We start from the raw sequence: 144,179 nt of genomic DNA, 5'->3' as shown, positions 1-144,179 counted from the left end.
AGTTGTAAAATAAATGTCACGGGGATATATCGTACGGCATAGAGAATGTCGTCAATGGTACTATAATAGATTTTTGTGGGGACAGATGTTTACTAGACTTACTGTGGTGATCATCTCACAATGTATTTAAATGTCAAATCACTATGTCGTGCCCTGAAACTAACATAATACTGTATATCAACTGTATTTCAATAAAAAAGAAAGGGAGGATGGAAGGAAGAAAAATTTAGGTAAGGGATCCAGTTATATGGTTCCAGGTAAGCAGTTAGAAAAGTGAGGGGCAGTGTTCACAGGGAGAGACCATGGAAGCTCATGGAAAACCAAGTGAGGGGTAGAAATTTTAAAGAAAAGCGCATGTCAGGAAACTGGAAATCTCAGGGAGAAAAGGCAGGTGAAATGATCTGGTACTAATGAAAATCCCCTATCCCTACTCCAAGGGAATTATTAAGCCAGTTTCAAAAAGAGAGAGAATAAAGGAGAAAGAGAGAAACAGAGATGTCATTTTAACTGTAGGCAGTATCGTATAGTGAAACAAATTTTTCATCTTCATTCAGTGACAGGTTTAAACAGTTAAACCCAGCACTAAACAGTAAAATGTTGAAAAATCCATGTTTTAAAATCTATTTTTTCACAGTTAAGGCAGAGACTAAAGATGCTAGGAATTCAGCTCTGAGAACCAGAGGCAATAGGGAAGTAGCTGTCTGAGCATTCCGTCTCCCAGGCAACCCCCAACTCTACACGTTCTGGAATTGCTCTTAAACATTAAGTTGGTTTCATTGAAGGCATATCTGGGAACTATAGACCATCCTATGGAGGCCAAGTCTTGTAAAGACTGTGGCTTTATGGGTTACACTCCCACTGGCCCCGTCGGCCACCTCTTCTACCTGGACCTATCCTTTATCCTACCTGCTGGACCTATCCTTTATTCCACCTGCTCCAAGGATAGGATTTCGATTGGTCAACTGGATCTACCTGCATCTTCCTGACTATCCCACACTCTTTGACACACGGCTGCTTTATTTATTCCCACAGTTTGCTCTGCCTTGGAGCACCTCCTTGTCCTTTGTGTCCCCTCTCTTCCCCAGACATACATGTCATAACACCGGAGTATTTTGTGGCATTTATTAAATTAAATGTCTGTCTTCTCTTACTAAATAAGGACTTCAGAAGCAGTAGCCATGCCTTAGTGATCTTTGTGTTCCCAGCATCTAACACAGTGGGGGATCTATTAAATGTTGGATGAATAAATAAATTTTCAATGGCTAATCCCAAGGGAAACAGATCATGTTATAAATTCCTCAGCTGGAACCCATAGGAATCAGTGATGTTCCATGCAAAAGCCTTATAGGGATAGCAATCCAGAGTGTTGACCACAGGTCTTCTTGGTCTATTGAAAAGTGTGGGATATACTGTGAGCCTAAAGAGAAATATCCTTTGAACTAATCTGATTTATTTCTATGAAATTCTTTGCTTAGGTGTTGTGAGCTCTGTTTCTAATGTGCAAATTCTGCGTTCCTTAGAAATTGAAAGGGGCTTGAGACATTTCTTAGGTAGTTTCAAGACGAAACTGCTTGTGAGAGTTAAGGACTTCCTTTTCTGACTGTGTACTAGAAAAGTTAGCAGTTAGAGGTGAGAGTGGCAGAGCCTTGCCGATATGAACGTAATATGGAAACTCATCATCCAAATTGAAACGTAAAACATTAGCAGTAGCCATCCAGTTCCACTGAGGTGTTGGAATGGGCTGAGGAGGAAGGGATTTTGGATGAAAGTGAAAAGAAGTGCAGAGGACCACTGGAAACATACTCATTTTATATTTTCTCTCTAAAAATAGACTTGCTGCTGGTAAAATGGACTTTTTCTAGCCCCGGTTATACAATTGCTGGATTTAGATGCCAGATTCATGTTGCTTCTTATTGCAAAATGCCTCTGTGTTGCCTTTTGCCTCGTTTTCGTTTCTGCCGTTTATTAGGTCACTGAACTTCTTCTCCGTGTTTACTCACAATATCAGAAAGACATGGGGGGAGACTCCACTTATCTTGGGACCTCACTCTGCTGTTCTTTTACATTTCTTCTTATATTTGATCATTTTAATCTTCTCTTCTTTCTTCCACTTTATTGCTCACATCATTGGTTTCCTACCCAGGTCTGGAAATGACCTTAAGAGACTACCTAAGCAGGAGAGCATGCACTGTGTCTTCAGACTTTCAGAGATGGGCTGCCAATACTCCATGGGGTGCCTTTGTGTGAGGTGAGAAAAGGCATCCCTTCATCCGGGCTGATGCAGTCCACACTCGGATGCACGGCTTAGTGAGCACAGGACAGACTGATTTCAGGACCAACGCTATTATTCACTCGTGTGACATGAACAACCAGCCCTACCGGAAGGTGCAACCCTGTTCAGAAAAGAAGAGTCCACAATCTTGCTTAAATAAACCATTATAGCAACCATTATTCTCATGATGAAAATACTCTTCTTTAAAGTCCTCTTAAGGGATGAATAACCTTGGACACACATTTATTTCTTCAATTTTCAGTAGTTTACAGGTCCTTAAACACTACTCAAGGTTACATCATGGCTTTCCGGTGCCATTAGCATCAAATCCAAACACCATGAGCTAATTTGCTAGGCCATCTCTTCTATTTAGCGCTACATCATCATCCCACATTTTGTCCTCATTTCAGCAAACAATTAATGAGCATGAACTATGAGTCAAACTCTTGAATCCCATCTTTTGTTCCTCTCCAGCTTGGCATTTTCACTTCAACTAGCCCTACGACAAAATAGGCATCCTTGAAATCTCCAAACAGAAGGTTCCTGAGCTGTTTGGCAAGCCCTGGGCGTAACTTTCTGCTGCTTCAGACCTGGAATCCACAGAAGAGAACTCATGGGTCTGTTCCTCCAGCCCTGCCTGGCATTTCTCTTAGTCACCCTCACCCTCCTCCCCACAAACCCACACGCCCGCTTCAATACAATGTGCTCAGAATCCTGCTTGAAGTGCATAAGCACCGCACTCGAAGTGCACTAGTTCAACGTCATTTCAGGGGATCTCTAGGTACAAACTACACATAGAAAAACAATGGTAAGTCTTTATTCACACAGTAGTGTGTTATTTAGAAAACCCTTTCATATGCATTAGTTCTCTACACAGACTTGCCAATATTTTTCATCTGGTCTTTGCCCCAACGTGGAGGTTCTCAGCCTTTGTTGCACTTTAGAATCACCTGGGAGCTTTCATAAAGTGTGGAGACCCGGGCTCCCTGCCCCGGAAACGGAAACAGAATCTCTGAGGGTGGGGGCTGGGTGCAGGTTCCTTTGTTTGTTTGTTTAGTACCAGGTGATCTTAATGAAAATCACTGCCTGCCTTTCTCTTTGTCAGTCTTTACCATTTTTTGAGCTCAGAATTATCCAGATACTATACGGAACACCCAACATAGCACTGGTCAAAGAGATGATTCTTTTCTCCCCATACATCCTCATTAGCTCCCGCCCAATACACCAATTGACTTTGTCTCCTCTGTGTGAACATATCCAACCTACCCCATATGACCATGGAATATCTATACATTATCACAGAATTATTGTTTTCTCTTTGCATATAGATCTGGTTTATTTAAACAAAACGGCACCTGTCTCAAAGATGGAGGCTATCTTTTCTATTCTTTGTCTCCTTCCATAGGGCTAGCGAAGAGCTTCTGAACCACAATAGACAGTAAACGGATGTTGATTACAAGTAGAACCTATCCATTTTGCTTTCATTTTCCTTTGATATGAAAATCAAATAGGCTTCAGAGAATGGGGTTAGAGGGTTGAAATAAGAGAAATATGTAACCTGGAAAAAAAACAAAAGCAAAACCAAGATGTCCAGTAAGACAAAGTAAATTTATATGTACTGCAGACTTAGTACCTGTCAAAGTGGTTAATCCTTTTACATATGAGCTCATTCAAATGTTAAATGATTTCATTCAGAACTTCATTTGGGAAAAGTTGCTAAGTTTCCATGTTACACAAAAAGATCCAACACTCTCTTTAGAATCTCCAGTAGGAAAAGTAGGATGGATGAGTCCAGACCTTTACTTTTATTTTGAGCATAAAACTGTGGCCTGGATCCTAGTCTAGTCTCTGCTATTAACTAGCTGTGACCTTGATATGTCATTGAGTTCATCAGAGCTCTTTAGTACCAGAGTTCTCCATAGTAATAATGTTAATAAAAATAGCCAACGTCAGAGAGAGGGGGAAGATGGCGGAAGAGTAAGACGCGGAGATCACCTTCCTCCCCACTGATATATCAGAAATACATCTACACGTGGAACAACTCCTACAGAACACCTACTGAACGCTGGCAGAAGACCTCAGACCTCCCAAAAGGCAAGAAACTCCCCACGTACCTGGGTAGGGCAAAAGAAAAAAGAATAAACAGAGACAAAAGAATAGGGACGGGACCCGCACCAGTGGGAGGGAGCCGTGAAGGAGGAAAGGTTTCCACACACTAGAAGCCCCTTCACGGGTGGAGACTGCGGGTAGCAGACGAGGGGAGCTTCAGGGCCGCGGAGGAGAACAGCAACAGGGGTGCAGAGGGCAAAGCAGAGAGATTCCCGCACAGAGGACCGGTGCCAACCGGCACTCACCAGCCCCAGAGGCTTGTCTGCTCACCCACCGAGGCAGGCTGGGGCTGGGAGCTGAGGCCCAGGCTTCGGTCGGAGCGCAGGGAGAGGACTGGGGCTGGCGGCGTGAACACAGCATGCAGGGGGTTAGTGCGCCACGGCTAGCCGGGAGGGAGTCTGGGGGAAAGTCTGGACCTGCCAAAGAGGCAAGAGAACACTGTTTCAGGGTGCGCAAGGAGAGGGGATTAAGAGCGCTGCTTAAGGGAGCTCACAGACGGGCGCGAGTCGCGGCTAACAGCACGGACCCCAGAGACGGGCAGGAGACGCTAAGGCTGCTGCTGCCGCCACCAAGAAGCCTGTGTACGAACACAGGTCACTATCCACACCCCGCTTCCCAGGAGCCTGTGCAGCCCGCCACTGCCAGGGTCCCATGATCCAGGGACAACTTCCCCGGGAGAACGCACAGCGCGCCTCAGGCTGGTGCAAAGTAACGCCGGCCTCTGCCGCCGCAGGCTCGCCCCGCATCCATACCCATCCCTCCCCGTGGCCTGAGTGAGCCAGAGCCCCCGAATCAGCGGCTCTTTTAACCCTGTCCTGTCTGAGCGAAGAACAGACGCCCTCCGGAGACCTACACGCAGAGGCGGGGCCAAATCCAAAGCTGAACCCCGGGAGCCGTGCAAACAAAGAAGAGAAAGGTAAATCTCTCCCAGCAGCCTCAGGAGCAGCAGATTAAATCTCCACAATCAACTTGATGTACCCTGCACCTGTGGAATTCCTGAATAGACAACAAATCATCCCAAATTGAGGAGGTGGACTTTGAGAGCACGATTTATTATTTTTTCCCCTTTTCCTCTTTTTGTGAGTGTGTATGTGTATGCTTCTGTGTGAGATTTTGTCTGTATAGCTTTGCTTTCACCATTTGTCCTAGGGCTCTGTCCGTCCGTTTGTTTTTTACTTAAAAATTTTTTTTTCTTAATAATTATTATTTATTTTAATAACTTTATTTTATTTTACCTTACTTTATTTCATTTTCCTTTATCCTCTTTCTTTCTTTCTACTTTTTCTCCCTTTTATTCTGAGCCGTGTGGATGAAAGGCTCTTGGTGCTGCAGCCAGGAGTCAGTGCAGTGCCTCAGAGGTGGGAGAGCCAACTTCAGGACACTGGTCCACAAGAGACCTCCCAGCTCCACATAATCTCAAATGGCGAAAATCTCCCAGAGATCTCCATCTCAACGCCAGCACCCAGCTTCACTCAACGACCAGCAAGCTACAGTGCTGGACACCCTATGCCAAACAACTAGCAAGACAGGAACACAACCCCACCCATTAGCAGAGAGGCTGCCTAAAATCATAATAAGTCCACAGACACCCCAAAACACACCACCAGATGTGGACCTGCCTACCAGAAAGACAAGATCCAGCCTCATCCACCAGAACACAGGCACTAGTTCCCTCCACCAGGAAGCCTACACAACCCACTGAACCAAACTTAGCCACTGGGGAGAGACACCAAAAAATGGGAACTACGAACTTGCAGCCTGCAAAAAGGAGACCCCAAACACAGTAAGATAAGCAAAATGAGAAGACAGAAAAACACACAGCAGATGAAGGAGCAAGATAAAAACCCACCAGACCTAACAAATGAAGAGGAAATAGGCAGTCTACCTGAAAAATAATTCAGAATAATGATAGTAAAGATGATCCAAACTCTTGGAAATAGAATAGAGACAATGCAAGAAACATTTAGCAAGGACCTAGAAGAACTAAAGATGAAACAAGCAATGATGAACAACACAATAAATGAAATTAAAAATACTCTAGAAGGAATCAACAGCAGAATCACTGAGGCAGAAGAACGGATAAGTGACCTGGAAGATAAATAGTGGAAATAACTACTGCAGAGCAGAATAAAGAGAAAAGAATGAAAATAATTGAGGACAGTCTCAGAGACCTCTGGGACAACATTAAACCCAACAACATTCGAAATATAGGGGTTCCAGAAGAAGAAGAGAAAAAGAAAGGGACTGAGAAAATATTTGAAGAGATTACAGTTGAAAACTTCCCTAATATGGGAAAGGAAATAGTTAATCAAGTCCAGGAAGCACAGAGAGTCCCATACAGGATAAATCCAAGGAGAAACATGCAAAGACACATATTAATCAAACTGTCAAAAATTAAATACAAAGAAAACATATTAAAAGCAGCAAGGGAAAAACAACAAAAAACACACAAGGGACTCCCCATAAGGTTAACAGCTGTACTTTCAGCAGGAACTCTGCAAGCCAGAAGGGACTAGCAGGACATATTTAAAGTGATGAAGGAGAAAAACCTGCAAACAACATTACTGTACCCAGCAAGGATCTCATTCAGATTTGATGGAGAAATTAAAACCTTTACAGACAAGCAAAAGCTGAAAGAGTTCAGCACCACCAAACCTGCTGTACAAAAAATGCTAAAGGATCTTCTCTAGGCAAGAAACACAAGAGAAGGAAAAGACCTATAATAACAAACCCAAAACAATTAAGAAAATGGGAATAGGAACATACATATCGATAATTACCTTAAATGTAAATGGATTAAATGCTCCCACCAAAAGACACAGACTGGCTGAATGGATACAAAAGCAAGACCCATATATATGCTGTCTACAAGAGACCCACTTCAGACCTACAGACACATACAGACTGAAAGTGAGGGGATAGAAAAAGATATTCCATGCAAATGGAAATCAAAAGAAAGCTGGAGTAGCAATTCTCATATCAGACAAAATAGACTTTAAAATAAAGACTATTACAAGAGACAAAGAAGGACACTACATAATGATCAAGGGATCGATCCAAGAAGAAGATATAACAATTGCAAATATTTATGCACCTAACATAGGAGCACCTCAATGCATAAGGCAAGTACTAACAGCCATAAAAGGGGAAATTGACAGTAACACAGTCATAGCAGGGGACTTTAACACCCCACTTTCACCAATGGACAGATCATCCAAAATGAAAATAAATTAGAAAACACAAGCTTTAGATGATACATTAAACAAGATGGACTTAATTGATTTTTATAGGACATTCCATCCAAAAACAACAGAAGACACATTTTTCTCAAGTGATCATGGAACATTCTCCAGGATAGATCATACCTTGGGTCACAAATCAAGCCTCGGTAAATTTAAGAAAATTGAAATTGTATTAAGTATCTTTTCCGACCACAATGCTATGAGACTAGGTATCAATTACAGGAAAAGATCTGTAAAAAATACAAACACATGGAGGCTAAACAATACACTACTTAATAACGAAACGATCACTTTGAAGTGATCACTTTTGAAGAAATCGAAGAGGAAATCAAAAAATACCTAGAAACAAATGACAGTGGAGACGTGACGACCCAAAACCTATGGGATGCAGCAAAAGCAGTTCTAAGAGGGAAGTTTATAGCAATACAATCCTACCTTAAGAAACAGGAAACATCTTGAATAAACAACCTAACCTTGCACCTAAAGCAATTAGAGAAAGAAGAACAAAAAGAACCCCAAAGTTAGCAGAAGGAAAGAAATCATAAAGATCAGATCAGAAATAAATGAAAAAGAAATGAAGGAAACTATAGCAAAGATCAATAAAACTAAAAGCTGGTTCTTTGAGAAGATAAACAAAATTGATAAACCATGATCCAGACTCATCAAGAAAAAAAGGGAGAAGACTCAAATCAATAGAATTAGAAATGAAAAAGGAGAAGTAACAACCGACACTGCAGAAATACAAAAGATCATGAGAGATTACTACAAGCAACTCTATGCCAATAAAATGGACAACCTGGAAGAAACGGACAAATTCTTAGAAATGCACAACCTGCCAAGACTGAATCAGGAAGAAATAGAAAATATGAACAGACCAGTCAAAAGCACTGAAATTGAAACTGTGATTAAAAATCTTCCAACAAACAAAAGCCCAGGACCAGATGGCTTCACAGGCGAATTCTATCAAACATTTAGAGAAGAGCTAACACCTGTCCTTCTCAAAATCTTCCAAAATATAGCAGAGGGAGGAGCACTCCCAAACTCATTCTACGAGGCCACCATCACCCTGATACCAAAACCAGACAAAGATGTCACAAAGAAAGAAAACTACAGGCCAATATCACTGATGAACATAGATGCAAAAATCCTCAACAAAATACTAGCAAACAGAATCCAACAGCACATTAAAAGGATCATACACCATGATCAAGTGGGGTTTATTCCGGGAATGCAAGGATTCTTCAATATACGCAAATCAATCAATGTGATACACCATATTAACAAATTGAAGGAAAAAAAGCATATGGTCATCTCAATAGATGCAGAGAAAGCTTTCAACAAAATTCAACACCCATTTATGATAAAAACCCTGCAGAAAGTAGGCATAGAGGGAACTTTCCTCAACATAATAAAGGCCATATACGACAAACCCACAGCCAACATTGTCCTCAATGGTGAAAAACTGAAACCATTTCCACTAAGAGCAGAAAGACGACAAGGTTGCCCACTCTCACCACTCTTATTCAACATAGTTTTGGAAGTTTTAGCCACAGCAATCAGAGAAGAAAAGGAAATAAAAGGAATCCAAATCAGAAAAGAAGAAGTCACTGTTTGCAGATGACATGATACTATACATAGAGAATCCTAAAGATGCTACCAGAAAACTACTAGAGCTAATCAATGAATCTGGTAAAGTAGCAGGATACAAAATTAACGCACAGAAATCTCTGGCATTCCTATTCACTAATAACAAAAAAATCTGAAAGTGAAATCAAGGAAAAAATCCCATTTACCATTGCAACAAAAAGAATAAAATATCTAGGAATAAACCTACCTAAGGAGACAAAAGACCTGTATGCAGAAAATTATAAGACACTGATGAAAGAAATTAAAGATGATACAAATAGATGGAGAGATATACCATATTCTTGGATTGGAAGAATCAATATTGTGAAAATGACTCTACTACCCAAAGCAATCTACAGATTCAATGCAATCCCTATCAAACTACCACTGGCATTTTTCACAGAACTAGAACAAAAAATTTCACAATTTGTATGGAAACACAAAAGACCCTGAATAGCCAAAGCAATCTTGAGAATGAAAAACGGAGCTGGAGGAATCAGGCTCCCTGACTTCAGACTATACTACAAAGCTACAGTAATCAAGACAGTATGGTACTGGCACAAAAACAGAAATATAGATCAATGGAAGAGGCTAGAAAGCCCAGAGATAAACCCACGCACATATGGTCACCTTATCTTTGATAAAGGAGGCAGGAATGTACAGTGGAGAAAGGACAGCCTCTTCAATAAGTGGTGCTGGGAAAACTGGACAGGTACATGTAAAAGTATGAGATTAGATCACTCCCTAACACCATACACAAAAATAAGCTCAAAATGGATTAAAGACCTAAATGTAAGGCCAGAAACTATCAAACTCTTAGACAAAAATACAGGCAGAACACTCTATGACATAAATCACAGCAAGATCCTTTTTGACCCACCTCCTAGAGAAATGGAAATAAAAACAAAAATAAACAAATGGGACCTAGAAACTGCAAAGCTTTTGCACAGCAAAGGAAACCATAAACAAGACCAAAAGACAACCCTCAGAATGGGAGAAAATACTTGCAAATGAAACAACTGACAAGGGATTAGTCTCCAAAATTTACAAGCAGCTCATGCAGCTCAATATCCAAAAAACAAACAACCTAATCCAAAAATGGGCAGAAGACCTAAATAGACATTTCTCCAAAGAATATATACAGATTGCCAACAAACACATGAAAGAATGCTCAACATCATTCATCATTAGAGAAATGCAAATCAAAACTACAATGAGATATTATCTCACACTAGTCAGAATGGCCATCATAAAAAAATCTACAAACAATAAATGCTGGAGAGGGTGTGGAGAAAAGGGAACCCTCTTGCACTGCTGGTGGGAATGTGAATTGGTACAGCCACTATGGAGAACAGTATGGAGGTTCCTTAAAAAACTACAAATAGAACTACCGTATGACCCAGCAATCCCACTACTGGGCATATACCCTGAGAAAACCATGATTCAAAAAGAGTCATGTACCAAAATATTCATTGCAGCTCTATTTACAATAGCCAGGAGATGGAAACAACTTAAGTGTCCATCATTGGATGAATGGATAAAGATGTGGCACATATATACAATGGAATATTACTCAGCCATAAAAAAGAAACGAAATTGAGCTATGTATAATGAGGTGGATGATCTAGAGTCTGTCATACAGAGTGAAGTAAGTCAGAAAGAGAAAGACAAATACCATATGCTAATACATATATATGGAATTTAAGAAAAAAAATGTCATGAAGAACCTAGGGGTAAGACAGGAATAAAGACACAGACCTACTAGAGAATGGACCTGAGGATATGGGGAGGGGGAAGGGTAAGCTGTGACAAAGTGAGAGAGTGGCATGGACATATATACACCACAAAACATAAAATAGATAGCTAGTGGGAAGCAGCTGCATAGCACAGGGAGATCAGCTCAGTGCTTTGTGACCACCTAGAGGGGTGGGATAGGGTGGGTGGGAGGGAGGGAGACGCAAGAGGGAAGAGATATGGGAACATATGTATATGTATAACTGATTCACTTTGTTATACAGCAGAAACTAACACACCATTGTAAAACAATTATACTTCAATAAAGATGTAAAAAAAAAAAAAGTAGCCAACGTTGATGGAGTACTTGCTATGCACCAGGCACTGTACTGGGCACTTTTCAGGGATTATTTCACTTAACCCTCACAATCACTCCTTGGGATGATTACTATTATTATCCCTAACTGAGGAAACAGAGGCTCTCGGAGATTAATTTGTCCAAGTTCACAGGGGAGATGCATTTTAGTGGAAACGTACTCATATAAGCCTGGCTCAAATACCCATTCCCCTCTCCCCACATCTGCAAGCAGAACACCTGATTCTGGGCTCCTCGAACACTTTAGGGAGGCTGATATCTTTGTGCTTATCACTTGCCCCTTTGTAGTGTGTTGTTTGTTTTTGCACATCTCTCCCAGCATACTGGACTTTGAATTCAGGGTTTGGCAATTAATAGACTATCAGTATATGTGTCAAGTTAGTGGTATGAACTCTCATTTAGCTCTCACAACAACTTTGTAGGTAGAATTTTTCTTGTTTTTACAGATAAAGGCTGAGAGAGGTTAAGTAATTGGCTCAAGTTCACACAGAGCATAGAAACTGGAGTCAGGTTTTGACTCCAGCCATCAGACTGTGCCTACTCTGTGCTGGCATCCCGGTACACTCAGTTGTCCGAGCCAATCCAGAAACCAGTGTTAAGTTAACTCAACAAGGAGACCATTAAGACGGGTGGCACCGGGCTTCCCTAGTGGCGCAGTGGTTAAGAATCCGCCTGCCAACGCAGGCGACACGGTTCGAGCCCCGGTCTGGGGAGATCCCACATGCCGCAGAGCAGCTAAGCCCGTGAGCCACAACTACTGAGCCTGCGTGCCACAACTACTGAAGCCCACGCGCCTAGAGCCCGTGCTCCACAACAAGAGAAGCCACTGCAATGAGAAGCCCGTGCACCGCGGCAAAGAGTAGCCCCTGCTCACCACAACTAGAGAAAGCCCATGCACAACAAAGAAGACCCAACCCAGCCAAAAATAATAAATAAATAAATTTATTTTTAAAAAAAGACAGGTGGCATTAATGCCGTGGCAGCCTACGTGAGCAAACCCAAATCGAAATGCAAACCTAAGGACAACCAGTCACAAACAGCCAACGAGGCTTTAAGCTATAGCCAACCCATAATTCCTTGCTTTGCTTCCACCTTCTTTCTATAAAGTCCCTCCCAGAGTTCCTGTTGGTGGAGGGCTCCTAACAACTTCTGATCTGGCGCTGCTCCATTCCAATTGATTTTTGCTCAAAGAAACTAAAAAGTTTTAATATGCCTCAGTTTATCTTCTAGCACCAAGGAAGCATTCTGTACAATACTTCTCGGCTCGTGATTCTCTCCCATTCCCCACTCCCCTCCAGTCACTGTTCAGTCTATCACCTTGTCCCCGTCCCCTCCATCACCACCACCTTCACTCACCTGGATTACTGCAATGGTTAGTGTAAAAGATTTGGAATTTTGGCTGACCTCCAAAACAAAAAGATTAAAAATTATCGGTGACTTTCGTAAATTGCAAGCATTTCTTATTATCTCCCTTAGAGACAAAGGCATACTTCCGCACCCTCAGCCCTGTGTAGCTTAAATCATGGTTCACTGGGAAGTTAGAATTGTGTTTACACCTTGTGACATAAACTTTGGTATGAGGATCAACACACTTCTCCAATCCTATAAATCATATGAAGCAACTGGATAGTTTCCAAGGTTCTAACCTCGTTTGCTGATTGCATTTATGAGTTTATTTCAGAGTCTGCCATTTGGGACCCAATTGTGATAATTGCACTTGTTTTCCTGAGTTGTTGTTGTTGTTGTTGTTTTCAGTACACGCGCTTCTCACTGCTGTGGCCTCTCCCGTTGCGGAGCACAGGCTCCGGACGCACAGGCTCAGCGGCCATGGCTCACGGGCCCAGCCGCTCCGCGGCATGTGGGATCCTCCCGGACCGGGGCACAAACCCGTGTCTCCTGCACCGGCAGGCGAACTCTCAACCACTGCACCACCAGAGAAGCCCCTGAGTTGTTTTTAACCCATTTCATTTGCTCTTTCTCTCTGGGGCTGGGGCCTTGCCTTGCTCTTACCTTCACTAAGCTGCATTTCTGGTTTCCTGCCTTCCTACCTTGGCATTGAATATCATATACTCCTGCTATGCTATTGCTATGCCCTGTCACCTGTAGGGACACTTGGTCATGTTGTGTTAAGACCTCCCTGCAGTACTGGCTGCCCGCCCTTTGCTGCCAGCATCCTTCAGAAAACTTCCTCTCATGCCCCTGAAACAGATCTGTCTCCCAACTGCCTGCCTCGTCTCGGGGTGGCCCTCTTTACAAGCACCGGAACTAGTTTAGACCCATAAATGTCCCTTTGATATCTACTTATTGCGAACACAAGAGAAACTTCTTCAGAGCAAAGGAAGTCAGTCATTTTTGGCAGTCGGCTCAGACTGTTTCAACAATAAAGCTTCTCCGAATATTAAGGTCTCCTGCTCTTCAGGGAACAAAGTACTCTAGCTAATATTGTCAGATGACCTGCCAAAAAGAAAGGTCACTCTGGTAGGAGTTCCACATGCTATTTAAAGATCGGATGTCCCTTGGATGGGAAAGCCGCGCTATATGGCCAGGGTTTTAATGAAGCAGAGAAAGGTACAATGTGGCAAAATTTGATAGTAAACGAAATTGTTCTCTTGAAAAATAACACTGTCCATTTATTCTGTTTTGTAATTCCATTTAAAGTTATTGTCTTCATTGGAGTATTGTGAATTATTTGTTAGCATTATGTATTTAACTTGTTAAGTGAAGACGTGTTCTTGAATGAGAGGAAAATGAGCTTGTTTTAATCTTTTTTTAATAGTCTTAGGAATATTTCTAAAAGTTGGAGCTATGTCTCGAGGGAGGAAATGGAGATCATGAGAGAATGAAACAATCTCTCTCCATATTTATTATGTTTACCCTCAACTCCATCTAATAATTGATGCTTGCAAGGCTATTCCTTTTTTGCTCTACCAATCCTTCTTCTTCCTTTGATTGTTCTACATTCATTTAGAAATAGCGACTCCCCGAAACTAGAGTTGTCTGTTCGACTTTCTGCATTTTCCACTTCCTCACCTTTCGTTCACTAGTTTTGTGTAGTTAAACATTCATTTTTCACTTTATTATGTCCATGCAAATAACATTCACAACTTAATGTTGTGTGCACTGTAATCATGAGGTTTCTCTTTACCATTTGCTTTTTCCCTATAGTTAATAATTGCCTTTTCTTAAAAATGGCTTAGTTTTCCTTGTCTCATAATTTCTCCCACATCTTCGAATATTCTATCAGTCCACTTTTCCATAAGATCAAAGTACATAATGCGTCAATTCCAATTCCAAAATAAATGAATGCTTTTAAATTTGCAAGGGCTATGACATATAGCTCTATGTTATAAAATTTGAAAATCTTGACACTTTAAAAGTAGAGTGTTTATGAGTGTCCTTTTTAAAAAATATGTAGACCATTAAAAATATTGATAAATCATATCATCTTCAAGTGGCAGCACTTCTCTGGGAGGCAGTAAAGCTTAGGGACTGAGTGTCTGGTATTAGAGTACCTAGCTTCAAATCCTGGCTCTGTGCTCACCTGCAACTAGAGACTCACCGTCTTGTGCCTCAGTTTCCTCATCCTTAAGATGGAGATAATAATACCTACCACAACGGTTCTTGGAGGTTTAACCTAGATAATATACAGTTATCTATATACTGTAGATAACTATGTTATATATATTATATATAATTATATATCTATACTCTATAAAGTATATAAAGTATTATATACTTTATATAATGCCCGATGCACAGTAAACACTTAGTGAATGTTAGGTATTATTTAGCATGATAGCAAAGGAAGAAGCAATATTTAAAATACTGAAAGACTTTATCTAAAGCTTATGTATGAAAAATATGAACACAAAATTAAGAGGAAAGGAATAAGTTGGAATAAAAACATTTGCAGCATGTGTGACAGAGTAAAAGGTAAACACTTCATCTATCATAAGCCTTAGATAAAATCGAAAAACAGGCAAAGTACATAAATTCTGTGGTTTATAAAAGAAATAAAACTGGGGACTCTATGGGCACTTCCCAGTGATCCAGTGGTGAAGATTCTGTGCTTCCACTGCAGGGGACATGGGTTCAATCCCTGGTCTGGACTCTAAGGTCCCTCATGCTTTATGGTGCAGAAAAAAAAAAAAAAAGGCTATATGAAAACATATCTGCTTTCACTTATAATAAAAATTGCACATTAAAATATAATGTATACAAAAAAGAGAAGATAAATTGCTAATATCAGAAATGAAAGAAGGGTTATTACTACTGATCCCACAGATATTAAAAGAATAATAAAGGAGTGTTATCAACAACTCTGTGCCCACAGATATGATAACTTGGATGAAATGGACCATTTCTTTGAAAGACACAATCTACAAAAACTCATATCTAGGAGAAACAGACAATCTGAAAAACCTATATCTATTATGGAAATTGAATTAGTAATTAATAATATTCCAAAACAGAAAGTACCAGGCCCAGAGAGATTCACTGGTGAATTCTACCATACGTTTAAGGAAGGAATGATACCAATTCTCTACAATCTCTTCCAGAAATAGAAGCTGAGGGAATAATTCCTAACTCATTCTATGAGTCCAGCATTACCCTAACAGCAAAACCAAACAAAAACATTAAAGAAAGGAAAACAAGCCAATGTCTCTCATAAACATGGATGTGAAAATTCTCAACAAAATATTGGCAAATCAAGTCCAACAATGTATAAAAAGAATTATACACCATGATGAAGTAGGATTTATTCCAGGTACATGAGGCTGATTCAACATTTGAGAATCAATTAATGTAATTCATCACATCAACAGGCTAAAGGTGATCATATGATTATATCCATAAATGTAGAAAAAGCATTTGAAAAAATCCAATACCCATTCATAATTCAAACAAACAAAAGAAACCTTAGCAGACTAGGAACAGAGGGTAACTTCCTCAACCTGATAAAGAATGCCTACAAAATACCTACATCTAACTTCATGCTTAATAGAAACTAGATGCTTTCTGCCTAAGATTAGGAACAAAGCAATGATGCCCCCTCTCACCTCTCCTTTCCAGCACTGCCCTGGAAGCCCTAACTATTGAAATAAGATTAAAAGAAGAAGTAAAATGTATACAGTTTGGGAAGAAAGAAATAAGACTGCCTTTGCTCACAAATAACATGACTGTTTGTGTAGAAAATCCCAAAGGAAGAACAAAAAACCTCCTGAAACTGATACATGATTGTAGACAGGTTGTAAGATACAGATGAATGATACCAAAGTAATTGCTTTCTTATATACCAGCAACGAACAATTGGAATTTGAAATTTAAAACACAACACCATCTACATTAACGCCATTTACAAAGGAAAGAAAAAGAAATACTTAAGGAAAAATATATATAAGATCTAGCTGATGAAAATTACAAAATTCCGATGAAAGAAACAAAAGAAGATCTAAATCAATAGAGATGTATTCCATGGATAACAAGAGTCAATATTGTCAAGATATCAGTTCTTTCCAATTGGATCTATTGATTTAACTCAATTCTAATAAAAATACCAGCAAGTTATTTTGTGGCTATTGACAAATTGATTCTAAAGTTTACACGGAGGGCCTTCCCTGGTGGCACAGTGGTTAAGAATCCACCTGCCAATGCAGGGGACATGGGTTCGATCCCTGGTCTGGGAAGATCCCACACGCCACGGAGCAACTAAGCCGGTGCATAACAAATACTGAGCCTGCTCTCTAGAGCCTGCGAGCCATGACTACTGAGCCCATGCACCACAACCACTGAAGCCCGTGCACCTAGACCCTGTGCTCCATAACAAGAGAAGCCACCGCAGTGAGAAGCCCACGCCCCGCAACAAAGAGTAGCCCTCGCTCTCCAAAACTAGAGGAAGCCCGCAAGCAGCCACAAAGACCCAACGCAGCCAAAAATAAGTGAAATAAATTTTTTAAAAAAGAAATTTTCATGGAGAAGCAAAAGACCCAGAATAGCCAACACAATATTGAAGAAGAAGAACAAATTTGGAGAACTGCCACTATCTGACTTTAATTCTTACTCTAAAGGTACAGTGATGTGGAATTAGCAAAAGAATAGACAAATATATCAATGGCACAAAATAAATAGCTCAGAAATAGACCTACACAAATCTAATCAACTCATCTTTGACAAAGGAGCAAAGGCAATTCAGTGGAGAAGGGATAATCTTTTCAACAAATGGCACTGGAAAAACTGGACATCCACAGGCAAAAAGAAAAGGAAAGAAGGAATTGACACAGACCTTACATCTTTCACAAAAATTAACTCAAAATGGATCACAGACCTAAATGTAAAATGCAAAACTAAAATTCTAAGAAAATATAGAAGGAGAAAGTCTAGGTGATCTTGTGTTTGGCAATGAGTTTTTAGATTCAACATCAAAAGTGCAATCCATGAAAGAAAAATTAAGTGGAACTTCATTAAAATTAAAAACTTCTGCTCTACAAAAGACACTGTTAAATGAATGAAAAGACAAGCCATAGACTAGGAGAAAATATTTACAAAACACGCATCTGATTAAGAACTTATATCTAAAATGTAGAAAGAATTCTCAAAACTCAACAATAAGAAAACAAACAACCTAACTTTAAAAATGGGCAAAAGATCTAACACCTTAACAAAGAAGCTATAGATGGCAAGTAAGTATATGAAAAGATGCTCAACACCATATGCCATTAGGGAATGACAAACTAAAACAAAAAATGAGACACCTATTAGAACGGCCAAAATCCAAAACAATGACAATACAAAATGCTGAACAGGATGTGGGGCTACAGGAACTTTCATTCATTGCTGGTGGGAATGCAAAATGGTCCAGCCATTCCAGAAGACAGTTTCTTACAAAGCTAAACTTAGACTTATTGTACAATCCATTAATTGTACTTCTTGGTATTTACCCAAATGAGTTGAAAATTATGGCCACAGGAAACCCTGCATTTCAATGTTTATAACAGTTCTATCACACTTTCCTGAACTTGGAAACAACCAAGATGTCCTTTAGTAGGTGAATGGATAAACAAACTGTGGTACATTTATAAAATGGAATAGTATTCAGTGATAAAATAAAATGAGTTATCAAGCCATGAAAAGACATGGATGAACCTTAAATGCATTTGCTAAATGGAAGAAGCCAACTAGAAAAGACTATATACTGAATGATTACAGCTATATGGCATTCTGGAAAAGGCAAATTATAGAAATAACAAAAACAGTAGCGGTTGCTAAGGCTTCTGGGGGAGGGGAAGATGAGTAAGTACAGTACAGAGAATTTATAGGACAGTGAAACTATTCTGTATGATACTGTAATGATGGATACATTATATGGTGAAGCATGATAATACATGACACCATGAAACATAATGGATACAAATAAACACTTGTCTAAACTCATAGAATATACAACACAGAGTGAACCCTAATGTAAAGTAAGGACTTTAGTTAAAATAATATATCAATATTGGTTCATCAGTTATAACAAATGTACCACACTAATGCAAAATTTAATAATAGGGGAATCTTTGGGGGTGGGAGGAACGTGTATGAGAACTCCATACTTAATAGTCTATTCATATATATTTTATATATCATTTTATATAATGATACAACATGTTTCACCCATGACATTTCAAAATTGTTTTTGTATTGCAATATCCACTGTCAGTGAGGATGAAATCTATTTTCCACTCAAGGCCTGAGTTATCTGTTTTTTAAATTACATATGTATTTATGCATATAGTGTAGGTGTGTGTGTGTGTGTGTATACCTTTTTTAAAACCTCTGTTTTTTTCTCAGTGTTCTCTACAAAAAAAAAAAAAATTCATATTTGCTCCTATCCTTATAGAACCTAGAGCAGTACCTAGTCCATAGTAGATTTCCAGTAAATATTTGCTAGATCAATGTTGAATGAGATGTTGAATGTAGATAACTAACTATGAATGCACTAAAATGTGCTGTCATCTAGTTCATACGTACTTCTCCATCTTATTTCTAATGTTATAATGATAGGCATTGCCAAATGCCTTGCTGATATCTGGATACAGTGTGACGATAGCTTTCCCCTGTTGTGTCAGACTACTAACTCTAATCCATCTCAATTTGGCTTATTAGAGAGTATGTGGAAAAAATAATCAGGACAGTTAAACAGTAAAGGGCCCATGAGATGTGGATTAAAAGGCACAGTTGCTCATTTAAATTCTATTTCCCCAGTGTTCTTAAAAACAAAGTAGAGATTTGTTTGAAGTTATTTGGAAGGCTTTTTGAAGTCCTAGACAGTATGGTTATTCATACTGCCCAAACAGTATTTTATTACCATTATTATTCCTTGACAAAAAAAGCAGATATTTTTAAGTTCATCTTTGAGTAAAACTGAGCCTCTAACTGAGCTGTGCCCAACTGTGAAGAAATATTAAAATCTATTTAGATCAACTGCACTATCAGCGTATTGGTGTTACAAATATCCGATTATCTATATTTGTTTTAAGCACCAACCACAGATAAAATAAAAACAATGCCTAGAAGATTCTTATGTGGCAGTCAGGCTTTGAGAACTTGACTTCAGTGAACTACAGAGACAAAGAAATGAGAATTCATTAAGAACTCTGTACTTCACAGAAGGGTTAAAATTTGCCATGACAGGGAGTTGCTACCCAATAGCACCATCTCACCTTCCATTCTTGGGTTGGTTATACTCTGAGAACTGGTGCCAAAATTTGCCTATCAAGAAATTATGCTGCACTGCAGAAGTACATGAGTTTTCAGGCTATGCCAGCCTGGATGTTGCCTGGGAAACTGTCACTGGTTTGTACTACAACTAGAGGGGAAAGTGTTCCCAAGGCAAGAATGTTTTCAGAATTCTGTCTCTCTCTGGCCCTTCTGTAGCTCCTGCAATCCTCACTGCTTCCCTCTCTTCTAGCCACTGCTCCCATTTGATAGGATTCTATGTGGTTCCCCATTCCCAGATGTTTGCTCTAACTTGACTCCCTCACTGTCTAGATAGAAGTAAAAAAAACTGGATACTGGAGCCAGATTCTCTAATGAAGCAATCTGCTAGAGCAGAGTGGCTCCTGCCCACTTAAATGGTACATGTGTTCTCCAGTTTGCCACAATCCCCACTACTCCCTAATGTCTCCGACACTGAGGCTGAGTATTAAGTTTTTGTTTACCACTATACTTTCACTTCTGTTTTATCCTTATGGTAGAGAGGTATTTCTCTGTTCCCATATATAATATTTATCAGAAGTGGCAAAACACGAGATATGAGAGGTTTAAGAATTTAAAAAAAAAAAAAAGTATAGTATAGTCATCCCTTGGTATGCACAGGCGATTGGTTCCAGGACCCCCAGAAGATACCAAGGCCCATGGATGCTCAAGTCCCTCATATAAAATGGCATATATTTGCATATAACCTATGCACATCCTCTTGTATACTCTAAATACGCTAGATTATTTACAATACCTAATACAATGCAAATGCAATGTAAATAGTTGCCAACACGTGGCAAATTCAAGTTTTACTTTTTGGGACTTTCAGGAATTTTTTTTTTTTTTTTTAATATTTTCAATTCCCAGTTGGCTGAATCCACAGATGCAGACGGAACCTATGGAAACGGAGGGCCAGCTCTACAAGTCTTAGAGTTAACAAAGACTATTCCTACATGTTTAATATGCAAAATGATTGTCCATACAATGAACAGACCCTGTTCCTGTACCCTCTTCCATCTCATGTCTAATACCTACAGCCACGGGAGCTTGCAACTCCTGGTCTTGTTCTCAGGCATCTGGGTGTTCCTGGAGTGTGTCTTAGGTTCTGGATTAATCCCAGTGCTTGCTAGTTTCCTTAATCCCCCACTGCCTACAGACCAGGACAGGCAGGTCAGACATCTAAAAGTAAAGGTTCTGGTGGCTCTAATTCTCCTCCTCATTTACATGCCTCATTGTCCAAAAATACGCTGATTTCCACAGTTGAGCCATCATATTTCCTCCTAGTTTAGCATTAATGCTATATATTCAGTGGTTCTTGGTGTAGAAGAATCTGAATACCCTAGTTCAGTTACTTCCCTGATCATTTCGTCTCCTTATAATTGAGGTTATGTGTAGATTGTTATAACCAGCAATTCATTGAGTCCATAGTTTTTTTTATAAAAATGAAGGAAAGGGAGGGAGGGGAGGAGGGAGCAGAGACAGGAAGAGGAACACAAACAGGGCTCAGTAAATGTGAACCATAGTATGATCAATAGTTGGCCTCAGGACTGGTATGTTTTACTCTGAGTCCTCTCTCCTTGGTAATTTCTTCAGCCTACTGGAGACAAGGCAAAACTGTATTTCCATTTTCTGCACTCTCTCTTTATATTAATTAATTATTTAAAAAATCCTAGGTTTTTAAAGGACCTGTTATGTTGGAAAGGAAAGTGAAGAAAGAGATCTGCGTGTAATCATCCGCCTTCCACTCTGCACCCCCAAATCTCAGCACACCTCTGGGGAATAGACTGCTTAGCCAGTGTCCCCCTCCATACATAGATGGCTGTCTGAATGGACAGGGACTTTGATAGACTCGTCCAGGAGAACTGCAGCCAGCTTCATTGGCATCCAGATAAAATGTCTCACTGCTCAGACTGGCAGGGGCATTGAATGGGGTGTCAGCAAAGCCGACAGATCTTTTCTCCAAAAGCTCATTAGGAGAAGGTGTAGCCCAAGGTGACCCTGGCGGTCTCCGGCTGAGGACCTTCAGGGAAAAAAATTCTTTTCAGGTCCTAAGAGGCATCCCGTGGTACAGCCACCAAGAAAAGGGACTTTAGCCCCAAAGTGACAGACTGAGGACTAAATTAGATTAAATCTTTGTCCCCACATGTAAAAGAAATGATTAGGAAATCTCAGTGTTGGCTTGAAAAAGTGTGTGGGATTGGTTGAGGTGAAGTGGGGAGAGCCAGCCAGCAGCTGGGCTCATCTGGGAGCACAGATAAGAGTTGAGACTCTGTAATTAGCTCCAGGAAAGAGGAAGCCCTGAGCCATCTCCCCGAGCAGGCTGAGGCCACAGGGCCATGCCCTCCAGCTGGCGGAGGCTTCTGCTCACACCCAAGCCCTCCGACGGAAGTACCGTCTCTCTCCTGATAGGACGAGAGTGACCCAGCAGATCGGCAGGTGGCCAAGAGGAACTCCCAACGGCCTTCTTCTCCTCTGAGCACGGGTGAGAGTGTGGCATGCCCCCGACCTCTCTTCCTTCCTCCTGGACTAAGCCCTGATGGGTCAGGACAATAAGGAGATCGTCCTTGCATGACCCTGTGAGTATGCATCCCTCATCAGCAGACTTCGGCCACAAGGTAAAGGACTTACTTCAGGCTGGTGAGCTGGGTCCTGGCCCCTGGCCATCAACGATACATCCCTGTTCTTAAGACATCCACTGAGAGAACTTATTCAGACAAAACATTTGGGGGCTTTTTCGATTTAGGACTTTCCCACTTAAAGAAATAAGAAGCTTCTCATCTAGTTTTGTTTGACAGCCTCAGCAGACGACAGGCAAAGTTTGCAGATTTTTCTTAGGCTACTTCCTCCTAAAATTTGTCTGTGGTTAATCACGCTCTGCAAGAGACAGTTTCTCCTTCAGCCTGGGGGCTAACATTCTGTGACTCCACCATATGTCCAGGACTTCTGAGCCTGCCGTCACCAGACACAACCCCGAAACCCAAACAGTAACACTTTAGGTAATGGACTTGGGGAAGTCAGCTTAGTGCCAGGCTTTGTTCCCCAGAAGTCGTAAGTCAAAACAGTCTGCCTGACTTGGCCACAATATTTTAATTTCCGTTTCCATCACCTTTCTTTTTTTTTTTAACTTTTTATTTTATATTGGAGTATAGTTGATTAACAATATTGTGATAGTTCTAGGTGTACAGCAAAGTGATTCAGTTATACGTATACATGCATCTATTCTTTTTCAAATTCTTTTCCCATTTAGGTTGTTACATAATATTGAGCAGAGTTCCCTGTGCTGTACAGAAGGTCCTTGTTGGTTATCCATCTTAAATATAGCAGCGTATACATGTCAATCCCAGACTCCCTAACTATCCCTTCCCCCAACCCTTCCCCCCCCATAACCATAAGTTTGTTAAGTCTGTGAGTCTGTTTCTGTTTTGTAAATAAGTTCATTTATATCATTTCTTTTTAGATTCTGAAAGTAAGCAATATCACATAATATTTCTCTTTCTCTCTCTGACTTACTTCATTCAGTATGATAATCTCTAGGTCCATCCATCTTGCCGCAAATGGCATTATTTTGTTCTTTTTAATGGCTGGGTAGTATTCTATTGCATATATGTGCCACATCTTCTTTATCCATTCCTCTGTCATGTACATTTAGGTTGCTTCCATGTCCTGGCTATTGTAAACAGTGCTACAATGAACACTAGGGTGCATGTATCCTTTCAGACCTTGTTTTTCTCTGGATATATGCCCAGGAATGGGATTGCAGGATCATATGGTAGCTCTATTCTTAGTTTTTTAAGGAACCTCCATACTGTTCTCCATAGTGGTTGTATCAATTTACATTCCCACCAACAGTGCAAGAGGGTTCCCTTTTCTCCACACCCTCTCCAGCATTTATTGTTTGTGGATTTCCATCACCTTTCTTGATGTGACACCACTATAGGCATGTAAGTGGTGAGGCGCCCAGTACTGAGGGTGGGCAGAGAGCAGGGACAGGGGGAGTTGGCTGGCTCTGGACCTTGCTACTTCCTAGCTGACTGGCCTGGGGCAAGCCCTGACCTAAGAAATCCCTTCCCTCATTTCATCTTCCTCCTGGAGACAGGAACACTAACCCGGCATGGCGGTTTAAAAGGTAACAACTAATGGACAGCTAATATCTGGATGGATATTAGACTCCCAATAAATGGTGGCAATAATTATTATTGTTGACTTTGTAACAAGAGTTAAAACACTTAAAGTGCTCAGAATAGTATACTCGATAAGTGTTTGTTATTATGTATTCTTGTGATCTAAAGGAACCCAGATGCCTTGTCACTTTGGGATCTGCAGGCCTCACTGAGGTCATGCTATGATTTGGCTAACATGCCTGATTAAGAAAAGGCAGAAGGTTTGATATTTTCAGAAAATTTTTGACACGATTTAGCAGGTTAAATTTAGCCTATGAAAGGGAAGTGAAATTGTATGATCTGCGTCTTAGGAAGAACAAAGACTGCAGGTCAGAGAATGGGGTGGAGGAAGAAAACCATATACATGGGAAGATAAATTAAGAAGCCACAGCAGGACTGCAGATCTGAGCTGAGGTCAAGACTGTAGGGAGAGAAGGGGACTTATCCAGCAGTGGTTCAGCAGGTAGAATCTACTCTACTCCAGGTGGAGGAAGGCAAGGGAGGAATCACAGATGACCTTGTAATTTCTGTCGTGTGGCAATTAAGTAAATGTTGGCTTCACTTACTGAGAAGAAGAACAAGCTTGCAGAATAGGCTCATTAGTTTAGAACTGGTTTTAAATTGGATCTTTGCATAGTTGCAGAGTTTATTCAACCAGCAACAAAGCGACATTTCTTTCTTCTTAGGAATTTTTGTCATGTATTTTAAAACTACTCCGTGAGTTAACTAGCATGCATCTCCAAGAATAAATGCATATATGGAACATAAACACAAAGTTTTTTGTTCTGATACCAGTAGATCAGCTGACTGATCAACAATTATGCAACACTTAGAAATCATGACTAAGAAATAGAATATCAACATACGATTCAAAGATTTACAGTCATAGGTTAATTAAACTGGTGAACACTAGATTCAGAGAAGTGGAAGTAATTTGTAGTTCTCCATCTTCATTTTTTTAAATGTATTTCAGAGATTCAACAACCAAATGTGTTAAGGAAAGGAATGTCCTAAAGGAGAAAGAAAGGAAGGCAATAAGAAATAGCCAGTAACATTATTTTTGTAACTAATAATTTGGAAAAATATTTAAAAGCCTACTATTGTACTGGTAGAATGGAATAGTGACACACATTTGATTTATAAAACAAATGATGCCATTTGGGGCAATCATTATCTTTATAAAGCAAATGTCCTTCTGAAGAGGGTCTGACCAGAAGCCACTTTTCACAATTTTCAATCATATTCATATCTTCAGTAAGATTTTTCAAATCCTTTTTCAGTGATAGAAGTGGTGCCCTAACATAAGGCTGTAACTGCACTTCCAATATTGAATTACAATCATCTGCTTCTGTGTTTCTCCCTGACTGGGAACTTTTTTTTTTTTTTTTTTTTGCGGTACGCGGGCCTCTCACTGTTGCGGCCTCTCCCGTTGCTGAGCACAGGCTCCGGACACGCAGGCTCAGCGGCCATGGCTCACGGGCCTAGCCGCTCCGCGGCATGTGGGATCTTCCCGGACCAGGGCACGAACCCATGTCCCCTGCATCGGCAGGCAGACTCTCAACCACTGTGCCACCAGGGAAGCCCTGTTTTTCCATTTTATATATAATAGTTTGCATCTGCTAACCCCAAACTCCCAATCCATCCCTCCCCCTCCCTCCCTCCCCCCTGCAACCACAAGTCTGCTCTCTATGTCTGTGAATCTGTTTCTATTTAATAGATAAGTTCATTTGTGTCATATTTTAGATTCCACATATAAATGATATATGATATTTGTCTTTGTCTGACTTATTTCACTTAGTATGATAATCTCTAGGTCCATCCACGTTGCTGCAAATGGCATTATTTCATTCTTTTTTATGGCTGAGTAATATTCCATTGTACACATGTACGACATCTTCTTTATCCATTCATCTGTCGATGGACATTTAGGTTGTTTCCATGTCTTGGCTATTGTGAATAGTGCTACTATGAACATTCGGGTTCTTGTATCTTTTTGAATTATAGTTTTGTCCAGATATATGCCCAGGAGTGGGATTACTGGATCATATGGTAGCTCTATTTTTAGTTTTTTAAGGAACCTCCATACTGTTTTCCGTAGTGGCTGCATCAGCTTACATTCCCAAAATACCCATATTTTTAAAAACTGACAGTGTTGTGAATAGCCCCCTCCAATATGACAAGTTGAAAAGTAAAAGGCATTTTAAAGAGAAGATTTTCAAACACAGATCATGAATGGAAAAGGTAAAGGGAGATTCTTTGCCAGCTTTTCTTGGTGAGAGAAAAATGATGCTCCCAGCGTTTTGCAGGTCTAGGGTGGAACCTCTTTGCTTGCATAGTTTATGCCAACATGGATTGTGTATAGGAAATTTGTTGTCACTAATAAATAACTAAGTCAACTGACCCTTAACATAAAACATCTCAAAAAGAGTGTCTTCGAGCACCGGCCTGGGGTTGGACAAAGCTGTGTTCTTACAGATATGGTGAGCAGGTGAATTTTAGAGAACTGGATGTTCGATGTTATTCAGCCTGAAAAAAGAAGGAAATCCCGTCACCTACATCAACATGGATGAACCTTGGGGACAATATATTAAGTGAAATGAGCCAGACACAAAAAGACAAATACTTGTGATTCCACTTCTGTGAGATGTCTATAGCAGCCAAATTCCCAGGAACAGAAAAGTAGAATGGTGGTTCCCAGGGGGTGTGGAGACCAGCAAAAGGAGAGTTATTGTTTAATGGATAGAGTTTTTCAGATTTGTAAGATGAAATGGTCTGTTTCACAACAGTGCGAATATACTTAACAGTGCTGAACTGCACACTTGCAAATGGTTAAGATGGTAATAAGAGAGAGAGAGAGAGACTGGAATCAGAAAACTAAGCCAGTAGTCTGGAGTCTTCTAATAAAATGTAATATTATTTAGAGGTGAGGGACATTGCTAAATAATTCAGGGCCCTATTCTCCTAGGGTATTAAATTACTCTTTGTGAAAAAGGTTCACAAGCTTTTATTTTTCCTGATTTTCCTGAAATTCATGAACCGTGGCTCTGGGACTATGGGACCAAGATTTAGGAGGCCTGGTTCTTGGTTCAAGCTCAGTAGTTAGCCATTGAAAGTCTATTTTTATACTGCTAAATTACTAAGATAATTTAGTAATTATTTTATATTACTAAAGCATGGATGTATGTATACCAACTCCTAGAATAAATTGAACATTGACCAAGTGCCAAGCACTCTGCTTAGCATTTGGCCTGTTCAATCTCCACAAGTGGAATTGGACCAGAGAACTTAAGTAACTTTCCCAAAGTCACTCAGCTTGTGCATTACAAACTTCGGACTCTGAACTCCTTTCTTCTGCCTGCAAAGGCCGTGCTCGGAACCATGAAGCTACACTGGAGCAGAATAGGGAAGTCACATGAAACATAAAAATTCTAAGAAAGTTTGCAGAAAAGTTAAAGCAATCCTGACAGAATGAGGTCTCTATAAATTCCGTTCCTCCGAAATTGAGTTATTTGTAGTGAAGTGGATGGACCTAGGGTCAGTCATACAGAGTGAAGTAAGTCAGAAAGAGAAAAACAAATACTGTATGCTAACACATATATATGGAATCTAAAAAAAAAGAAAAGAAAAAAAAAGTAGTTCTGATGAACCTAGGGGCAGGACAGGAATAAAGACGCAGACGTAGAGAATGGACTTGAGGACACGGGGAGGGGGAAGGGTAAGCTGGGATGAAGTGAGAGAGTGGCGTGGACATATATACACTACCAAATGTCAAATAGATAGCTAGTGGGAAGCAGCCGCATAGCACAGGGAGATCAGCTCGGTGCTTTGTGACCACCTAGAGGAGTGGGATAGGGAGGGTGGGAGGGAGACGCAAGAGGGAGGAGATATGCGGATATATGTATACATATAGCTGATTCATTTTGTTATAAAGCAGAAACTAACACACCATTGTAAAGCAATTATACTCCAATAAAGATGTTAAAAAAATTTAATAAATAAACAAATAAATAAATTCCGTTCCTCTCATTCCATCCATCCTGGTGAAACCACGACCTGGGCTCTTGCCAGCCTGTAACCTCCCAAACTCTAGCAACTCTAGCCTTGTTCCTCTACAACACAGAAGTTTGCATATACCGAATTAGTGCAGAATTGAGTCCAGTTACTAAATTCAGCTCATGAGAAGTTTTGATCCAGTCTCAAAGTTCTTTTTTTAAAAATTTTTTTTCTTTTTATTTATGTATTTTTTATTTACTTTTGGCTGCATTGGGTCTTTTTTGCTGTGCACGGGCTTTCTCTAGCTGCGGCGAGCAGGGGCTACCCTTCGTTGTGGTGTGCAGGATTCTCATTGCGGTGGCCTCTCTTGTTGTGGAGCACGGCCTCTAGGCGCACAGGTTTCAGTAGTTGTGGAGCGCGGGCTCAGTAGTTGTGGCGCACGGGCTTAGCTGCTCTGCGGCATGTGGGATCTTCCCAGACCAGGGCTTGAAGCCGTGTCCCCTGCATTGGCAGGTGGATTCTTAAGCATTGCGCCACCAGGGAAGCCCTCAAAATTCTTAATATACTCTCATAGAAGACTTTGTGCCCCCAAAGAAACAAATTATTCATATGTGCTTGAAAGTGCTAAATGCAAATGCTTTGAAGAGAAATGATCGAAAATACATACTGTTTCAAGTCATACAAGCAAAGAAAACACATATTTTTTGTGATTTGCCAAATTTGGTCCTCTTTTTAAGGTAACCAGGCATTGATTTGAACACAAACACACACCAGCTGGCTGAAATAAGTGCATTTATAAGTAAATATTTAGTGGGCTGATTTCTGACCTGCTTGAAACACTCAGTTCCAAGAAGATAAGAAAAATAAATGTTCCTTAAAATAGAAAATGTGGCTATAATGATAATGGCTCATAGAAAGATAAGTCTAAATTAATCTGTGGCTGGAACTATTAAAAAGTTGTTAATATTAAAGGAACCATCATTTCTGCCCTTATATTCAGGATACTTTTTCACTAAATTATATTTCACTTCTGTGAGTTTGCTTTTAAATAAATCATGATTTAAAATAAATTATAAAATTCTAATGGCACATTAACGTAAATAGAAACTGAAAGGCAAAACCGCAATCCGACTAAATACCATTCTTGCCCACTCTGCACCTGCACCCACATGGCTGAAAACAGACTAGAGAAAACCAACCACCCCTGCTGGGCATCCTCAGTCGAAATAAGGGCTCCCAGCCTTAGGTGGCCCTCCGTACTGTTGAGTAATGGCAGCCTCCTGATCCCCCAGACACCTATTTCATACCTTCTTCTCCATCCTCAAACCTCTAATCCCACCTTCCCCAGGTTCACTCTCAACTGGTGACCTGGACCTTGCTGCCTATTTCACTGAGAAAAGAGCAATCAGGAAAACCCCAGCCAGCTGTCACCTCCACATCGTGCGTCTTCCCTGGCGTTTCTCTGGTTGAACTGTCCACGCTCCCACCCAAGGCCAAGCCCTCCACCTGGGCACTAGAGCCCATCCCTTTCGCCAACTCAAGGGCATGGCTCCAGAATCCTCCCCATTCCTCCTGCAGCATCTGTTGTTCCCTGTTTACTGAATCATTCCTGTAAGCATCCAAACGCTACCAACCATTGTTCCCCATCTTAAACGAAACAAAAACTCTCTTATCACCACTTCCCCTCCAGCTGACTTCTCTCTCTTGGCTTCCCTTTAGAGTAAAACTCCTCTCGAGGGGGGGGGCACTGCCTCCAATTCTCCTCCCATTGTCTCTTAACCACTCTAACCTGCAGTTTTCCCCACCACTCTGTCTAGGTTCCCAATGTCCTGCCAATGGCCAGACATCCCACTCGACTTATCAGCTATCTCTGACTCAGACCATCCCTCCTTGGAGTCCTCCCTCGACACACGTGTTTTTCTCTTGGCTCCTGGGACCTCACACATTCTTCTTCCTGCTTCACCGACTCTTCCTTCTCAGTCCGTTTCCAGGTTCCTTCTCCTCTTCCTGACCTCCCAGGTGTGGAGCGACCCAGGGCTCAATTCTCAGACAGCTTTTCTTCTCTAGCTTCACCATCTCCATTGGCAACAGCATCCAAACCCAAACCAAACTGTTATCTCCAGCCTGGTCCTCTCCCCTCAGCTCCAGATCCCCATTCCACAAATGACTATGGATGCATAAAAGGAATCTCGAACAGAACAAGCCCTCCACCCCCAAACCTGTTTCTCCCAAAGTTTCTCCATCTCAGTAACTTCATCCAGTAACTTCATCCCTCCTGTTGCTCAGGCCAAGAGCCATGGAGCTAGCCGTTGTCTTCCCTCCTTTTCTCACACCCCATCTAATCTCCACAGGCAAATCCTACCGCCTCTACTTTCAAAATATATCCAGAATCTGACCCTTTCTCATTCCTTGGCTAATGTCATTCCGGCTTAAGGCTCAACTCCTGCTTTACTCAGTAACCTCCTAATTGGTCCCCCTCCTTCCCCTCTTACCCCAGACAGTCTAGACTAAAGTGGTGTTGATTTTCTGCTCAAACCCTGCACAACAGCTCCCAAAATAAAAGCCCAAGTCCTTTCGATGACCTCGATCTGCCTCCCTTCTTCCCTGAGTGTGTCTCCCGTGTCCCCCTCCCTTGTTCACTTAGTCTAGTCACGCTCGCCTACTTGTTCTCTCTGCTTGGAGCTTTCTCCCCACAGATTTCCACGTGGTTTGCTCCCTTACCTCTCTCTGGATACTGCTGGTCCCTTCTGTCTTCTGATTCTCAGCTGGGTCTCTGTAACAAAAGACAGATTAACAGGAGAAAAGCTATAAAGTAGCCTTCCAAAGGAAATGAAGACCTAAAGGAAGGTTCAGTCCCAGTGTTTTCACACTGGGTTTGATGAAGGTTGATAGGACAAAGGGTAAGAGCTAAGGGCGGAGAACAGAGGGAACTTAGCAAGGCCAGTTTGTTGGAATTCCTTTCAGAGTCCCTTTGTCTTCAGAGATAAGGATGCTCCTTTCTTATGAGTATAGAGAGGGCCCCTCCCACACAGGGTCTTAGGACCTGCTTCAGGGGGCATCAGAGAGTCCTTCCAGTACCTGCTGTTTCTCACATTCTTTCAGCTTAGAATATTTAGTATGTTGAGGTGCTGTATTCTAGGGTACAGTGTTATGAACCCTGTCGCCACACCATTTAAAATTCCAACCCACAGTCCCTACGTCCTCCCCATGCAGCAATCATGTTCCTCTTTTCTTTTATATAACATATTATTCTACTTACTTTTTAATTGTCTGCTTCCCCTCAGCCCAAATGTCAACTATATAAGGGAAAGGTGTTTTCTTTTTCTTTTTCCATGTTATTCACAGCGATATCCCTAGCACCTCTAATACTGCCTACCACGATTATTTTGAATGAATGAGTGAAAGAATAAATGAGCCATGGTTAATGATATAGATATATTTTATTATACACCACCGTGTACCTGGTTCTTGTCTGTTTTTCTCGTTTAATCTTTGCATCTCTGTAGTGCTTATTTCTATCCCTGTTTCGCAGATGAGAAAATCAGAGTCACAGAGGAGTTAATTGACTACCAAAGACATGCAGCTACAAGTGACAGAATCAGGTTTCAAACCCAAGTTTGGCCCCAAAGCCAGTGATCTGACAGTTCACTTTATTTCACAGCATTATAGCTCTGGCTCCAATCCTCACCGTCAACAGACATGCAGTCACCAAATCACAAATCAAGATCAGGGTTTCTGGGCGCTTCCCTGGTGGCGCAGTGGTTGAGAGTCCGCCTGCTGATGCAGGGGACACGGGTTCGTGCCCCGGTCCGGGAGGATCCCACATGCCGCGGAGCAGCTGGGCCCGAGAGCCTTGGCCGCTGAGCCTGCGGGTCCGGAGCCTGTGCTCCGCAACGGGAGAGGCCACAACAGTGAGAGGCTCGCGTACCGCAAAAAAAAAAAAAAAAAAAAAGATCAGGGTTTCTGAGTGGTCCCCAGATGGGATAGCACGCCACAGGGACAGCAGCCCACCTCCTTTTACAGGCTGTTGTGAGTCTTGAGTTTTTTGAAAACATTTGAGTGTTTGGAACATTCTGGGTGATCAGTTTCCCAAAGATCAGTTTCTGCAGTTTAACATTGGTTCTAAGTGATGCTCATATTCTTTCCTAACAACTGCCTTCAGTGCATAGGGAAGTTGACTCTTTCAGAAAGAAGAAAGAGAATAAAATATTTCAGAGAGATATAGAATATCTGTATAGAATATTTCTGGTAGAATAGACAAGAAGCTGATGACAGTATTGTTTCTAGAAAGAAAACTGAGGGATTAGGGAACAAGAAAGGGAGGGGGACTTACTTCTCTCTCATATACCAGTTGTACCTTCTGAAGTTTTGTGCCATGTGCATTAAATAGCTTCTAGAAATAAGAAAAATGTAAGAATCACAATGAGGGCAGTGTGCCCTGTGTGGCCTTCCCCGCCCCCCAACTCCCCAAGCCCCCAGAGGGCAGCGACGATGACTCCCTGCAGACGGAAACACTCCATCCTATGCTGATCACCGAGGGGATTTAAGTCACTTAAGCTCTCCCAGGGCCTCAGTTTCACCATCTACAAAGTGAAGATAATAATTAGAGCTTGGCTTACTTTATGCACTGGGATCTGTTGCGAGATAGCACGTTCTAAGTGTAAACCATTATACATGGGTAGTTCTCATTATTTTTTAGGAAAAAGCCAGGTTTGGTGGATGAGAAAGGCAGCTCACTGAGCTACGGAACATGAAATGGGGCCAGGATAGCAATCATAACTGTCTCCATGTATCATAATAAGTTCTTGGAAGTAAGAAAATCGTTGGAAAATCTGTTGCTTGGTCTCAAAAATATTCATTTTAAATTTAAAGAGTACAGGCAAGATTATCATTTGCATTATTACAGCTCCTCTATTCTCTGGTCTTAGGATAATTATGTGAATTTTAGTCATCCTCTAAATTGTTCTTTTATTCTCATAAAGTACACACTAGCTGGAATTTAGAGAACTGGAAAGATCTGCAACTCATTTATAGAATTGCAAGAATCAAATAATGGCAAGTTTTCAAATTATGTCATAGATTACTCTGAATTTTAAAATACTAAAGTTATCAGCTGGGTTTTAGATGCAGCCCTGCCTTGAGACACAATAATGATTGTATTAAAACTCATGGAAAAACTGTGAAATAATTTGATTTGTGGCTATAGATAAGAGGATCAAAACAATGGGTAATGTGTAGGATTAATTTTTAAGCCATACATTGAGCAGTCAGTGAAGTAAGCTGGTATTTTTCAAAAAAAGACCACTGCGTTGCTTTATCGGCCAGTTTACCTAAAACATAGCATTAAACACAAAAACCATGTAGGCATGAAGGGCATGTATTTCAGGACCATTTTGGAATCTGTTACTCTTGTTCATTAGGTATTTTATACCATTTAATGTAGTGGAGACACATTCTATCCTAAAATGTTTGACACACCTCTAGAGGGTTCGCCATTTGGGGAGAACTTTTAAAACTTCATTTTCTCTTTTTTTATGATTTATTTCCTCCGTCCCTTTTGTCTTGGTATCTGTAGGGGATGTGATATGATCTTCCTCCTCTTCCAAATCAGGTCCTTCCAAAACAAAACAAAGCTCTGAGCTTATCTAATCAATCAGAGGACCACTTCCCTTTTCCCCCTCCGTCACCTGCTGGTTTCAAATGCAGTGGGAGAGAAGGCGTCCTGGCTCTGCCACTTTCTGTGTTTACCTGAGGCCTGTGGCTGAGGCCCCTTGCCTTCTGCAGCTGTGTAATGGTCTATTCTTCCGCCCACAGTGCGTGGGAGGAGCAAGGGAAGCGATCTGAAAGTGGTTTGTAAACTGCAATGCCCCACACAAAAGTGCAAGATTATGGCTTTAAAAAATTAATTAGAAAAGGGAGCAATCTTCCTCTCATCATTTCCTGTGTCTCTCTCCTCACTTCCTCCCGGGCCCTCGCTGTCTCTCCTTCCTTCCCCCCCTCTAATAGCTTTCCCAGCTGTGAACAAACCACACAAGTAAGGGTAACAAGAGCCCAAGGTCTGAATTGTTAGAACGAAACCAGGCAAGAGTCAATACACATTACACCCAAATTACTGAGAAATGTGAAATGAAAACTAGCTCAGAGCCAAATTCCAGGAAGATGCTGTATTTTGATTTACTTACCACTTTGTGTTTTCGTATTTGCCCAGTTCTTAAAGCTTCGGTCATAAGTCTTCCACTTCGTAATGCAAGAAAGTAAATGCTGTCTCGTGTCATTTGCCCCAGATGCCTCCAGAAATGGCCTCTTCTCCCCAGACGCTGGCTCACCAACGGAGCAGCACCCAGAGGTGAACTTATCTGCCTTGCAGCCCAGGCTCTGGGCTCTCCAACCTGACACGTCAACCTCCAGCTGAGAAAGGAGTCTGTGTAGGAAAAGAACTAGAAACAACTGAGAGGCACATTTTTTAATCACCAGTTACTTTAATGAGTAAGTACTTTCCAGTTTTTCCATTTTATTTTAAGCATTAATTCTGCATTTCTGACCAGCCTTTTTCGGGATCCTCATTTCTTGGGCACTTTGTATAGGAAGAAGTCACCATCCTAGCCCAGTCCACCGTACCCCCACTTAACTGAAGAGCCCTAGAGAGACAACCATTATTATTGTAAGATTATTTTGTAATAAGGATTTGTGACTGATAAGCTACTAAGTCTCTAAAAGCGTACAGTGCAAGGAAACAGCCAGCTGTGAACTGGAGAAAGGCGGTGACACGTCTATTGTCTGTGTCATCTTGTATGTTGTGGTTGACCACAACGGCTTGGCATCAGTTATGACTCCCAGATCCACCTTTTATAAAATGGATGACCTTGGGCGATGACTCAATCTTGTAATTTTCGAACGTATAAAATGGAGAGAATAAAGCACCAATTTCATACGGGTCTTAAGAGGAATAAATACTGAACATACTGTCGGAGTGGGTACTAAATAACGTGACTAAGTAACAAGTTAACTTAGTAAATAATAAGCTAAAGACTAGATTTCATTGGAAAGCTCCCTTCACTGATAAATCCCATCCCCCAAATTGCTGAGCTGACTCTGAATAACAACAATTAACATCGTGGAGTTTACAGAGCATTTCCTTTCATTTCCACAATTAACCCTGAGGTAGGCAGCGCTGTTAGCTTAGTTTTGTTACTGAGGGATAAGGGAGAAGCTGAGAGCTCTCCTGAGCATGTGGCAGGAAGAAACTCTTCGGTCCCAGCTCAGGTCTCAAGGGAGGAAAGCACGACTTGGGAAAGGCCTGGTGTCAGAAGTGAGCCGGTGCCTTCAGTTCTCCAGCCTAGATTCTCATTTCCTCAGCCCCCTCCCCTCCTGCACTTCATCCCTCCTCCTGTTCCCAGCCTTGGGCTTGAAACTGGGGAAATCTTTGACATACATACACTAATACGTATAAAATAGATAACTAATAAGAACCTGCTGTATAGCACAGGGAACTCCACTTCGCTATGCAGTAGAAAGTTACACAACATTGTAAAACAACTATACCCCAGTAAAAAACAAAATTTAAAAAAATGCTTTCTGAAAGTAAGAACAAAACCTTTTCATGGCCCATAAAAACATAAAAATTAAAAAAAAAAAGAAACTGGGGAAATGTACACGGAAAGCAGTGAGAACCCAGGGCTTCCAGATCCCCCTACCAAAGAGAGGTGCTAGGCAGCAGGGCAGACAGAGACTGGCTCTGAGAATCCTATTTTTCCATTCAAGAGCTTTGTTCGCCATTGAAACACTATCGCACCTAGTATCTCAATACTATGTAATATTAATAATACTACCCACAGCAATAATAAAATAATATTCATTTTAAAAGCTCTTCTGGGCAATCTCCCTAGAGAAACATAGGGGCCGTTTCTTCCGTTTCAAGGTTGAACACACAGAGATAAAGTCAGCACTGGCAGTGGCAGAAACCCTCCGCCTGCTGACTCAGCCTAGGGTTCGCATGGCTGGTTAAATGGGCTTTTGTGGCCATTCCTGAAGACAGAATTTTCAGGATCCAACCTGTTAATCAGTTGAAAGCAGTTTAGTCATTATTAGCACCACCACCCACACTCTTTTCAGTCATGGAAACTTTTACTCAGCCATTGAACCTAGAGTAGTTAGAATCTAGAGTAGGCAACGTAAGAATAGAAAAGTTTGAAACATTGATGTAGCTTTAGGGCAGCACTGACTTTCCCACTGACCCACTCAGAAGAAGAGCTGACTATCGGTGACGGAAACAACTAGGTTGATTTCATAACCGCCTTGTTTTCACATGGAAGAATTGAAAGCTGTGCACACGGCATTGCTTTGTTTTGTTTTACGACAGAGAATAAAAAGGAAAATTACATGCAAATTTTTTTCCTAGGTAAGATTATTTTTTCCTCTTGATTTCAATAAATCTGTATAGCTGAGGTTAAAAGCCTGGGCTCTGGAGCCATATGTCCTCCTAAGGAAGCAAAACAAAATCTTAAGCTAATCTAATCCATCAGTAGATTCACTGTCCATAAGGGACAGGTGCTGCCTCTTCTTACTAGCTGTACAACCCTGGATGATTGACATAACTTCTCCAAGCCTCACTTTACTCACCCATAAAATGGAGATAATAATAGTTTCTACTTCACTAGGTCATGAGAATAGAATAGGCCTTGCACAGGGTAAATGCTCAATGGATAATAACCATTGGTCCATGAGGGGTACAAAGATGGGTGAGACCTATTTCTGCCACCCAGGACTGGGATGTACTGGGGTAGAAATACACATGGACAGGTAATTATAGAACAAAACAGAACCAAGTGCTAAATAGAGGCAACTGTCAGAGGAAGGGGAGATTTTTCTGTCTGGGAAACTAGGAAAGGCTCTCAGACAGAATTGTACTCTAAACTGGGTCTTAAAGAAGGAACAGAATTTCAAAAGGAGAAGGGGTTAGGGAACGCTCAATGCTGAGTCATGGAGCAAACATGAAGAGGTAAGAAAAAGCCCTCTGGGTATACGCAAGCTCTATAATTCATCCACAGGCTTTGGAGAGATGCACAGAAGGAATGATCATACCCTAGGTTAAAAAACAAAGTTTATAAATGCAAAATGTTGTAGTTATGCTAGTGTATCAGATGAAAGTGAAGATATGAAATTGAGAAATATGAGAAAACACGTATACGATAAAAACTCTCCCATTTTAGAGAGTATTTCAATCAAAATAAGACACACTTCCTTAAGGATTAAGAGAAATGTACGGGAAGTAGAAAATGTAACCGTAAAATCTAAAACAGAGGTGAAATTGATTACTGCCCTCAGCCTCCTGAAATATATTGCAACGTTCTCCTCCCTAAAGCGTATTTTCAAAAATTACATCTTATTTTTTTATTGCCAAGAAATAGTTGAACCGGCCTATATCCAGGCTGTCCCTGAAGGATTTTGATGTTTTACGAACAGTGACAACGGCCACAGTCATGAAAAATAAAAATGACTTGACCCAAGCGTTTTAGAAGCAGTTTGTTTCCACCTAGTTATCCCCAGCCAGTGTTGCAGGCGTAAATTATAGAGCAGTTCTCTGAAAATGCACAGCAAAATATGCCATCATTCTCACGGATGATCGATATTTACCTTTAGGAAGATTGTTCAAAGGTCACAAGAGAATTATGTTAGGAATTCAGCCACAGTTTGATGGGAGGATAATGGCATCCAGAGAATTTAGAAGTGGTAAGTCTAAGTCACCAAGTCACGCAGACTAAGTCACTCCTTGCCCCCCCCCCCCCCACTTGGAACTCACCTGAACTCACCTTATTCTACTCACCAGAAGATGTCAGGCACTCAGGAGACAAGTTTGGGCTAGCTAAATTTACTGAGCACTTAAAAATATGGTAGACCTCATGTTAAGGACTTTACATGTGTTCATTTAACCCTCACTTCTTAAGAAATCTATAGTAGTATTCCTGTTTTACAGGTCAAAATTCTGAAGTGTTACTCTACCCAGGGTCTCAGAGGCTAGTAAGTGGTGGAGCAGGATATAAACCCAGAGGGCTGACTCGAGGGCCCACCCCCTCAGCCTCTGTGCTTTATGGCCTCAATTCGGAGTCATCTGCATACAAATAGTAATTGATATGGGGACTGTATCATTTGTTTCCTTCCCAAATGGGACATTTAGGGGGAGGGTCGCTATTAACGATTACGCTGGGAAAGCAGACGTAAACCAGAAAAGCTGGGGCAATTAGGAGTGTGTGTTCACCTTACGGGTGGACGCCAAGAGCGTGGATGAATCCAAAGGAAAGAATGTTGAAGAAAAGAAGAAAGGAGCCAATGAGTGGGCCTTGAGAAAGACCGACATCTGGGGATGGCCAGAGGAAGAGAAACTCACACAGGATACCGGGGGAGGTGAGACAGGAGACCAGGGTGTCAGAGTCTCCGGCAGAGTCGTGGAAGGGAGTCACCATCGGTGCCCCAGCCCCAAGGAGCTAGGAATGCTACAGATGTGATAACGACCGAGAAGTAGTCGCTGAAAGGAGCAACAAGGAAATCGCTGGGGATTTACTGACAAACGTTTCGCTTTGGTGCAGTTGGAAGCCAAAATCAAGTAAAAGGAGGAGTGAGTGGGAGGTGAGGACCCAGACGCAGCCAGTTCAAACAACTTTGCAAGAAGTGGCCTTGAAGGGGAAGCAAAAGATAGGACTGTCTTGGAGGTGGAGTCAAAGACGTTTCCTTTCTTTTTTAAAGCAAGAAACTAGAATGTGTTTAAGGTTTAAAGAAAGGAGTCAGCCCCAGGAGATTGAAGGAAACACAGAAAGCATCATTCTCCCCTCTCCGGGGGACCTCCTGGAGCAAAGTGCCTGAGGATGTAGGAGGACCAGCCACCTGAGCTGAGGGATCACCTTTACACCTGAGGAGGTACAGCTCTGCCCCTTTGGGAGGGAGGAACGGGGAGCTGTGGGTTTGAGGGAGGCAACCAGAGCGAGCTGCCTTCTGCCGGCTCAGCATTCTTCCCACAGGGAGGGGTTGCTGTGCGGGGGGTTTAAAGGTGCCTAATGCACGTCGGCACTGGCCTAGACCTCTGATGGACGCTGACCTTGATCTCTTTTCATCTTCACTATTATTGAGTGACATGGGGGATATTACCCCTGTTTGACACCAGAAAAAAACCGTGGCTCGGGGCAGTGGGCAGGCAAGAGCGCACGGCTGTTCAAGGCCAGACGCCACATCTGACTATGTCGTCTCCTCGAAGTGAAAGCCAGGTCACTGCCTTCCAGTATCTTTCATTCCTGTTAGAGGAGTAACAGGTAGGGAGTTAGCAAATGTAGGGTTTTTTTGTTGTGTTTGGCCTCACCACGTGGCTTTTGGGATTTTGTAGTTCCCCGAGCAGGGACCGAACCCTGCCCTTGGCAGTGAGAGCTTGGAGTCCTAACCACTGGACGGCCAGGGAATTCCCACAAGTGTAGTTTAAATAATGGTTCGAGACCAGAATGTGGAAGTTCGTCATAGGCTGTACGTGATTGAAATCATATTTTGTTTATACGAATTGCTTTGATTTTTTTACTTTAGGGGGTCCTTTGGTAAAACACAAGGTTTTTGTTTGTTTGTTTGGTTGGTTTTTTTTTAATGGGGCTCTTTGGATAAAGGCTCCATAGTTTATCTTTGTTTTTATAGAAGTTACCTGCATATCAGGTATTATGAACCCCCACTTCGTTCATAAAGGATGTCCCCTGCGTTTCTTTGTATAATCCATAAGAAATTTTTATATTGGACTATTACTATGGGGAAAATATGCTGCCTTAAGGATTTTTAAACTTGGTAATTTTCAAATTCTTCAAATGTGTGAAATTCTTCTGCTGATACTTTGTTACAAAAGAATCCCAAATTAAGATTGTGGCCTGGTGAGGATGGTATGGATACCAAGGGAATTATGTCCACAGTGATTCCTGCCTCCACAAGGAAAACTTGTGGTTACATTAATCTAAATGTTCGAAGCTCATTCATCTAAATTCAATTTTCCATTTATGCCACATGTTTCTGAGATTTTAGCTGTGGTGTATAAGAACTAACTGAATAACCAAGTGAGATATATAGGTCATATGACATATGTGTTGGGATGGGGTAGAGAAACCATGAGAGTTGTTGCGGGATGGGAGCCAAACTTGCAAAATGACACCTGTCACAGCCCCAGGTATACACGGTGTTTTCTAAATTTTTACTGAATGAATGGGCTGCAGAGCTGAGGCCTGTATTAGAGGTGAGGGGTGTGGGATTAAAATCGGTCTTTCCAATGGCTAATATTTGGAAATCATCTTTCTATTGCTTTATGTATCACGGTATCTCACAGTACTTTCGTGCATCTTTAAAAATTGCTCCTAAAACCACTTTAAAAAATAATAGGCCTGCACTATTTCCCATTTTTGTGTTTACAGAGGAGTAGAATGTTAACTGACTTGCCCCAAATCGAAAGATCAATCTCTTGAGAATCCCCATCTGCGGAAAAGAGAAGTTTGCTTTCCTAAAGAGAAGTTTGAATCTTTTGCTTTTCTCTTTTCTTTGGAAACTTTACATGATACGCAATTTAATTTTTGACCAGTTTAAATTCCACGTAGAATACTAAACAAACACCGAAAACTGGTAAGCTGTATAGGTGAGTTCACGAAAAATCATTTTCTTATTTGTAACATCTAACCCATTAACGTTTAAGGGGATCTTGGATAGTTCAAACATAGATCTGATCACCAAAAATGCAGTTAGAAGGAAATAAAGTATTTATATTCCTAATACAGTGTTGCATTAAGACGGTTAGTCATATGCAAGAAACTTCTAAACTAGTTAGAAGTACTTCCTACAACTAATCAGAACAACGTCCTAATTGTTAGTGATTACCTCTGTGATTTAAGACTTCTTTGCAGGGTCTCCACAGTAACTGGCCTCTATATCTTTGCCACTCTTCCTTTGACTAAAGATATTAGGAAAAGAAAAAAACGAACCTAATTTCTACAACACATTGATTAATGAAGAACAATGCTATGTGTTTGGTTTGTGATAGTTATAAAGCAATAGTCAGTGATTTACGAGTGACGGTTTATGAAGCTATTAAAAAAGCAATTAGCCCCAAATGGAAATCTAAGCAAGATGCCTAAACGTAATTTATTATAGTAGTAGCCATTATTAATGTATATTTCTGTCAGAGCTTTAGCCAAAGCCCAAATTTTACTTTGAAAACAGAAAAACATGGAACTACTTATAATTTAAGGAATCATCATAAAACTCTTTTAAAAATCGATTTTAATTTGAGGCTGGAATCACAGATTGCCTTGGATCATCCGCCTGTCTCCTCCCTCCCCTTGGACTCTTCCTACTGGCTTTGATATGTCATTTACATACATCAGTTCTAGCTGTTAGCTCCTTTGATATTTGTATGTGTCCACTTTCTTACTCCTCCTCTTGAGAGAAGAGACTGCCTTTTTATACCTACTCCTTGCACCTAGCACGATATCTAGTTCTCAATGAATTCCTTAATGAATGAATGAATGCGTCAGTTGATCTATAAAATAGCTACCAAAACTAATAAGTTTTGCAAATTTGAAGCAAAGAAAAACTCTTAAGCCAGAAAGATCACTGATCTGACTGTTTTCAAATCCCTTTTTTGTTTCATTTTTATAAATAAAAGCTTTGAAAATGGAACTTACCAACTTTTTTTTTTTTTCCAGACCAGAGAAGATTCAGCTCTCCAAATTATTCTTCACTCACACCTCTGAAAAAAATCACTTTGTTTTTATTAGGTTTTGTTTTTAATGCTTGGCATCTTAGTTTTTAAATGATTTTTTTTCCCACAGTTATAGTCCTGAGGATGTCTGATTTGTTAATTCTGTTGTGACAGGAAGTTTATCAAGAATTTCATGAATTTCCTTTCAGTTTCAGCTTCTAACTGGAATGCTTCTTTCCAGTCATTTCCCTCTCCCTTCTTGCCTACAGTCCAATCTGCATGTTGCATTGCAGAAGAACAATAAGAAATTCTTAGGCGGGCATTTTTGCCCAGTTTTGGCTCCAAGCCCTTGGAACACCATCTGGGTGGATTAGGTTCACTGGTCAGGATATAGGGCAGCCAGAATTTCTCAAACACTGTGAGACTCTGAAATCTGTCGAAGTTTGTTTTGGTTATTCTAAAATCCAGGTCTTTTAATTTTTGTATGTCTCTAGCTTGAGATCAAGGTATATATCTATATCTATATCCTCACTTGATATATCTATATCCTCACTTGACCCCCCAACCCCCTAAGTACGCATGGACCCCTCTCCCTAGCAGGCAGAGTAAAGGATTACCTGCCTGTGCTTAAAGGCACACTGAAACACTCTTCTCCCATCTTGCCCTCAAATATTTCCCTGACATGAGCCAAGCTTTTGGATTCAGACTCACCTGCAGGGGTTCTGCTCTAAGGGGTGCCTCCTACAGGGACAGGCTTTGCCATCAGTAGTTTTAAATCTTAGCTCCATCACATGAAGATCCTTCCCTATAACATGGAAAGAATAAGAACCTTCTCACAAATCAGATAATATTTACAAAGCACTTGGCATCTGGTAGCTGTCCAATAAATGTTAATTTTGCTTTTTTCAAAATCTTTCACTTGCTTCTTCTCATTTTATCTTCACAGAACCCTGCTAGACAAACGGCACAAATATTGTAACCCCCTTTTACAGATGATTAACCGGGTGTTCTGAAACTTGCTCAATGAATTATTATTGATTATAATATTTATAATTATATATATAATAATATATAATACAATATTATATAATAATATAATATTATATATTGTGTATATAATTATGACTATTAGAAATAGTCATTCATGCTATTTGTCAGGACATTGTTCTAACCACTTTATATTTAATCTTCAGATCAAATCTCTGAAGTGGGTGCTAAAAGTCCCATTTTACAGATGAGGAAAATTAAGGCAGAGAAAGGCTAAATAAGTTGCCCAGGGATAAAGAACTAGCAAAAAGAAGAGCTGAGATTCAAACCCAGATAGTGTGGCTCTGAAAGCAATGCTCTTCACCAGTATACTTAAGAGCCTCCGTTTTCCACAGCTTTTAAGTAGCGGATTTGACTCACATTGTGAGTTCAGCTCTAGGGACGTCGTACTCAGAGAAGGAATGCACTGGGCCGTGTAAACACAGTACCACTGAAGGAGAGAGCGCTGGGTTATCCCATCTGCCAGCCTAGGGGAGGGAACTCCAGTGGAAGGGGATGATGTCCTCTACTCTAGGGCAGGGGTCCACAACCCCCAGGCTGTGGACTGGTACAGGTCCGAGACCTATTAGGAACCGGACCACACAGCAGGAGATGAGTGACAGGTGAGTGAGCGAAGCTTCATCTGCTGCTCCCCCGTCGCTTCCCATTGCTCACATTACTGCCTGTGCCACATCCCCAGCCCCGCCCCATCCATGGAAAAATTGTTGTCCATGAAACCGGTCCCTGGTGCCAAAAAAGGTTGGGGACCGCTGCTCTAGGGGACTAGAACAGAATATGACAAGAGTCCAGCCCAGAGAGGGCACATATAGCTGGGGTGGCATGGGAGCCCTGAAAACACTGGGAAAGGTTTTCCCCTTCACTTTGCACTTTGGAGACTTGGGTCTAGGGTAGAGTAATCCTGTTCACAAAGACCCCTGAAAGTCCACCGCTCATTCTGTCTTCATGGCACTTAGCACTTTCAACTTTTTATTACAGTTACCAATGAATATATGTGATCTGCTCCTGAAGGGCGAGACCAGGTTTTATTCATTTTTATATGCTGCATGTGGAGCATTTAGTCAGTGCTTAGTGTGAGTTGGATGAATAAATGAATATAAACTAGTGAACATGCCTGAGCCCCAAGGGGATCTGGAGTTTGCTTAATTATGTTTTATTTTGTTGCACCACAATGAGCAAAATCCTAGTTTGAAGCTTTTTATCTGATAGCAAAAACATTTAAATGAAGATTCATGTAAGCCAATATTTCAAACTGTTCTCTTAGTGGAGCACTTTTGTACTCCATCCATCTTCATGTTTTTATTTTTGTACTCATACCCATTTAAAACCACAAATAGTATAGCTTTAAAAAACCAGATGTGTAATTTACACCTATTAAAATGTTTACTAATGCATGAGAGCCTGCGAATAGCAAGCCACAGCAGATTTTAACAGCTTCTGTGTAAGTGTGTGAAGTGGATGTCATGTTCCTCCCCATGTGAGATTTGCCAGTAGTATTTTAGTGTGTTTCCACCTTTTATTCATTAGTGGATATGGCTGTAAATGGCAGCTTGAAATAAACTCGATCTGAAGTTCTGAAGACAAGTTTCACAACTTCTGACGTTTTATTCAGTGTAACTGGGGAAGAAAAATCTTTTCCTCTACACTTTTAGGTTCAGTGTCTGGGGCCCTGTGAATAAAACTAACAAAAGATAGATTAACAGGAGAAAAGGCACACAATTTTTGTGAATATTTATGTGCATAAAAGTTCACAGAAAAGGAATGAAACTCAAAGAAGCGGTGAAACTTGGGCTTATACACTATTCGGGGTTTTTTTTTGTTTTTTTGTTACGCGGGCCTCTCACTGCTGTGGCCTCTCCCGTTGCGGAGCACAGGCTCCGGATGCACAGGCTCAGCGGCCATGGCTCACGGGCCCAGCCGCTCCGCGGCATGTGGGATCTTCCCGGACCGGGGCACGAACCGGTGTCCCCTGCATCGGCAGGCAGACTCTCAACCACTGCGCCACCAGGGAAGCCCGGGCTTCTATACCATTTTAACAAAGAACAAAGGGTATGAGTTTCAAGGGATGGTAAATTGTGGGGAAGGGATTTATGGGGGTACTAATGGAAAATAAGGGCTCTTTTGGTAAGGTTTGTTTATGCAGACTCATCTCGGGGTTGACAATTCACTGTCTTCTTCCTCGGCTCTTCTCTCCTTGCTGGGGGAAGGGGCACCTTCCTCAAAAGGAAATTTATGCCCTGCTTTTAGGTTCATAGTGGGAGGGCGGAGAACTCTTCCTGTATCTATTGATTCTCAGTGGCCTTTAGCTAAAATATTTCTTATGCCAAAGCATAGTTGGGGTTGGCATATTCTGATCTCCTTCAAGTGAAACACTAAGAATATTACAGCTGAAACACACGTGAATTATTTCCAATTTTATTTATTTCTTACAAGTCCCATTAATAAGAAACAGTTGCTCGCTTGTAAAAGAAATCTGTTTTTAAGAATACCTGGCATATGTGCTCTTCCTTTCTGCGGCCTGTTGCATTTCATTAAATTCCTTTTAAGTTATTAAAATTGATTTAAGACTCTATAAAGTATATTTACAAAAAGGGGAGGGGGAGGCAAGTCACCCATAATCCTACCGTCCTATAAAAAACTGTTTTTTGCCTATTTTCTTTCAGTGTGCTCTATGCATATCTATTTTATACCATTTCAGGGAAATGGGGCACACATATGGTAACTTCCTCAACTTAACAGTATATATCACACTCTCCATGTTCTTGCTTGATATAATCCTCAGTATTTAACAGCTGCAAAATTTGCCTAACCATTCTCCAGTTGTCAGACTTCTGGGCGGCCTCCAGGCCGGTGGTGGGGTATCTTGTGGTGGTTGTACCTCCAGCCCGGGAGGGCAGGGCCCCCACCCCCCGGCCAGGTGGAACCTGGGTTTCCTGGGTGTTCAGAGTTACGTCTCAGGCAGAAACTGCGTGCAGGCCAACCAGGGCTTGTGGCTCCAGGCTCCCTTCCTTCCGGGCTGACGGTAGCGGAGCCCCGCCCCTGCAGGGGCTCCAGGCTAAAGTTCCATCCCCGTCCCCGGGCCCTCCCAAACCGTCCTGCCCGAGGTGGACCCTTCCCATATGCTCTCTCCTTCTGTCCTAGACATCCGCAGAGCCACCGAGTGAAAGGAAGGAGCTAGGCGGCGCGTCCCGGGCGTCATGGTCCACCTGCTCGCCTCCGAAGTACGGCAGCTACTTCACAACAAGTTCGTGGTCATCCTGGGGGACTCGGTCCAGAGGGCCGTGTACAAGGACCTGGTGCTCCTGCTGCAGAAGGACTGCCTGCTCACACTCAGCCAGCTCAAGGCCAAGGGAGAGTACAGCTTCGAGCAGGACGAGCTGGTGCAGGGGGGCAAGCAGGGCCGCATGCATAACGGCACCCATTACCGCGAGGTGCGCCAGTTCTGCTCCGGCCAGCACCTGGTGCGCTTCTACTTCCTGACACGCGTGTACTCCGACTACCTGGAAGCCATCCTGGAGGAGCTGCGTTCGGGCGAGCACGACCCGGACCTGGTCATCATGAACTCCTGCCTCTGGGACCTCACCAGGTACGGGGAGGACTCCTGGCCGAACTACCTGCAGAACCTGGAGAGCCTGTTTGGGCGCCTGCGCCAGGTGCTGCCCGAGTCGTGCCTCCTGGTTTGGAACACGGCCATGCCCGTGGGCAACAACATCAATAGCGGCTTCCTCCCGCCCGAGCTCCGACCCGCGGCCTCCACACTGAAAACCAACGTGATTGAGGCCAACTTCTACAGCTCTGTCGAGGCCCAAAAGCACGGCTTCGATGTGCTGGACTTGCACTTCCACTTCCGCCGCCACACAGGGAAGTACCTGCAGCCCGACGGGGTGCACTGGAACGAGCGAGCGCACCGGCATCTCTCCCAGCTTCTGCTGGCCCACGTGGCCGACGCCTGGGGGGTGGAGCTGCCCCAGCGTGACCCAGTGAGCAAGTGCATCAAGGATGGCCCCGCGAGGGGAGGACCTGGCCGGAGACTTGAGAGGCAGCTCCCGGCCTGCAGAGATCAACCGGCCTTCCCTCCTCCACACCGACCCTTGCCTCTGCCTGGGTGCTGCCCCCTGCTCCCCACGCCATCTCCCCGCCCACCCCAGTTCCCACTGCTGCCCCCAAAACCCCGTCCCATCCCCCTTCAGCAGGTGACACCCCCGTTCCTTGTCTGTCCCCAAGATGCCGATTTTTCTTCAGACCGTCCTTTCCAATCGGATCAGTTCTCCTTGAACCATTTCCATTCAGATATTCTCCCATCTACCCAGACAGAATTTGCCTTCGATGGTGACTTTATGTTTAGTCCCCAGCCGCCTAGGCCCCCCTTCCCCCAACCCTGTTATCAGCAGCGGGCCCCTGTGGTCCATAGGGGTTTTCCCCGGTATTGTCCCCGTGGCCCCTACTTGCCCTGGAGAGGGAGGCCCAGAAATTCCAAGAGAAGGGCCCCAGCCTATAGAGAGCCAAGGCCTCAATAGACTGACTTGGGTGCCTTCCTCCTCATGCACATGGACTGGACAGATCGTCCGACTCTCCCCAGACAGACTGACCTTGTTAACTGAAGCCTTTGGTCCATTGCTGTTATCAGTAATGGCAGGGAAGGGCAGTCTGACCTATTCTTGCTGGCTGTCGCCTCTCACTGCACTCTGCACTCTGCGAGGGGGAACCAGGCATCATTCCTGCCTCCCCACTGCCTATTCTCTTTGTCTTTTTGTAAATATAAAATTGAAATTAACAAGTGGTTTCATAAAAGTCGTTGTGGGTTTTGTGAGTCTGTATTTAGTGGTGCCTCTCCCTTCCATTGAACACTTAGCTTCATAAGAGCAGGGACAGTATCTGCTGTAGAGTTACGGCCCCTTGATAAACTACTCAAAATGGAATTTCTCTAAAGGGTTTCCATAAAATGGATCTGATTCCTTACAAATAAATAAAAGAACTTTAACTTTTTGTGGTGATATTTTCCAGAGATTCTCGAAGAATCATGGAATTTCAGAACTGAGAGAACTAAAAACATAAAATTTAACTAACATTTACAAACAGGGAATCTGAGGTCAAGAGGTGAGTGACTTGTTCTAGGTCACACAGAAAAATCACTCCTCCACTAGTCTTTCACAGTTTATACTAGTATCAGTTTATATTAACTTTCAAACTTGATTTATACTGCAACAAACCAAGAAGGGAAGTTTACCAAACATGGTCTTTCTATGGAAGTGATGATGAAAAACCCTTATAGCTCCATAACCAGAGGCTTATTGGTTATGTAAACTAGAGTGAATGGCATGCTTATGACCTTATGATTTCTTTAATAGTCTTGAGTTTGGGGCTTGAGAAAATTAAGTTGCACTCAATGACAATGTGAATCATCATAGGGTAAAACTAGGAGTTGGAAGGGACCACCCAGTGCACAAATCCCTTCCTTGTAAATTGGACAGGTGGACCCCACCATCTCTTCTCTGTTTCGTAAGAATGTTAACATCATTGAGATTGTTTAAATGTTAGGCCCTTTGTCACACTAGACTGGTGAAATGTTAATGCCTAGATAAAACAGTCAAAATAAGGCATGACTAAAATTGTCCAGATAACAGGGTTTTTCATTGAATTGATTTGACTGTTTTACAGGTCCTCAATTGGACCATCCCTAACTTTGGCAATGAGGGTCAGGAAATGTTATTCTGCAAAAATGGAATCCATGAAATCACAAGACATGGATGAGATCAGCTATTTACAGAAGAAATACGTGGAAACTTTTAATCCACTAAAACACCGTAAGAAAATAGGGCCTTTATCTTACTTATCTTTGGGTCTGAAACCCTAGCACAATGTCTGGAACTTAGTAAGTACTGAATAATATTTCTTGAATGAATCAGGGAGTGAATGATGAGGTGGAGTATGTGTTCCTGGTGAGACTACACGAGATGAGGTAAACTGACATTTAATCTTTGTGGTCCATTGGAGGGAATCTTACCAAAATAGGGTCATGATGATCTTTGAGGACTCTAGAAAGGTAGTGCCTACAAGTCAAAATTTGCCAGAATGTCCCAACATAATCAGGAGAGGGACCCGCCTGACCAGTGTAAATGTTCTCATCCCATGGAGATGAGTGCAGCAGGCTATGAGATTTGGTAACATCAGGCGTCAGGATGAGCCCGTTGCCATCATTCTGGCTTTACAATTCCCAAGCAAGATCAAGCAACATTTAGCTGCGGATCTAAGTTAAGTTGACCCATTTAGTATTTCTACTTCCGTGAATAAGCCAATTAATTGATGTGTTGTGCTTTATATCTCTCTCGTGAGTTAAGTTAGTATGTATTCGTCCTCCTTAATCTGATGATGCCTAATGAACCAAGGAGAATGAGTTCTTAGACATACAGCGCTGAGCACCGGACACTGACTCGATGATGAATCCACTAGGTTATGGATTAAGTGGCACTGATCCCTTAACAGTCCTGTTTCTCTTAGCTCTTTAGGAGTACGGGTAAACTCAGATAATCTTCTTCCCACGTGTATTCATTTCCTATGGCTGCTGTAACAAATACTACAAACATGGTGGCTTAAAACAACACGTATTTATTCTCTTACAGTTCTGGAGCTCCAAAGTCCAAATCCATTAGCCCAGAGTAAAATCCTTACCATGTCTTATGCTGTCCCACATGATCAGGCTTCTGCTTGTCCCTGCAGTGTTATCTTTTGGAACTCTCTTCGTTGTTCTTTACATGTTCAACCCCACAGGACTCCTTTCTATTTTTACAAGATGTCAAACTGTTGTATAACTTGGGTCTATGCACTTGCTCTTCCCTTTGTCTGGAATGTTCAACATCCTCTACTCCCTAGTTCTTTGGATCTCTGACTCTTCATCCTTCCCCCCACACCTTCCAAGTCATCTCCTAAGTGGCCTTCCATGACCATCTGAGAGTGCTGTTAGGATCATCGTAACACACTCTTCATCTCCTTTGTGTTGCTCCCCACTCAGTGGCGTCAATGGCTGCTCGTTTTTTAGCTTCTCCAGGAGTCTTGCTTGCTGTTGAATTCCCAATGCCTATTAGCAGGGTGCCTGGCAAAGAAGGTGTTCAAGCATGTTTACTTTAGTTAAATGTTCAAGAATACAATTACTTCACATTCTATCCTTAAGTAAGAATGCAATTTACATCAGAATTGAGCTGTATTTGTTTACTTTTCTTTCCAAACTGTCTACAGAACTCTCCTATAACTTTACCTCAGTCATTCTGGGAAGCTAAGGCCCCCTGGACCTCCCCCCGACTGGGAGTTAGAGCCTGAGGGCATCTTCAATGGCCTTTCTGTTAATTTCCTACATACCCTGACCTTATCTTCCAGCCTAGAGCTTTCTTCTGTGCCCATTTTTTTTGCTATTGTCTTCTTGTTCCTTAAGTCAAGAAACCTAGCAATGCAATCAAGCTATTGTCTGGTAAAAAAGAGCCAAAATTATTCAACCTTTATGAGAGAAATTATTGCTCTATTGTTAAGACTCAGAATTCAGGGTTCATTTGGCCTATTCTTTCCAGCCTCAAGAAATGACAGCTTTTTTATATTTGACTCTTGTCTGCAGTTTTCTGGGGGGGGAAAAAAAAAAAGGAAAATTAATGATTAAATTAACATCTGTGCAGCGTATTTCTCACAAGATTCTATAATAAGATATACTATGTTATACCAAAAGCCAAAACTTTAAAGCTGTAACTTTTTTGTTGTTGTTGTTAGTACAAGCAAAGCAAGGCCCAACATTTGAAAACAAATGGAAACTTACATCCTCCCACAGGATCAGAATCAGCCCCATCCCTGGTCAGCCGCAGAGCTCTTGCTGGTTCCCATGCGCCCCCCTCCAGCTTCCCACTCCCAACCCCTCCCCCGCATCTGCACTGCATAACAGCCAGGGACAATTTTCACTTTAAATTCTGGAGTTGTATGTAGCAGCAGCTCCATCTCTGGAGCTTTCAGTTTCACGAATTCCGCAAAGGTAAGTTGTTTTGAAAACGTAGATCATGTCAGAGAAAGGATTTACCGTTGTTTTCAGCTACCGTATGTCTGTTGCTGTAAACTAGAAACAGTATTCTCATTGTCACAACTTTAAGAAAAGCCTTTATCACTGCATGCTTAATTTATAGATATAATTCTTCATGAGACTTTACCCATTAATCTTTAAAGAAACATGTTCTAAACATGTCCCTTTAAGCCATAATCTTTACCCCTCATGCATTCTGTGGGCAAGGATGCTTACAAAAGGGTTCACTCTACAGTCACCCACGTGGAAACTCACAATGGCTTTTAACGCATTAGAGGCTCTGAGAAGTTCTGTATGAAATAAACTTGATTCAATGTATCTAACCTAGTATTTCCAAGATTTATTTAACCACAGACCACTTTCATATGTAGCATCTTTTAAAAGCAGGTTTGGGGAAATATTATGCTAGAGAAGCCCAGATAAAATAGTTGGGCTAAGTGAAGAGAAAAGGTTTGTTGGTGACACTTTATATATGAAGCCCTTTTTAAATGGAGCATTATAATCATCTGTGCCCAAATATGGGCTAAAATTGATCAGATAAACCTGGGACAAGTCCGAGATTAGCTAGTTAATCAAAGTGGGATGAAATGTACAAGGAATGGTTGCCCTCTTCTTCCCCCAAGATGGGGGAGGCATCAGGACAGTCTTCCTTGACAACAAGCATTGGGGTGGGTCTCCTCCAGCCTGCAGAGTATGGCGTGGAGTGGAGGTATCCCACCCCAGGTATTTGATGCCCAGCACAGGGTCACAGAACATCCTAAGACACATCCCAGTGGAGCATGGTAATGGGAAGTGGAGAATAAACAATATTCTGAAACTGAGCAGAGATAGTCATTCAACACAGCCCCCTCTGCCTATGGACTGAAAGTTTGTGTCCCCCACCACCCCAAATCATATGTTGAAACCCTATCCCACCATAGGATGGTATTAGGAGGTGAGGCTTTGGGGAGATAATTAGGATTTGATGAGGGCATGAGGATGGATCTCTCATGAGTGGGATTAGTACACTTGTAAGTTTCACAAGAGTGCTTGCTTCCTCTCTCTGCTCCTCCCTGTGTGAGGACACAACAAGAAGTTGGAAAAAGAGGGGCCTCGCCAGAATCCAGCCATGCTGACACCATGATCTCAGACATCCAGGATCCAGCACTGTGAGAAATAAATTTCTATTGTTCAGAAGCCACTCAGTCCACAGTACAGTAGACTCCCTTATCCACAGTTTCACTTTCCATAGTTTCAGTTACCTGTGGTCAATTGTGGTCCAAAAATATTACATGGAAAATTCTGGAAATAAACAAGTCATAAATTTTAAATTGTGCACCACTCTGAGTAATGTAATGAAGTCTCTCACCCACCTACCCCCACTCCACCCGACCCAGGATGTGAATCGTCCATTTGTCCAGCGGATCCCACCCACTGGTCACTTAGTAGAGGTCTGGATTATCAGATCAACTGTTACTCTGTCACAGTGCTTGTGTTCAAGTATCTTCTATTTTACTTAATAATGACCCAAAGCACAAAAGTAACTATGCTGGCAATTTGGATGTTCTCTTACTGTGCCTAATTTATAAATTAAACTCCATCATAGGTATGTATGTGTAGGGAAAATCATAGTATCTATAGGGTTCAGTAATATCCAAAATTTTAGGTATCCACTGAGGGTCTTGGAACACATCACCTGCAGACAGGGGCGAACTACTGGACTTGATACAGCAGCCGAAATAAGACAGATGTTCAGTCCCCAAAATGTTTTTGACGCCTATTCAGATTGGGATCCACTAAAGAATCACACATTGCATTATTATGTCTCTGGATTTCTTTTAATCTAGAAGAGAACCCAAAGCACTCCCTTCTTTTTTTCATGGCATTGACTCATTGAAAACATTTGTCCTGCAGAATGTTCCACTTTCTGAGCTTGTCTAATGATTTCTTCATAATGTCATTTAACTTTTACTTTATCCCCTGTGTCTCCTATAAAGTGAATGATAGATCCAAAGGTTGGGTTTAGAGGCAAGTTAAATGCTTTTGGTAGAACACGTCACAGACAAGGCAGTGAGCTTCAACTGTACCACAGGAGAGGGCATATAAGCTGGTTCCCATTATTCTATGCTGAGATTGATCACCAAGTAAAGAGTGACAGTCGAAGTCCTGAACTTCAAAGTTATGTTTTCCTACTTGCAACCAGCAAGTGTCTTGTGGGTGGTACATTGGTACCAAGTCAATATTCCGGTTCCTCATCAATCTTTCACTTGATGGTTTTAACACACATTGATGATTCTTGCTCGAAACAGAGATTTCATTAGAGGTGGAAAAATGGTGATTTTCTGATTTTACCACTGTTTGCACATTTCTTAGCTTGGCATTCTTTTGTAAAGAAGAGATTTTCTTCATCTACGGGAGTTGTTTGCTTACTCTGAGATACACTTCCTACAGAAAAGCCTGGTCACCATGAGATATGGTAATGGATACAGGTGGACTCTATTCTCAGACCCCCTTATCCATTCTGCCCCCCATCAATCATCTAGGTGTCCACTGACACAGACCCAGACACAGGGAGAAAGGCATAACTCTGATCATCTGAAATGTGATTCTAGACAGAAGCCAGGTATTTGAAACAACCCCATAAAGAGCATAAAGAGCCCCAATATTAACACTGGGAAATAAGCTCGGAGCTAGAACAATACCAAAGATATAGACCAGATGGAGATGAACTTGCAAACAGTGGACAAATTGTCCTGATTTTGCAGATGGGAAGGAATCAAAGTCTGGGGATTAGCTTAGACTCTATAAAATCTACCCAGTGGGTTAGTTAATAAATGGACAATAAAATGGAAAAACTCCTTTGCATATCAAGTGATCTTCATTTTGGTATTATATCTCCCTTAATTGACCAATAAATAAATGATTACACATCAGAGTGAGGGTATTTATGTGTCTATGTCAATCTGCAAATGATATACTAGTCTCTAATTAGTTTATTGACAAATACATATTTGTTAACTCAATAAAAGTATTTATTAGGCAATACATTAAATTTTCATGGCTAGAGATAAAATTTAGATAAGAAATCATATTATATAAGGTTATTCAAGGAAATTACTACTGGGTGAATTAACTTAAGAATGCTTTACTAAGTAATTCCTTAATACCATGTTCTCACTTTTCCACTGGAATACCTCTAATGGTGGAGGAGGCTGAACCTTTACCTACAGGAGGTCTCCCTGCAGCAGCGTAGCCCCCAAATTAAATTTATTTCATGCCTCATATTAAAATATTAATGGATAGAATCTAAAAAAAATGATACAAATGAACTTATTTACAAAACAGAAATAGACTCACAGACATAGAAAACAAACTTATGGTTACCAAAGGGGAAAGAGGGTGGGTAGATAAATTAGGAGTTTGGGATTAACAGATTCACGCTACTATAAATAAAATAGAAAAAAACAACAAGGACCTACTGTATAGCACAGGGAACTATATTCAGTATCTTGCAATAACCTATCATGGAAAAGAATCTGAAGAAGAATATATATGTATCAGTTAGAACGAACAGGAGATGTCAGAGCATTGAGGCCAAAGTTGACTCTGAAAGTTATCGTGAAGTTCCAGAGCCAGACCAGAAATGCAGATAAGATTACCAAGGTAAGCCAAAACAGCAGCACTAGAAAAAAGTGAACTTAACCTTGAACAATTTCTCAATGAAGATAAAAGCTAGGAGAAGATATGATGGAGGTGGAGTCCTTTGAAAAATGTCCATTAGAATTATGTTCAGTTCTTTGCTTTAATAAAGTTACCCTTGTGTGAAAATTAAAATATATATATATGTGTATACACACACACACACACATATATATATATATATATATTCAGGGTTAATATATATTATATTGCTCAGGGTTAATATCAATATATATATATAACTGAATCACTTTGCTGTACACCTGAAACTAACATAACATTGTAAATCAACTATACTTCAATAAAAATTAAAAAATTAAATATTGAAATTCTATGTTCAACTCTGTACAGTTTAATTTAAAAAATAATGCTCTTCAAAACTGGGTAGTATCAGTGCTACAAGAATACAGTGGAATTTAGGGTCCTAATTTGTAAAATTAGGATGGTAGCATCCTACCTCATAGGTAGCATCCTACCTCATAGGATGATTATGGAGGGACATCAACCAAGTTAATGTTTATAAAGCCTTACAGCTGCGACTGGCACATACTTAGCACTATGAAAATATTTGTTAGATAAAATTAAAGATTTGTTCCAAGTTCATCCTACTGTTCTAGCTACCACTGTATAATCACCTTCAGGGTATGAGTAACCTAGTTTGGTGTATTTTTCTTTTTACTTATTTAGTTATTTATTTTTAACTGAAGTATAGTGGATTTACAATGTTGTGTTAGTTTCTGGTGTACAGCAAAGTGATTCAGTTACATATATATATATATATATATATATATACTTTCTTTCAGATTCTTTTCCCTGATAGGTTATTACAAAATATCGAGTATAGTTCCTGAGTGTGTTTTTAATATTGAAAGACGTTAAGTATGGTTGGAGTAGGATAAATAGGAGAATGGGGTTATTTATTTGGGCTAAGATAGAAAAGGGATCAAAGAACAGAGGAAAATGGGCATGGAGCCGTGCAGCTGGTGGAGGGCAGCGGAGCGGCCAGGCAGGTTAGTGGGGCAGCCACTTAGCAAACATTTCAGAGCACTGGCCACAGGCCCGGTGCTAAGTACTGGACTGAGGAAACTATAAGCAGTTGGTGAGACAACGAAGCAGAGCAGTGTTTTTGAGATCACTTGCATCAGAATCACTAAGGTGTTTGTGAAAAATGCACAATGTTTGTGGCGCTACCCTGATGCACGTGGTCAGAACTGCTGGGGCTGGGCCCAGGGATCAGGATTTTAAACAAACCCAATCCCTCTGTAACTACAATGTGAAAAGCACTCTTGTAAGGGATATGGCTTAGGGTTAATGACCTTTTCTTCTTACAAAAATAAAATTTTAAAATAATTTTTTAAAATACAACCCACTCACCAGTCAAAATAACCTAGAATTTTTCGCTGGAAGAAAATTTAGTAATCATTTAATCCAGTAATTCCTATCCCTGGTGGCTTGTTAGTGTAATCTGGGGAATGAAAAAACAAAAACAAACAAAAAAATAAGACAACAACAAAAGCCAGGGCACAGGCCCTACCCCAAGAAAACTAAATCAGAGATTCTGGGGCAAAAACCTGGATAAAAGTGTATTTCAAAGCTCTTAAATATTTCTAATTTACAGTCAAGATTAAGAATCACAAATCTGGTCCAGCCTCCTCATTTTGCAGATGAGGAAACTGGAGACTCAGAAATAACTTACTTAAGATGGTAGACCTCTCTTCCAAAAGTAATTGTGTCAGATAGACTAGCTGTGTATTAGTGTCATGATTTTCAAAATAAAGATAATAACCTATTAGTGAATTCTGATAACAATCTAGTGGTTCCCGACCAGAATTTTTAAAAATGAAATAGAGTAGAATAAAATATATCAGAGCACACATAGAGTAGAAATGATATTATGGGATGTGTGTGTGTGTTCTGTGATTAGATGTTAAATGTGATTCTTATTACGGGTTGTTGTCAAAAAAGTTGGAAAGTCCTGCCCTGGAGTTTCTTTCAATTCTAATATCTAAGGTTAGAAGCTGACATCTGTGTACAGGAGGGATGTACCTCCTTCCTCTGCCTGATAAGTAGCCCACAGGGAAGTTCTGGATGGCACTGAGGTCAAGAACATGGGATTAAGGATGCAAACACCTTGCGGTAAATGGCGTCTTGTGCCCCTTACTGGTGATGAGAGCTTGAATAAGAACCTAAACTCTTTATGGCTCAGCTACCTAAACTTTAAAATAAAAATAATAATACCCACCTCACAGGATTGTTAGTTTTGTTTTTTTTCTTAATTTTTAAAATTTTTATTTTTTATTTAATTTTTAAAGGTTACACTCCATTTACAGTTATTACAAAATATTGGCTATATTCCCCATATTGTATGATACATCCTTGTACCCTCTCTTACAGCCAATTGCTTGTACCTCCCACTGCCTCTTCCCCACTGGTAACCACTAGTTAGGTCTCTATGTCTGTGAGTCTGCTTCTTTTTTTGTTATATTCACTAGTCTGTTGTATTTTTTAGATTCCACATATAAGTGATATCATACAGTATTCTTCTTTCTCTGTCTGACTTATTTCACTTAGCATAATGCCCTCCAAGTCCCTCCATGTTGCTGCAAATGGCAAAATTTTGTTCTTTTTTATGACTGAGTAGTATTCCATTGTGTATATATAGCGCATCTTCTTTATCCATCCATCTGTTGATGGACTGTTAGGTTGCTTCCGTATCTTGGCAATTGAAAAAAGTGCTGCTAGGAACATTGGGGAGGATTGTTAGTTTTAAATGGCAGAATATCTATAAACACTTAGCATAATGTCTGGCATATAGTAATAATAAGTACAGACAATTAAAAATGCATTTGTGATCTATCGTTTCCTGACTCTAAGAGGAAAGAACTAAAAATATACCAAGAGTAGAATAGTCTTTGGACGGATGTGTAATGGGTCTTGGGTCTAATGTTTCTTTTAGAAGGACAAAAGCTAAAAAATACCTAAAGTAATTGCTTTAATATGCAAAATATGAACAACAACAATTTTCTGTTTTCACAGAACTGGAAATTATGGTGCCACAAAGCTACCTGCTTGTCTTAGAGACAAAACATTAATTTTTTTTTTTTTTTGAAGAATGGCCCTGGGCTTCCCTGGTGGCGCAGTGGTTGAGAGTCCGCCTGCTGACGCAGGGGACACGGGTTCGTGCCCCGGTACGGGAGGATCCTACATGCCGCGGAGCGGCTGGGCCCGTGAGCCATGGCCGCTGAGCTTGCGCGTCCGGAGCCTGTGCTCCGCAACAGGAGAGGCCACAGCAGTGAGAGGCCCGCGTACCGCAAAAAACAAAGAATGGCCCTGTTTCACAGACGCACAAGCCAAGTGTGCCATCAACTCTTTGACGCTGTGGCTTGTTTAGCTTCATTCTTAGTTTCTTTCTTTTGAGAAAGATATTGATCAACATCTGCATTAAAAAAAAAAAGTGTTTTGCATTCTTTTCTGGTGGGTAGCTGGATCCAAAATAAAATTAAAAATTAAGCTGTTGGCCCAAGACCTTACTGCTGCTCATGGACCTCACCTTCCTCTATTTGTTCAGATCCTGTACCTGAATGCAGGGGAGTCTCAGGCACAGCTCTCCACTTTTACTGCACATCTCCTCCACCAAGGGATAAACTTACCATAGTCTTCCATGCTGCGATAGCCGTCTTGTGAAGGGAGGAGTGCTCAGGCTAGTCTTAAAGATGTGTCTGGGATGCTTGACATTTGCGTGGTAGCTAGTGAAAAACCTTAGTTTTCTTTTCTCCGTTATTCTTATGAGGGCATATGGTTCTATATGACATACTATAATGTCATTTACATATATGCACATACATATGTACACACATACATACATACACACGTGCATATGTGTACATGTACACACATATAAAGGACCGTGATTATATGTTAAGTTCATAGGACATAAACCTATTGGGCTAAACATTATGGAAGATTTAGAGATGAGTCAAACACTAGCCCTGTCATCAAGGAACTTAAAATCTTGTAGAGAAGATATAATACGTGAATGAATAACTCTTCCAGGAGAAAATGCAGTAAATGCCAGGACAGGGAGAGACAGACACAGCACTGCAGGAGTTCAAAGGAGGGAGAGATTGCAGGCAACTGACAGATGCAGTAATGATGGAGGTTGAGGCAGAGGAGACATCTGAGCTGCATCCTGAAAGAGGGACAGGATTTGACTCTGCTGAAACGAGGTGGCATGATGCCCTCATGAGGGAAAGCATAAACAAGGATCCAGAGGAGTTGGAAGAGCATGCCAGGCACCACAGACAAGGTCACTTTGCCCAGAACACAGGACTCATAAGGAGAGTAGAGGTCAATGACTTGAGGAAAGAGATCTGTAGTCGTTTTCTTGGCTGCTGTAACAAGTTGCCGCAAACTGGTGGTTTCAGAGATCATAAATGTATTATTTTACCATTCTGGAGGGAAGAAGCCTGAAATTGTGCTCACGGAGCAAAATTAAGGTGTCGGCAAGCCTGCGTTCCTCTCTGGAGGCTCTAGAGGAGAATCCAGTTTCTTGCCTTTTCCAGCGAGAAGCTGCTCACATTTCTTGGCTCCTGGCCCCAAACGTCTTCAAAACCAGCAATGGCCAATTGAATCTTTCTCACACCATATCACATCACATCGGTCTGACACTGACCCTTCTGCCTCTCTCTTCCACATTTAAGGAACCTTGTGATTATACTGGGCCCACGTGGATAATTCAGGATAATCTCCGCATCTCAAAATCAACTGACTAGCAACCATAATTCCATCTGCAACCTTAATTTTCCTTTTTCATGAAACCGCACATATTCACAAGTTCCAGGGAATAGTATGTGGACATTTGGTGGGGACGGGAGTGGTGGCTTTCTGCCCATCAAAGGTTGGAACCAAAGACTAAAGGGTCCTGAGTGTAAGATTCTCATCTCCATTCTTCCTGCTGGGGGAGAAAACACAATGTCTGTTTTCAGATTAAAGATGGTTTCCTTTCAGATATTTTCTTGCTTTTAACTGGAATTATAGCAATTCTGTGTAGTAACCCAGGTTGTCTCATACCGATTGGATGTTCTGGTTGGCAGTTATAGATGACTTTGATTAATAAAAAAATGGGAAGATAAATTAAATATTGATAAATGCAGTTTCGTGTGTTCGATTTTTCAAAACACAGGGCCCATGGGGATGGGAAGTCATAAAAGAGGATCTCAGTACTGGAAACCACTGCCTTAAAAAATATGGCCTCTGATTATTTCAGTTGGTTCCAGCTGTGTATACGGCATTTTTCTCTATTATTGACACATCCCTAGGGTTGGAGGATGAAAAGTTTGGAAAAGATTAAAATAAAACTGATTTAGCAAATGCATTTCATCTTCCAACTTGTTTATGGTTTGATCAATAATTCATCGCTTAACGTCTGTCTCTAAAAGACTATCTTGTCTGTTGTCTTTATGGATGAAAAATTAGGATATTGGGGAAACAAAAGGTCTTCTTTTTAAAGTACACAGCGTCTCAAATGAAATGCCTGAAATTTATAGTGTGTAGATAACAAAAACAAATGACTTAAAACTGTGCAACAGGCAGAGGGAAGAAAGATCTGATAAGGCAGGAAGAACAAATAAGATAACAGAAAATCCATCTGGACACGGGTACCGAACTGTTCAAAGGGCCTTTATTTATGTGTTTAGCCAATCTGAAGATTCTCTCTTTTAAAATATCATTTAAATTAAAATGTTCTACTATGAACCTAGGGGTAGGGGCAGGGGAGGAATAAATACACAGACGTAGAGAATGGACTTGAGGACACAGGAAGTGAGAAGGTAAGCTGGGACGAAGTGAGAGAGAGGCATGGACATATATACACTACCAAATGTAAAATAGATAGCTAGTGGGAAACAGCCGCATAGCACAGGGAGATCAGCTCGGTGCTTTGTGACCCCCTAGAGGGGTGGGATAGGGAGGGTGGGAGGGAGACGCAAGAGGGAGGAGATATGGGGATATATGTATATGTATAGCTGATTCATTTTGTTGTAAAGCAGAAACTAACACACCATTGTGAAGCCATTATACTCCAATAAAGATGTTAAAAAAAAAAAGCTCTACTATGAACTACTGGAGTATAAGTTTATATAGCTGTTCATTGCCCTGAACATTAATACCTTTCTAGTATAGCTGTTTGTGTGGAATATATTTTTCTCAGAATTTTAGTGCTTGTCTTTTTTATTTGAATAAAGAAATGATGAGAAGGCAGAACAAACTAGTTCTACGGAGAGACACATCTAGGCAGGGAGAGGAGTGTCAGTTGGGCACAGACAGTGGTTTGTGGTGAAGTGTTTTGACTCATCACAGCTAATACTTCCTGTGCACCAGGCATTGTGCACGATTACTGATCTTCATGGCCACTCCATGAGCCCCGAACTACCATTAATCTTATTTCTGATGAAGACACTGAGGCTTGGAGACATTAATTTGCTTGTCAAACCTCACACTGTCGGTGAGTGAGTGAGTGAAGGAGCAGGGTATCAATCCCTAGGCTGTCTTTTAAAAATACAAATTTAGAACCCTAACCCTAACTCAAAAAAAAAAAAAAAAAAAAATATATATATATATATATATGTATGTATGTAAATACAGTTGTTTCACTCCCCTGCTTTGTAAACATTATTTCTTTAAACTTCACTGTCTTGTGGTTCTCTACCTTGGCTTCACTCGGGGACCTGTTACAAAATAACATTGCTGGGGGGAGGGATAAATTAGGAGTTTGGGATTAACATATCACACTACTATATAAAATAGATAATCAACAAAGACCTACTGTATAGCACAGGGAACTCTACTCAATATTCTGTGATAACCTATATGAGAAAAGAATCTGCAAAAGAATGAATATGTGTATATGTATAACTGAATCACTTTGCTGTACACCTGAAACTAACACAGCATTGTAAATCAACTATACTCCAATATAAAATAAATTTTTTTTTAATTGACATGCCAAAAAAAAAAATTGACATGCCGCTTGATACTCTGGGCCATGATACATTTTTTTATACCAAGGACAAGTCTCTGTGCTCATAGAATAAAGCAAACACACAAACAAACAAAATACCATTGCCTGGAATCCACTCCGGACTATTTAAATACAACAATGATAACACTACTAATTATCAGGAACACTTATATTGGGGCTAACCATGTGCCAAGCATTTTCCCAAGTGCTGTATATATTCTCATTTAATCTTCAGAACAACCCTGTGATGAAGACACCGTTACGTTTACAATTGACAAACGAGGAAGGTGCGGGTAAATGCTTAGCTCAGAGTCACGCGGCAAAACTGGGCTTCAGAGTCTGCGCTCAGAAAACAAAAATCAAACAAATAAAACAATCACAATGAACACCTTCGCTGGTAACCTCTGGATGCGATCCTAGAGAATCGTGCATCTATTTTTTTGAAATGGCAAATAAAGAGAAAGAATCAAGCATTTATCCTGCCTTTATATGTATAAACTGTACCTCAGGATAACTATGAGGGGAAATCTCTCATTTTAGGAGAATTTCAACTAATAAATGAATGAGGGATAGAATTAGAATATTCTCATTTTGACACCCTCAAGGAAATAATCTAATCCATGATCATCAATGGATGAAACCTTCTCAAAAAGGGATGTCCAGACTCTTCCTAAAAGAAGTACACATTATTACTTCTTACGAAGTGTTCTTTCCTAGAAGAATCAGATCTCTTCAGGATTCTTGAATCAAATACCACTTTGAGATAAAAAACAGGAGATCTGAAAAACATGTCACATGACACCTTGGGATCACAATTAGCAAAATCCAGACTGGGGAACTCAACAGACAAGACCATTTCTTTCACATGTAAGTTAAGAGAAAGGAGAGAGAGAGAGAAAGAAAAAGAGAGATGGAACCTATAGATTAAAAGATTTGTATAAACTAATTGCAATGTAATGCATCATATTTGGATCATGATTTGATCAAATACCTATAAAAATTAAATTTGGAGAGACTTAAACATTGACTAGATATCTTATGTCATTAAAATATTATTTTTTTTCTTTTTAGTGTGATAGTTATATTGTGGTTATGGTTTTGGTTTTTGGTTTGGGTTTTGGGGCACTATGTATATATTTTTCTTCCAGTTTTATTGAGATATAATTGACATACAGTGCCGTATAAGTTTAAGGTGTACAGCATGATGATTTTTTTTTTTTTTCGGTATGCGGGCCTCTCACTGTTGTGGCCTCTCCCATCGCAGAGCAGAGGCTCTGGACACTCAGGCTCAGCGGCCATGGCTCACGGGCCCAGCCGCTCCGTGGCATGTGGGATCTTCCCGGACCGGGGCACGAACCTGTGTCCCCTGCATCGGCAGGCGGACTCTTAACCGCTGCTCCACCAGGGAAGCCCCAGCATGATGATTTGATTTACACACATCATGAAATGATTATGATAAGTCAGTGAATATCCATCATCTTGTACAGATGCAAAATTAATGAAATAGAAAAAATATTTTTCCTTGTGATGAGAACTCTTGACATTTACTCTCTTAACTACTTTCATATATAACACACAGTAGCATTAATTATGTTTATCATGTTGTACATGTCATCCCTAGTACCTACGTATCCTTTAACTGGAAGTTTGTAACTTTAGACTACCTTCATTCAATTCCCCTGCCCTTTACCCCCCACCTCTGGTAAACACAAATCTGATTTCTTTTTTTATGAGTCTGTTTGCTTGTTTTTGTTTTGAAGTATAAATGACCTACAACACTGTGTTAGTTCTTGTTACACAACATAGTGATTCGATATTACTATACACTTCAACACGATCACCACAGTAAGTCTAGTTAGGATATGTCACCATACAAAGATATTACATAGTTATTGACTATATTCCCCCCAGGCTGAGTCATATTCCGTTGTATATATATATACCACGTCTTCTTTATCCACTCATCTATTGATGGCCACATAGGGGTCTTCTATATCTTGGTTACTGTAAATAATGCTGCAATGAACATAGGCGTGCATATATCTTTTCAAATAAGCGTTTTTTGTTTTCTTCATGTAAGTACCCAGGAGTGGAATTGCTGGATCATATGGTAGCTCTATTTTTAATTTTTTGAGGATTCTCCATACTTTTTGCCACAGTGGTTGCACCAATTTACTTTCCCATCAACGGTGACTGAAGATTCCCAAACTAATCTGTTCCTCAGTTCAGTTACCTCTTGATCTGGAACCTTGGTCCCATCCTGGGGCTTAAATAGAACTGTGAAGAAATATGCTCTTTTGTAGGATATTCTTATCTGACTTCATTCCAAGAGCTCAAATTGTTTTCCACCAAACTCATGTCAATTGATCACATAAAATGGAGAATGGAGAAGGAGCCCAGGGGGGTGTCCAGAGGGCAGAACTCTTCACCTTGGGCTCAACTTTTCAAACAAACACTGACACAAGTTCATGGCTGAGACTCACATGCTTCTGGAGAGTGAAGTGTGGAGACAACAATCCCCTGGTACATGTGTTTGAATCCTCGATTTACACCGAAGCTGAGGAGCCTCCAAGGAAAAAGACTTGAACCATGTACACCCTAGGGGATTAGTTGTGTGTGTGTGTGTGTGTGTGTGTGTGTGTGTGTGAGTGAGTTTTCAAAGCATGCCAGTGATTCCAAAGCAGCCAGATTACAGTGAGAATTATGGGGACTGCTACAGGAGAACATGTTATGAGGGGGGAAGATCTCTGGCCTTGGGAGTTCAGGGTGCTGGTGGTTCTAGAAATCAGGAGGAGCCTTATAGTAGAAGTCAGCTTTACTGACACCCAAATACAGCAGGATTCTACCTGTAACAGCAACAACATATGGTGGGATTCCAACCTCATGGACAGATATTAATTTTGGCCACATGAACGTGGCATTAGGAACGATAATCTAGCTCAATGGCACTGTAGACCTGTCAGGTGAGGGACTGCAGAGTTGAGAGGTGAGCAGTAAGCAGGGATGATCCGTGGACACATGTGAGCCCAACTGGAGAGTTCCAGAAATTGCTGAGGAGGGGAACTTTGTCCAATCATCTAAGCCCAGGTGCTCACGCCTTTAGGTCTTTCTCTGCTATTGTAGCAACTAAAAAAAAAAAGTTCCAAGTTCCAAAAGAAAAGTTCCAGTTCCAAAAGAATTTATGAATAATGTTAAGGTCTCTGAAGAAGCCTCAAAGAGCACTCCTCTTCCCCATGCTGGGTTCTGAACAAGTTGAAAAAATAAAACAAAGGTAGAGCAAATGGAATCACCTTTGTTACTGCTAGAGACCAGGCTGGAAGACTAGGCTTTAGGTCTGGCAGTCAAATGGGCTGAAATTAGACAGACTTGCCCATAGGCAGACACTTGCTGGACCAGAGCAGCCCTGCCCAGGCAAGACTTTCAATACAGAGAGACGTTGTGCTCTCTTGGAAGGCTCACTCCAAACAGGAAGAAGCGGAGCTGATCCAATGGGCCCAGTGATTCTTCCAAAATTATGATCAGATCACTCGCTCCAGAGCCCAAAAGGAAGAAGCAGAGCTGATCCAAGGAATGGAATAAGTAAAGGGACAAAGAGAGACAAAGCCTGTGTTTGGGGAAATCCTCACTATAGAAACAAGGAGAAGAGAGAAGAAGCCTCTCCTCTGTATCAATCGGGGTCTGCCCGAAAAACAAAATCCACACAAGGGTTATTAAATAGAGGGTATTAAACACAGGGAATTCGTTACAAAGATGCTAGAGGAGTTGAAAGAATAGCCTAGGTAGACGAGGCAACCCGAAAATTAGCAACTGGGAAGCACTATCCATTCCTAGGGCTGGAGGAACAAATAGAAAAGTGATGTTACCTGAGCCCAGGACCTGGGACCACTCAGTAGACACTAATATCATAAGGGCCTAATCTGGGCAAGAGCTGGAGCCACACAGGAGTTGCTGCTGTGGCCAGGCATGCCTCCTGGAGCAGAGGAAAATACCCTGGATTCTTCTTTCTTCCCAAACTCCAGTCTCCACCAGTGCCTAATATACAGCTGGTGGTCGAGAGAGCCTGGGAGTCATAGCTCGCAAGAGTCAGACAGAGAGAGCACAGGCAGGGAATGGGTCCAGGGCAAACAGGCAACTAGCCAGCACAACCTTCAACAAGAATAGTTTCAATGTTTCTGTAGATAAAGAGGAATCTATATCTCATATCACACACCAAAAAACCTTTCTGAATGTCATTTCACCATTTCTTTACATTTCTCTCCTGCAGCAGCTACCATATCGCTCTCCATCTTTTCTCCCCACCTCAGCTCATCCCTCTTCCTCCCCTCCTCTCCCCCATAATTCTCTCCTGAATCTTCTCCACGTAAGCTTTGTCCATAAGCTGGGGAGTTCAGTTTACCCCCTTCTCGCCTTTTCTATCAAAGATGGCTCTCCACAGGGCCTCCCTCACTGGCTTAGGGCTTTAAGGTTGGGTAAATATTGTATCGTATACATTGTACACAACAGTATTAATGTAACCAACTTGGTCACTGAAGTTTGGTTAAGCCTGAAGCAGCTGAGTTACCTTGGTTCATGTCAAATGCGGCCCCTGCAGCGCCCCCCACCCCGCCGTTTAACAGAACTGAAAGGACTTCTGTTTCATTTTCTTGGAACCACAGAAATTAAGTATCTGTGGTTTAGCTTGTGGACTCACTATTCGAGGGTGATAATCATTGCTATTTCAAGATAAATGAAAGCGATTAGAATAGTGCCTCGGACATAATAGGAATTTTAAAACTGTGTGTTGATAAGACAGATAGGTTATATGATCGTATTCATTTACTAAGGCTGTCATAACAAAGTGGTTTAAACAACAGGAACTTACTTCCCGCAATTCTGGAGGCTAGAAGTCTGAGATCAAGTATCACAGGGGTAGTTTGTTCTGAGACCTCTCCTTTTGGTGTGTAGATGCGTATCTTCTCCCTGTGTCTTCACGTGTTCTTCCCTCTGTGTCAATCTGTGTCCTGATTTCCTCTTCTACGGACACCAGTCAGATTAGATTAGGACTCACCCAATGACTTTCTTTCAATTCAATTACCTCTTTAAAGAGCCTATCTCCAAATAAGGTGACATCCTAAGGTACTCAGGGTTAAGACCTCAGCATATGAATTTGGCAGGAACAAAATTCAGCACATGATCCAAAGTCACATTGTATCTCACGCAACGACATTAATATCTGAACTACAGAGAGCAACACACATATTTACACGGTTAACTTTACTGTTGATAGTTGCAGGTTACAGATTTCCTGGAACACTATTCCGTGTCTGCTGGCTCTGTTAGACTGTCTTCCCATTATGTGGGGATTACAGCATAATTGTTAGATGATCAGGCAGTGTAGCCATATAGGCATGAGCCCTAATCCCAGACCTACTGCCTATCAGCTACTTGACCTTGAATCAGCTCCTTAACATCTCTTAGTTTAGTTTCTGCATCGATATAGTGGGATAATAGTAGGACTTTCTTTACTGAGAGGGATGAGGGTTCAATGCAATGATGATGTATATTGTTAAAGAGGAAAAACGTTTCTTCTACTCTCTTAGGTTTACTCTTTGGGGCCCTGCAAGTTCAACTAAAGGAAGGCAGTTTAAAAGGAGAAAAAACAGACCATTTTTATTAATATTTACATGTACGTGAGTTCACAAAAAAGGAGTGAAACTCAAAGAATTGGTTAGACACTGTAGACCAATGGTAATTTAATAGCCTCATCTCTGGTCTGAAGTTCAGGGCTTCTGTAAAGAGTATATGAGGGGAAAATGAGGTTACTGGTAGTGATTCTGCAAAAACATGTGCGTGAAAAGAATGGTTGTAATGTAATGAAATAGCCTTCATACGTTTCCTTGTGGAAGATATATGTTAATTTCCCAAATGTAAGAGCATCTGTGTATTTTCATGGGGAATACACAGTGCCTTTTCTAACACTAAGACGCTTGAAATGGGGTTATTTCCCTTTCAAATGAAAACCAATTAAATAAATTATATTTTTTTCCCTTAGTGCTTACAAAGTGTGGGAGTTGTCTCCAAACATTACTAAATGTTCTAATTTAGTCACAAATAGGCTGGAAGAATGTAGCGTAATTACTAAGTCCAAAGTAAGTTGTTCTAAATATTTTATCTTGTTCAGCATATGCCGTTTAAAAAAACTCCTCAAACTATAATTGTCAACATTCAATTCACAAAAAGTAAACAACAGCTGAGTATAATGGGATGATAAAGAATCTCTCCATAATTCCCACCATATGGCAAAGAGTATGTCCATTTCGAAGTGGAAGATGGTCACGTTTATCAACTGAGTTATTTTCTTTCTTTGAATTCTTCCTATAGGGAAAATCATCCCCAGAAAAGCTAGAGGCATTTTCCGAAAGCAGACAGGAGGACATGAGAAAAAGTTGTACGGTATGGCTGGATCACAGATGGGAGGAATTTAAAACTCACTATGGCAATCGAAAGGGGAAAAGTAAAAAGAATGCCACCTATTTCCGTATGATCAGTCATGCTAGAAGCATCACACGTGAAATGAACAAGCATAAGTGGAAAATGTATGGATACATTTTTATTTATTAGTTTCTGTGAACAAGCTCTCATGGGCCCAGCTCATGATACTTCCTGTCATGATTTGGATTCATTTTAAATGCATGGACAATTAATCTGTTTCTAGGCAAGGGAAGCCGCTTGAAACTTCTTCCTTTTTTTTTTTTAATCAGATGTTTTGTATATGTGGGTTTTAAGCTCGGAGGAGATACTTACAAACCATTTCTCTTCAGAGTGAAGTACTAGATGGAGAGGGGGGCATAACCCAGCCACTGTTCCAACCAGATACTTCAAACCTGTCCTAGAAGGGAAAAGTGGGACCCATCTCCAAAGAACGGGCTTTGGTTCTTGGCTGCGAGAGATAAGGAGCAGAAGTCCAGCTTGGGGACAAAGGGCTTTGTGAAAAAATGCTGAGGAACAAGACACCCCCCTTGTTTTTCCACAAGAAGGATGGCAATCTACCTTAAATCCTTTTTGGAATGAGCAGTGGGATTTGGGAGCAGGTATAGTATTGAATGCATAAATGAACAAATCATGGAACTCATTTGTTAATTACTAACCACAGCTAGGCGGAGAGGAATGAACAAGATTTGCCAAGAACACTTGGGAGGAATGGGCAAGTTCTACATGGTCTGATGGAGGGGAAATCCAGCAATTTGGAGGCAAAGGACTGCTTTCTGAACTTTAGTTTTCTGGAGATTATATAATTAGTACCATGAATGTGTTGTGCAGCTCTAAAATTCCATAAAGTGGTACTTATTTCATTCTGCTTGTCTCCTTGAGATGCTGTTTGAAAATGATGGCATTGTAATTAATCAGATTAATCTCTGAGTAAAAATAAAGGCTGCCTTTTCCAAGAGCTCTTCATCGTGCCAGGCAGGGTGTCTGTCCACACACAATGACTCTTTCTGTATAGAGACACGGCTGAGCTCAGAAGGAGCTCCAAGAAGCATCAAGATGGTTGCCATAGAGACGGCACAATAAACAGGCACACACACCACTCAGTTATTTAAGTGTACTTGAAGGAGGCCAAAGGAGAATTCTAAGAAAACAAAGGGACTTCAGAGAAAAACTCAGGATGATTTGTCTGAAAAAAACCCTGTAACGTTCATCGTAATGATTCTTGATGGGAAAGATGGCATTAATTTATTGCCTGAGACACAGAAAAGGAAGAGTGAGATTCTGGACAGAAAACATCCTTATCGTGAAAGGAGAACATGAGTGACTGGGATGTTTGATTGATTTCACTTCCATCAATGTCTGAGACCTGCTCAGCGCTGTCCTGGAGGAATTGAGAAAAGTAGAAAGTATGTGTAATGCCGGGAATTGCTTTAGGCGTGACGGTCCCGTGAAGCTCGCCAAAACTAGGACGGGACGGGACGGATTGCCAAAGGGAACAGAATGGGTCTTTTCTCAAAGAAAAGAAAGAATGCTAGAACAGTATAAACTGAAGCAGCAGGGAAAGAGCCTTACTGTGCTAGCAGGTAGCCCACCTGGCCCCTCCTCTTATGAAACACACAGTTATTTCTTCAGTGTTGGATAATGATGGTGATGGCGATGGTGATGGAAGAAACATGTCTTAAAGATGAAAATCTGAGAAAATGGTGCATCTTGGTCCCCATCCCAAGTCATTTAATCATGAGAAATAGCTGGATTTTATTTAACATAACATTCTAATGACACCAAATTCATGGTATGGATCCTAAGGGCAGTTTCCTAGTCATTCTCTCTCTTGAACAATTTTAGTAATATTGATTCTTCCCCTTTAAGGTGTTCCTTTCCATCTATTATCTTCTCTGATGGTACTTACCTAACAACTAAATATCAAGTTGGGAGATGGTAATTATATGCCGTATCTTCTTCTTCCTATTCTTCAAGTTTAACTTGACCTTTTCTTTTTTTTTTTTTTTTTGCGGTACGTGGGCCTCTCACTGTTGTGGCCTCTCCCGTTGCGGAGCACAGGCTCCGGATGCGCAGGCTCAGCGGCCATGGCTCACGGGCCCAGCCGCTCCGCGGCATGTGGGATCCTCCCGGACCGGGGCACGAACCCGCGTTCCCTGCATCGGCAGACGGACTCTCAACCACTGCGCCACCAGGGAAGCCCAACTTGGCCTTTTCATGATGGTGCATTTTTCTCCCCTTGAGTACTGGCGTTTGGATGCCACTTAAGCAAGCTGTTATGGATGGTTCCTTGATATGGAACTTCTCATATGAAGGGTTTCAATCTGAAAAGTCAGTCCCTCATTTTATTTTTGTAATTAACAACACTTTTACTGATTTAAACAGGTTCTACACAGCTGTCTAGACAAAGGCACAGAACATATGTGTATATTACATTACAGATCACAAGGGCTCCCAGAGGATGTAAATATTATTTTAGGTTCTAGATTTATCTCTATCTTATCTAACTTTCCATTACTGAACAGAGAGTCATAGCGATCTTCCTGCAGAAGATATGTTGTTCTTTATTCAAATTGGGACTTATACTGACTTACTTAACATATATTTGGGGGGAACACCTGTGCATGGTAGGAAGGGTGAATGATCTATCAGGTTTGCTCATTGGTTTTTCATAAAAGATTTCCTCATTTCATTGCTGTTAGAGAATTATTGATGCTGTGGTTTGTTTTTTTTAAGGCAGATCTTTAAGTTGGTGGAATAATTGCATTTGCACTTGTCTGCTATGCCTAAGAAATAATTGACGATGCTTGTGGAACGTTCATATTTCATGTTGCCTAGTTAGATCATTGAGGATGCTCAGTTTTCTGGTCTGTGTTTTCTTTTGCTTGTTTTGTTTTTGAGAGAAAGAGGTCAGCAGGGCACAGAAAGCTACTTCTCTGAGATTTATACAGAGAGATTTACACAGGTCCCTTAAAAAAAATTATAGTCTAAAGGCTTGCAGAAAAAAGAGGTCTAAGCAGGGAAGATAGGCAGATTAGTTTCTCAGGATAAATATACGTTTGGGTGCCTCTTACATGTTATGATTTTAGGGCAATTTGGTCCCACCATAATCACAATACCACCATATATTTTTCTACATAGTAATACTCCTGTTTAGCTCAGCAAGCTTTACAGATGCTCGCTGATTCCTGCAGCAGCCAGAGCAGCTACTGAGTCACTTGTCCATAAATCCTTAATGAGCCCTGTCTAGGAGCAGGACACTATGGGCCCATGCAGTAGACATTTTTAGATTAAATCTTAGTTAGTCCTAGTTAAGATCTGGTTAAGAGAGTTAAGCACCATTTTTACAATGTTTAATTACACTGTTCAAATAACCAGCATACATTTGCAAATCCTAAATAAGTGAAATTTGAAATAAACTTACTGTGACTCAATCACTGTGCCACAACTCATCACGTGCAATGCTGTGGTCCTCCGATCTTGGCAGTACCTTGCACAGAAATATCTGTTGATGGCAGCCTGACTGAAGGTAGGTATAAGAAAGGTAACTCCCGGTCCCCGATGCCCTGTGCAATTGATTGCATTATAGTGGGCTTCTGACCATATTCTTCTAATGAACTCTTGGTAGCTATCAAATGAAATGGGCCCAAACTCTGACCACAAATCCATGTTTATGGCTTCGACCAGATTGCCTCTCACTCTTTAAGCGTGTGAGCACAAAGGAGTTAAACAGCAGAACCCAGGGAGACAGGAAGCAGACAATTTTCACCATAGCTGTTGTCCCTGAAGGGCGATGGGCAGGTCGGGCTTTATTGCGCAAGACAGGAAGAATCCAGAGAGAAGGAAGGGCACGAACTTGTACTGAGTGCTGTGGCGGGCACTACTCCAGCTGTTGACATAACCATTCTTGGGCCTCACGGCGGTCCTGAACAATAGGCATTTCCTGGTAGGAAGGACAAGTCTCAGAAGTAGGTAAGTAGGTAAGTAACTTGCCCAAAGCTTCACAGCACACACGTGGCACATCCTGGCCTGCAGCTCAGACCTGTGTGCTTGGAAGACCATGCCTTTTCCATGATGCTCAGCTGTGCCCATTCCACCACCTTCTGTGCTGAGGAGACCTTTTGAGTTAGGCTTTCTAAATTTTAAGAATAAGACTCAGGGACTTCCCCGGCTGTCCAGTAGTTAAGACTCCGTGCTTCCAATGCAGGGGACGCGGGTTTGATCCCTGGCTGGGGAACTAAGATCCTACATGCCGCGTGGCACAGTCAAAAAAAAAAAGACTCAGGTCACCTCAAGTAATGAAGAATGTGCTATATCTAGTCTTATAGAAATGAGGAAACAGTGATCTCAGCTTCATGGTCAAGTCTCAGAGAACCCCAGAAAAGCAGAACACCCAGGTTTCAGGAAGGTTAGCATGGTGTCAGAGCCAGGCTCAAGGGGACTGCAATGAGAAACGCGTTGAGATGCTGAGAACCTTCTGGGAGCTCAGGTGGTGGAGTTTCTGGGTCTTCTGGAACGTGCCCTGCTTACTCTCTGCAGGTTTGCTCCTCTAGGCATCTCTGATTCTCTTTCACTCTCAACCGCCTTTCCCACATTTTACTCACAATATTTTCTTAAAGCACCCATGTGCACATTGATTCTGCTTCCTCTCAAGGTCAGCTTGCTCATGACTCCTCGTGGCCTCTACTCTACTTCAAGGCCTCTTTCTTTTACATAATCTGAACAACTCTCACTGCAAACTGCCCCCTTTTCTCAGTGTTTCTTAATTCTAACTCCTGAAAGTTAGATGGCTGAAACCAACTGATCCTTGTTTGGATAAGGCTTTTCATGTCAGAATATCGTGGACAGTGAACCAGCCTATATGTTTTGACTGCCCTTGAGTTAGGGATTCAGCCTGGTCCAGTCACCCCAGAAGAGCTGTGAGTACACCTAGCTCCTTTAGGAGGGGCTAGGGGCTTGGCTGGCAGGGCGGCTGGCAAGAATGAAAATTTATCTCCCATCAATATCAGGTCAGCAGCCATAGGAAAGATCACAGACTTTCAGTGGCACAAGATGCTAGCTTCGTAGACTCTCGGTAGGGAATTGAGAGCGCTTGGGGAATGAGCTGCAGACTGTGAGGCATCAATAAAACATCTGCTGGGAACAGACAGCTTCTTACAAAGGAACCACTAAAGACGGCCAGGATCACTTCTCCCCTTTCTACTGGTTGTTGAGTTTCATCAAATGTGTACAATCTCATTGAGAGTTGAGATTTTCTCTTATTTCCAACCTTGGTACAGAATCTGAGAATATGACATTTATCTTGTATTTTTCTCTCTCAAATTTATTTTTAAAAATTATTTTAATTATGTAAATAACATATAAAAGTTATGAAAAATTCGAACTTCAAAGGTAAAGCCTTCGCTCTCCTTTTCAAATCTTGCTTCTTCCCCAGAGAGCATTCTGGGTGCCCTTCCAGACCTGTTTCTATGTGAATAGAGAGTTCCATTTTATTGTTTTGTATGAATGAACAGCCATGGTTAGTACTGTGCAATCTAGAACCATTTAAACCAAAGTACGTAGGTGAGATTTTTCACATCTCAGAAATATCTGTAACATTCCCCACTCACAAGTATTGAATGCCAGCAAAAGCTAAACAATTAAGCAGATAATTCAAAGGCCAAAAGAATCATTTAGTCAAAGTGTAAAAAGGCACACGGATGATATGACCCCTTATCTCAGGAACAGAGACTCTCCGTCCATAGCTTGGCTCCTGCCTGGTTTGGTGCTGTGAACTCTGTAAACATTTGCTTCATAAATAGCAGATGAATTGAACCAGGATAGAGGTCAGGGTCAGCTGATGAAAATGGAACTTCCCGGACACAAACAACTATAAAAAGTCACACTAGATGATAATAGAAAAGGGAAGACCTAAATAAACAAATGAAAATTTTATTTGACAGCCCTCCCTCTTCCCACAATTGTTGTTATTTCCATTCCAGCCTCATCAGATAAGATTCTTCAAAGGAGAGTTGAATCAGGAATTTAACCCTACATAGAATTCTCACCAATTTATGATTTAAAACTTCATGAATTTGGAAAAATTAGAAAAGAAAATACAGAACTGAAAAATTCTCTCTTCTAGAACAAACTTATGGACACCAAAGGGGGGTGGTGGTGGTGGTGTGAGGAACTGGGTGATTGGGATTGACATGTATACACTGATGTGTATAAAATTGATGACTAATAAGGACCAGCTGTATAAAAAAATAAATTAAATAAAATTCAAAAATTAAAAAAATAAATAAAAATTAAAAAATAAAAATTCTCTCTTCTAAAGTGCAGTTTACGGAGAGGTGGGGGATGGGAGGGAGGTCCAAGAGGGAGGGGATACATGTATACATATAGCTGATTCACTTCACTGTACAGCAAAAACTAACACAACATTGTAAAGCAATTTTACTCTAATAAAAAAAACAATGTTGCTAAGAAAAAAAATAAGGACTTTCCTGGTGGCACAGTGGTTAAAAATCCACCTGCCAATGCAGGAGACATGGGTTCGAGCCCTGGTCCGGGAAGATCCTACATGCCGCGGAGCAACTAAGCCCGTGCACCGCAACTACTGAGCCTGTGCTCTAGACCCCACGAGCCACAACTACTGAGCCCGCGTGCCACAACTACTGAAGCCCACGCACCTAGAGCCTGAGCCCCACAACAAGAGAAGCCGCTGCAATGAGAAGCCCGCACACCGCAATGAAGAGTAGCCGCAGCTCACTACAACTAGAGAAACCCCTCGTGCAGCAACAAAGACCCAGCACAACCAAAAAATTAAAAAAAAAAAAAAACTTTACATACTATGTCTTTCCAAGAATAATATAAAAATACTCAATTTCTTTAAAAAAAATAAAAAAACAAATAAAGTGCAGTTTAATTACTAATTATAAGTATTCTAATTAAGGTTGTGAGACTTTTAAAATGATCAACAATCAGGGCACCATTTAGTACTATTTACATATGAACATGTGCTTTTTTTTTACATATATATATTCTTTCTCAGATTCTTTTCCCTTATAGGTTATTACAAGATGATGAGTAGAGTTCCCTGAGCTGTACAGTAGGTCCTTGTTGGTTATCTATTTTATATATGGTAGTGTGTATAGGAACATGTGCTTTTAATCTGTAACACCTATTTGCTTAATCCAAAATCATTCAAGTATGGATTAAACTCGGACTGTAGACCATATGGAGACGAGGATCCCGTTGTTGTATTCCAACATCCCTCCCTTTCCTCCAACATATGCACACAGGGCACTGACTATATCTCATACATGAACTTGCAATGTATGCATATGGACTGTTGAAAACATGAGGAGATCCTGGAGATACAGGGATGAACAAGACAGACAAAATAGTTGCTTTTTATAAACAACCAACATTGGGGTGGCTGGTGAAGACAGAAAATAACATGTAAATGAATAAATAAAAATCACTTCAGATCATGATCAATGAATGAAGAAAATGTCACAAGCTAAAGGAAGAGAATGCCTGGGGGTGGGTGTATTTTAGTTAGGGTGGGCTGGGAAGTCCTTCCTCGGGGTCCCATTGAAGCGGAGACATGAATGATGAGAAAGAACTAGTCAGGCTAAGACCTACACAGTGCAATTGGAGAAACCAAACATATCCACATGAAGAAATTAGCAAATAATTAGGGGCTACACTATGGGGTGATGACCACAATGACCATGGAGTATCCACAGTCAGATAGGAGCAAGTGACTCTGGTGAGGAAGTTTTCCTGGACCCTATTAGGGTCCTTGGCTGGGTCTGAAAATTAAACTGACAAAGACAGATTAACAGGAGAAAAGTATGCAAATGTATTTAATATAAGTTTTATGGGACACGGAGGTCTTCGTAAGGAAATGAAGACCCAAAGAAAGAGTTAGACTTGAGTATTTAAATGCTGGGTTTGAGAAGACTGGACAGTTGTTGGGGGTACGATAGGGCAAGGAGTATGAGGTAAGTGTAGTAAATGGGGCAACTTAGCAAGACCTATCTGTTAGGATTCTTCTTGGCGTCCTTTTGTCTTGTTTTAGAGACAAGGATGTTCCTTTCCTCCAGGTACAGGGAGGGGATGTTTCACATGAGAGGTTTATGACCTGTTTCAGGGAAGCAGGGTGAGGTGAATGTTACTCTGAGCTCAGAATAACATTCCTGTTTCTGACATCTTCTCAAACTCTTTCAGCTTAAAATATTCAATATAAGAAGCAGTCATATTTTGAGGTCCATGTCCTGAATGGCATCACCGGTCTCAGTGTGTCTGTATCAGGTCTGGTGTGTGATCTCAGTCCCGGCATGCAGGCTCAGGTCCCAATCTGAGTTGCACGGTTTCACCTGCTCAAAGTAATAGTAACACACTTGAGTTGTGCAGGGTGTTGCTGGTGGTGCTTGCTGGCAGGGTTTGACAGAGGTGAGAATGCTTCCGCTGAAGGTGGAGAGAAGCAAGGTGGGGCGGTAGAACCGTAAGTAGATAGGTTAGCGCGTCCCTGGAGAAAGAGAACCAGGAATGGCTTTCCTGACATAAGAGAAGGCATTTTGGCCTAAGGCATTTTGTGATCTAAGCCTGGCTGCAATGCTTGCCCTTGAAAAGTCTCAGTAATTAATGATCTTAAGGGAACAAAGGAATGCAAGAACAGGAAAAAAGGCAGTCAAACAGTAGTGTAGTGACACAGCGGAGTCCTATTTCCTCCTCAAGGGATAGGCATAATAATATATCTTTGAGTTCTGCAGGAACTCAACTCAGGTATGTATCAGAGTGTTATGTATATCCCTTTGAAACAGGGGGGAAGGGGGCAGGGCACAACCTTTAAAAGAATGACATAGCCCTTGTGGATACAACGTAAACTGGTTAGGATCAACTAGGTCCAAGATGGTGGAAGATTCAACTACCAGTAGACCTTGAGCCTCATTATATGTTCATTGCAATACATTAGCATATGCTAAATAACACACCCACAGGCCCCATGACAGTTCCAAGGCTGACCATAAAAGGCCAAAAAGTGGGTGGTGGCCCAAATCCTGGAAATCCCCACCCCCTTCTCCAAAATAGTTGGAATAATCCTTCCACTCATCAGAGTATGAAATTACCCAGCCCATAAAAACTAACCACCCCATATTTCAGGGCCTCTCGCCTTCTGAGATGGCCCATACTCTGTCTGTGGAGTATATCTCTCCCAAGGCCATTCTCACCTTTTGAGATGGAATGCATTCTGTCAATGGAATGTGTGTCTCTCTAAATAAATCAACTTCTTACCTATCACTTTGTCTCTCACTGAATTCTTTCTGCGATGAGACATAAAGAACCTGGGCTTCATTAAGTCCAGAGACTAGGTGTATGATCTCAATTAAAAGACAATGGGTTCAAGTCCCCGTCTGGGTTCTGTCTGTGTTCGAGTCCCAGCCCGTGGGTTCAAGTCCTAAGCTGTGTGGTTTCACCTTGAGGAGGAACTAGGACTCTGTTTTATCACTGAACTATTATTTCTTGCCTGTTTTTCCTTTGTTTCTGCATTCTCTCATGTCCCTAGTTAGTAACTGCTTACGTCTGCTCTTTAGAACTCAGGAAAGACCTAGGAGACTAAAGTCTTTCTACACAAACAGAAATGGAGGGCACCTAGGTGCTTTTGTACCAAGGAGGGCCCTGCAGCATCCTGGGCTTGGTTTCAATTTAAAAGGAAAATAGATGTTCTAGGACTAGGTCACAGAGAGAAAGGCTTCTCCACCTTGGAAAGGACAAAGCATGGGCCTGTGTTCCAGGCTCTGAGGGAGAAATTCTCATTTCCCTTCCCTGTAGGTCTGTGTAGCACCACCTCTCCCTCTACCCTCAGGTTATTTGTGTGTGTGTTTCCCGCCTTTCTAGACTGTCAGATCCCAGAGGGCAGGATGCCTCACTGATTCGCCCCTGTGTTCTTCATGGTGCTGTTAGGGGAATCACTAACTCAAACTGCCCACCCTGGCCAGCCCTTATAGAAACCAGTTGCATGAGTTATCTTAAACAGGAGGTACTGGTAAGGAATGCAGAACTAACAAGGTACCACCAACCAGAAGAATTCAGGAAAGGTCAAAAGGAGAGAGGAGACCCCAGTCCATATGTCCTACCCACCTCCCAGAATGCTTCTCGCTGGAATCCAGCTTGTCTGAGTGATGCACGCGCCATCAGGAAGGACCCTGAGTCAGAGGGATTGGCCAGAGACAACCCGGAAAATAACCCCATTACCATAAAACCCAAGACTGCAAACCACGTGGCAGAGCAGTCCTCCTGGGTTCCCTTACCCTGCTGCTCTCCACCAGGCGCTCCTTCCCAATAAAGTCTCTTCTTTGTCAGCATGTGTGTCTCCTCGGACAATTCATTTCCGAGTGTTAGACAAGAGCCCGCTCTCGGACCCTAGAAGGGATCCCCCTTCCTGCAAGAGTGCTAGTCTAGTGCCTGTCACAAAGTTAGTTCTTGGTCATTGACTTATTGTCATTGTATCTGTAATGTACTGGAGAAATGATTCAAAAATAGTTGGCTTTCTCTAATGGGACTTTTGCTGGCTGGGAAGGTGACGTAGGGCAACTTCTCAGCAGGGTTTGAATTTTGAGTGCTAGGGGAAGAACAGCATGATTGGAAGAGAGGCACATTTTACTCAGATACACTCTGTTGTTTTTGTTTTACATTTAAATGAAACATTTGGGTCTACATAAAATTTGGATGACCCATTAAGGGCAATTTCCTCAGTGTGATTCAGGTTGAACTGAGGCCTCCTGGAGTATCCTGTTTGTGCTACTGATTGGTTAAGGGCTTTTCCAATGTGGGGTGAGCTCATCTCCCCTTGGAGAACTGAAGAGCAGAGCCTTTCAGGCCCGGCCAAAGTGAACTCTCTCTGCAAAATGTCTGATCCCCTGAGCTGAAGCTCTTGAGTTCTCTTCTTCACTACACAGGAAGCAAAGAGATGTCAGCAGCCCTGTGTAGTGAAGAATTAACCTCCATCACAAGAGGTCTGACCTTTGTCCCCAGCTGCTGGGAGGTGATCTCTGTTGTCTTTCTTCTCCTGGGGCAGTAGATAGTCTGACAATGTGATGTAGAGTAGGGCAGGCCACGCCCTACCCAGAAAGACCAACCACAGAACTCAGGGCCGAGGCTTTGGATCTCCCAGGATCAGGGGCCTGAACGCTGAGATCGACCACATGGGCAATTGATCAATCACGTCTATGTAATGGACCTCAGTAAAAACCAAACACCTGAGCTTCCCTGGTTGGCAATACTCTGTGCATAATGTCACATGTTGATGTCACAATGCCTCTGATATTTCACATTCATTTGCTCATACTAAGTCTGTGACATCTGGTGTGTTTTGCGCTTACAGTACATCTCACTTTGGACTCGTCGCATTTCAAGTGCTCAGAATCCACCTGTGGTTCCCATACTGGACAGTGTAACCCCAGATCTCATCCCTTCTTCCCTATCCAAGGACATCACTCATTCCCTGAATCTCCTTCACGGATCGGTTTTCATCTCTCACCTGGATCACTCCCTTTTTCATATAAACATGCTGTTAGTTTTCCCATTTTAAGATAGCCCTTTCATGACCCCACTTATTTTTCCATAAACCCTATTTTTTTTTTTGCTGTACACGGGCCTCTCACTGTTGTGGTACGCGGGCCTCTCACTGTTGTGGCCTCTCCCATTGTGGAGCACAGGCTCCGGACGCGCAGGCTCAGCAGCCATGGCTCACGGGCCTAGCCGCTCCACGGCATGTGGGATCTTCCCGGACCGGGGCACGAACCCGCGTCCCCTGCATCGGCAGGCGGACTCTCGACCACTGCGCCACCAGGGAAGCCCCATAAACCCTATTTTGACTGCTCTTTTTTAAAGCAAAATGACGTTGTTTTGCTACTTGTCTTGTTTACAATCATTGTTTACAAGTTCTTTCCCACATTCTCCCCTGAATCCACTCCAAATCAGGCTTTATCTGCCAAAACTCCGACAAAACTCTCTTCATTCAATTTTCCAAATGACCACTGCATTAGCCAGTTCAATGCTAATTTCCAATTTTTTTGTCTTGCTTGATTTAGCTGACGGCACTCCATCTAAAAAGACTATTTAACTTGAGGATATCACACTCATGCTTTTCTTCCTACTGCGTTGGTCACTTTCCTTACCTGGTTCCCCTTCATCTTCTGAAACTGAATATTGAGTGTCCCAGGGCTCAGTATTTGGTCCTCTTCTCCAGCCTATTTATATCATTTTACTTGAAATTGAATTTCGTGGCTCAAAATATTATCCATATGGTCTCTACACACAGATGTATATCTCCAGTCCAGGTATTTTCCCTAAACTTCACTCATGTTTTCACCTGCCTGCTTCTATCAGTTTCTTAGGGCTACCCTAGCAAATGACCGCAAACTGGGTGGCATAAAACTGAAATGTATTGTCTCACAGTTCAGAGGCCAGACATCTGAAATCAAGATGTCAGCAGGGTTGGTTCCTTCTGGAGGCGTTGAGGCAGAAGCTATTCCGTGTCTCTCCCAAGGCATCTGGTAGTTGCAGGCAATCCTTGTCATATCTTAGTTTATAGACACATCACTCCAATCTCTGCTTCTGTCCTCACATTGCATCCTCCCTTGTGTGTCCCTGTGTGTTCACATGGCCTTCTTATAAGGACAACGGTCATTGGACTTAGAACTCATCCTAAACCAGTATGATTAATCTAAATAATTAAACCTGCAAAGGTCCTATTTCCAAATTAGGCCATATTCTGAGGTTCTGAGTGGACATGCTTTTGCTATTCAGCCCAGTACACTACTCGGCATTGTCATTTAATATCAAATGGGCATCTAATTTAAGAAGTCAAAAACTGAACTAACCTTGGCTAAGGTTAGTTAGATTAGATCCCTCCTCCACCCATACTCTTCTCCATCTCAGTTGATAAAAAATCCATTCTTCCATTGGAATCCTACCTTGACCATATATCCAAAATCTGTCCACTTGTTACCATTTCCACGGTTAACTGTGGTCCGGGCCAACAACACAGCTTGCCAGGATTATTGTAATAGCCTCTTAACAGGTCACTCTGCTTCTAATCTTGTCTCCCTGCAGTCTATTTTCAGAAGAACAGCTAGAGTGACCTTGTCAAAACCCAACTTAGGGCTTCCCTGGTGGCGCAGTGGTTGAGAGTCTGCCTGCCGATGCAGGGGACGTGGGTTCGTGTCCCGGTCCGGGAGGATCCCACGTGCCGTGGAGCGGCTGGGCCCGTGAGCCATGGCCGCTGAGCCTGCGCGTCCGGAGCCTGTGCTCCGCAACGGGAGAGGCCACAATAGTGAGAGGCCCGCGTACCACAAAAAAAAAACCCAACTTAGATCATGAACCTTCCAATGGCTCCCATTTTATTCAGAGTAAATGTCAGAGTCCTTACAATGTCACACAAGAGACCCCCTACCTCTCTGACCACATCTCTGGTTAATCTCCCACATTCTCACTCTCCTCCAGCCATGGTGGACTCCATGCTGTTCCTTGACCACTCCAGGCACCCTCTGACCTCAGAGCCTTTGCACATGCTGTTCCCTTCACCTAGAATGTTCTTCCCCCAAATATCTACATGGCTTATTCATGGCCTCCTTTAAGCATCTTCTTCAAATGTCACCTCTTCAAATGAGTTCTACTCTGATCACCTTGTTTATAATTACAAACCCCCACCTCCCAGCCCTTGTCCCGACACTATTGGTTTCCATAACCCCACTCTGGTTTTTTCCCCATGGCCCTTATTACCTTCTAATACATTGTATAATATACTTATTAATTATGTTTTTTGTCTACTATCCCTACAAGTAAGATCCATGAGGGCAGGAAATATTGTCTGTTTTGTTTTCTGATGTATACCTAGAACACTGTCTCACATATTTGACGCTCAATATTTATTAAATAAATGAAAGAGAATAATTAGGTGAATGAGAAATGAATGAGGAACTACTTTCTAGGCACAGAAAAGATTAAAAGGAATCACAAAGTAGGGAATTCTACATTGTACTACATACAAATTTAAAACTTTATCATGTATAATAGAACACAAAGATAGGCTACTATGCTATATATTTTAGAAAAACCTCATATCTCTCCCAAAGTAAGACCTTTTAAAATTTTAGAATACATGAGTACTTATAATAAAAATTCAAACTTTAAGTCATCTTTTCCAATTCTAGAAAAAAAGAGTTGAGGTGATTATACTCCCTTTTGCTGAAGGCTGTCTACATAGCTTTATGCTTTCTCCACCGTACTGATATAAATTAGGATTTAGTTATGGGACATTTACACACTTTTAATTTTCTATCCATGCTTGGTTATCCAAATTCCTATTGGCCCTTTGATTTAAATTTTTATTTTAAACACTATTTTAAGCAGATGAAACCTAAAAATGTAGGAAAGACATTTTGAGACCCTAGGGGCAGGACAAGAATAAAGATGCAGATGTAAAGAATGGACTTGAGGACACCGGGAGGGGGAAGGGTAAGCTGAGACGAAGTGAGAGAGTGGCATGGACTTATATATACGCTACCAAATGTCAAATAGATAGCTAGTGGGAAGCAGCCGCATAGCACAGGGAGATCAGCCTGGTGCTTTGTGACCACCTAGAGAGGTGGGATAGGGAGGGTGGGAGGGAGACGAAAGAGAGAAGAGATATGGGGATATACGTATACGTATAGATGATTCACTCTGTTATAAAACAGAAACTAACACGCCATTGTGAAGCAATTATACTCCAATAAAGATGTTAAAAAAAAAGACACTGGAATTAAAATAAGTTTAAAAAAACCCACATGGCATTATCTTAATGATATTAAATGGCTTTACTATAAGTAATCTTCTAATGAACTTATATAAAAAGCTTTTAGGTAATTAAGGCCAATTTTTGACACTTTTTTCATCAGAAAGGGTTTGGATTGAAGCTGAGAACAGACTAAGGAGATTGCTGGCTGATGCCCTGTGTTATTCCCTGTGATAGGGCCCCATCCACAGCCAGAAGAGCCTTTCTAGCCCGCCCCTTAGTACGCAGGTGAGAAGACCAAAACTCAGGAGTTAAGTAAGTTCCATGCTGAGTAGCTAAAACCATGATTTTGGTTTGATTACAATAAAACTCCAGAGAGCACTTCTTTACTTCACCTATTTATTAATTGTTAGTGATAATATTAAAAATATAGGAAGTTATGAGGAGTAAGGTATTGAAGTATTCTTTCTTAAGAAAGAATTCTCTCTAAAGAAAGTAACATTTTAAATTACCTAAATATTCACTTTTTCTATGACATTTTACTGAGAAATATGCAAATACTTCTCAAATATGCAAATATTTGTCAAGTGCCTAAGACAAATATACAACTTAACAAATTGTTGTGATGTAAACACCCGTGAAATCACCATTAGGTCAAAAAACAGACTATTTCCAGTATCCAGAAGGCCCCTGTGTGCCCCCTTCTCAACTGCAACTGCCTCTCTTCCTCCTTCCCCAGAGTAAGCACTATCCTGGCTTGAATAATAATCAATTCCTTACTTTGCTTTAGACTTTCACCACCTAAACATGCACTCCTAGGACATACGTTTAATATTTATTTTCTGTTTATTCCTTCTGTTTTTTGTTGTTGCTGTTGTTTTTCTGTTTCTCTTTTTCTGCATTCTCTTGAGCTATTTGAATATTTTATAGTATTCCATTTTAATTTGTCTACTCTGATTTTTTCTATATTGCTTTGTATAACTTTTAAGTGTTGCTTTAGGGCTTACAATATACGTACTTAACTTTTGACAGTCTACTTAGAATTATTATTTTACCACTTCTTATGGAACGTAGAAATCTTACCATCTTCTGGGTTCCTTTGTCTCCCCCCCTTTACATTGGCACTTTATTACATATTATATCAACATACATTCACACCAATCAGACAATTTCATAATTTTTGCTTTCAAACTTCAAACACTTTTTAAAGAACTCAGTCTATTACGTATACACAGTTAATTTTCATTTATGTTGCTCTTTTTTTTCATATATTTATTTTATTTATTTATTTTTGGCTGTGTTGGGTCTTCGTTGCTGTGCGCGGGCTTTCTCTAGTTGCGGCAAGCGGGTGCTGCTCTTCGTTGCAGTGCACGGGCTTCTCGTTGCGGTGGCTTCTCTTGTTGCGGATCACGGTCTCTAGGCACGGGGGTTTCAGGAGTTGTGGCTCGTCGGCTCTGGAGCACAGGCTCAGTAGTTGTGGCACGGGCTTAGTTGATCCATGGCATGTGGGATCTTCCTGGACTAGGGCTCGAACCCGTGTCTCCTGCATTGGCAGGAGGATTCTTAACCACAGCGCCACCAGGGAAGCCCTATGTTGCTCTTTTAAAGTACTGATGTTCCAAGTTTCTTTCAGGTATCAGAGTCAGTTTGCCAGCAATAAATTCTCTTAGTTTTCCTTCATCTGAGAATGTCTTTATTTCACCTTCATTTCTGGAGGACATTTTACCTACATATAGAATTCTAAGTTCTTTTCTTTCAGCATTTTCAAAATGTGATACTTCCTTTTAGCCGTCATGATTTCTGATGAGAAATCCACAGTCGTTCAAATTACTGTTCCTCCATACTTACTTAAGGCATCTTTTCTCTCTGTCCGCTTTCAACATTTTTTTTCATTGCCTTTAGTTTTTAGCAGTTTGATTATGACGCCTGAGCATAGACTTCATTGAATTTATCCTACTTGGAATTATGAGCTTCTTGAATCTATAGGTTTACGTCATTTGCTAAATTTGGAAAGTGTTCAGCCATGATTTTTTCAAACAACTTTTCTGCACCATACTCTCTCCTCTCCTTCTGGGACTCTGATGACATAAATGTTAGACCTTTCGGTATTGTCTCTGAGGACAGTCAAGTCCCTGAGGCTCTGTTCTTTTTCTTTTTCCTCTGTTGTACAGATAGATAATTTCTATCGATCTATCTTCAATTCCACTAACTTTTTTTTTTTTCCACTAACTTTTGGACTCGTTATTCTGTTGCCTCCGTTACATTATTAAGTCTATCCAGTGAGATTTTCTTTTATGGTTATTCTATTTTTCAGTTCTAAAATTTCCATTTAATTCTCTTTTTATATCTTCTATTTCATGAGTACTTGCCTTTATTGCTTGGAGCATTTTAAAGTCTGTCAGATAATTTCCACATCTGGGCCTTCTTGGCTTTGATGTCTACTCATCATTTTTTTCCCATCTGAGTTGAGATTTCCTGATTCTTCATATGCTCAGTAATTTTGGATTATACACTGGATGTTTTAAATGTTGTGCTATGAGACTCTGGGTCTTTTCCAAATCCTGAGGATTATGTTATTTTTATTTCAGCAAACAATGGTTGTGACGGAAAGTTCTTTTGGTTGTAGTTTCACGATCAGTTTTCCTTTCAAAGCCTTCGCTGTGCTGTTCAGATATGTTCTGTGGGCACCATGTAGCAGCCAGTCCAGGATCTGGATCGAGGTTTACTCTTTAGTTCAGTTCTCAAAGTCTTTGGTGGTGTTTAGGATTGGATCCACTTTCAGAGGTAAGCCTAGGATTTCATAAAGGACTTTTATGGACTTATGTTCCAAAATTCCTCTCTTTGCAATCTCCCTGGTACTTTTAAGTTCATTGGGCTTCCCCCTTACAGTCTTTAGGCCAGAAACCTGGGGCTTTACTCTGTTCTACCGTGCACTTGCCATGACTGTACCACATTTGGCACAGATGGGAGGGGAGTGGAAGGAGAGAAAGAATGAAGAAAACAACAGGGGCTTGAGTTTTCCCTTTCTTGACACCTCAGTTCCTGCACTTGGAGAGAAAGTTCTCTCTTCCTCAGAGTTTAGGTCCCTGGGCCTTTCACTGCTGCAGGATTGCTGGGGAACTGGGGAGAAAAAAAATGAAGAAAAGAGAAAAAAAACAAAACAAACAAACAAACAAAACACCATGAGCTCCCCTATTCTTTCTGAGCATGAGAAACCCCCTTGCTTGCTCTTTGAGCTGAGCTAGAAGGCGTCTAGAGCTCTCTCTCTTTACGTCCTTCCAAGTTCAGGCTTACTTGAGTCCAAGGAGATACCAGGGTTAAAATAGCAAACTGACAGCCTATTCAGTGGTACTCTGAATCCTGGTCTTCTTTCCTGATCCTCCTACCACTATTTGCTTTTGAGAATCACCAACTAGCTGTACCATGCATTCTGTCCAGGTTCCGTAGCTACATTTAGTGGAGGAACAGGATGGAATATGCTTATTTCACCTTACCCAGAACTACAATGAAACATTTTAATTGAAAAAGTATAAAACTAGAAAATTCACTTAATCAAAAAATAAGTAAGAAAAAGTATTAGAAATTCACCATTCTAATAGAACTATTGTGTACCTTTGGCATATACAACCTTTCAGATATTTTCTATGCAAATATATTAGTTTTAATACATAAAAATGTAATTGGTATAGATTAGTGGTAAAAGCATGAATGCTGCCCAGTTTGAATTTCTTCTCTACTATTTATAACTTGTGTGATCTTGAGCAAACTAGAAAATCTCTCATTATAAGATAATCATAAATAAATATTTGTAAAGTAGGAATGACATTACCTGTCTACATCACAGATTGTGAGGGTTACTTTAGTTAATATCTGTAAAGCATTCAGAATACTGCTTAACACATAATAAGTTCTATATAAGTGGGCATGCTTTTATGTGTGTTCTCTTTTTATTAAAAAAAAAAAAGATCACCCTCTAACTCATTCAACTAAGGCACATTGAGTACTGGTATGTTGCTGTCATTAAAAAGCCAGAGACACTTTATTGATGGTAATAGTGGTCTATGGTCATGGAAACAATGATGTGCTGGCCTATAATTATCAGTTCAGATTTTTACCTTGGCAGGATTCTAACAGGCAAAGGCTTGGAAAGAAAGTCAGACTCCTCCCTTGCCTCCAGCTGCATTCCCTGTGACTGAGTCTTCTGTGCAGAAAAAGACCTCTCTAAATAGCTGGGTTGGAGGAAACTCAGAAATGAGAATTGAGGGTGCTCTGGAAGTCACGTACCATCCTCTAGTTCTGAATCAGAGAAGCTGGGGTGGAGATGTGACTGTCCTTGAGGAAGACAGAGGGGGCAGCTGTGCGGCTCATTTTCCCATTTGTCTTTCAAAAAAGTCTATCTTTCTTCCCTTTTGGCCAGAGGATAAGGATGTTGATGGGTTTCAGAACACGCTCTTGCAGTATATGGTACCTTGGCATGTTGAATACTTCAAGCTGAAGGAATATAGAGAAGCAGCACGTACAGGAAGGTCACTCTGATCTCCCCCATTCTCCCCTGAAGCAGGTCGTAGGACCCTCTTGTGAGAGGTACCCTCCCTACCCCCAGTAAAAAGAAGCATCTTCATCTCCAAAGGCAGATGGAATCCCACAAACAGGCCTTGATAAGTTTCCCCCGGTTTACCACTCTAGCTTATACCTTTTGTTCTATCATGTTTTCCCATGACTTTCTACTCTTCATTAAACCTGGTATAAAAATGCTCAGGCTTGGGACTTTCCCGGTGGCGCAATGGTTAAGACTCCATGCTCCCAATGCAGGGGGCCCAAGTTCGACCCCTGGTCAGGGAACTAGATCCCACATGCCGCAGCTAAGAGTTCACATGCCACAACTAAGACCTGGTGCAACCATCCAAATAAATAAATATTTTTCTAAAAAGTGCTCAGGCTTAACCTTGTCTCCAGGTCTTCATTTCTTTATGAAGGCTCCTATGTCACTTAAAACTTACATTAAATAAATTTGTACACTTTTCTCCTGTAAATCTGCCTTTGGCAGTTTAATTTTCAGGCCCAGCCAGGGACCCTAAGAGAGTCAAGGGAAAGTTTTTCTTCCTCTAAAATATTAAAAAGGAGCTCTAATTGTAATTTTTGAAAAATTCTTTGGTGTAAAGCCATTTATATTTGTGAGTTTCTATTTTATGAGCTTTACTAGCCCCTGAGGGAAATTCGTATTTCAGCATTGTGCAGTAATGATGTTCAGATCAATGCAGCAAAGTCAATAAGAAAATACCAAGAATAAGAAAACTCGTTCAATATGGCCATCTAAAATATTATTTATATGCATGTGTACACATACATTTAATAAATAATAGATATTATTACATAAAATACATTTAGGAAATATTTTTAGGTTTTTTTTTTTTTGCGGTACGCCGGCCTCTCACTGTTGTGGCCTCTCCCGTCGCGGAGCACAGGCTCCGGATGCGCAGGCTCCGGATGCGCAGGCTCAGCAGCCATGGCTCACGGGCCCAGCTGCTCCGTGGCATGTGGGATCTTCCCGGACCAGGGCATGAACCCGTGTCCCCTGCATCGGCAGGCGGACTCTCAACCACTGCGCTACCAGAGAAGCTCTTTTTAGAGTTTTGATATTTAACGGTTTGGTTTTAGTAATTTGGAAATTTTACTTACGTGGCATGAATGCTTCATTTACTCGTGCTTCCAGATAAAGAAGATTTTACTCTACTGAAAATAAGTATTTCTATTGGTAATATTTTAAAAAGTGTTTTCTTTAAAAATATTAATACTATCATTTAAATTTCATGATCTAAAATTATTAAATAGTAATTCACATTATGGTAAATCTTAATATATTAAGACATTTAAACCAGCTGCATTCTGAAATGCTATATATTGAAAAAACTCCTTAAAAAAAAAGTTCACATATAAGCATTACAACGAATGGATGTTAGACAAATCCTCGAAAACTAAGAATGATTCTTAAAATTGACTATTCTTGACTATTCTTAAAGTTGACTATTCCTATGCTTTTCCTCTCTGATAAACCTTTTATGTAATTTCCCCCCATTACCAATACAAATAGCCAGAAGGCATTTTCTCATTTAATCCTCATCACAGACCCACCTGCTATGCTGTCTTCTCTTACTGAACAAGAAAACGGAAACTTAGAACTGTTCAGTAGCTTGCCCCAAGTCCCACAAGTCAATGGAATACAAGGTTTCAAACCCAGGTCTGTTGGAAGCCAAGAATCTTAGTAAATTACTGACTATGATGCAGAAATAAATAACCCATGGACATGTAAGGCAGATGTTCAATTCCTCCTGGGACAACTTCTTACTCTTACATTTAGTCCTTGCATCGCCATCTTCCCTACTTGATTTATAGAAGGGAGTTTTTCTTCAGGCAAAGAACACTTTCTTCTGACCTATGAAGGAGAAAAAGAATGGAAAGACAGCTCATGTTTTCCTTTGGGAAAGCAGTTATTTTTCAAAGCCCTTTATCAGTAGTTTCAACAAATGATGTCACGGTAGCCTGGTCTGGTATGTGGCAAGCACTCAGATATGTCCATCTGACATGACCTCTGGGAGAACAATGTCTCCATTTCTACTCTCTGAAGTGATTCCTCTTTTATGTGGGGCTGGTGTCATGCAAATTGGGGTATCTTCGATACTGTCATTTTACAGATGCACTGTACTTTTCAGCTGCTAATCTTAGATGTGGAAATGATGATCTCGAGCTTCATTTCCCCTCTGTTAGAGCCGAACCCTGTAATTTTGCTTGTCAGATTTGCAAATGAAGGTTATCTTATTACTGTTTAGCTTGGTTTAAACATTATCACCGTGGGTGGTTATAGGCCTCCTGTCATGCTGATGAGAAGCGTGCCTCCCTGGCTATGTTCACCAAGGCCTCCTCCCTGGCTATGTTCACCAAGGCCTCCTCCCTGGCTCTGTTCACCAAGGCCTCCTGCTTGAAGGGGAAGACGGTGTGGAAAAGGTGCTGGAAACCCATGGATGGGGTAGTTAAGGAAGAGGAAAGCCGGGTCCAGAGCACTCAGCTTGGAATGTCTCCACCTCCCTGGCTCTCGAGCTTTTAAACACCACAGAGTGATCCTTATCATGGTGCTTTACAGATTACAAAGCACTTGCACAAATTATCATCTTAATTCATATAATAAGCACAGTAGCCCTGCAAGGTAGGTTTCACTATCCTCATTTTCTACACTGGGAAACTGTTCTATTAAGTGGAAAATATTTGATTCAAATGGGGTTTTCCAACTGGAAATCCAGACCCAAGCACACGCCACCCTGCGTGAAGGATGGTGATGGAAACAGGTCCTTCCCTGCCCCCCACTGGCTGCTTCTCTAACTTCTTCAGCTCTTACAACCCCCTCACTCCAGCTTCAGTCCCCTGGTTCCTTGAACGCACCAGCTGCGTTCTGGCCTCAGAACTTTCGTTCTTGCAGGAATCCTCCTGCAGATAGTAGCATAGCTCATTCTTTCACTTCCCTGGATCTCTGCTTAAATATTACCTCATCAGAGAGTCCCTCCCTGGAAACCCTACACATAATAGCGCCCTCATTACTCTCTGTCTCCTTTACCACAGTGTCTGGAGGTTGAGGCGGAGTGTGCCCCAGGCACGGACCAGCAATAATACAACTGACTCAAACTCAGTCTGCTTTTTTTTAAAATTTATTTTTGGCTGCATCGGGTCTTCGTTGCTGCGCGCTGGCTTTCTCTAGTTGCGGTGAGCAGGGTCTACTCTTTGCTGCGGCGCGCGTGCTTCTCATTGCGGTGGCTTCTCTTGTTGCAGAGCATGGGCTCTAGGCGCGCGGACTTCAGTAGTTGTAGCATGCGGGCTCAGTAGTTGTGGCGCGCTGGCTTAGTTGCTCCACGGCATGTGGGATCTTCCCAGACCAGAGCTCGAACCCGTGTCCCCTGCATTGGCAGGTGGATTCTTAACCACTGCGCCACCAGGGAAGTCCCCAGTCTGCTTTTTATTATCACCATGCACCAGGATTACAAACAACATCAGTGATGGAATACTCTTGAGAAAATAAAAAGCAAAACTTTCCTTGGTCTAAGTTCTAGACAATTGCCGCAATTACTTTTATAAAAATCTATAATGCACACTTGAAATTAGCATATTTTAATTACTTATTCTTTAACAAACATGGTGTTTTACTTTTTTTAAATTGAAGTATAGTTGATTTACAATGTTGTGTTAATTTCTGCTGTACAGCAAAGTGACTCAGTTATACATATATATACATTCTTTTTCATATTCTTTTCCATTGTGGTTTATCACAAGATATTGAATATAGTTCCCTGTGCTCTACAGTAGGAACTTATTGTTTAGCCATTCTATATATACTAGTTTGCATCTGCTAATCCCAAACTCCCACTCCATCCCTCCCCCACCCCCCTCCCCCTTGGCAACCACAAGTCTGTTCTCTACGTATGTGAGTCTGTTTCTATTTTGTAGATAAGTTCATTTGTGTCATATTTTAGGTTCCACATATAAGTGATATCATACGGTATTTGTCTTTCTCTTTCTGACTTACTTGACTTAGTATGATAATCTCTATGTCCATCCATGTTATTGCAAATGGCATTATTTCGTTTTTTATGGTTGAGTAGTATTCCATTGTATATATGCACCACATCTTCTTTACCCATTCATCTGTCAATGGACATTTAGGTTGTTTCCAGAAACAATGTGTTCTACTTGAAAGTGCTTGGACGTGGTATTCTACTTGGAAGTTAGTTCAGAGAACTCTGAGCTATACAGTCGGCCCCTGACACAAGTAGACAGGACGATACATGTTGTTTGTAAGTAAATTTGTAATAGTTCAGAGCCACTGAGCTTGCTTTGGGTGGAGCTGGCCATCCCAACCGCTGTGTGGTATAGACAAATTCCTATGTAAGGATCAACTATGGGCAATGATAAATTAACAAACCTAGATATACTGTGTTGAACATGAATATGCAGAAGAGATCTATTTTGAGGAAGCCACTGACAAATTTGCAGATGTCAAGGCTTAAAAACAAAAACCATAAATTTGTTTATTCAATCCTGTGACAGGCCAATATTTCCTCTTTTTCAAAAAATTAATTAATAATTAATAATAATAATAAAATAATTAATCCAATAATTAAAATTAATAATAATTAAAAATTTTAAATCCATTTTCTCTTTCTATCTTTTAGTTATTTATCTTTATTTTACTTTTTATTATTTTTTCTTTTTTACTGGCATGATTATAAATGTGAAGTTTGATAAAACAAAAATTTCACTGTCTGCCCTTGTTTTCTGGCCATTATTAACATGTGTTTTGTATTAGTTATCTATTGCCATATAACGATATTACCACAAACTCAGCAGCCTTTAAGAACACACACTTATTATCTCGTCATGTCTGTGGGTCAGGAATGAGGGCATAGCTAGGCCGGGCTCTTCAATTCAGGGTCCCCCATGGCTACAATCTAGGTGTGAGCTGCGTTTAGGCTGGGGAAGGACCCATGCTCACGTGGTTGTTGGCAAGATTCAGTTCCTCATGAGATGTTGGACAGAGGGCCTCAGTCTCTTGCTGGATGTTGGCCAGGCCAGAGGCTGCTTTCAACTCCTTGCCGCGTGGGCCTTCCCAACCTAACCCTTACTTCCTCAAAGCCAGCAAGTGAGGGAGCCTTGGAGCAGGATGGGTTACCATTTTATGTAATCTGTAATCCCATCCCATCACCTTTGCCTTATTCTATTGGTTAGCAGCAAGTCACAAGCCCCACCCAACTCAAGGAGAGGGGAGAACACAGAGATGAACACCAGACGGTGGGCAGCAGGCATGTCCTCTTAGAGTGTGTCTGGCACATGTTTCATTTCATGATTATTAAGTATAACTTTTCCCATAATAATTTTGCCGTATAAAGAAGGAGTATATTAAAAAATGATCTGCTCAGGATGTCAAGTGCACTAGGTACACCAGTACCATGTACCTTACTTGATTTTCTTCATAGCATTTACTTGATTTATTGCATATTTTCATTGTTTTATACAACATTTAATATTATTTATATATTTTATTAATATGTAATAACATTTTATATTTAAGTATATATTTTATATAATATTATGTTATTTGTATTTCATATATTTATTTGTTCATTGTCAACTCCCATTTATAACCTTCTTGAGAGCAGAATTTTTTCTGTTTTGTTTACTATTCAGCATCTAGAGCACTGGCTGGTACACAGTAGGCACTCAACGCAGATTTGATGTAATGAAATATGAAATATGTGTAATGTTCAGAAGCATTAATTTTGATGAAAATAGTTAATAATTTCCTCAGGAGTTTTCCAGTCTCAGATTTTTCAATTAATTTTCACTGCTGTCATTGATGTGTACCTGGCTTAGAAAAAAAGAGTAACAGCATAAGGCTCAGATGAAGAGCAGTCCTCCCTGTGCCCCACCTTCTCCCCAAAGCAACTAATCAAGACTTTCAGTCCTTGCCCCTTGCTTCTACCTCCTCATTTCTAAGTAATTTATTTGTATTTCTAAGCCCTGTACCTCATCAATGTGATACTAAAATAGCTGAATAAAAAATAAGGTTTTGGACAATGGCCCAAGATTCTTTGTTTCAGTAATACCAAATGACAGTTCATTGTAACAAGTCCATCTTCTAACTGTTCTACTTTCTGAACTTTGTCCTTTGTGGCAAGAGTCTTACACCTCTCAGGGAGAGAAAGTGAAGTTGACTTTCTGCAAATTTCTTTTGGGTAAAAATAGGGTTAAAGAACAACCCCAGAGGCTGACCAGGGTGATAATCTTAGTGGTGTATGACTCCTTCAGATACAAAGATAGAAAACTCTGCAGGAAAACAGAGTTTAGAGCAAAGGACTGCTGTCCTTAGAGAATGATGCTGCTTTGACCATAATCCCAGACTAAATAAATAAATAGATAAATAACTATCCCACAAAACTCTGGTTGGTCTCACGGGTTAGGGATCTGACTATGGCAAGAGAGAAGGACTTAAATTTTGTGAGACCTGAAAGAGAGATGTTCTGTGACCTTGGTCAAATGAGAGAAAATCAGAGGTATATATTAGTGATAGTGCAGAACTTGCCTGAATTCTATCAACTTTATATGTGTGTTGGGGAGAAGGAGGTGGGTAGGATGAGGCCGCAGCAAGAATTTGGTGACTTTGCCAAATATTACTGTGTATTCAAGTTGAATATAGACCCACAAATTATGGAGTCGTTACTCACAGGGCTCCCAAAGCCCTTATATCAATGGACATCTCCAAAGCATTGTAAGACTTTCATAGTATATTAATTGTGTTCTCTAAAACTTAATAATAGCCTTATTTTTTTAAATCAAAGCCTTCAGCATAAATTTAAGTGCCTTTCATGCTTACATACGTCATGGCTGCCATTAGCCCAGGCTCCTTTCTGCAGGAGGCATTGTGTATTATTATTAAAACATCCAAAAGAAAAAAAAAGATCTCTTGTGACAACTTTGGATTTTCTTTGCAAGGAAATACCTGTCTTGACCTCATAGAACATTTGGAACTATCTCCCTTATAAATAGAACTCTCACTATTTAGTACCATTCTTTTCCAAGGTCTCCATAGTCCTTAGTTCTAGGAAGAGCAGTATGAATATACTCATTCATTTGAAAAAGAAAGAGTCTGCTCCTATTGCAGATCTAAGTACTCCACAAGGTCTGTCCTTGGTACCTCACTTTAACCTTCTTAAAAGAAGGGACTAGCACTAGAACATTCATTCATTCATGCAAGTAAACATCCATATTCTAAAATTAAGGCTTCTGGAAAAGACCTTTAAAGGGAACTGAATCACTTATCATAGGCCCTTTATTGTCCTTTGCCCTTCTCCTTCTTTCTGACTGGAACGTGAATGTGATGGCTGGAGCTCCAGCAGCTCACCTGTGACCACAAGCACGTGATGACTAGGAGAAAGGATAGAAGAAGCAAGGATCCTGATAATATCATAGAGCCATCAGACCATCCCTGGAGGCCAACCTTAATCTCCTTGTTATGTAACAAAAATAAATAAACAAGCATTCATATTTTAAAAGCCACTATTGTCTGGGTTTTCTCTTATATACAGCCAAATTTAACCCCTAACTGAAAAGCACCCACTACTTTTTGGATTTTTTCAAGTCTTCAGATGCCAAAGGAGTTATCTCGTGGGCGGCACTCACTCTCTGTAATCTCAGAGAAAATTATCCCAGACCATGAGTGTGGCAAAATATCAAACTATTTGACTTTCTTATCCTTTCCATTGCTGTAACAATACGACCGCTTTCATGGACCTACAAGTTCAAAAATGAATTTTCCACTGTTGGTCCTTTCACTTAAGGTTAGAATGAGGAACACTGGACAGACCTTGTGGAATACTGTAGCTCAGGTCAAGAAAACTCTGAGAGAGTCTTATATATTTCTATAAATTGAAGAAATGTTATAACTGAAGTGCTCTCCTATGGTAGAGTACAGTGATGAAGAACCTGGCTGAAACCATATTGCTGGATTCAAATCCCAGTTCGACCACTGACTAGCTGTGTGATTTGGGCACAATATTTAACCTCTCTCAGCCTGAGCGTCCTCATCTATAAAATGGGGAGAGTAAGAGTCCCCACATCGTACAGCTGTATGAGGAATAAAAGGTACCAGGTACATAATTAGTGCTCAGTAATGGTTAATATTATTATCACAGTCTACCTTATATTATAATTATTTTTTACTGTGTTTTAATCCCTATAGTTTATAAGCTTTTTCAAAGCAAGGATGTGTCTTTTTTATTTTTGTGCCCTTCCCACCCATCCCAGAGAGAGGAAAGTGAGCGGCACATAGTAAATCTTTCGTACATGTTTAATGTTGGATTGAATAATTTGCTTTATTTTATTATCTAATAAATTCTTGATTCAGTTAAAAGGATGGCTGGAAAAAAAAAGCATTTTGGGACTGATAATATATATCTACACAGAGTAATAATATCTTACAAAAATCTACTATATATACGTGAAAAGAAAGCCATCGAATTTTAATAGTAGCGAGATTGTCTATTTTCTAGATTTTCTTCACTTGACATGTATAACATTTGTAATTAGAAAAATAGTTAATCTTAAAAAAACAATCTGCTTGGAGAAAGAGCAGAGTTTACAGTAGAAGAAAAAGTAATGAGATGCATATTAGTAAATTTGATTTCCCAATAATTTTAGTTCGTTTTGCCTTCCAAAAAACACAATGGCCTAATAAAATTGAGTTTGAAAGTTCTCAATAGATTAACATATTCTGATAAATCTGTAAGAAGAAATGGAAGCACAATCTTTGGTCTAGAAAGTAAATATCCAGTCATCATCTGAGCAAGGAACACCATCTTTCACAAAGTAAACAGCATGCAGCTGTTTCCATCATGCTGACTGTAAGATTATCATACTCAGAATGGAAATTCCAGGAACCTACATTCTAATTAACATGGAAATGAAATCCACAAAATAAATAGGTGTCCAAAGTGTATGCAGTCCCAGGGTACACGGAGACAGATGCATATTGATCTAATCTGGTTGTGTTAGAAACACAAGTGCGTGCCGGGGAATGTCGCATGGAAAGTTGACATTTGATCCAATTAGGAGGGACAAAGTAAAAATGATGAAAGCAATTTCCTTTGTCCAGTTATATTAGGCATCCAAATAACAGACTACTCTTTGACCTTCCTAGGAAAGGTAAGGATGATTTCAAAGTGGTCATTAAGAGGGGTGGGATAGGGAGGACGGGAGGGAGGCTTGAGAGGGAGGGGATATGGGGACATGTGTAGGCATAGGGCTGATTTGCTTTGTTGTGCAACAGAAACTAACACAGTATTGTGAAGCAATTATACTCCATTAAAGATCTACTAAAAAAAAAAGTAAAATAAAAAAGGTCATTAAATATATAACCAGCCTACTCTTGGAATTGCTTAATACATAGGATTTAGGGAAATACATTTTACACTGAAAGTCAGCCAAGAAGGAATTTGCAAGAATTTCTCAAATGTATTCTTATTATTTTTATTTATCAATTTTTAATTTGGAGAAAGAAGGACTGGTAAGAGCATCAGACCAAACTGAATATGGGGTCTATTAAACAAAATTAAGAGGTCACGTTCTGCTTCTTACTAATGTGTGGTGTAACTGCTAAAGAAAGATTTTTTAAAAATAGCTCTTCTGGGTGCTTCTCCAAGGTCCCTCTTGAAATAGTTGAGAACATCCTTGGCATTTGGAAAGGTACATGATTTCTTTAATTAGACTGGTGACTTGTAGGACTAGAGTTTAAGGGCCCCCTTGATTCTGCCCTAGGTTATAATTCCCAGCTACTGCTACTTATAGAATGGACAAGCTGCTATTTCATCCACCAGCCCATGCTTGCAAGTGTGTGGAAGTTAAATGAAATCTCTTTTCTTACCCATTAAATTCCAAGTTGCCATGATAAAAACTGATATAAACAATGAATTAATAAGACAGATTTTAAAGCTGTTTTCCCCTGATACATACATCTTTTTTGCTCCTATCCTCTCATTCAGATTCAGATTCAGCCAACATTTATTAAGCATTTATCATGTGCTGAGTTCCATGCTGGGGATTTCATGAAATCCTTACCTGGCCTTACAGTTAGAGGAAAGCTGAAGACATACCCTGAATTAGGTGTTGGGACTCAAAATCATGGGTCTTTCTAAGTGTCAGTGAATTATTATCCTGGGGTGTAACTTAAGTAATACAAGAAATATTTGAAGTTATATTTTAGTATTATTATCATGATTGTTATTATTATAGAAATAATGTGTATGTGTACATGATTTTAAAAATTCAAACAAAACAGAGTGGTATAAATGAAAAGTAAAAGTTGTCCATCACTCTCTTCCCCTACTCCCAGTTTTTTTCCACTGAAATATAGTACTTTGTAAAAATGACTATAATACTATGCAGTTCCTCCTGTCAAGAGATAGGATTCCTTTGAATGTGGGATGGCCTTGAAACTTACTTTAATAGAACATTGTGGAAGCGGCAGTGTATGAGTTCCAAACCTAGGCTTCAAAAGGACTTGGAGCTTTCTACTCTGAAAACTACAAGACACTGATGAAAGAAATCAAAGAAGACACAAATAAAAGGAAATGTTAATGTTCATGGATTGGAAGAATTAATATTGTTAAAATGTCAATACTACCAAAAGCCATCTATAGGTTCAACATAATCTCTATCACGATTCCAATGGCATCTTTTACAGAAATAGAAAAAAACACTCCTAAAATTTATGTGGAATCACTAAAGACCCTGAATAGCCAAAGATGTCCTAAGAAAGAAGAACAAATCAGGAGGCATCACACTTCTGATTTCAAGCTATACTATAAGGCTATAGTAACTAAAACAGTATGGTACCAGCATAAAAACAGACAAATGGATCAGTGAAACAGAATTGAGAGCCCAGAAATAAAACCAAGTACACACAGTCAACTAATATTTGACAAAGGAGCAAAGAATACTCAATGGAGAAAAAGACAGTCTCTTCAATAAACAGTGCTGGGAAAACTGGATATTCACATGTAAAAAAATGAAACTTGACCCCTATCTTACACAACTCGCAAAAATTAACTAGGAATGGATTGCAGCTTTAAATGCGAGGCCTGAAACCTGAGGAAAACATAGGAAAAAGACTCCTTGATGTTGGTCTTGGTAATGATTTATTGGAAATCACACCTAAAGCCCAAGCAACAAAATAGAAAATAAACAAGTGGGGCTACATAAACCTAAAAAATTTCTGCACAGAAAAAGAAACCAACAACAAAGTGAAAAGACAACCTACAGAATGGGAAAAATTATTTGCAAATTACACCTCTGATAAGGAATTAATATCCAAAATATATAAAGAATTTATACAACTCAATAGCAAAAAAAAAATAATAATCCAATTTAAAAATTGAGAAGGACTTACCTGGTGGCACAGTGGTTAAGAATCCGTCTACCAATGCAGGGTATACAGGTTTGAGCCCTGGTCTGCGAAGATCCCACATGCTGAGTAGCAACTAAGCCTGTGCACCACAACTACTGAGCCTGTGCTCTAGAGCCTGTGAGCCACAACAACTGAGCCCACGTGCCACAACTACTGAAGCCTGTGTGTCTAGAGCCCATGCTCCGCAACAAGAGAAGCCACTGCAATGAGAAGCCCATGCACCACAACCAAGAGTAGCCCCTGCTCGCTGCAACTAGAGAAAGCCCGCACGCAGCAACGAAGACCTAACGCAGCCAAATAAATAAATTAAATGAATTAATTAATTTTAAAAAATTGACAAAGAAACCAAATAGACATTTTTCCAAAGAAGAAATACAAAAGACCAACAAGTACATGAAAAGATAGGCAACATCATCAGTCATTAGGGATATACAATTAAAACCACATGAGATATCACCTCACATTTGTTAGAATGGCAGTCATCAAAGAGATAAGAGATACCAGATCCTGGTGTGGATGTGGAGAAAAGGGAAGACTGTTGGTGGAATTGTAAATTGGTACAGCCACTATGGAAAACAGTGTGGAAGTTCCTCAAAAAGTTAAAAATAGAAATACTATATGATCCAGCAATTCCACTTCTGGGAATATATCCAAAGGGAATGAGAACACTAACTTGAAAAGATATATGCACCTGTGTGCTCATAGCAGCATTATTTACAATAGCCAAGACATGGAAACAATCTAAGTGTCCATTATGGATAAATGAATAAAGAAGTTGGGAGATATATATATATATATATATATGTGTGTGTGTGTGTGTGTGTGTGTGTGTGTGTGTGTGTATGTATTTCCTATATCCCCATATATATAATGGAACATTACTCAGCCATTATAAAAACAAGGAAATTCTACCATTTGCAGCAACATGGATGGACCTTGAAGGCATTACACTAGGTGAAATAAGTGAGAAAAAGACAAATACTGTATGATATATGTGGAATCTAATTTTTAAATAAAAGCCAAACTTAGAAAAAGAAAACAGATTTGTGGTTACCAGAGTCAGAGGTCAGGGGTGGGGAGTTGGAGGAAACTGGTCAAAAGGTACAAACTTCCAATTATAATTTAAATAAGTCCTAGGGATGTAATGTACAACATGATGGCTATGGTTAACACTGCTGTATGGTATATAGGAAAATTGTGGAGAGTAGACCCTAAGAGCTCTCATCACAAGGAGAAATTTTTTTTCTTTGCTTTTTATTGTACCTATATGAAATGGCAGATGTTAATTAAACCTATTGTGACAATCATTTTACAATATATGTAAATCAATCCCTCACGCTGTACATCTTAAACTTATACAGTGACATATGCCAGTTATTTCTCAATAAAATTGGGGCAGGGGAGGGAAAGATGCCTTGCAGCTTCCTATATTTTTCTCTTGAAACCATGCAGTCACCAGATGACCATGCCTGGGAGAACATGCTGGAAGATGAGAACCCACGTACAGTAGAGAAGGGCCATCTCAACTGAGGCCCCCCAACCAGCCAATTCCCAGCCAACCTGACCAGAACTACCTAGATGAACCCAGTCCAAATTGCCAAACTGCAGAGTCATGAGCTAAAAAACAGCTGTTATTTTAAGTAACTAAGTTTTGTGGTAACTTTTTATGCAGCTAAAGCCACATGGTACAAGAAGTAATCATTTCTAACTCCTGCAGGCTATAAGGACACAGGAACACCTAAAAACCCATGGAATAATGAAGTGGTAATGGAAGGAAGTAGAAGTGGGAGCCCAGTAGGACCCTGGGGTAGGTAGCATTGTGCAACTGTCATGAGGGAAATACAAGGGAAATGGGGAGAGCAGAGACAGAACAAAGTAAGGAAGGGGTTTTGACCTTGTACGAATATGTAAATTCAAGCATGCATCCTTAAGTACTCCTCAGGCACAGTGCCTACCCACCCATGTGTTTGCTGTCAGTTTAAGCAGATTCTTGTTTCCTCACCTTCTCCACTTGATAGAAATGCTGTGTGGATCGGTCTATGGTTTGGGAATCAGCAGAGAGAATTCTGGTGATGGTGTGATGGTGTTTATAGATTGACTCAGCTCCGAGCAGGAGAAAAAAAGGGGTTGTCAACATCTTGGTGTGACAAGAGCAGATTGGAGCCAGTCTCTGCAGACACCCAGTAACTGAGGCCAGCTGGCCTGGGATAAGGAAATCCACATTCTATACTCAGAAGATAGGCCTTCAGAAGAAAGGGTCTGACCACAATATTGCCTCAAGTGGAAGAAAAAATATCTCTGTGAGTGGCAAGATTTACAAGGCTACAAATAATGCCATTCTTAAAACCAGTCCTTTGTATGTAAAGTGGTTTTCTCTTTATCTGGAAGCTTTCAGGATATTCTCTCTATCCCTGGGCTTTTGAAATTTCACAATGATGTGGCTTCATGGTGGACATAGTTTTCATTCATTGAGCTGAGCAATCAGATCAACTTTTCAATCTGGAGACACATGCTTTAGTTTGGAAATTTTTCTTCTATTGTTTCTTTGATAGATTTCTCCCCACTATTTTCTCTGTTCTCTCTTTGGAACTCCCATTTCCTCTTCCTCCTGCATTCACATTCAATTTCTATCAGCTATATCATCAATTTACAGTTTTCAAGGTTTAGATTAAAACATTTACACTTTGTTCTCTAAACATACTTTGTCTATAGGTTGGTTCTGAAAACGGAACACATCACTCACAATACATGAGTATATGATCATTATTCACTGAAGAATCAAGTAATGTGATTTAATTCATTAAAAAACAAAAAGGAAATATAATTCCTCTGTCAGTACACTTCTGCAACTTCAAGGAGAATGTAAAGGGTCTATTTTTCTTATGTTGCATGAGCTGCTCAAAACACTACCATATTTAATTTGATTCATATATGGACTAACATTTTCTTCTAAGCTTTATGTTTTTCTTAGAGCTTCTACTTGAGTTTGCTGGAGGAATAGAGGGAGTTTCTATTCTTCTAAGGGAATGTTTGCTAGAAAATGGGAATTAAAATATTAATAACCTTTAAAAATCTTGAGAATTAATAACCTTAAAAAATTATTGACAATTTTCCCTATTTGCCTGTCATGTTGCTCATTGCAGTTAGACGATTATTTGGGTAGAAACGTGACCTGATAATACCCAAATCTGTATTTAACTCTGGGAAATATAAACTGTCAAGTTCAGATGTCCTTAAAACTTCAGGAGGAGTGCTGTAAGGCAGAATGTCTTTGAGAATCAATCTCTTTTTTTATGTGAAGCATACAAAATATTGAAAACATAAAAAAAGGGACAGTGTTGGGATAAGCTACAAGGATGTATTTTTCTGTGAGCATACCTGTTGTACATACACGGCAGAAATTATCCCCAAACATTGCCGGTATCTTTTTTTTTTTAATGTATATATTTTGGCTGCATTGGATCTCTGTTGTGGCGTGCTGGCTTTTCCTTGCAGGCTTCTCTCTAGCTGCGGTGTGCAGGTTTAGTTGCCCTGCGGCATGTGGGATCTTAGTTCCTGAACCAGGGATAGAACCCGCGTCCCCTGCATTGGAAGGTGGATCCTCAACCACTGGACCACCAGGGAAGTCCCGCCAGTAACTTCTTGATGTCAACTCAATCGGTACTAATCTTTAGAAAAGTTGAACTAGAAGGATTTAAGTAACACATCAACTGCTATCGTGATTAAGGAGGAAAGGGGAAACTAACCTACTATACACTATGTATTGTCCTGATGCCTTTGTATGCAAATACTGTTTAATAGAACATATGTTATCACATACAATTATTTATATTATATTATTATATTATTTTATATTTAAAATATTATTACAGAATATATTTGTTTAAGGCCAGCAGAGTTGGTCCACCTTGCCTGGGAGTTAAGATCGCCCTCTCCTCAGCTTCCTTTTTTTAGCGATCCTGCCATCTGACCCTCTTCCTGGTATGAGCCTATAGCGTAAGCCCTGACAGTTGTTGGTTTTTTTTCCTTTTTTGTAATGCAAGTGCCTGAATTAAACTTTTGTGAAAGCCATCACTTCAAAGCCGGCTATCTCAAATAAACACATCGCCAGCCACCGGCTAGATAAAGAGCCAGGTGGCCTCCGCTGGGAGGTTCCTTTGTTTTAGAGATCTTGGTTGATTTCAATAAGTGACCTTTTAGGCTACTTGTTTTCTCTTCCTGTGCTTTAAATCCGGCACTTAATGTTTTAAATTCACCAATAAAGAGTGAGTTTGCAAAACCCTAGGCCCCCATCCTCGACCCCAATAAAAGCAGAACCCCAGGCCCACATGCGTGCTCTCCCTACCCACAACCTCACTGTATGACCCCAGGTGTGCTGGGTAATTTCCAGGTCTTGGAAGTAATAAACCTTTATTCTTTCAAAGTTTCCTGATAATCATTGCTGAAGGGCATCTTGCAATCATAATAAGAACCACAAGGCTGGCCCAGCTACAACACCAGTTTTTGGTAGGCTGAGATGGGCACAAAACAGAGCCACGTTATGTAGCCCTGCTCCCCATCCTGTCTCCCAGTTCCTCCCACTGTTCTTAGTATTGGTCCTTCCATCCAGCTTCTCCCATAGCTCAGATTCTTAGACCCCGAAATCTGCCTTAATTCATCTCTCTCAAAAACTTCTAGCGCTGCTCTTGAGTCTGGTAATATATAATGTCAGCTTTCCTCTTGAATAAATGAATGTTTTCTAAGGAGTCCAAATTCTTCTGACTTGAATCCCAGAATATTAGAGCCAGAAGCGACCTCAAAGTCAACTAGACCATTGGTTCTAGCCTGTGGCATTTGAACTCACAGAGACTGGAGTTACTGCAAGTCTTGGAACCAATATATACCTACAGGTTTTTTTTTCTTTCACTTAGCAACAAAATTGACACTATCGTCACGTGGTATCCATAACTTTTTGAACTGAAGAAGAGTTTTCATATTGTAAAAATCTGAAAACCACTGATTTACACCATTTACAAATGAAAAGGAAAACAAAAACAAGATGCCCAGAAAATGCTTTGATTTGCCCAATGTCACAGAGTGAGTTAGGATCATGTTGGATTCCCACCTATCAACCCATTGTTCTTTCAAGTACCCCAACCCCCCAGATATCACAATTCTCGCAATTTCATAACAGCTCCCACAGGCTCTATTGCCAGGGGCACTAAAGGGTCCCCATCTGGCCCAGGCTGAATTGTGAGGGAGCAACTTTTCCCTCCAAAGCTTTATTGAAAAGTATTGCCAGGATATAATAAGCAAATAAACAAATATCCTTAGAGAGTATGCTAGCATTTTAAAGAATTGCTCCATCTTTTTTCAGCTAATCTTATCTTGCTACCACCCCTGCCACAGGTGAGTGAGAAGCCCTAGATCCCAGAGGAAACCTAATCCTTCCCTGGGATTCCAGAAGCTCTCTAGATCTTAAAATGAGTTCTTTATACGTAGGTTGATTTGACTGGAGTTTGGGGGAATAAATTCAGATCTCATGAATAAAAACCTCAGAGCCCTCACAGCCTGAGATACGGTGATTACCCACGATGCCTCATGGCTGAGGCTGCCTCATCAGGAAAATGAAGGACAAGAGGATTTTCGCTGGAACCAGAACTGCCCAACATGCTTCAGCATGCTTCAGTGCTGATGATGGGCACTGGTTGGGGAATTGAAATCATCTATTATAAGAGTCTCAGGACACACCCGACTCCATGATACACAGCTCTGTAGAGACCTCATCTTAGTCCCAAATATTTCTGAATTTTTTTCCTGTTCAGAAGGATCCTCTCTCTAAGTACTTGAGAATAGGAAAGAAGATTTTGTATAATCGCTCCGGTATCCTTCATTTCAGCAAAAAAAAAAAAATAATAATAATATTTGATTTTGAGATCTCTGTTCTATAAGGCACTTGACATGAAATCTCTAGTTCTGAGGCAATTCAGAAAAAGAAAAAAGTTGACCGTGGTGTTGAAATCTATTTATCTTTTTTGATTCTCAAGGGCAAGAAACAAAAATAATAATAAATAATAATAGGTTTCCAGTGTGGTGACAGAAAGAAAGTATCGGTAAAATCCCATGGTGGAAATAAAGAAGAAAAGAGAAGACAAAGCAAGATTACTGTTTGAGAAAGATGCGGGGTGGGGGGGTGGGGGGGGGCGTGGAGATATAAAACCAGGAAGGAAAACAGGTGATTGTTAGTGATAACCAAGATTCTTAAAAGATAAAATATACTGATTCATCTACATAAGTAGAGGTAACACACAAAACAAACAAACAAAAAACCAAGGGATGAAAACTTGTTGACACTTTGATCGGAAATCTCAGGGATACAACCTTGTAGTTAAATTCTGACTTTGGCTTAAAAAAAAAATCAGAAAAAGAGATTTGGGGAAATAAGCAAGGAAAATTGTGTGAAATGAGTTGTTGCTAAAATAAAAGTCAGTATATGAGAAACTGTGTGATATCTTTCAACCACTGTCTCTATAATGCACATTCTAAGTTGTTAAGAGAATTAATGAACAGATTTAGAGAAATTCTAATCATTACATTAGGGATCACTTTGGAGGCGGTATTTCAGAGAGCTGTCAAAGTAAGAACAGTTCTTTAAGATATTAGAGGGAAAAATAAGAAAAAATGAGCACACGTGGACCTAATTTTCTTCTTTTCACTCTCCTTCCTAAGAAAGGCCTCCCTGGAGGGCATTTTGTAAGTGAAATAAGCCACAGAAGTATTTTTGTGATGACTGCTTTAAATCTTTGTCAGACAATTCAACATCTCCGTTATCTTGGTGTTGGTATCTATTGAGTGTCTTTTTTTTGAGCTCTTCCTTGTTCTTGGTGTGATGAGCGGTTTTTTAAATTGAATCCAGGACATGTGGGGCATTCTGTTAGGAGACTCTGATCTTATTAAACCTTCGTTGTCTCTGGCTTCCTCTGATACTACTTTGGCAGGGAAGAAGCGGGGACCACCTCATCATTGCCAAGTCGGGGTCGAAACACTGGTTTCCCATTTGGCCTTTGTTGACACCCAGGGTGGGACTCCTCTTTACTGTTGGGTGTGGGTGGGAGTTTGGCTCTGCGCTAGGCCAATAGGGATGGTACCTCTCTGGGTGGGCAGAACAGGCGTCTTCATTATTGCTCCTCTCACAGCCTCACTGACTTGATGGTGGAGATGTGAGAGGGCCTTGGGGAAAATCCTGACACCCCATTAGGCCTCCTTTGACACTCTCCCAGGGGGCATGAGGAGGGGTGCCCCATCCTTGCCAGATGGCTCTCTGCTGATCTCCACTGATAGCACAGGAGGAGGTCTCACTACCTCCCTGGGATGAAGAGATGAACGTCCTGGCTCTCTGTTTTGCCTTTTCTGACACCATCCTGGCAGAGAGACTGGGGCTTCTGGTGAAAGCCACACAAGGGTGGATATCTAGGCTCCCCACTGGCAGGGGTAGAAGTGGGACCACAGATCTGCTGCAGTGTTTGGCTGGAGAAGAGCGGTTACTGTCGAAGAGGTTTCTGTCTTGCTAGGCTGCTCCTTTGACTGGAGAGAGCAGGCATCTGCTGGGGCTTCTTTTGCCCACATTCACTGGCATTTCCAAGTTGCCAGTTTCTTCAGCTACACGTCTGGGATACGTGAGGCAAAAAAAAAGAAAAAAATGCAGGCAACTCACCACCATACTGTTCCTTGGATTCCAAGGTCCCTGGTCAGTCTGCTTTCCCCTCTCCACCTCTCAGGGCCTTTCTGTGTTTGGTTTATAGACTGTACAGGGTTTTCAGTTGTACTCAGCCGGAGGAACAGGGGAAGGTACATCTACCTATTCCACCTTCTGGAACCAGACTGCCAGGGTTTAAAATCCCAGCCCTTACACTTAATAAATGTGTTGTAGTTTGGGAAATTACTTAATCTCTCTGTGCCTAAACTTCCCCACTGTAAATGCCAATAATAACAGCTTCTTCTTCACAGGGTTACTGTGAGAATTAAAATAGTTACTATATCTGAAACACTTGGACAATTGCCCGGCACAAAATAAGCTCTATTTAAGTATTAGATATTACGCTTTTAAGCTAAAGTACTTCATTTTTCTCCTCAAAACACCTCATGACATAAGTAGTAAAGCATCGTTATCGCCATTTATAAATAAAGAAACAGAAGTTCTGAGGCATCGTATGACTCAGAACATGGTACTCTGTAGTGAGTCAATGAATACTCACTAACTTTGAAAGAAAAGGTCACAGACAAGCAGAGCTGCCCCTATTTCGATATTTGGGGGTCCCAGGCTTTTTTTTTTGCAAGACCCTAACTAAATACTGTGATTAACAAATATTTTATAAAATGTGTGGGCCCCTGGAAAGTATAGTGATTTATTGATGAAGATTCAGAACAGTGGGTAGAAAGAGGTGGAAGAGATACTTTGATGTGTATTTATTGTCCAGTCCTGGCAAATGTCCAAGGGCCATCTTTTTCTGTTTAGGTCCAGGATTCATCTCTTCGTGTTCTTTATCATTGAATGTGCCACTCTCGGATAATTTCATATTTTCCACCCCCCACAAAGGAGTAGCGTGCTATCATTACTCACAATGTCGTGACTCTGTGAAACAAGTTTATATTGAAGCCTTGCAGATCTCCTCATCTCTGCATTTATTTAATGCCGGTTGTATCGTTTATGTATGACACTAGATCATCCATCGTGTGGCCTGTGAGTATCCGTTTCCAAGGACTCTCTCAAAAGTAATGACTGAGCTTCATTGATGATAAGCACAAATGCATGTCTCACCCAGAGGATGCCAGAGAATGTGAATAATAATCCGTCTGGGGGTCATATAAAGTTTACAGTTTGGAATTTTTTTTTTAAACTAATGTTGAATTGTACAGTAGAGTTTGGAATTTTATAGGCTAGAGGTAGAGCAACTTGTCTTCCAACTCTGTCTTCTCTTTCACTGCATTCCCAGAACGTGATCTCTTTCCCTGTTGACCACACCCCTACTTCCACCCATCCCCACCAGCCAGGACTGTAGGAGTCTGTGGGCAGAATTAGTAAAACCAGCACATTCTGCAAGAGATATTCTTCCATTACCCCAGGGGAGCATGAAGTCATCATATCCACTGAGGGCAAAGGAGAATCCGGATCAGAAGGGCCCATCAGCGTGCTAAAGCAATGGTCTGAAAGCCCTTGGAGGAGATAGGCTTGACCACCGCTGCGGACTGCCCAACTGGGCAAGGAACTTACAGAGGCGTGGGGTAACCCCTGGGTGCCAGCAGTGAAGGGTTTACAGGGTAAGGGATGCCCGCAGCCTCCCGCTGCCCTTGGGTGTTGATGAGAGGAGGCCACAGAACAGGGACAGGCAAGTGACGATGCTGCATGAGCTCAAGTCCAAAGCTGGGGATGGGGGGTGTTCTGTCTTGTCATCCCAGAATTCTGAGTAGCTGTGTCCAGTGTGAGTGAGTCACCTCAAATCAGAGTGTCAGACCCTTTCGGTGGTCACAATCTCATTAAAAAAATACTGGCCAGTAGAAATTTGTACAGAAAAAAATACTGCGCTGTACAGCTCACAAGCCCGCCCTCTTGGAAGCAGTCCAGGTCACAGGCCGGGACTATGACCCCAAGAGCATGAGTCCTGGAGCTTTTTGGGACTAGTAGAGACTTCACCTGCAGGGTCAAGGGTCAAAGAGTGCCTCGGAGGATGGAAATAGGAACCAAGACTCACAGGGCTTTGTCCAGGTTGGGGGTGTTCCACCCAGGTGGCACTGCCAGCCCTGGTGGGTCCCAGGCACCCCAAGAAACTTTTTAAAAATTAAGGAAAGCACTGAACTCCTGAGATGGGCCCAGGGCAGCAGCCTACTTCCCCAGGTCTACAGGTCTTCCTGAAGATGAACCTTTCCATGCTTCTGTCAATCCCAAGACCAGCAGCCTGTGTGACGAGGGGGCTCACCTTGTTTAGTTCTTTGAAAAGAACAATTATTGTGAACTAGTTCACAGGACAACCTACCAAAAAAAAAAAAGGCATTCCTTTTTTTTTCCATGTTAATAAGTGTTAAACAGCAAATAAGTTTTTCTTTTTTTCCTCGTGTGGGCACTTCCCATTATACCTGGCATTTTGAGCCACATACACGTGCTGGATTCTGCAAAAACTGAGAGGTAGAGGCTAGAGGGTGAGGAGGGGAGAGACATTTTATGCGTCATGAAAATATAAATTTTTAAAAATCGCTAAAAATATCTCACTAAATTATATCATTGGTAGCATCCATTAAAATATCCCATCAAAAATATCACTGATAGGATCCATGATTTGTTATTAAATCTCCTTGCTCACTAGTTGGTTGTCTCTCTGTCGCCATCACCTCCACTGCTCAGACTACGACCACCCGTACTTCTTAGTTTCACTCCAAAGAATGTTGTCAATATGCGAATTTCTGGTTACCCTGAAATCGGATAAAGCAATGGGCATGCCGGTAAATACAGAACAAAGTATTCGTTTTTAGCTTAAAACAATCTTTGAAGGCCTTGGTTGACCAGTAACTGGCCTTTACTCCTATTCGCCTTTGTTTTCCTTTCTAAATAGACTGTGCTGGGGCTTCCCCCATTTAGAAACGAGAATTCCTAACTCTTACGGCAGTTCAGCCACAGTTTCTACCACTAACCTCACAATATACAGACAGGACTGGTATTTATATAATAGAAATAAACTCTTATAAACTAATGTTTACTGTGAGCCCCCTGCTCTGCTGGGTGGTTCGCTCCTGTTATTGCATTTAATCAATTGAGCAACTAATGTTTATCCACTATTTGGTGTTTCTTTTAAATGCAGTGGGTCTCAAATGTCAGTGGACACTGGTATCACCAGGAGAGGACGTGTTAAGACACAGACGACTGGACCCACTCCCAGAGTTTCTGATTGAACAGGCGGGGAGTGAAGGGTGAGAATTTGCATTTCTAACAAATTCCCTGATGCTGCTGTTCTAGGGACCACAATTTGAGAATCCCTGGCAGAGTAGTTAAAAACAGTGACTTTGTTATCACACTGATCTGGATTTGAGTCCTTTAACTTTTTTTTTTTTTTTTTGGTTGTGTAGCATGGCTTGTAGGATCTTAGTTCCCCGACCAGGGATAGAACCCCAGCCCTGGGCAGTGAAAGCACAGAGCCCTAACAACTGGACTGCCAGGGAATTCCCGAGTCCTTTAACTTGAGTAAGTTATATAACCTCTTTTGGCACAGTTTCCTCATCTGTAAAATTATACCTTCATCATTAGACTATTCGAGGGATTAAATGAGATAATATACATGTAGTGTTTAGCATGGTGTCTTGTATGAGTTAGAGCTCAGTAAATGTTAGCTGTTACCATTGTAGCAGTTACTACGGTACTACTGTCATTACTAAAGTTAGAAAATGACTGATTTCAAAATAATTTCTAAATTGTTAATGCTATCCCTTCTCTAAAGTGAAGATGATCTCCAACAGCTAATATGCTATGACATGATCATGTGATTGATAACTAAGACTGTAAGGAAGGATATATTAATGGATTTTTCATATTATCGTAGAGATACTATCTCTATCATTAGAGATAAAATTTCATATTATCATTGTAACTAAGAAAAATATGCAAAATGAGTGTCTTCTTTAATAAGGAACATAACCCTGAAAAAAATCTCTAGGGAAAAGAGCTGTAATTAAGTTAATTTATTAGCTTCATAAACTTTATTGAATATGTTATTATTGGCTATCTAAAGAAAAGGATACTTCCATTCAGTGGTTAAACACACACACACACACACACACACACACACACACACACACACACACCCCAAAACAAACAAAAATGTCAAGAACCTTCACAAAAAATTGCTTAATCTTAAATAATACTTGAGAAGACTTAGCATGTACTTAGACCATAGAAAATTCCAGTAACTTATTCAAGTGAAATTACCCTGCTACTAGTCTGCACAATTTTAGAGTCCCAGAGATGGCAGAGTATATAAGTTGGAAAGATATTCGTCATCTATTCGTCAAATACCACCCTAGCACTGCCATCGGTTGTGTGACTCTGGATAACCAGAGGCTCATCCCGGACTCTTTCCATCACCCGCATCCAGATTCTTCTCTATTTGAATGCAGAGCCACTAAGAAGTACAACAAATAAGCGAACACCAAAGATTTCATCCAAATCATTTAAAACGAGTATGGTAAACATTCACATTACAGAAATGTCACATTCAATGTTGGCTTTGAATGATCTAATATTAAGGGTGATGTAAAAAATTAATAAATGTCACTTGGCTTCTTTGGTTTGAAAGTCTGTTGGGCATATAAGTAGAAGCAACATTTATCATCTGGTGCCTTTGACCATGTAGCCCAGGGATGAGGAAACTATAGCCCTCTACCCTGTTTCACAAATAAAGTTTTATTGCAACACAACCATGCTCATTCTCTTACCTATTGTCTAAGGCTGCTTTCAGGCTACAATGGCTGCAACAGAGACCATGAGACCTGCAACACCCAACATAGTTACTCTTTAGTCCTTTATAGAAAGGTTGCCCATCTCTGCTGTGGACTGTTAGTTGGGATACTTTGGAGAATAATCTAGCAAGAAAAAAAAATGTAATCTCCATCCTTAAAATATCTGCCCAGAGAGATCATTTGTCTTCCATAACATAGTTTCCTACTACAATAACCATCCATTAGTCTTACAGTTGGTTTCCCCTTAACCTCAGGCCGTTCACCAGCTCTTCCAAATACTTAACGTCATCAGAGTGACACATCCACCAGCCATGGGCAACATCCTACTCCGGGCCAGAGGTTGTCCTCAGTTTTGCATTATTCTTGCTTCATTTAAAGAGCCAGACCTAATTTTATTAAGGTTAAGGAAATCCCAGAACCTCATCAATGGCTAAAGAAATAACCTCTGTCTGGGAGCCACAGTTATTCCAGAAGTAGTACTTCACTTAACGCACCTATGAGCCTATTTTATTGTACGAGAACATGGTACTGGCCTGTGTTTTAAAATAGATTTCTATTTCTTTAACTAGTGTCTTTACAAGTACTTGAGGTACAATTTCTATGATTTTTCCAGAAAAAAACTTGACACACATTAGCTAGGTGAACGTTGCATTAACAAAGCAAGTAAGTAAGTATCATGGTGGGAAGAGCATGTCCTTTGGGGTCAGAGGGACTGAGTTCAACTCTCAGGCCTTCCTCCTCCTACTAGTGTGTGACAACCCTCCAAACCTCAGTTTCCTATCCTTAGTATAGAGATAATACCTACATCATACATACATAGGATTGTACTAATGATTTTAAATAATGCATGTAAAATGCACAGTCAGAGCTAGGCACACAGCAGGTTTACAAGTGGTAATTTGGTGAATGGGAGTTAAGTGGGTGCTATGGTCTGAAAGTTTGTGTCCCCTCACCCTCCAAATTCATATGTTGAAATCCTAATGTCCTATGTGACTGTACTGGGAAGTGCTTTGGTCGTGAAGGGGGAGCCTTCAGGAATGGAGTGAATGTACTTATAAAAGAGAGTCCTCAGAGGTCTGTGGCCCCTTCCCCCATGTCAGGGAGAAGACTGCAATCAGGAAGACGCCTCACCCTACCATGCCGGCACTTGATCTCAGACTTCCAGCCTCCAGAACTGTGAGAAATAAAATTCTGTTGTTTATAAACCACCCAGTCTGTGGTATTTTGTTATAGTATCTCAAATGAACTAAGACAGTGGACATAGTCATTTTTCTTTTCAAATTTCTTTTTGATTTAATTAGATTTTCCTAGAGGTGAATGAGACGCTTAAAAGCAGTGACACTTACATTTATTCAGGTAAACTTTAACAAATCTAGGAAGCTATACCTTTACTGTAAACAGTAGTTTCAAAACACAGTTTCTAGCTTAAACTAGAAAGAGGATATGGAGATAAGGGAACCCTTTGGTTTCGAGGGTGCCCAGGCACAACCCTGGTGTCAAGGATGTTCCTCCGCCCCTTTCCTCACTCCTGCAGTGCTTCACAGATGCTTGCCTTTGGAAACATAGCTTCCAGGGAATGGGTATTTGCATGACTCCTTGCAAATCGTCCATCCCAACAGGAAAGACAATAGCCATCCTTGCAAATATGATACACAGCTGTGTACTGCATTCAGCCCTTTGTGGGGAGTGGTGCCAGTAAAGCACAGGCTGCAAGCTCAGAGGTCTGAACTGCAGACCCACTTCTGCAATTTAGCAACCGTGTGACTTCAGACAAGGCACTCAGTGGTTCTGAATCCCAGCCGCCTTTACCGAGGTAAAGGAGATCTCTGTGGTCCTTTCAGAGCGATAAAGTCTTCTCCATCAGTGAAATGTAGCATATGCATGGACTCTACTTTTTTTTTAAAATAAATTTATTTATTTATTTTTGACTGCTTTGGGTTCTCGTTGTTGCGCGCGGGCTTTCTCTAGTTGCAGCGAGTGGGGGCTACTCTTCGTTGTGGTGTGCGGGCTTCTCATTACGGTGGCTTCTCTTGTTGCAGAGCATGGGCTCCAGGCGCGTGGTCTTCAGCAGTTGTGGCGCGCGGGCTCAGTAGTCGTGGCTCGTGGGCCCTAGAGCGCAGGCTCAGTAGTTGTGGCCCACGGGCTTAGTTGCTCTGCAGCATGTGGGATCTTCCTGGACCAGGGCTCGAACCCGTGTCCCCTGCATTGGCAGGCAGATTCTTAACCACTGAGCCACCAGGGAAGTCCCATATGCATGGACTTTACTGGAACAGGTGACTGACTGTGCTAACCTAAAATATTTGCTCCCTCTGATTTGGGACAAGTTTCTCAGACATTTATACCCTAAAGAATCCCACATTTGCTATTTTCTGAGAAGCTAAAATTGGGCCCTTGCAATTATCTGGTTTTCAGACATAGTAAACACAATAAATTAGTAGTCCCCAGCTGGCTTGCACTGGCCATCTCCTTTTACATAGACTTTACATAGACTTTACATAGACTTTACATAGTCTATGTAAAGACTCATAAACAGTCACTCAGTCACCCATTCTAGAACCTTGTTAGAGGTTGGTGTCAGTCTAATTGGTTTGCTCTTTACAGAAATCACTTTTATCCCCTCTTTGAAAACTAGGACTATATTGACCAATCTCTGGTCATTTGGGTCATTGCTTATGTGCTCTCAGCTGTGTACTGCTCTGGATTGTAAAGGGCTTGCGTCCTGCCAACTGTGCTTTCCAGGATTCAGGCAATGGGGGGCAGTGAGGGGAACCTGGCAGGTAAGAAGAAGGGAGAAGTGACTCTCTTCCCTTCTTGGGTGTCAGTTTGGGATGCCAAGTGGAAGCAGCTACAGCAGCAGTGTCAACAGCATGGGTGATGGGGTGGTGACCTCAGCTGTGGCAGTGGACTTGCACGGCTCAGCAGGCCAGCTCTGGAGTTTCTGCTCCTGACGCCCGAGTAACAGTGGCATTGGTTCAGAGAGAAATTGATTTCCTGTGGTTACTAATCTTTCAGTAAACGAATTCTTTTTTCTTGCTCCTCCAGCCTTACCAATATCCTCGTAACCAATTTTTGTGTTAAGTTTCCTCTGTTTGAAATATCTCAATGATTTCTCTTTTCCTAAATGAACCCTAACTAATACTATATACAAATTTTCAGAGCTTGAATCCTTAAACTAATTTAGAGTTGCTCTATCATCTTTATTTTGAAAACTGGAGCTTTAAAAATCTGGATGCAACCCACTGCTCATTTCATAGAATCAAACCAACAGAATGTAAGGGGGAGAAAAGTGCTCTTATCAAACTCCAATAAACTTCAAGAAAGGATCTAAATTAGTTAATGTATTGAAAAGTGTTCATAATAGCGGCTCATCATTTGTTGTTTGACAATGTACTGGTTATGAAAATATTTTACCATGACAATACTCATTGTGATGAAATTTGTTCTACAAACAACTTTCTTTAGAGTCTTTTTTTTTTTTTTAATCTTAGGATTATACAGAACTACCTGATAAAAATAGGCACTATAATTCCTGGGCTTTTAGTTTCAAAATCTGTTTTCCCATCTGTTATCCAAAGTCTAGATCTGCACAACCAAAGCAAAATGGAAGATTGTGTAATTATCCTTTGACTCAGAGACAAATAAGAATATCAGAGTAGGGAAGGGACATCTGTGCTCATTTGATTTAACACCTGGTCCAATGTATGATTCCTTTGAAATATCTAATAACCATAGAGTGGATATTTATGCTATATTTGAATACCCTCAGTGATGAGTAAGTCATTACCTTTCCAAGCAACCCATTCATTTCCTGGAGAGCTTGGATTTCCAGAAATGTGTGCCTTTTATTGAGCCTAAGAGCAGGCATGACAGTAGCTTCTACTAATGGGTGCTAGTTATTCCACTGAGGTTTATAAAGAATAACTAGATTCTCTATTCTACTTAAAAGCTCTTTTAACCAATGTAAAAAGAGACACGATGTCTCTTTATGGAAACACTCTTTATGGAAACACTTTCAGCATCTCAGAGGCAGGCCCAGTGACCTGGGCAAGTTCTCAGTGTCAGGAGGATCCTATGACTACAAACTGAAGGCTTACCTCTTCTCTGGAAACAATGAGCTTGAAAACAAAACAGGTTTTCGTTAAACGTCTGTACAGGTTCCTTCAAAGGCACAGCTCTACCCCTTCCAGAAGAGGTCTCAGTCAGAAGTGAGGTCACCATCAGATACTCTATCTCTAAGGACCCTCCCTCTACCCAGAAACATGAGGACCCTGCAAAACCAAGAAAAACATACTTCTTTGAGAATGTGACTCAGAAATATTTATTCAAAATACGTCTTGCACATCATTGTGCAAGTGTGATGTTGCTTGCACATCAGAGCATCAGAGTGGCATCAGAGCAAGATGGAGATGAAAGAAAGAGAAATGGCAAGAAGTAATTTTTAGGAATTAGATATGGACTTAATTTTAAATGGTTTTGTACGCCATGCCTAAAAGCTTGAATGTTATCCTACAACAAAAAGAATCCACTAGAGAATATTAAGTATGATTGTAGAAAGATTTCACTGGTGGTGGGTGGAACATGAATTGGTGGGAGACAAGATTGGTGGTAGGGCAAGTAGTCAGGCTATAATTCAGGAAATAAAGGATAAATCTGTGGATGATATGGTGTCAGTGGAGCTGCACAGTCAAAGGGATAGAATTGACAGGATTGGATGTGGAGGGTAAGAGAGAGGAACGAATAGACCATGATTCTCAGGTTTCTGGTTTGGGCAACTGGGTAGATGATGAAGCCATTCACAAAAGAAAGCATGGTAAGAGGAATGGTAAATTTAGGTTATAGGGGGTTGATGAATTCTCTTTGGGACATGGAATAAGGACTCTTCTGGTTACAGATAGCTGACTTAATATATGCATTTACCTCTGCTTCCTCCAAAATCTCACTAAATGACAGTAAGGGAAATTTTTAATCACTTACCCCTCCCCAAATACAATTTAGAAGCTGGAAAACATGGAGACAGTCACAAAGAGATGGAAAAACAGGTTGTATACGAAAGAATAAGAGTAAGAATAGCTTTGGACTTTTCAACAACGGTGGAAATTAGAAGTTAATGAAACAATGTTTTCATAATTTGAGAGAAAATTATTTCTTTTTTAAAATTAATTAATTAATTTTTAGCTGCGTTGGGTCTTTGTTGCTACGCACAGTCTTTCTCTAGTTGCGGCGAGTGGGGGCTACCCTTTGTTGCGGTGCGTGGGCTTCTCGTTGCGGTGGATTCTCTTCCTGTGGAGCATGGGCTCTAGGTGTGCGGGCTTCAGTAGTTGTGGCTTCTCTAGTTGTGGCTCGCAGGCTCTAGAGCGCAGGCTCAGTAGTTGTGGCTCATGGGCTTATGTGCTCTGCGGTATGTGGGATCTTCCTGGACCAGGGCTCGAACCCGTGTCCCCTGCATTGGCAGCTGGATTTTTAACCACTGCGCCACCAGGGAAGTCCCTGAGAGAAAATTATTTCTGATCTAGAATTCCATACACAGTAAAACTCTTAGGTGGGAAGGTAAGCTAAGGACATTTTCAGACACACAAGTCCTCAAACATTTCCTTTTCATGGTTACTGCTGGAGCAATAGCAAAATGAGGGAGTATGTGAAGAAAGGGAACAGCATATCCAGGAAACGGGGGAGCCAAGTCAAAAAAGAGGAGAAGGGAATCCCCAGGATGGTGATGGGAGACCCAGGATGCTGACTGAGCAGCAGGCTCAGAGAGTAACCTGAACAGATGGTGTAGGACAGAAGACTTGGGGAGAAGGGACTCCAAGAAGTGGAAATTGATGTGTCTGACCATATGGAAAGAACATTTACATTTCTGGGAAAGAGACTGGGGTCAAACTCATGATAAATGTGGACATAACTAAGCAACTTTTAGAAAAAGAGTATTAACTCTAGGGAAAGCAAAAGGATCTGAAGGAAAAAGTAATCATGATATATCACATGGACCACTTGTGAATAGTGACACTTCTTAATAATGAAAACACTGAATACTGATCTAACCATAAAATAATTTATTCTTTTGGGAGATAGGGAAACAGGAAGTGTACACATGTATGCAATGTGATGGATTTAATGTGGTCCCAGTGGTCTCTTACTGTGTCTTCATTTCTTTTCATTCTATTTTCTTTATTCTGTTCTGCAACAGTGATTTCCACCATTCTGTCTTCCAGGTCACTTATCCGTTCTTCTGCCTCAGTTATTCTGCTTTTGATTCCCTCTACTGTAGTTTTCATTTCAGTTATTGTACTGTTCATCTCTGTTTCTTTGTTCTTTAATTCTTCTAGGTCTTTGTTAAACATTTCTTGCATCTTCTCGATCTTTGCCTCCATTCTTTTTCCGAGGCCCTGGATCATCTTCACTATCATTATTCTGAATTCTTTTTCTGGAACGTTGCCTATCTCCACTTCATTTAGTTGTTTTTCTGTTCCTTCATCTGGGACATAGTCCTCTGCCTTTTCATTTTTTCTGTCTTTCTGTGAATGTGGTTTTCATTCCACAGGCTGCAGAATTGTAATTCTTCTTGCTTCTGCTGTCTGCCCTCTGGGGGATGAGGCTATCTAAGAGGCTTGTGCAAGCTTCCTGATGGAAGGGCCTGGTGGTGAGTAGAGCTGGGTGTTGCTCTGGTGGGCAGAGCTCAGTAAAACTGTAATCCACTTGTCTGCTGATGGGTGTGGCTGAGTTCCCTCCCTGTTGGTTGTCCTAAGGTGACCCAGAACTGGAGGCTAAAGGCTCTTTGGTGGGGCTAATGGCAGACTCCAGGAGGGCTCACACCAAGGAGTACTTCCCAGAACTTCTGCTGCCAGTGTCCTTGTCCCCACCGTGAGCCACAGTCACCCCCCACCTCTGCAGGAGAACCTCCAACACTAGCAGGTAGGTCTGGTTCAGTCTCCTATGGGGTCACTGCTCCTTCCCCCTGGGTCCTGATGTGCACACTACACTACTTTGTGTGTGCCCTCCAACAGTGGAGTCTCTGTTTCCCCCAGTCCTGTCAAAGTCCTGTAATCAAATCCGTCTAGCCTTCAAAGTCTGATTCTCTGGAATTCCCCCTCCCATTACTGGACCCCCAGGTTGGGAAGCCTGACATGGGGCTCAGAACCTTCACTCCAGAGGGTGGACTTCTGTGATATAATTGTTCTCTAGTTTGTGAGTCACCCACCCAGTGGTTACGGGGTTTGATTTTATTGTGATTGCGCCCCTCCTACCATCTCATTGTGGCTTCTCCTTTGTCTTTGGATGTAGAGAATCTTTTATGGTGAGTTCCAGTGTCTTCCTGTCAATGACTGTTCAGCAGTTAGCTGTGATTCCGGTACTCTCACAAGAGGCACATATATTCTTTAAAAAACTGAAAGAACTGAACATGATTGCTTGGAGAGTAGAAAATGTGGAAAGGAATGAAAAAGCAGTTGCAGAGCCTTTGGGCTCTCTATGCACACGTATAAATTTGATATTAAAAATTTTTAATTAAAAAAAGAATGATAGGGCTTCCCTGGTGGCGCAGTGGTTGAGAGTCCACCTGCCGATGCAGGGGACACGGGTTCGTGTCCCGGTCCGGGAAGATCCCACATGCCGCGGAGCGGCTGGGCCCGTGAGCCATGGCCGCTGAGCCTGCGCGTCCGGAGCCTGTGCTCCGCAACGGGAGAGGCCACAGCAGTGAGAGGCCCGCGTACTGCAAAAAAAAAAAAAAAAAAAAAAAAAAAAAAGAATGATAGTACAAAGTGAAGATGAAGTATAGAGTAGCACTGTCTAATAGAACTTTCTTCAATGACGGAAAGTACATCAATATGGAAGTTACTTGAAATGTGACTAGTGTGACTGAGAACTAAACTTTACATTTTATTAAGTTCTAATTAATTATGCCTAGTGGCTGCCATATGAGACACTGCAGCCGTACATAATGGCCTGCTCCTAACTAGGAACAACTTTATTTCATTGACTCTTCCTTCTCCTGCTTCATCCTTTTTTCTGTCTCTCCTGGATCATTCCCACCAGCCACGCCAACATATCACTTATCTACCTTTTTAAAAAATGCTGCTTTGACCCCCATCCCTCGTGACTATCCATCCCACTTCATTTTTCCCTTTATAGCAAAACACTTCTAAGGAGGTCTCCCTACCTGCACTGTCTTACACAGCAGTCACTAGCCACACGTGGCTATTTAAACTTAAATTAATTAAAATTCAATAAAATGTAAAATTCAGTTCCTGGTTGCATGCTGCGCTTCAAGCGCTTAATAGCCACGTGTGGCTAGTGGCTACTGCATTGAACAGAGACAGAGACGGGACATTTCTGTCATCGCAGAAATCTCTATAGGATCGTACTGGAGTGGGGCAGAGGGTGCAGAGTAAATGCACACAGTTGCTGGTTATTTGGCAGATCTGCTGCCGGCTGGATAAGACCATTGTCTTCTGGCTATTTTGTGTCTCAGCGGAAAAGGAAGTGAGGTCATCAACTGAGAGTGAGAAAGGAGAGGGGATGTTGCTGGGGTGAGAAGAAAGCAGATGGTAGGAAAGAACATTTCCAGAGAGCAGGAGAGTAAATTGATAACAGAAATAAAGAGTAGCTTCTTCCAAGAAAAACTGGAGTCATTATATTTCATTTTAATATTATTGTTCTTCAATGTCGTTACTAAAGAGGTAATCCTGAAAATTGGCCAGTGTTGATGCGGACGGAGGCATGAGCCAATTTCCCAGCTACTCTTCTTCCCTCATAATGACTTTGAAATCTGACCATGCTGAGAAATCTCATTGCCGTGGCTGTGACCACAACCATAACCTATACAGCAGGAAGGAAGGGGAGGTCCCTTCCTGGAGATGTTTTGCTGTGTTAAGGTTTGGGAACTTCCTCAGTCAAGTTTGTTTTGATTTTAAGAAATAAGAACCAATTCAATCAAACTTAGAGAAGAAAAGGAGATGAACTAAGATACAGGGGTGTCTTCTGGAACCCTCAGGAATGCAGCTGGTCCTCAGAGGGACTTGAACCAGGGGTAGCCAGGGGGACTAGAAAGCTCCCAGAGACTCAAGCAGAAGCATATTTCTCTCTCTCTCTCTCTTTCCCTTCTCCCCCTATAAATATGGTTTCTTATCTCTGCTTCTGCACAAGAACCATTTTTATTTCTTTTCTTTAAAAAAAGATCTCTACAGAATTGTCGGCAACTTGATGCATGAGAGGTGGCCATCCCATAATCCCCTTAGTTCTTATTACCACGGAACAAGAAAACATCTCAGACTAATATGCACAGGGCAGTCCCAGCCTCAAACATCCAATTGAACGTGATGAGTCAAATTTAAGACAACAGCCTTACACTGGTTCAAGCAACTCTGACAGGTGACAGGGCCACGGGTACAGATTTGACTTCTGGGACCCATTTCCAGGGTGTGGGGCAGTCCCAGAGCTTCTGGCCAACTTGACTTCCTCTGAGAAGTCCTTCTGTTCTTCTCAGTCACACCTGAAGTGGGTATTGTGGGTGTTGCCTTGCCACAGAGCTACTTCCTGCCCCAGAATGGAGGTTGGGGCCTCAGGCTTTTTAGACCAGGCTCATGGCTTCTTTGTCACTACTTCACAACTCTCTCAAACATACAGTGGACCCAGTCCATCTGCTTCCAGACATTTCCATGAGCGAGGAACCATATTCAGTATTCTCTTTGAGGGACTTTGATATGAGCTTTATGCCTTTACTTTTTTGTCGCCAACCTATTCCAACTCTTTCTGTCTCTCTCTGTCTCTTTGTCTGTCTCTTTCTCTCCTTCAATATTTTGCCAAATACAACCAGTGGCAACCACATATAGAACTAAGGTTCTGTTTTCTGACATCTTCCCCTGAATTACAAGTTCAATAGGTAAACGATCTGCCTTCAAGGTAATCACAAGTAACACCTTTACCAAATGTTTTGCCTTCTTCCCATTGTTTCCTCATTGTTACCACTGTTTGCTAAGCCAATATTTTAAGGTTTCTTTTTTCAGCAGCATATCACTTTTGGTACCAATTTTTGTATTGGTCAGGGTAGGGGTTTTTTGTTTGTTTTATTGCAGTAGCAATTTACCCCAAGAGTCTCAGTGACCTTAATACAATAAAGGTTATTTCATATGCACACCAGGTCTGATGTGAGCCAGGTGAGTCTCCAGAGCACCTGCCTCCCATGAAGTGACTCAGTTATTGAGAAGGTGTCTGTCTTGGGCTCTGTCACCTCAATTCATGGCCTCAGCAATTGACCGACAAGGGAAGAGGTCACACAGAAAATTCACATCAGCTTTTCCCATTGGCCAGAAGCAGTCTTATAGCCCCACCTGACTACAATAGGGCTGGAAATTCAAGGGAGAATATGGATAATTTTTGAGCATGAAATCTCTTCCACAGTCTACGGAGGCCTCGTGTTGAGAGAGCAAAGCTATAAGATCAAAATAGCTTGGACAGACAGTGGAGGAACCTATCCTGGAGAGCAGTGCATTGTAGTTTGTATGAGTGAGAAACAAAATTTTGTAGAATTAATCCACTGAGATTTAGAGATTTCACTATTCTTGTGGCATGGTCAATCCTATCCTGATTAATACAGGAACATAAAAGAAGATGGGGTAAATGAAACAACATAGCTTACTTTCCCTGAAGCGACTGTAATTCCTATCCAAGTACTAGTAGGATTTTTTGGAGAATCTGACAAAACGATACAAAGCTAATGTGGAATAATAAAGGAGTGAGAATAGCCAGTTAACTGTAAACAGAAAGATGAGAGAGAACTAATTTTACCCAACAGTAAGACATTTTATAGGTAGAGAAATTACAGGAAATTGAGAAAGACATTACAGAGAAAGTACAGGAAATAACAAAGATGTTAGTGGAGAAGAGAGATCCCACAGATAGACTCAAATACATTTGAGAATTTAGAATATAAATATGCTGGTATTTTAGGTCAGTGGGAGAATATGAATAATTCAGAAATGTTGCGACAAACAAGACGTTAGGAAAAAAGTACTGAAGTACCTCACTTCTTACACCCAAATAATATCTCGGTAGATCAATCACTTGATGTAAAACAAATAATATCAACCCTAGAAAAATCATTGGTAATTTTTTTTCATAACTTTGAACTGGGGAAGGTCAAGAGTCATATAAGACAAGATTGACAAATTTACACAAAAGTTAAAACTTCTGCAAGACAAAGAATACCATACACAAAGTCAAGTGATATACCACAGGATAGAAAAAAAATGTTTCAATTTCTATAACAGGAATGGGGTTCATTTCTTTAATATACAAAGTGATCTAAGAATTAGCAAGAAAAAAATGAACAATTCAATGGAAAAATAGTCTAAACGTAGACAGTGTGCAGCAAAGAAAGCAAATAGACAGTAAACATATTAAAAAGTTTTTCCAGCTTTTTAAATAATCAAAGAAATGTAAGTTGAAATAAGATACCATTTTCCACTTACTCAATTGGCAAAAATAAAACTTTGCTCATACTCAAGGGTATGGGAAACATGAACTCTCACAATTGTTAACGGAATGTAAATCGCTACAACTTCTTTGGAAAGCAATTTGGCAATAACTATTAAAATTTTAAAAGCACATTCTCTTTAACTTAGCAATTTCCCTTCTAGGAATTTTTCCCACAGAAACACTTGCACAAGGAGGCAGATATATACAGTACAGAGACAGCGTAATAACATTGCTTGTAATAGTAAAAAACTAGATGAAATTTAAATGCCCATCAAGAGAAGATTAAATAAACTACAGTAGCCCCATAAAATGGAATACTACATAGCTGTTCAGAAGAATCAGTACAGTTATCTGAATTGATAATAAAAAACATCAAAACTAAGTTATTTTAAGTGAAAAAATAAGGTAGAATACAGTATTATAAATGAAAATTCCAAGGATTATATTTTTACACATATATTTACATACATGTACATATATACGTACAAATTTCTGGGGAAAGAGAAATAATAGCTATAATTATGTTCAGCTATAATTATATTATATGTGAGGGTGTAGGTATAGAGGTAAGCTTTTACATTTCACGTTATACCCTACTGTATTGTTACAATTTTTTTAACTTGCGCATTCATTACTTTATTATAAAAAACCAAAAATTTAAACCATTGATTCTTTCATGCAAATATCAATTCTATATTTTCACCTGTTAATCTGGATCTAAAATGATATTAGCAAACACCAAAAAAAAGAAAAAGAAAAGAAATAAAGTTAGATAATCAAAATATGTTACAAATGAGTAAACTAGTCACCAATCATAAAGAAAGAAGAGAGCCACAATGTTCAGGAACTGTCAAGCCCTATTCCACTGCCAGGAAAAAATCCCCAGGTTTAAATCGTAGTCTTTCCAAAAAGAAAATCAAAGATAATTGTAGTAGCTCATATTGACTGAGCAGAGACTAAGTTGGATTCGGTACATGAATTATCTCACTGAATCCTCATAGACTCTGTGCTGTGGGGCACTGCCATCAGCTCCATTCTACCGATGAGGAACCAGAGAGAAATTAAGAGATATCACAAGAGATCCAGGGCTTATGTTTGAAAGCATTTGTAATATGGTTCCACGGGCTTCCATGCTGAGTCCACTCACTCTCTGTGTCCTCAGGAAAGTGACTTAACATTCCCCATCAGTAAAACGAGGAGAGTGATAGCACCTACCTCACAGGGTTGTCGTGGGGAGTAGATGAGCTAACACATGTGATGTGCTTCACTCAGTGCCTAACGCAGAGCAAGTTCTCAATAAATGTCCGCCATTGTGGTTGTTGTGGCAAGGTCTCTTATGATATGGACGCTTTACCTGTCCAATCTGGTACCTTTGCAGGCCCTCCTCCTACCCTCCTTGAACTCATTTTCCATTCCTTCTAAACTCCTTGCCCTTCCCCCACGGCCTCCCAAGGTTTCTGTTTCTCTATTGCCCCCTCTGCTAGAGTGTTCGTTCCCACCTTCCATCCCTTCTTCACCTGGCTGACTCTATCCTTAAGACTCACCTGAGATATCACCTCTTCCAGGAAGCCTTCCTTGACCTCAATTTTCTGGGTTAGGTGCTCCCCTTGAGTTCCAATACCATCCTTTGCTTCCTTCTCTCATTGTATTTGTCAAACTGCAACCTTCTGCCCCCACGCCCTAACCTGTGAGCTCCTGAAGTTAGGTTTTAATTTTTCTTTATCTGCTTTCCTCCAATGCTTGGCACACAACCTGGCAATAACTACTTGCTAAATAAATTAAGGTAACTGAAAAAAGAATGGGCTACTTGTCCTGAGACGTCTGTTGACCATTCCCAGGAGGTTATTCCTTTTGGAAAGTAGGATGTAAGTCAGGCAAACAGAGTTAATCATTCATTCAATTCCTATTATTATTTGCTCCTACTATTGTTCTAGGTGTGGAGGCCACCATAGTAAATAAGACAAAGTGTCCTGCTTTCTGGTGGTGATAGTCTAGTATGAATGGGAAAGACACAGAAAACCAAACAAATAAGTGAACAGATAACTTCAATAGCAATGCATTCAAGAACAAAACTAGAACAAGGTTAAGGGTAGAGAGTGATGGGGGACAGAGGGCTAATTTAGACTGCCCGATCAGGGAAGGTCTCTGTGAAGAGGACCTTTAAGCTGAGACCTGAGTGACAGGAAAGAGCCAATCATGCAAAAGTCAGGGAGCAGAGCAAGTTGAAAGGCCCTGGGTGGGAGCGAGTCTGCATTTTCACGGGCAAGAAAAGGGTCTGGGTGCCTAGAGCTGAGTTTCACCAGATGAGATCAGACAGAGAGAGGTCAAAACAGGATAGGGTAAGGCCTCCCAGGCCACGATAATGTATCTAGATTTTGTTCTGTCCACAACAGGAAGCCACTGAAGGGTTTTCTACACGGCAGGGAGATGATCTGATTTAATATTTTTAGAAGATTACTCTGGCCTCTGTGCAGAGAGCAAGAATAGAAGCTGCATCAGATGATCACTGCAGGTCAATGAGATGATTGGAGTTGGAGATGGAGAAAAGCAGATGGATTGAGGCTGTCTTGGGGAAGAGATGACAGGAATTCCTGATGGAGTATGTGAAGGGCCTCGCTTGGGAGAAGAGGAACCAAGAAGGACACCCAAGTTAGACTGTAGCAGCTGTGTAGATGGTCGTGTCACCCACTAAGGGGGTGATGATTAGAGGAGAAACAGGTCTGAGGGATAGAGGATGCGGAGGAAACAAACGTTCTGTTTGGTGCGTGTTGAGTTGGAGATGCTATGAGACGTCCAAGTAAAGGGCGCGAGCAGCCAGTGGGCGCCACCAGGCCAGAGCTCCAGGCCTGACCATCACCTCACCGGCCAACGAATGTTTAAACAGGGGGTAGAAAGGTACGCTGGGGCCCATGCACGTGGAAGGAGATAGAGGGGGAGGAAGGGAAGGAAGAGGAGAGGAGAGGAGGGAAGGAGAAAAGAATAAGGGTTCAAATCAAGCTCAGACATGCCCAGAGAAAAGAGTGGGAGACATGAGTGATATACCAGGGAAATCCACCCGAAAATCCACCCGGGAGAGAGTGTGCTCTAGAAGCCAAGAGAAGAACATGAGGGGTTGAAGAAAGTGCTGAGGGGTCAAGTCAGACAAAAGCAGCAGGCGCCTGGATTTGGCAAAAGGGAGGCCTTTGATTCCTTGGATTAGAGCCCTTTCAGGGGCCTGACGATGGGGTGAAAAGCTCAAGGTCGGCCAGTTGAGGGGATGAGGACTGAGAGTGCGCAGACGGCGATTCTAGACAACACTTTAAAGAGGTTTCTTTGTGGGAAAAAGAAGCAAGACATGAGCAGGAAGGAGAAGGTCGAGGAAGAGGTTTGGGGCTTTGTATTTAACAGGCGAGCTTCTGTCACCTTTGTGAGTCCATAGAGTTGGAGACAGGGGCTGATGGCCGGAGAAGGGGGGATGGGGAGGGGACCGGAGCACAGATGGAGGGAGAGGGGCCGGGTCACCTACTGTGACCACAGGGCAGGCAGAGCACCTGCCAGAGGCCGGATGGGACAGGTGATCACAGGAACAGTCTGGCAGCTGTTTGCACAGTGAAGTCTGAGAAAATGGTGTCAGAAGGGTATGAGGAGAAGAGGAGGCAGGTGTTGGTGTTTCAGCGGTGAGAAGCTGTGAACAGCTTCCTGTCAAGGGGGTGGTGAACCACCAAGGGGCATGTAGGCAGGTGGCCAGCACTGGGAGAGCCATCCTGATTTGTGGTCATGAGTTACAGTGAGACCAGTTTCTACACTTTCTTCTTGTCACACTTAGCTGCTCGGAATAGCTAATGGTGGATGATACCATGGGAGGACTTTTGACCAAGAGCAAAGATGCTTCAGGGATGTACATCCCTGGTGTCTGAGGGAACAGAGCTGGCCTGAGGCCACACTGTGAAGTAGGAAAGCTTCCTGTAGGAGTGACTACATCTCTGCCAGCGTCCTTTTCTCTTTCCTCTTCTGTAGTAGGATCCAGGGTTTTGAGGGGGTTTTTTTTTTTGACTTGATAAATGAAAGCTAAAGTTTATTCTTTCAAATACACATAGTTCTAGAAATTTTTACATGAAAATAAGAAGAGAAAACACAAATAAACAGTTTTAGGAAAGAGAAAGTATAAATTAGGAAATATGGAAATATTTGTATGTTTATTAATAATAATAAGTACTTGTGGAGCACTTTCTATGTTTCAGGCACTGTTGTTGAAATATACTATGATTAAATAAACTGTTCCTACAATAGAATACCGTGCAACTAGTAAATGAAAAAAGGTAAATCTACACATATGACATCGAATAGAATCCAGTTTTGTTCAGGTGTTCACGTAGCTCCTGGGATTCACGGAAATGGGAAACTGAACTTATCTGCAGCTCCAGGAACGGATGCTGAGGTTCAAACCAACCAGCACATGCCACTCCTCTGATGATGGTTATTAAGAAGTCTGGGGTGGTCATGGGGCCCAAGTTGGGCCAGGTGGAGGGGAAGGACCTGATTCCTGGGTGGATGCCTGTTGTTCCTCAGTCCCACTTAATAAGAGAGAGGAAACCTGAGGCCCCAGCTGTTGGCCACAGTTTCAAGATGAAGCTGATGTTGTGAATAAGCAGCGTGGGGAGGTGGAAATAAGGTGGGACCTCCGTGTCACTGTGAAATCCCTGAATCCACCAGCCTTGAAACCCATCTTACTTCTAACCTGCCTGTTATTTGAGATAATTAATCTCCTTTTTTTTTTGTGTGTGTGGTACACGGGCCTCTCAGTGTTGTGGCCTCTCCCGTTGCGGAGCACAGGCTCCAGACGCGCAGGCTCAGCGGCCATGGCTCACGGGCCCAGCCGCTCCGCGGCATGTGGGATCCTCCCAGACCGGGGTACAAACCCTTGTCCCCTGCATCGGCAGGCGGACTCTCAACCACTGCGCCACCAGGGAAGCCCTCTCCTTATTTTTAAAAACCAGCTTGAGTCCAGGTTTATGTTACTTGTAGCAAAAGCATCCTCCTGGACACAATCGTTTTCGTATTTACAGTGTATCAGAAACCTTCAAAGCTGGGTTGACCGATGTGTGCCTTGCTCTCAGTTAAACATTCTGTCTGATGGCAGAGCGAATGCTTGTGTCCACGGGCAGGACTCAGGGTCACTGGGCCACTTCTGCCCCCACGGTTTAGGTTCACCAAGAGGCAGATATGGTTGTCCACAAACTGGTTTGGCCAGTTGTACTTGTTTTTGTAACTATGTCAAGCAAGGAAATATGACTGAAGAAAAGAATTGTTATTGTGTAAAATCCAAACTGAATTCTTCTAATAAACAGTAACAAGAAAGTATCAGTACCTTAAAAAACAAATCAAAAGCAAAATCTTAGAGTTTGACATGGGCCAGACAAATGTAAACATTTGGGAAATTTTGTTTAATCTAGAAGAATTCTGAACTCAGATTGATTCCCAACTCTTTCTGAGTTCTCTCCCTACTTTCAAGATGTTGGAGCTGGAAACCAGTGACCTTGTGTCAACTTTTACCTTTTAAAAAATCCACACAGGACTCCCATCAGCTGTCACACCCTTAAAGAAGAGGCCTCGTCCCTTCAAAGTATTGTCAAATGAAGTTATATTTTATGTCTCACTTTTTTAAAAAAATGTGTTTTACTTTAGTAAAATATTCAAAGTGATTTCCATTTTTGGTGTTTCCCTGCTTTAACTAACTGCTTTATCTGATTATTCAACTCACTGCCAGAGTGGAGGCTTCTGAAAGGATGTGTCCACTGTCCGCTCTCAGCACCCTCTCCCACGTGGTCAACCTACTGCCCTCAAATTCTCCCCTTTCTCCACCTCTTCAGCATCTGTTTTTACAAAATTATAATTACAATAACAAGAGCACCTTTCATTTTAATAAAAGGTCTCAAAGGATCTGTATTGAAGTGTTAACTGCTATTTCTGCATGAAAAGATTACAGCTTTTTTTTTCTTATTATTATGGTTGTGAATAATAATGATGTGAACTAGTATTGATTTGGTGATGAGAAAATAAGAATAAAAGTTTTTCCCCCAAGAACTAAGAATACCATGGCTTTTTATGAGAATTTACTCTTTACAAAGAACTTTTAGGCCCATTGTTTCAATGGTGCTTCATCATCACCCTATGAAGAAATAATTTATTCCCACTTACAGATGAGGAAACCAAGGTGGAGAGAAGGGAACAGTTTGGCCTCAGATGACAAAACTAGTAAGAAATAGAGCCTGTTTAGGATATAAAGTCCAGAGATAAACACCCACCTATGGTCCCCTATCTATGATAAAGGAGGCAAGAATATACAACGGAGAAATGTCAGTCTCTTCAATAAGTGATGCTGGGAAAACTGGACAGCTACATGTAAAAGAATGAAATCAGAACACTCCCTAACACCATACACAAAAATAAACTCAGAATGGATTAAAGACCTGAATGTAAGGCTGGACACTATAAAACTCTTAGAAGAAAACATAGGTAGGACACTCTTTGACATAAATCACAGCAAGATCTTTTTTGATCCACCTCCCAGAGTAATGAAAATAAAAATAAACAAATGGAATCTAATTGAACTTCAAATCTTTTTCACAGCGAAGGAAACCATAAACAAAACAAAAAGACAACCCACAGAATGGGAGAAAATATTTGCAAATGAAGCAAACAACAAGGAATTAATCTCCAAAACATACAAACAGCTCATGCAGATCAATATCAAAAAAACAAACAACCCAATCCAAAAATGGACAGAAGATTTAAATAGACATTTCTTCAAAGAAGGCATACAGATGGCCAAAAAAGCACATGAACAGATGCTCAACATCACTAATTATTAGAGAAATGCAAATCAAAACTACAGTGAGGTATCACCTCACACCAGTCAGAATAGCCATCATCAAAAAATCTACAAACAATAAATGCTGGAGAGGGTGTGGAGAAAAGGGAACCTTCCTACACTGTTGGTGAGAATGTAAATTAGAACAACCAATATGGAGAACAGTATGGAGGTTCCTTAAAAAACTAAAAATAGAGCTACCATATGATCCTTCAATCCCACTCCTGGACATATATCCAGAGAAAGCCATAATTCGAAAAGATACATGCACCCCAATGTTCATTGCAGCACTTTTTATAATAGCCAGGACACGGAAGCAACCTAAATGTCCATCGACATGGAGATGGATAAAGAAGATGTGATGCATATATACGATGGACTATTACTCAACCATAAAAATGAACAAAATAATGTCATTTGCAGCAACATGGATGGACCTAGAGATTGTCATACTGAGTGAAGTAAGTCAGACAAAGACAAATATATGATATTGCTTATATGTGGAATCTAAAAACATGGTACAAATGAACACTATTTACAAAACAGAAATAGACTCACAGATGTAGAAAACAAATTCATGGACACCAGGGGGGAAGTGGGGGGAAAGGTAAATTGGGAGATTAGGATTGACATATACACACTACCATATATAAAATAGATAACTAATAAGGGCCTACTTACTGTATAGCACAGGGAACTCTTCTCAATGCTCTGTAATGCCCTATATGGGAAAAGAATCTGAAAAAGAGTAGATATATGTATATGTATAGCTAATTCACTTTTCTGTACAGCGGAAAGTAACACAACATTGTAAATCAACTATATTCCAATAAATACTTTAAAAAAAAAGAATGAAAAGAAATAGAGCCTGTTCAGGTGTATGGGTCCCTGATGCCTGCTTCAAATCGTTTTTGCATTCCTCTAAATTACTAAAAATTTAATGAAAACAGAATGATCAAATCTACATGTACTACTTCTGCCAGAATAAGGAAGTATGTTACTATATTTTAGCAATATAAATAGGTGCAGTTTTAAATGGTAGAAGCACAAGTCCAAAAAGGACACTGGAAGGGGGAGGAAGGCCTTCCCAGCAGAGCTGACAACTCCCATACAAGGTCAGCGTCATTTGGGAGATGGCAGCAAACTTTCTTGTCTGACTCCCACTTCAGACGTCAAGATCAGCTTTCCTGGAACATTGAGGCCCTTTGTTTAACCTCTTTAGGCTTTGGCACTATCTCCTAGGAATTGATAATACGTAAATACATGAATACTCTTGTTAGGGTTTCAATGGTAATGTATGTAAAGCCCTTAAAACAGTAGCTAGTAGAGTCTAGTGTCGTTTGCCATCATCATCATCGTCATCACTAGTAATACTGTTAAAAGTAATCTCACTACCACTACTTTCATAGAAGGTAAAGAGCTTGTCGTGTGCCACCTTGGTTGATGGGCATTAGAGCCAGAAGATGATGGATCAGAACGGCACTCTCTAAGGATTCATCTTTTAATTCGCACGCTGAGAATTTGGCCTCTTAGAGTTTGGGGAGCAACCCAAACTCTAAGGAGGTGATAAAGAGCAACCTCTTTATCACCTCCAACAGTTATCTCCTCCAATTTAGCCCCCTAAGTCCAATGAGAAGGAAAAACTAGTCTGTCTGTGGAGGAATGGCATGCTTCCTCAGTTCCTTCCATTCTGGTAGTTGGTCTTGATACCCCACTGCCATAGAAGGTTCCAGGAGGCTGCTACCCTATATATTTCCTTACAGAGAAAACAGAAGACAGCGGTCTCATTCACAGGCGGCCTGAGCAGCCCTAGTGTGAGCCATCAGTCACAGCACTGCCCACAGCCTGTCTGTGGCTGCCCCCCACCCGACCTGCCCCCCATCCTTCTAACCAAATGGCCAAACCCACCACAGGTGGACGTGATTTAGTTTGCAAGCATTTCCTAAAATACATCATTTGCACCGCGACCTTGTAAGGAGTTGTTACTATTCCATTTTGTACTTATAAAAACCAAACAGTCCTTGAAAGCTGACCCTGAAGAAAATCTTCGAAGTTAGCCAAACCCCACCCCTTCCTTTTTTTTAGATGAGGATGTTGAAAGGTTAAATGGCTATTCAAAATCACAGTGACACTGGTGACAAGAGGGACTTGATCTGCTATGGCACTAAGCACTTTACTTATATCATCTCATCTTGTTCTCAGAACAATCTTACGAGGTAGGACTCAGCAGAAGAGGAAACGGAGAAGGTAGGAGTCAAAGCCAGGTTTTTTGATGCAAGCGCAGTGCAGGCTTTGCTGCCCAGCATGCTCCCCCCAGGGGGGCCCTCTCCACCCCTGACATCAGGGCATCCAGATGGGGCACGGACATGCTCCGAGCTGGGGAGAGAGAAAGGGGCAAGGCCTGCTGCAGAGCAGGAAGGTGTCTGGAAAAGGCACAGCACTGGGAAAGTGGGTGAGTCGCAGGGAAGCTTGGCTAAAGATGATGCTTGGAGACGGGTACCAGTAAAACAGGCAAAACCAACACTGCAACTCTTCACTCCAACGACCCCAGGAGTCCTCTTAGCAGGGATGAAATAATATTTATATTTTAAGGCAGGACAAGAAAAATTAAACATAAAATTCTCTCTGTGTCTGTTCGGGGCTCCACCCTCCCTCCTTAATGTGCAGTGTGCATCTGCATTACACATTAACCTGATCTCCTCAAAGATAGGAGTGTCTGTTTAACCATAAAGATCTTTTTATTTTCCCCTTAAAGATCTTTTTTTCTCCCCTTAAAGATATTTTCCCCCCATTCTTCTGAAGCTAGCAATGTAACTTCTTAAAAGAATAGCATTCTTGGACTTCCCTGATGGCACAGTGGTTAAGAATCCACCTGCCAATGCAGGGGACACAGGTTCAAGCCCTGGTCCGGGAAGATCCCACATGCCGCGGAGCAACTAAGCCTGTGGGCCACAGCTACTGAGCCTGTGCTCTAGAGCATGAGAGCCACAGCTACTGAGCCCGCGACTAAAGCCCGCGGGCCTAGAGCCCGTGCTCCGCAGCAAGAGAAGCCACTGCAATGAGAAGCCCGCGCACCGCAACGAAGAGTAGCCCCTGCTCGATGCAACTAGAGAAAGACCGCGAGCAGCAACGAACAACCAACGCAGCCAAAAATAAATAAATTAATTAATTTTTAGAGAAAAAGATCAAGGTAGTGATTGTGCTCTCTCATCAAATTCATTCAAAAAAAAAAAAAAAAAGAATAGGGCTATTTTTCCCAGCTCTGTAGGGGGTCATGATGACTTGCTGCTGGCTTTGTACTTGCTTACCTGGACTATATATTCTTGGTGAACTTTATGTAAAACATCAAGATCTCATTTTGTTGTACAATCCTCTGTCTCAAAAATGTACATGACTGTACATTGGACTTCCTGGACTTCTAACAGGCAAAACACTTTCAGAGCTTTCTGTCTCCCAGGTTATAATCCTCAGTTTGGCATGAATAATACTCCCTTTTTTCCTTCTCAACTTGATTGTTAATTGAATTTTTGTCAATAGCAGCAACACAGTATGAGTAAGGTTGAGTTGCACAAGGGTCAAGGAACAGACCAGAGATTTTTAGCAGGATTTTTTTTTTAATTGAAGTATAGCTGATTTACAAGGTTGTGTTAATTTCTGCTGTACATCACAATAATTCAGGTTTTTTTTAAACATCTTTATTGGAGTATAATTGCTTTACAATGGTGTGTTAGTTTCTGCTTTATAACAAAGTGAATCAGTTATACATATACATATATCCCCATATCTCTTCTCTCTTGCATCTCCCTCCCTCCCACCCTCCCTACCTCACCCTTCTAGCTGGTCACAAAAATGCAGAGCTGATCTCCCTGTGCTATGCGACTGCTTCCCACTAGCTATCTATTTTACATTTGGTAGTGTATATGTGTCCATATATACACTACCACTCTCTCACTTTTTCCCAGCTTACCCTTCCCCTTCACCATGTCATCAAGTCCATTCTCTAGTAGGTCTGCGTCTTTATTCCTGTCTTGCCCCTAGGTTCTTCATAACTTTTTTTTTTATTCCATATATATGTGTTAGCATACGGTATTTGTTTTTCTCTTTCTAACTTACTTCACTCTGTATGACAGACTATAGGTCCATCCACGTCACTACAAATAACTCAGTTTCGTTTCTTTTTATGGCTGAGTAATATTCCATTGTATATATGTGCCACATCTTCTTTATCCATTCATCTGTCGATGGACACTTAGGTTGTTTCCATGTCCTGGCTATTGTAAATAGAGCTGCAATGAACACTGTGGTACATGACTCTTTTTGAATTATGGTTTTCTCAGGGTATATGCCCAGTAGTGGGATTGCTGGGTTGTATGGCAGTTCTATTTTTAGTTTTTTAGGAACCTCCATACTGTTCTCCATAGTGGCTGTGTCAATTTACATTCCCACCAACAGGGCAAGAGGGTTCCCTTTTCTCCACACCCTCTCCAGCATTTATTGTTTCTAGATTTTTTTATGATGGCCATTCTGACCGGTGAGAGATGATATCGCATTGTAGATTTGATTTGCATTTCTCTAATGATTAATGATGTTGAGCATTCTTTCATGTGTTTGTTGGCAATCTGTATATATTCTTTGGAGAGATGTCTATCTAGATCTTCTGCCCATTTTTGGATTGGGTTGTTTGTTTTTTGGATATTGAGCTGCATGAGCTGCTTGTAAATTTTGGAGACAAATCCTTTGTCAGTGCTTCATTTGCAAATATTTTCTCCCATTCTGAGGGTTGTCTTTTGGTCTTGTTTATGGTTTCCTTTGCTGTGCAAAAGCTTTGAAGTTTCATTAGGTCCCATTTGTTTATTTTTGTTTTTATTTCCATTTCTCTAGGAGGTGGGTCAAAAAGGATCTTGCTGTGATTTTTGTCACAGAGTGTTCTGCCTATGTTTTCCTCTAAGAGTTTGATAGTGTCTGGCCTTACATTTAGGTCTTTAATCCATTTTGAGTCTATTTTTGTGTATGGTGTTAGGGAGTGTTCTAATTTCATTCTTTTACCTGTAGCTGTCCAGTTTTCCCAGCACCACTTATTGAAGAGGCTGTCTTTTCTCCATTGTATATTATTGCCTCCTTTATCAAAGATAAGGTGACCATATGTGCATGGGTTTATCTCTGGGCTTTCTATCCTGTTCCATTGACTTATATTTCTGTTTTTGTGCCACTACCATACTGTCTTGATTACTGTAGATTTGTAGTATAGTCTGAAGTCAGGGAGCCTGATTCCTCCAGCTCTGTTTTTCTTTCCCAAGATTGCTTTGGCTATTCAGGGTCTTTTGTGTTTTCATACAAATTGTGAAACGTTTTGTTCTAGTTCTGTGAAAAATGCCATTGGTAGTTTGATAGGGATTGCATTGAATCTGTTGATTGCTTTGGGTAGTAGAGTCATTTTCACAATGTTGATTCTTCCAATCCAAGAACATGGTATATCTCTCCATCTATTTGTATCACCTTTAATTTCTTTCATCAGTGTCTTATAATTTTCTGCATACAGGTCTTTTGTCTCCTTAGGTAGGTTTATTCCTAGGTATTTTATTCTTTTTGTTGCAATGGTAAATGGGAGTGTTTTCTTGATTTCACTTTCAGATTTTTCATCATTAGTGTATAGGAATGCAAGAGATTTCTGTCCATTAATTTTGTATCCTGCTACTTTACCAGATTCATTGATTAGCTCTAGTAGTTTTCTGGTTACATCTTTAGGATTCTCTATGTGTCGTATCATGTCATCTGCAAACAGTGACAGCTTTACTTCTCCTTTTCCAATCTGGATTCCTTTTATTTCTTTTTCTTCTCTGATTGCTGTGGCTAAAACTTCCAAAACTATGTTGAATAATAGCAGTGAGAGTGGGCATCCTTGTCTTGTTCCTGATCTTAGTGGAAATAGTTTCAGTTTTTCACCACTGAGGACGATGTTGGCCTTGAGTTTGTCATATATGGCCTTTATTATGTTGAGGTAAGTTCCCTCTATGCCTACTTTCTGCAGGGTTTTTATCATAAATGGGTGTTGAATTATGTCAAAAGCTTTCTCTGCATCTATTGAGATGATCATATGGTTTTTATTCTTCAATTTGTTAATATGGTGTATCACATTGATTGATTTGCATGTATTGAAGAATCCTTGCATTCCTGGGATAAACCCCACTTCATCATGGTTTATGATTCTTTTAATGTGCTGTTGGGTTCTGCTTGCTTTTTCGTTTCTAATTCTATTGATTTGAGTCTTCTCCCTTTTTTTCTTGATGAGTCTGTCTAATGGTTTATCAATTATTTTTATCTTCTCAAAGAACCAGTTTTTAGTTTTATTGATCTTTTCTATCATTTTCTTCATTTCTTTTTCATTTATTTCTGCTCTGATCTTTATGATTTCTTTCCTTCTGCTAACTTTGGGGTTTTTTGTTCTTCTTTCTCTAATTCCTTCAAGTGTAGGGTTAGGTTGTTTATTTGAGGTGTTTCTTGTTTCTTAAGGTAGGATTGCATTGCTATAAACTTCCCTCTTAGAACTGCTTTTGCTGCAGCCCATAGGTTTTGGGTCATCATGTTTTCATTGTCATTTGTTTCTAGGTATGTTTTGATTTCCTTTTTGATTTCTTCAGTGATCTCTTGGTTATTAAGTAGTGTATTGTTTAGCCTCCATGTGTTTGTATTTTTTACAGATTTTTTCATGTAATTGATATCTAGTGTCATAGCTTTGTGGTCAGAAAAGATACTTGATATGATTTCAATTTTCTTAAATTTACCAAGGTTTGACTTGTGACCCAAGATATGATCTATCCTGTAGAATGTTCCATGAACACTTGAGAAGAAAGTGTATTCTGTTGTTTTGGGATGGAATGTCCTATAAATATCAATTAAGTCCATCTTGTTTAATGTATCATTTAAAGGTTGTGTTTCCTTATTTATTTTCATTTTGGATGATCTGTCCATTGGTGAAAGTGGGGTGTTAAAGTCCCCTACTATGATCGTGTTACTGTCGATTTCCCCTTTTATGGCTGTTAGCATTTGCCTTATGTATTGAGGTGTTCCTATGTTAGGTGCATAAATATTTGCAATTGTTATATCTTCTTCTTGGATTGAGCCCTTGATCATTATGTAGTGTCCTTCTTTGTCTCTTGTAATAGTCTTTATTTTAAAGTCTATTTTGTCTGATATGAGAATTGCTACTCCAGCTTTATTTTGATTTCCAATAATTCAGTTTTTTATATATATATATTCTTATATATATAAAAGAATATATAAATATATTTATATATATGAATATATATTCATATATATATCAATTCATTCATGAATATATATATTCAAGATTCTATATATTCTTTTCCATTATGGTTTGTCACAAGATATTGAATATAGTTCCCTGTGCTATAGAGTAGGACCTTGTTGTTTATCCATTCAATATATAATAGTTTGCATTGCTAACCCCAGACTCCCACTCCATCTTTCCCCCACCCCCAGCAGAATTTTTTTTAACATAAACCTCCAAGAGTCTGGTGAACTATGTATGAACAGGTGAGATGAAGATCCAAAAGAAAAGTCTGCTGATTATATGAATTTTCACCAAGAGTAAATCAGTGGTTCTCAACCGAGATGATTGTGTCCCCCAGGGGACATTTGACAATGTCTGGAGACATCTTTGGGTGTCACATGTGGGTGACAGAGTGCTGGGTTGCTACTGGCAAATAGCAGAGAGAGGCGAGGGACACTGCTAAGTATCCTACAGTACACAGTACAGCCCCTATCCACAAAGGATTATCTGGCCCAAAATATCTATAGCACTGAGGCTGAGAAACGCAGGTGTGAATGAAGCAGAGCTGCATATAAACATGGCCTCAATTGTACACCAAGCACCTCAGATTTAGAGAAATAGTGAAGTTGGGCAAAGGCCCTTGGAGTAGAGGTGGTAAGACCTATTTTCCAATCCTGACCTGATGATGGTTGGTTTGGAGCTTGGGGAAAGTCATTTGCTTTTTCAGGGTCTTTTTGTCTTCCTACATCTAGAGCAGCCATGTGGTGGGGCCAGATCCTTGCTGGGATTGGCTGGTGGCGCACTGGAAACAGCAGGACTACTCTACCCTCACAGATCATTGTGAAGCTGTGATAGCCAAGCATCTCAAAGGTTTGTGTACCATGGCTTCTTTAGTAGAGAATCATCACTTTCCCCTCCACTTATAAAGGTAATCCACAATCATTATAGAAATGTTAGAAAATATAGAATAACACAAAGACAAGGAAAAAAAATCCTATAACCTCACCCCTTAGAAAGGAGTTTTATTCTAGAAGTCTCCAGATGCTGAAGTCCACTATTGTGAAAATGAAGAGGAAAAGGAGAGCACGAGGTCTCTGCGCTCCCTTTTTGCTGTTGCTGGGTTTTTGTTTATTTCTGTTTCACTTCCTTATAGTGCAAAAGAACTTTACAGACTTTGGGTCAGAAGTGGAGTGCAAATATTTTTTACTTTGCGCTGGTGTCTTAACTTCTTTTTTTTTAACTTTTATGTTTAATTGTGATAAAGTATAAATAACATAAAATTTATTCTTCACCATTTTTAAGCATACAGTTCAGTAGTGCTAAGTATATTCGCATTGCTGTATAACCTAGTCTCCAAAACTTTTTCATCTTACAGAACTGAAACTCAATGCCCATTAAATGCAACTCCCCATATCCCCAAATGCAACTCCCCATATCCCCCTCCCCCTAGTCCTTGCAGCCAGCATCTACTTTCTGTTTTATGAGCTTGGCTATTCCAGACACTTCATATTAGTGGAATCACAGAGCATCTGTCCTTTTGTGACTGGTTTATTTCACTTAGCATGTGTCTTCAAGGTTCATCCATGTTGCAGCATGTGTCAGAGCTTCCTTCCTTTTTTATGGCCAAATAATATTCCATTGTATGTTTATAGCACATTTTGTTTGTCCATTCATCCGTCAGTGGGCACTTGGGTTGCTTCTACCTTTTAGCTATTATGAATAATGCTGCTCTGAATATGAGTGGGCAAATATCTCTTTGAGACCCTGTTATCCATGTTTTAATCTTTTGAGTTTTCTTTTTTTGTACAATGGGGAAAAGAAGCATACTTGCCTTGCACACCTTACAAAGAGAGTGCTCGAGAAACAGTGAATGGCCAACAGCAGTAATGTTGCCATCAGAGCAGCAGTGGGGATTGGATAGGGAGAACCAGCCCTCATTGAAGATGTTGGGTAGGATTGACAAGACCTGGGACGATGAGAAAAACAGAGGTCTGTGCTGTTCCTGCATGAGCGCCCAGCCTCACCCATCGCCACCCAGTCCCACAGCCTGGCCCTCCTACTGTTGTAGCTTTCCTCCTTGTCTTTGGTTTGGTGCCCTGGTTTCTTTGTAAAAGCTCTTTTTCCCTTCCTCTGCCTGGAAAATGTCTATCACTTTTCAAGACCCCCTAAAAAACAAGTGTCCTGCCTACAAAGCCCCTATATAAGAACTCGCATGTTTTGTTTCACACTGTAAGGTAAAGCCTGAGTAAGAAAGATCAGATTATGTCAGTGTTTAACAATTCCTATGCTGTAAATTACAAATCTTTGGAAAACAACTCTTTCAGAAGTATAGGCTTATACACTTCCACTTGAGAAGGCTAAATCCAATCCTGGTGGGCTGAAGACACATGTCTCTAAGTTTCCTTCCAGAACTTAATTGACTCCTAAGAGACTTGGGTCACTAATCCCCCCAACTCTAAACTTTCATAGGTCTTTGACCTCTCCATTCACTGGGATGTAGAAATGACAATAGTGTCTTCCATGCTGAAGCACTTGATGGCTTATAAGCCATTTTTGCATATTTTATCCTGATTCTCACAATCCTATGTGGTGGGCAGACAGGGATCAGTGCATCTGTTTCAGAGGTAAAGAAGTATTTACTTCCAGTTTTAAGTCATGATAAAACCACGACACAGAAGAAGAGAAATATAGTGCATGCATATGTGTGCACGAGGACAGAAAGAAGCAAAGACATTTAAAATATGAGAAAAAAGGAAAACCAAATAATGCCCGATCAATTATGAACTAGTACTGTCAAGAAAAGATTGCAGTTAACTCAATTTGTAGGTGGCCCTACTTGAAAGGATCTCTTACAGGTTTATAATCGAGACTTTGTCAAAATGCTTAAACTATTAGCAAAAGAGAAAGAGTTTTCTGTTGTTTGATACGATGCATTGACCTGCTGGAAAAAATTCATCACCTGAATATAACTGGCAGCATTGCCATCAGGAAGAGTTCATGCGGTGAGAAAAATATAATTACAGCAGCTCTGAAGATGTGCCCTTTTAGAATCCCTCCAGAATTAAAGGATGTGAAAAGGATTTAGTCACATCACTAACATGTCTGCTTCTGTTTGTTTCTGTTCTGCTCCATTCATTACAACTAACTACTCACACGTGAATAAATAGTGACATAATCAAAGCCTTTGTGCTAGTTTATTAAAATACTTATATAGCTCTCCACTATCTCTTTACACCCCTCTCCTACAGCTTTCATACTGAGGCAGGGACGTGTTTGCCCTTTAATAACACAGAAGCATCATTTTCCTTCTTTGATTGCTCCTGTAGAATGATAAGGCTTGCACTTTTATGAAAGGGGGACATCGACAAATTCCTTGTCTTCAGAGGAAGCACTGTCCACATTTAAGAAAAAGGAAATCCCATGTTTTCCTTGAGGATGATTGAAGGATTTAAAGAATCTTATCTAGATCTCCAACTAATTCGAATTTTCCCCCCATTATATAGCGTACTTTGTGAGTGGTCCCTGTTCAGATGAAGTTAAATGCTCGAAATGAAGTATGTTGCTCTGTTTGGGAAATCACCAGGGCCTGCAGAGAGCTGGGAAATTGGCAGTGGATGTGCCTCTGATGTGTGAGACCAACAACTGCCTCAAGGCCACAGAGACTCTAGTCTGTTTGTCCCAAGGAGATATTTGGCCGTGGTGGGAGACTTTGTGGGTTGTCACAACGGAGGGAAAGAGGTACTAGCGGCATCTAGTGGGTAGACGCCCGGGGTGTTGCCACACATTCTGCAATACACGGGCCAGCCCATCACAACAAAGAGTTATGAGACCTGTTGGTTTGCTAGGGCTGCAGTAACAAAGTACCACAGATTATTTTTGAAGTTGGTGAGTCTGTTTCTGGTTTGTAAATAAGTTCATTTTTTAAGATTCCGTATATTGTGTTTATTTATTTATTTTTGTATGTTTTCAGCTTTAATTCATTTTAGTTAAAAATTAGCCACATGTCCCCCCCTGCTGACCACAAGTTCATTCTCTAAGTCTGTGAGTCTGTTTCTGTTTTGTAAATAAGTTTATTTATTTGAATGGGTAGTTTTATTTATTTAAATGATACAATCATTTCTTTTTAAATTCTGCATATAAGGGATATCATATGATATTTCTCTTTCTCTAACTTACTTCACTCAGTATAACAGTCTCTAGGTCCATCCATGTTGCTGCAAATGACATTATTTCATTCTTTTTAATGGCTTAGTAATATTCTATTGTATATATGTACCATGTCTCTATCCATTCCTCTCTCGATGGACATTAAGATGCTTCCATGGACTTCCCTGGTGGCGCAGTGGTTGAGAGTCCACCTGCCGATGCAGGGGACACGGGTTCGTGCCCCGGTCAGGGCAGATACCACATGCTGTGGAGCGGCTGGGCCCATGAGCCATGGCCGCTGAGCCTGTGCGTCCGGAGCCTGTGCTCTGCAACAGGAGAGGCCACAACAGTGAGAGGCTTGCGTACCACAAAAAAAAAAAAAAAAAAAAAAAGATGCTTCCATGTCTTGGCTATTGTAAACAGTGCTGCAATGAACACTAGGGTGCATGTGTCCTTTCGGACCATGTTTTTTTCCAGATATATCCCCAGGAGTGGGATTGCAGGATCATATGGTAGCTCTATTTTTAGTTTTTTAAGAAACCGCCATTCTGTTTTCCATAGTGGCTGTACCAATTTACAGTCCCACCACCAATGTAGGAGGGTTCCCTTCTCTCAACACCCTCTCCAGCATTTATTGTTTGTGGATTTTTTGATGGTAGCCATTTTGACTGGTGTGAGGTGATATCTCATTGTAGCTTTGATTTGCGTTTCTCTAATAATTAGCGATGTTGAGCATCTTTTCCTGTGCATCTTGGCCATCTGTATGTCTTCTTTGGAGAAATGTCTATTTAGGTCTTTTGCCCACTTTTTGATTGGGTTGTTTGTTTTGATGATATTAAGCCCACGAATTGTTTGTAAATTTTGGAGACTAATCTCTTGTTGGTCACATCAGTTGCAAATATTTTCACCCAATCTGTGGGTTGTCTTTTCATTTTGTTTATGGTTTCCTTTGCTGTGAAAAAGCTTTTGATTTTAATTAGATCTCATTTGTTTATTTTTGTTTTTATTTCCATTATTCTGGGAGACAGATTGTAAAAGATATTGCTGTGATTTATGTCAGAAAGTGTTCTGCCAATGTTTTCCTCTAGGAGTTCTATAATGTCCGGTCTTACCTTTAGGTCTTTAATCCATTTTGAGCTTATTTTTGTGTATGGTGTCAAAGAATGATCTAATTTCATTTTTTTTACATGTAGCTGTCCAGTTTTCCCAGCACCATTTGTTGAAGAGACTGTCTTTCCATTGTTGTGGTCTTGCCTCCTTTGTCATAGATTAATTAACCATAGGTGCATGGGTTTGTTTCTGGGCTTTCTATCCTGTTCCATTGGTCTATATATTTCTATTTTTGTACCAGTACCATACAGTTTTGATGACTATAGCTTTGTAGTATAGTCTGAAGTCACGGAACCTGATTCCTCCAGCTCCGTTTTTCTTTCTCAAGATCGCTTTGGCTATTTGGGGTCTTTTGTGTCTCCACACAAATTTTAAGATTTTTTGTTCTAGTTCTGTGAAAAAATGCCACTGGGAATTTGATAGGGATTGCATTGAATCTGTAGATTGCCTTGGGTAGTATAGTCATTTTGACAATATTGATTCTTCCAGTCCAAGAACACGGTATATCTTTCCATCTGTTTGTGTATCTTTGATTTATTTCATCTGCATCTTATAGTTTTCGGAGTACAGATCTTTTGTCTGCTTAGGTAGGTTTATTCCTAGGTATTTTATTCTTTTTGATACAATGGTAAATGCGATTGTTTCTTGAATTTCTCTTTTGGATCTTTTATTGTTAGTGTATAGGGATGTAACAGATTTCTGTGGATTAGTTTTTTAACCTGCAAATTTATTGATGAGCTCTAGTCGTTTTCTGGTAGCATCCTTAGCATTTTCTGCGTATAGTATCATGTCATCTGCAAACAGTGACAGTTTAACTTCTTCTTTTCCAATTTGGATTCCTTTTATTCTTTTTCTTCTGTGATTGTTGTAGCTAGGACTTCCAAAACTATGTTGAATAAGAGTGGTGGGTGTGGACATCCTTGTCTTTTTCCTGATCTTAGAGGAAATGCTTTCAGCTTTTCACCATTGAGTATGATGTTAGCTGTACGTTTGTCATATATGACCTTTATTATATTGAGTTGTGTTCCCTTTATACCCACTTTCTGGAGAGTTTTTATCATAAATGGGTGCTGAATTTTGTCAAAAGTTTTTTCTGCAACTATTGAGATGATCATATGGTTTTACTCTTCAGTTTCTTGATGTGGTGTATCACACTGATTGATTTGTGGATATTGAAAAATCCTTGCATCCCTGGGATAAATCCCACTTGATCATGGTGTATGATCTTTTTAATGTATTGTTGGATTCTGTTTGCTAGTATTTTGTTGAGGACTTTTGCATCTATGTTCATCAGTGATATTGGCCTGTAATTTTCTTTTTTTGTGGTATATTTGTCTGGTTTTGATATCAGGGTGATGGTGGCCTCACAGAATGAGTTTGGGAGTTTTCCCTCCTCTGCAATTTTTTGAAACTGTTTCAGGATAGGTGTTAGCTCTTCTCTAAATGTTTGACAGAAATAACCTGTGAAGCCATTAGGTCCTGGACTTTTGTTTGTTGGGAGTTTTTAAATCACAGTTTCAATTTCAGTGCTTCTGATTGGTCTGTTCATATTTTCTATTTCTGGTTTAGTCTTGGAAAGTGGTACTTTTCTAAGAATTTGTTCATTTCTTCTAGGTTGTCCATTTTATTGGCATACAGTTACTTGGAGTAGTCTCTTATGATCTTTTGTATTTCTGTGGTGTCTGTTGTAACTTCTTTTTCATTTCTAATTTTATTGATTTGAGTCCTCTCCCTTTTTTTCTTGATGAGTCTGGCTAAAGGTTTATCAATTTTGTTTATCTTTCCAAAGAACCAGCTTTTAATTTTGTTGATCTTGGCTATTGTTTTCTTTGTCTCTATT

At 40.9% G+C, this 144,179-nt stretch overlaps 1 protein-coding gene across 2 annotated transcripts; it reads left to right on the top strand.

Annotated features, from left to right (window-relative positions):
• Positions 1-38,246: 38,246 nt before the first annotated feature.
• On the top strand, positions 38,247-113,755 carry PCED1B (PC-esterase domain containing 1B). Of its 2 annotated transcripts, XR_013830388.1 has the most exons (3): positions 38,247-39,165; positions 109,823-109,931; positions 112,574-113,755. XR_013830388.1 is itself a non-coding variant. In XM_079936094.1 (2 exons), the coding sequence occupies exon 2, from the start codon at positions 46,201-46,203 to the stop codon at positions 47,518-47,520; it is 1,320 nt and encodes a 439-aa protein (XP_079792220.1). In that variant the 5' UTR covers positions 38,247-39,165; positions 46,145-46,200; the 3' UTR covers positions 47,521-50,043. The 2 variants fall into 2 exon arrangements, 1 of the variants encoding a protein (XP_079792220.1); XM_079936094.1 differs by lacking the exons at positions 109,823-109,931; positions 112,574-113,755 and adding an exon at positions 46,145-50,043.
• The last annotated feature ends 30,424 nt before the right edge of the window (positions 113,756-144,179 follow it).

Source organism: Stenella coeruleoalba (assembly GCF_951394435.1).
Source record: "Stenella coeruleoalba genome assembly, chromosome: 11".
Lineage (NCBI taxonomy): Eukaryota > Metazoa > Chordata > Mammalia > Artiodactyla > Delphinidae > Stenella > Stenella coeruleoalba.
This window is presented reverse-complemented; position numbering and strand designations above follow the sequence as displayed.

Coding starts and splice junctions, on each gene's coding strand:
- PCED1B (XM_079936094.1), top strand. CDS start 46,201: ATGGTCCACCTGCTCGCCTCCGAAGTACGGCAGCTACTTCACAACAAG.